The 142,391-nt window shown below is 48.8% G+C and overlaps 3 protein-coding genes across 15 annotated transcripts; all 3 read right to left on the bottom strand.

Moving 5' to 3' along the window:
• Nucleotides 1-3,270: 3,270 nt before the first annotated feature.
• On the bottom strand, nucleotides 3,271-19,891 carry TTC12 (tetratricopeptide repeat domain 12). 8 transcript variants are annotated; one of them, XM_066564504.1, is made up of 21 exons: nucleotides 19,692-19,891; nucleotides 18,849-19,012; nucleotides 18,523-18,553; nucleotides 17,972-18,049; nucleotides 17,461-17,582; nucleotides 16,612-16,671; nucleotides 16,189-16,260; nucleotides 15,776-15,836; nucleotides 14,678-14,866; nucleotides 13,867-13,933; nucleotides 13,253-13,341; nucleotides 12,515-12,680; nucleotides 11,258-11,350; nucleotides 11,028-11,091; nucleotides 9,901-10,053; nucleotides 8,751-8,849; nucleotides 7,914-7,982; nucleotides 7,096-7,197; nucleotides 6,044-6,143; nucleotides 4,210-4,435; nucleotides 3,271-3,431 (listed from the first exon to the last, which is right to left on the bottom strand). In XM_066564504.1, the coding sequence occupies exons 1-21, from the start codon at nucleotides 19,753-19,755 to the stop codon at nucleotides 3,356-3,358; spliced, it is 2,145 nt and encodes a 714-aa protein (XP_066420601.1). In that variant the 5' UTR covers nucleotides 19,756-19,891; the 3' UTR covers nucleotides 3,271-3,355. The 8 variants fall into 8 exon arrangements, with proteins under 8 accessions (XP_066420601.1, XP_066420604.1, XP_066420602.1 ...); XM_066564507.1 differs by lacking the exon at nucleotides 8,751-8,849; XM_066564505.1 differs by lacking the exon at nucleotides 9,901-10,053 and having other exon boundaries at nucleotides 8,751-8,924.
• Nucleotides 19,892-23,319: 3,428 nt separating this feature from the next.
• Nucleotides 23,320-24,177, bottom strand: LOC136565611 (basic proline-rich protein-like). The gene has a single exon (XM_066564291.1). The coding sequence runs from the start codon at nucleotides 24,175-24,177 to the stop codon at nucleotides 23,320-23,322; it is 858 nt and encodes a 285-aa protein (XP_066420388.1).
• A 2,289-nt stretch (nucleotides 24,178-26,466) lies between these two features.
• Nucleotides 26,467-124,094, bottom strand: NCAM1 (neural cell adhesion molecule 1). Of its 6 annotated transcripts, XM_066564498.1 has the most exons (20): nucleotides 123,962-124,094; nucleotides 79,768-79,842; nucleotides 78,956-79,174; nucleotides 77,689-77,832; nucleotides 76,726-76,863; nucleotides 75,972-76,089; nucleotides 74,751-74,926; nucleotides 73,523-73,665; nucleotides 69,377-69,406; nucleotides 63,579-63,729; nucleotides 62,784-62,968; nucleotides 62,361-62,457; nucleotides 61,246-61,416; nucleotides 60,500-60,631; nucleotides 48,597-48,721; nucleotides 46,639-46,819; nucleotides 37,352-37,559; nucleotides 36,519-36,635; nucleotides 34,858-35,610; nucleotides 26,467-33,450 (listed from the first exon to the last, which is right to left on the bottom strand). In XM_066564498.1, exons 1-20 carry the CDS (start codon nucleotides 124,014-124,016, stop codon nucleotides 33,336-33,338), a joined length of 3,333 nt encoding a protein of 1,110 aa, XP_066420595.1. In that variant the 5' UTR covers nucleotides 124,017-124,094; the 3' UTR covers nucleotides 26,467-33,335. The 6 variants fall into 6 exon arrangements, with proteins under 6 accessions (XP_066420595.1, XP_066420596.1, XP_066420597.1 ...); XM_066564499.1 differs by lacking the exon at nucleotides 69,377-69,406; XM_066564500.1 differs by lacking the exon at nucleotides 34,858-35,610 and having other exon boundaries at nucleotides 123,962-124,093.
• Nucleotides 124,095-142,391: the final 18,297 nt, after the last annotated feature.

The raw sequence follows: 142,391 nt of genomic DNA, 5'->3' as shown, positions 1-142,391 counted from the left end.
AACGGGGCAGCACTGCCAGTGCCAGTGCCAGTGCCATTGCCATTCCTGGTCCTAATCCCATTCCCATTCCCAGCCCCATTCGCAATCCCATTCAAATTCCCAGCCCCAATCCCATTCCCAGTTCCATATTCCCATTGCTATTCCCAGTCCCGTTCCCACTCCCATTCCCATTACAATTCCCAGTCCCATTCCAAGCCCTATTCCAATTCCCAATGCCATTCTCAGTCCCATTCCCATTTCCATTCCCATTCCCAGTTCTATTCCCACTCCCATTCCCACCCTCCTCCTCTGCTGCTGCCACTCGGCACCACCTGAAGCACCCAAGGCATGAAGCAGCCAGAGAGGAGCCCTTGATTTCCAGAGAGGAACCCCTAAGGCTGGCCCAGGACAGGCAGGAAAGCAGCGAGAGCAGAGCCAGAGAGGCAGCAAAGCAGCAAGAGCAGAGGCAGAAAAGCAGCAAAGCAGCAGTTCTGGAAAGCAAACCAAAGCCCAGCACTCACCAGACAATTCCAGCAGTGCAGCTGCCAGCAGGACCAAGAGGGGGAATTTTTCCTGCATGTCCTGAGCCATCCCAGTGAAGGATGTCCCAGCTGGCAGCAGCTCCCTGGGCTCACTGCTGCCTCCCAGGTGCTGCTCTGCAGGGCAGCAGAGGGCTGGGTCACTTTATAGGAGCTTAGGCCAGACACCAACCAATAACCTGGTCCAGGAAAAAAAACCCTGCACCAATTGGAATCAATGGGTTTTGAACAAAAGAGCAGAGCTGGGCAGGTTTGCATCCAAAAGGTGGAAAATGTGCCTGTGAACACCAGAGCAGCCCTGGGCAGGGGTTGAAACCCTCCCTGGGGAGGATGTGAGGGGCTTGGGGGCAGCCAGAGCAGGGGAACAGAGCTGGGAGTGCCCCTGGCAGGCTCGGGGCTCTGGCAGTGCCCACTTTGGAGAAAAGCAGGATCAGGGGAGACCTCCTGGCTCTCTGCAGCTGCCCAGGAGGACATGGAGACATGGAGGGGACATGCTGAGTTCAAGCTCGGTATTAGGAGGCATTTTTTAGCCAAAAAGGAGGTAAAACACTGCAAGGGTTCCCTGGAGAGGGGATTTTGTACAATGCCCTGAACACACTCTGACTTCTGCTCAGCCCTGGAGAGCTCAGGCAGCTGCACTGGGTGATGGTGTTGGTCATTTTTAACTGAACTATTCTATAATTCTGATGGTTTTTTTGCCGGTTTGTGGCACTACAAACATCCACAGGGATCAGCCTGGATCCCAGGGAGGAACAGAACTCAAACCTTCCTGAGCAGAGAGAGCCCAGAGGCTTCTTGGGCACAATCACAGCTACACCCTTTCTTTTAGCCACAAAGCCCCCAAATACCCGTAAACATTCCCTGCAGGCAGCAGGAATCAGTGCCAGGCACACAAACCTGCAGCCAGGCTGAGAGAGGATCCTGACACTGCCCTGCCTGTGTGAGGGCACTGAACACCTGAGCAGGGGCAGATAAGGGCCCTAATGACAGCTGGGAACAACAATGTTCTCCATTATTCAACAGTATTCTCCATTATTCAACAATATTCTCTATTATTCAACAATATTCCCGATTATTGAACAATATTCTCCCTTATTGAACAATATTCCCCATTATTTAAAAATATTCTCCATTATTCAGCACTATTCTCCATTATTGAACAATATTCTCATTATTGAACAATATTCTCCATTATTGAACAATATTCCCCATTATTTAACAATATTCTCATTATTGAACAATATTTTCCATTAGTCAACAATATTCTCCATTACTGAACAATATTCTCAATTATTCAGCACTATTCTCCATTATTGAACAATATTCTCATTATTGAACAATATTCCCAATTATTCAGCACTATTCCCCATTATTGAACAATATTCTCCATTATTGAACAATATTCTCCATTTTTGAACAATATTTTCCCCACTGCCCAGGCTGGGCCAGGGTCCAGCAGGAGCTCCCTGACCCCAGTGCCAGCCCAGCCCTGCCCTCCCCTCCCTGGCAGGGCCCTGCAGCTTTTCCCCCTCCCTGGAAGGAAAATTCCTGTGACCTGCAGAGCACCTGAGCCCTCAGGTGGGGGTTTTTACCTGTGTTTGCAACCCCAAACCTCCCAGATTATTAAACTGGGGTGATCTGTTGCACCCTTTCCATCCCAGAACATCCCTTCTCTCCAGGGGTGGGAAAAATGCGTATTTTATGATTGGCTTTTCACAAATATTCAAATGAATATTATATGTGTTATGTTAGAAAGTGATGCTGTGTTAATTCTCTTAAGTAGTGTGTTAAAGATAGTTTTAGGTTATAAGTTAAGGTTATAAGGTTATTGGGTATTATTAGGTTATAAGTTTTAGGTTGTCTATAGTTTTAGGTTTATAATGTTACAATAGAAGCTCTGCTGTGTAAGATATTTTTTTTTTAAAGAGAGGAATGAGGTACTCGCACTGAGATAGCAGCCACAGGACACCTGAATCTTTCAGAGAAAGGGAATTTATTGCTCCCTTATCAGGAGAAATGAACTTCTGCCTGCCTTGCTCAGCCTGAAGAGCTGTCAGGATTCAGAGGAAGAAGCTGACACTGCCCAGCCAGAATCCTGTGTTTGAATGGAATTTCTGCACCATGGATGAGCTGTATGAATATGCAACAGGCTGTTGTTTTTAAGGGTTAATCCTCTGTTCATGTGGGTCCTTTTTTGGGCTTATTTTGCCCAGAAAAGATACCTGGACTGTCCATAACTCTTTGTTCTTATTGTCTCATATTGTCCAAATTATTATTCCTCTAACTCTATTGCTATTTTTATAACCATTTTATTACTAATAAACTTTTAAAACTTGAAAAACAAAGGGTTGGTGTTTTTCACAAGGGGGAAGCGGATCCAGCTGTTCTCTCTCTCTCTGGGAAACGCTGCTGGATAATTTGAGGGGACAAAGGTTCCCCCCAGAACTGACACCCCCAGGTGCCAAGGACAGGAGCTGAAGAGCCATTTCAAACTCAAACTGGGCTGGCCTGTGCTTATTCTTCACAGAAATGTCACAAATGCTTCTGTTTCCTGTGTTCAAAACCAACAAAAAAAGCTGGGCTGTATTAATGGCCATTTATTAAATTCATGTCAATTATTAAAGCAAAGGCAGCCTAATGCAAGGGAGTATTTTATCTGGTAGCTGAGATAATAAATCAACTCCTTCCTCCTGATTTTGCTTCACTGCCTTCTGAGGGGGACCAAAACCACTCCAAAAAGCCACTGAAAAGCTGATGTGCTTTGAATTAATTTTATTAAAGCAACGAAAACTCAGGAGCAGCGAGATGAAGGGCACTGGGAAGGGGCTCTGAGGAGCTCAGCTGCTCTGCACGTATTTCATGGAGGAGTTCAGGATGGCCAGGCCATTGAGCTTCCTCAGCTGATGGATGTGCCTGCAGAGACAACAGGGGGACAGCTGGTGACTAAAAATTAGTTTTAAGCTCTCACTGCTCTGCCCAAGCTTTCAGGGGTGCTTCATTCTATAAAGAGTTCAATATATTCAATATAAAATGTTGAATATAAAATATTCAATATTCTATATATTATATAAAATATAATTTATGTATTTATATAAAATATAATTTATTCAATATAAAACTGGTATTATTATTATTATTAATAATAATAATAACAACACAGAGTTAATGCAGATACTCTTAATAGAGTTTCTAGTTATCATTGCCCTCAGAAAGGCACAAAAGTGACATTCTTCAAATAGGTTAATTTCAGATTAAGAAAACTAAGAAAAGAAAGAGTTTCCCTTCTATCTCTGCTGTTTCAGACAAATCTCAGGGCTGATGTTTTCTCTACTGCTCATTTGGGGTCTACAGACTCCTAACAGGTCTGAATATCCCAAATGAGCAGCATTTCTTCCAGCACAGGTCAATGAACTCCTTGAGAGATGTGGGGACAGAACTGGCACCCCAGGAGCCCTAAAGGGATTTGGGGACAGATCACAAGGGGGAGTTCTGGCTGGAGGAAAGAAATGGAATTCATGGAGTGTTTATCTAAATTAACCCAACAACTCCAGATTTTCCCCTGGTAGCTTTCCCAGGGATAACAGAATAGGGAAATAAAAAAATAGAAATAACAGAATAATAATAACAACAAAATAACCGAAAAGGGAAATAACAGAAATGGGAAATTAAGCAAGGGGGTTCTGGAGCTTACCTTGGCTCAGCCACACAGAGCCTGCCCAGGGCAATGGCCGAGTTCTGCTGCACTGAGGTCCTGGCAGCATCACCCCCAGCGTGCCTGAGCAGCAGCTGCACCACCCCAGAGCCCAGCAGGGCCGAGGCAGCCCCGGGCAGCAGCAGGCACTGGCTGAGGCAGAAAGCTGCATTGGCCACGGTCAGCTCATCCCCGGAGCGCAGCAGCGCCAGCAGCACCCGGAGCCCTGCAGGAGGGAAACTCTGTCAGACACAGCCAGGGCTGCACCTGAGACCCTGCAGGAGGGAAATCTCTGTCAGACACAGCCCCAGCAGCACCCGGAGCCCTGCAGGAGGGGAAAACTCTGTCAGACACAGCCAGGGCTGCACCTGAGACCCTGCAGGAGGGAAATCTCTGTCAGACACAGCCCCAGCAGCACCCGGAGCCCTGCAGGAGAGAAATCTCGGTCAGACACAGCCAGGGCTGCACCTGAGACCCTGCAGGAGGGAAACTCTGTCAGACACAGCCAGGGCTGCACCTGAGACCCTGCAGGAGGGAAATCTCTGTCAGACACAGCCCCAGCAGCACCCGGAGCCCTGCAGGAGGGGAAAACTCTGTCAGACACAGCCAGGGCTGCACCCGGAACCCTGCAGGAGGGAAACTCTGTCAGACACAGCCAGGGCTGCACCTGGAACTGTGCAGGAGGGAAATCTTGGTCAGACACAGCCAGGGCTGCACCCGGAACCCTGCAGGAGGGGAATCTTGGTCAGACACAGCCAGGGCTGCACCTGAGACCCTGCAGGAGGGAAATCTCTGTTCAGATACAGCCAGGGCTGCACCTGAGACCCTGCAGGAGGGAAACTCTGTCAGACACAGCCAGGGCTGCACCTGGAACCCTGCAGGAGGGGAAAACTCTGTCAGACACAGCCAGGGCTGCACCTGGAACCCTGCAGGAGGGAAACTCTGTTCAGATACAGTCAGGGCTGCACCTGGAACCCTGCAGGAGGGGAAAACTCTGTCAGACACAGGCAGGGCTGCTCCATCAGCACCTGGAACCCTGCAGGAGGGAAATCTCTGTCACACACAGCCAGAGCTGCTCCAGCTGTGACTCTGGCGCTGTTTGCCTGGAAAAGCTGGGGAAAAAGGGGATTTCATGGTGGTTTCAGCAGCCAGGAGCTGCCTCAGCTCCTCTTGGCCAGAGATCTCTCTCACAGAGAGCTGAAGGTGCCACATCACAGAATCCCGGAATCCCAGAATCCCAGAATCACAGAATCCCGGAATCCCAGAATCCCAGAATCCCAGAATGATGAGGTTGGAAGAGACCTCTAAGATCATAGAGTCCAACCTGTGCCCTAACACCCCAACCAGACCATAGCACCCAGTGCCATGTCCAGTCTGTTTTAAACACATCCAGAGATGGTGATTCCAGCACCTCCCTGGGAAGAGCATTCCAGTGCTTTATTATTAACTGCCTTAAAGCAGAGATGCTGCTGTGGAGAGAACAGCTGGAAAAATTAACATAAAAAAAGCTGAGACGTTGTTGTGGAGGGAACAGCTGGAAAAAGGAACATTAAAAAAGCTGAGATGTTGTTGTGGAGAGAACAGCTGGAAAAATGAACATAAAGAAAGCTTCCTGTGCATCCAGAGCTACCAAAGCTCAGCTGGGAGCTGCCCCTAAGGATGGCAGAGTTTTGGCTTCTGACACCTGAGAGCAGCAGCAACATCTCAGGCCAGAATCCTGAACACTCAGAGGTCACTGAACAAGGGCTGGATAAATCCAGGACGAGAGGGAGAAACAGCCCCCAGCCCTGGAAATCAGGGCTTATATTAATAGGAAATGACCAGTTTCACTTACTTTTATCCCCCTTCAGCAGCTCTTCCTGAGCTCTCTTGCTGCTCTTGGTGCAGATGGAAAGGGTCTTTATGGCATAGCTGGAAGTGACCTGTCCCCCAGCCTGAAGGGGCAAACACAGGGAGCAAAAAACCCTGTGAGTAAAAAACTCAATGAGCAAAAATCCCAGGGAGCAAAAAAAACCCAGAGAGCAAAAAACCCAGGGAGCAAAAAAACCCAGAGAGCAAAAAACCCAGGGAGCAAAAATCCCAGGGAGCAAAAATCCCAGGGAGCAAACAAAGTGAGCAAACCCAGGGGCACACTCAGCTAAATAAAAACCTTCACAGGGCATTGATCTCAGGGTGAACATGAGCTGAGAATCACAGAAATCTCATTTAATTCCTGCCAGTAATGAACACACAGCATTCCCTGGGTCTCTGCAGGCCAATCCTTTTCAAATCAGCTCCCCTTGACAAAGAGCCCCGTGCCACAGATTTTTTTTCTAGACTAACTTGCTCTGCATAAACACCTGCTGGGAACAGAGATACATCAAAATTAAAGAAATAAAATTAAAGAATAATTAGAATTAAGAATTAAAAAAAAAATTAAGAAGAAAGAATTAGAGGAAAAAAAAGAAATGGAAAAAATTAAAGAAAAAAATTAAAGAAGAATTAGAATTAAGGATTAAAAAAGTGTAAGAAGAAAGAATTAAAGAAAAAATTAAAAGAAAAAAATTAAAGAAAAAATTAAGAATTAGAATTAAGACTTTTTTAAAAAAATTAAGAAGAAAGGAAAAAATAAATGAAAAAATTAAAGAAAAAATTAAAGAATAATTAGAATTAAGAACTAAAAAAATTTTAAGAACAATTAAAGAAAAAATTAAAATAAAAAATTAAACAAAAACATTAAAGAAGAATTAGAATTAAGAATTTAAAAAAATTTAAAATGAACCCCAGGAGCAGTGTTACAATGGACGAGGATGCAGACACAGCCTCCAGGGACAGGAGGATAAAGCCAGGGGGAGGTAGATTTGCTCAGGGGACACTGCAGGCAGCAATAAAGGAAGTTGGATTTACTTTCAAGAATTTGAGCATTTTCTTCACCACTCCTGCTCCCACCACCTCCTGCACGGCTGAGGGGGACGCAGGCAGGACACGGCTCAGCACTCCAGTGGCTCTCTAAGCCAGGGGGAAAGAGAGAGAGGCAAAACAAAACTTTTATTAGTCCAGGCAGCTTAATTGGTTTGTTCTTGCATGGAAAAACTGAAGTAATTCAAGTGCTGGAAGGAGAAATTCACAGGAATTAAGGAAATCCCAGAATTGCAGAATCTAACAAAGAACATCTTCAGGATGTGGCTTTTTTGGAAACTGAGCACAGCAGATCTTCAGCACAGGGAGAGAGGAACCCAAAGTGGGACCCTGGGCGTTCATTCATTAAAAAATAAAAACACAAACTCCTGGTAGAGAGCAGAGGCACTGAGAGAGGTGGAACAGCTCAGAGCAGCTCCTGGGAGCTCAGAAGGGACTCAGAGCCCCCATCTGCCCCTGCCTGCAGGAGCTGCTCTCCCGGAGTCCCACCCCATTCCAGCTGTAAATCCCACACAAGAACTGCAAAGGGAAACAGCTCAACACCCAAACTGCTCTGGCTGCTTTGCTTCTCCGCTGATTTTAAAAGGGTTTCACACTGAAATGGTTTTTAAGAGCTTCTATGAAGCAGATTTCAAGGGAACCTTGAAAACTTCTTGCATCAAACCATATAAAAATGATTATAAAAGTGGTTTGTTATTTCTTTATTGCTATTAGGAATGTTTTAGGCTTCAAAGCCTCCTGCACAGGGCAGAAGTTGGCTCTGAAGAGCTCAGGAGAGCCAAACCCAGCTTTGGTGGGTGACTTACTGTGACAATCCTTCCGTCCTGGTGGCTGAGCAGAGCCAGGCACCTGCCACTGATGGGCACAGCAAAGTCCTGGAAAACACAGGGGAAAATCAGGGGGAAATGGGGAAAACTCAGGGGAAAATCAGGGGGAAACTCAGGGGAAACACAGGGGAAACTCAGTGGGGAAATGGGGAAAACTCAGGGGAAACAATACAGGGAAAAGTCAGGGGAAAGTCAGGAGAAAGGGGAAAGTCAGGGGAAATAACACAGGGAATACTCAGGGAAAAATACACAGGGAAAACACAGGGGAAACTCAGGGAAAACACAGGGAAAACAGGGAAAACAACACAGGGAAGAAAACACGGAATACTCAGGGGAAAGTCAGGAAAGAAAACATAGGGAAGAAAACACAGGGAATATTCAGGAAAAAGATAGGGGAAACTCAGGGAAATGTCAGGGAAAACTGAGCTGGGAGGGCTGGAGCAGAAATGGGTCCAAGGCCAAAGGAATCCCCTGGAGCTCAGGGGACAGCAGGAGTCAGCAGCTCTGCAGCAACCTGGGAACTCCTGATGGGATCCTGAGCTTTGGAAAATTGGGAATGTGGAACCAGGACCTCAGAACACGGCACAGCTGGAGAGGGATTCCAAACAAAACATTGACACCACCACAGAAAGATAATTTGTGCACTTGACACTGGTTTTTCCTCATGTCTCTTTATATATTGGAGGTGGTGGCAGAGGAGAAAGTCCTGAAGCTTTTTTCACTTCCCAGCCTACTTAAATTATCACCCACCCTTAAAAACAACCTGCAACACTGTAATTTTTATTTTTGTTTTTTAAATTCCCAGACGTTGCTTACCTGGATGGTGCCGTTGGATTCAAGCAGCAGGTTCATCATCAGCCCCAGGACTGCAAACACACAGTCCTGGTACCCAGGGCTGGCAGCGGGGCTCCCATCCTGGCACAGAGCAGCAGAATCAGCACCCAGGGCAGGACAGGCCCTTCCTGGGGCAGCTCCAGGGCAGGAAAAGTTCTGGGAGGAGCAGAGTTGAGGCCACCCCATGACACCAACCCACATGTGGGACCCAAAGCTGCACCCCAAAGCTGCACCCCAAAGCTGGGATGTTTGGGGCGTCACAAAGATCCTTCCCACCCCATGAACCTTCGGGGTTTGGGGACTGTGCTCACAGCACAGCCTCCTCTGGAAGGTGCTACAATCCTGGAATTTTAAACTATCTGGGCTGAAGAATTTAAAACTAGAATTTCAAACTTTCTCTGCTGAAGAACTTTAAAGTAGAATTTTAAACTTTCTGTGCTGAAGAATTTTAAACTATAATTTTAAACTTCATGTGCTGAAGAATTTTAAAGTAGAATTTTAAACTTTGTGCGCTGAAGAATTTTAAACAATAATTTTAAACTTTATGTGCTGAAGAATTTTAAACAAGAATTTCAAACTTTATGTGCTGAAGAATTTCGAACAAGAATTTCAAACTTTCTGTGCTGAAGAATTTTAAACTAGAATTTTAAACTTCGTGTGCTGAAGAATTTTAAACAATAATTTTAAATTTTATGTGCTGAAGAATTTCGAGCAAGAATTTCAAACTTTATGTGCTGAAGAATTTTAAACAAGAATTAGAAACTTTCTGTGCAGAAGAATTTGAAACTAGAATTTTAAACTCTTGGTGCTGAAGAATTTTAAACAAGAATTTGAAACTTTCTGTGCAGAAGAATTTGAAATTCAGTGCTGAAGAATTTAAAACAAGAATTTGAAACTTTCTGTGCAGAAGAATTTGAAACTTTCTGTGCTGAAGAGGACAGACCCACAAGGAAATCCTTTATTTGACCTGAGGCTGTAGAAAAAGCTGCCGGCAGGATGGGCTGAGGGGGGCAGCTCTGAGACCTCCCCCAAAACACCATTCAGAGGGAAGGGCTCAGGGCTGGGAGGGGCGCAGACAGACAGACAGACAGACAGACAGACAGACAGGGGGAGGGCTGGGGATTCCCTTTACCAGCAGCAGCTCCAGGCAGGCCTGCCAGCACTCTCTGCTCTGAGCCAGCTGTGCCCTCAGCCCAACATCTGCACAGAGCCTGCCCAGCACGGCCAGGGCACGGGCCAGGGCTGCCCAGGGCACCTGCCTGGCACACGCCTGCCTGGCACACACCTGGAAACACAGCAAGGCAAGGGAAAGTCAGCACAAACCAGCAAACAGGACACGTGTGTGTGTGTGTACATGTGTGTGTGTGTGTGTGCCACCCCCTGGCACTCCAGGGCTGCCCAGGGCACCTGCCTGGCACACACACCTGCCTGGCACACACACCTGCCTGGCACACACACCTGCCTGGCACACACACCTGCCTGGCACACACCTGCAGACACAGCAATTCAGGAATCACAGCAAGGCAAGGCAAAATCAACAACAACTGATCAATCAATAAACCAGCAAACAGCACCTCTGGGTGTGCCACCCCTCTGGTCATGGGCAGTGGCACTCCAGGCGCTCTCTGGTGAACCCCAGCTGCCCAAAGCTTGCAGATTTCCCTCATTTTCAGTTTATCTTCAAGGTAGGATCAGCCCCAAACAGCACATCTGGGTGTGTGTGCCACCCTCTGGCACTCCAGGAGCTCTCTGATAAACTCTAGGTGCCCAAAGCTTGAAGATTTCCTGCATTTTCACTTCATCTTTAAGGCAGAATCAGCCCAAACCACCAGCAAACAGCACATCTGGGTGTGTGTGCCACCCTCTGGCACTCCAGGAGCTCTCTGGTGAACCCCAACTGCCCAAAGTTTGCAGATTTCCCTCATTTTCACTTTGTCTTCAAGGCAGGATCAGCCCCAAACAACACTGTGTGTGTGTCACCCCTCTGGTCATGGGGAATGGCACTCCAGGAGCTCTCTGATCAACCCCAGCTGCCCAAAATTTGGGGATTTCCCTCATTTTCACTTTATTTTCAAAGCAGAATCAGCCCAAACCACCAGCAAACAGCACCTCTGGGTGTGTGTGCCACCCTCTGGCACTCCAGGCGCTCTCTGGTGAGCCCCAGCTGCCCAAGGTGTCACAGTCATATTTTTTGGAAAAAATCCCTTTGCCCAGCACACACAAGAACAAACTGGAAATACAAAATCAGATCCTCCCTACCAGCAGCTGGGTGAATAAAGGTGAAACAGCCGTGGAGAGCGTGGCCCGACACTGGGCTTGGAACCTGTTGGGGGATAAAGAACCAAAGTTTTAGTCAAAAAACACAGCTAAAAGCAAGAGAAGAGCAATGGAAACCTCTCAGTAAGCTCGCAGCAGAGGTGGCCAACAGCCTGTCCCTGGCTCATTTCACACAGCTTCAGAGAAATGAATGAGGAATTTAAATAAATTACCTTTCCTCCCCACTTAAGTCAGACAGGATGTTCATGGCACTATCAGCCCTTGCATCAGTGCATTTGACAAATGCCATCAAAATCTGCAGCCATCTGGTGTTAAAATAATATAGAAAAAAAAAACCAACCAAAAATTGGTGTCAGCCTTGGTTTAATCATTAAAGATCAAAATTGGATTTTTTTAGGTTGTTGGTATTTGAAGCCACAGTTAAATCTGCCTTTTTAAGCACCCTCTGAGATGTGGCTCATTCCTTTCACCTTTCCTCCCCAGGAAAATGGACAATGAGCACCCATTATTGCTCCAAAGCAGTAAATGGACATTTCTCAGGGAGAGGAAGCAGCAGGACAAGGGACAAAAGCAATGGGGTTTCCTCCCCACTCAATGAGCCATGGCAACACTAAATAACCCCAAAATCCCAATTTTTAAATGAGGAGAGGCTCAGCTGCAATCCAGGAGATTTTAGAGGCACCAGGGCGAGCTCTGCCTGAGTGCTACAGGGGTTTGGAGGAGGGGACTCCAAATTACAGGAACTCATTTAAAATCCTTTATTTCGGACATCAGAACATCCAACTCCCACTTCTGCCAGGCCAGGCCTGTCCCCAAGGGGCAGAAGCCTCAGTGCCACTGGGTCCCCTCAGGAATACACAGAATTACCAGAATTCCCAGAATTCACAGAATTCCCAGAATGACCAGGTTGGGAGAGACCTCAAAGATCATCAAATCCAACCCAGCCCCAACAAAACCTCACCTAAACCCTGGCCCCCAGTGCCACATCCAGGCTTTGTTAAACACCCCCGGGGATGGGGACTCCACCACCTCCCTGATCCCTGGAAATTCCCAAAATTCCCCCAAATTCACAGAAGTCACAGAATTCAGAGAATTCACAGAATGACCAGGTTGGGAGAGACCTTGAAGATCATAGAGTCTAATGAGGCCCAAAACATCAACTAAACCCTGGCCCCCAGTGCCACATCCAGGCTTTGTTAAACACCCCCAGGGATGGGCACTCCACCACCTCCCTGGGCAGAACATTCCAGAACTTTATCTCCCTTTCTGTAAAGAACTTTTTCCCAACACCCAGCCTGTATTTCCCCTGGTGCAGCTCGAGGCTGTGTGCTCTGGCTCTGTCAGGCCCTGCAGACCGAGCCCAGCCTTTGAGGAGCTGTGCAGAGCGACGAGGGCACCCTGAGTCCCCTTTGTTCCCCTGAGCTGGGCCAGCCCTGAGCCCTGCCTGGAGCTTTCCCTGCTGCTCTCACCGGCTCAGGTCCTGCCTGCCCAGCAGCCTCCGGCCCCCCTCGTGCCCAGAGTAGAGGGAGATCAGTGCCAGGGCCTCCCTCTGCATCTGGGCTGTGCCACAGGACAGCAGCTCCGGCAGCTGGGCACCCACCTCGGCCTGGGCCAGCAGCACACGCTGGTTTTCCTCTGGAAAGGGACAGAAAATCTCTGCAATGTCCCTCATCGGCCTCCTCGTTTCGTTTATTTTATTTTTTTTCAGCATGAATATTTTATTTGGCATCAGCTGAACCCCACAAGCCAACGCAATGTTCTGCATTTCCACTTTACCGCCCACCCCAGCCCATCTCTCACCCACGTGGGTATTCCCTAAAAACAGAGGCAGGTACCTGCCCAAGCGCTGTGGATTGATAATTCTAAATAAATTCAGCCTTCTCTTCTGTAAAACTCTGCTTTTTGCAGGTGTAACTGCTTAAAACAGAGAAAACTCTGCAAGGGGTGTTATCTTAGGAGCAGCAAAAATCCCAGGGAATTTACTGCCCACCCCTTGGATGGATTGGAAATGTTCAGAGAGTGGAAATTCCATCCTGCACCCAACACCTCCTCTGACCTGCAAAATTTGGGTTCCAACCACGCCTGGAGGGATGCAGGTGCTCTGGGAGAGGGGTGGCCATGCCCAGCCCCAGCCCCAGCCCCAGCCCAGAAATGCCAAATGAATCCCACATTAATTAACAGGGATGAGGGGGATTCCAGGCCTTTACCATTGCCAGCACAGGCAGCTTGCCACAGCAGCAGAAGGGAAACACAGAGCTCCACCTCAGCAGGGCTTTTGCTCTCTGCACAGAAGGCCCTGGATGGGAAAAGTCAGTATGAGAAAGAGCAAAGGACAGAGCAAAGGGTGGCTCAAACCACGGGAAATAGCCAGGGAATGGGGATTTGTACATGGTTCACCCTCAGGTCTGTCTGCAGCCCCCACCCAAAATATGGATAAACTAAAAAAACCCAAAATATGGAACCTAAAAAGTGCCAGGAGCACCCAAATATTCCCTGGTGCCCAAGCCCAGCCCCAGGGGGTGCCCCCTGAGCCTTCACATGTTCTTTCCCACTCAGATTTTCCTGCACAGCTGCTCTCAGCACCAGGGATAGGATAACTGCCCAGCCAGAGCAGACACCACCAGCAACCCAGGGATTCTCCTCCTGCATCTGAGGGAGCACTGTCTGTGCCACAGGCAGGTACAAGTGCCTCCATTCACACACTCAAATCTGGCATTTCATCCTCCTCTGATCGGTCCAGCTGCATTTCAAGGGCTGGTTCTGTTTCTTGAAAACAATATTGCATTTCCCCAGGCTGGAGAGGCCCTCGGAGAGCTCTCACCCTCTGACAGCCTCGTTGCTCAGGATACTGAAGCCATTGTTTGTCCTGAAGAGCGTCTGCCCAGTGCCTGCAAGAGCACAGACAAACTCAGCTGGGGCACAGCCAGGCAGGCTCCTGCTCTTCCTGAGCAGTGCTAAAAGAAAAGGTCACTGCAGCAGCAGCAGCAGCAGCTCTGGGGAAAAACATCCCTGGGAATGGGGGAGAATTCAGGGAGGAGGGAAGGAGGAGTGGTTCTGAAGCTGAAAATTGCTCTGGTTCATGCCTGGTGATGTTGGGTTCAAGTGAAAGAATTATTAATTATATTATATTAATTATATTATATTAATTATATTACACTATATTGTATTATATTATATTAATTATATTATTTAGAGTTATTATATTATATTAATTATATTATTTATATTATATTAATTATATTATTCAGGAAGGCTGAAACACAAAATTGGCTTTGTAACTCAATGGGCTTTAACAGAGAATTACAAATATTTATAAACAAATATTGCGAATTACAAATATTACAAATATTTATGAATTACAAATACTTATAGACAAATGAGACCCCAAATCCCCAAGGACTCTCAGCAGCTCAGCTACAGCATCAGTCTGATGCTAAAAGGTGCTGTAAACACCCACTGGCCAAACTGAAATATCCACCATTGCCAGTTTTGTGTTTGAAATCCAGGAACAGTTACTGGGCTGTATCCACTAATATCCTTTAAAAGCTGCTGCCCTGCCCTCCTCTGCCTGGCTTACAACTCCCAGAATCGACAACAATTTACAAAATGAACATTTTGCAGCGAAGACTCACAAGAGCTCACGGCTCCTGCCAGCAGCACCACGGCCCCTGTGTAGTAGGGGAGGTCGTGGCCAGGGCTGCGGAGCCTCTGCAGCAGTTCCTGGATGGGCAGAGCAGCCACGCTCCCGGCCTGGAGCTCCCTCTGCGCTCTCTGCTCCTCCCTCAGCCTCTGCTCCTCCAGCCTGGCCTCGGCCACGCACTCTGAGAGGGGGTCGGGGTGTTGGGAGGGTCCCCAGCAGGAGGGGAGAGAAGAGAATTGGCTTTAAGTTCTCAGAAGGCTTATATATTATTATATTATATTAATTATTATATATATTAATTATATATATTAATTATATTAATTATATTAATTATATTAATTATATTATATTATATTATATTATATTATATTATATTATGTTATATTATATTATATTATATTATATTAATTATATTATAATTATTTACATTATAATTATAATTATATTATATTCTATTTTTCTATATAAAATATCTTATATATAATATATAATTATACATTATATAATTAATATGATAGAATATAATGTAATATAATGTAATGTGATGTAATATAATGTAATGTAATATAATATAATATAATGTTATTATATTATGTTATGTTATATTAATTATATATAGACATAATAATATATGTCTATATATAATTAATATAACATAACATTAACATAACATAACATAACAACATAACATAACATAACATAACATAACATAATATAACATAACATAACACAATATAACATTATATGATAATGGTATACTAAAACTATACTAAAGAAAAAGAAAGGAGACATCAGAAAGCCCGAAAGGAATGAATAATAAAAACCCATGGCTGACCAGAGAGTCTGACACAGCTGGACTGGGATTGGCCATTAATTAAAAACAATTCACATGTTTTGTAAACAATTCTCCAAATCACATTCCAGAGGAGCAAAACAGGGAGAAGCTGAAGCTTCCCAGGAGAAGAAATCCTGGCCAATGGGTTTTTCATGAAATATCACAGTGGCAGGAGGTGACAGGGAAACCAAGCGTGGCAGGGAAGCTCTGCTCCCCCTTCAGCAGAAAACACAGGTGAAAAGATCTATTTCTCACCTTTAAAGAGGTTTTCCTTCTGGGGATCAATCTGCAGCATCTTCTCATAGCACTGCCTGGACTGCAGGGGGACAAAAAGGGCTCTGAGTTGCAGCTGGAAACAGGAATCAGTGATAGCAATGATATCCCAGTCAGATCCCAAAGGTTTCTGGGGCCACAGCCCTTAATAAATGGGAAAAGTAACATTTATAGGGACACAGATGGCAAAACTCCCAAAAAAGCCAGATATTCTCAGTCCCTACATCTGCCTGCTGTTGCAAATTCAAAGGGAATTTTCCAGTAAAACCCAAGGGGCAAAAAATCAGAGTTCCAGTGGAAAACAGGAACTGAGGCATGGCATGGAACTCTGTCCCTCTCACCCCCCAAAGCAGAGCAAAATGTGGGCCCAGGGCCCCAGAATTCACCCAGCTCACCTCAGAGAAGTGCTGCAGGGCCAGGTGAGCCTTCCCCATGAGGAAATAGGCTTTCAGGCAGTTCTTATTGCACTGAGGTAAACCAGAAATTATTATGAGTTATGTCTTTAGAACATTTCAGCCTTTCAGTATGTTTTCCAGCATTCTGATTACTAATTATTAATTATTAATTATTAAAATTGTGATTATTAGTAGAGCTGCCCAAAGCAAAGATCAGGGTGTTTATACCATTTCTTAGTGGTGGCTAATATTTTTATGCTGAATTATTGCCCACAGAGACCCAGAAACCACAGGCTTGAGGTGAGGATGGAAAGCACGGTTTCCAAAAGGTGATTATTTTCCAGTTAATTTGAGTCAAAAATATGGTTTCTGTAAATAATGCTGATTTTAGGGGTCTTTTCTACGTGGCAATTGTGGAATTACCTTTAATGCCCACTCACAGTCACTGATGGCTTTCTCATACTCATGGAGCTTCAGGTAGGCCTGAAATAAACAGAAAAAAAGTCCAGGCAGAAGAATTGGAATCCTTTAAGCAATTTCTGCTTGCTGTTGCACAAACACTGGCTAATTAAAAATAATAAAATGAGGCTGCTGATTGGCCTGGCCATTGATTTTGCAGGGTAATTTCCATTCTTAACTCGTCTGCCATCTCCCTGGATGTTCTAATTTAGAATCAATGGAATAGAATTCTAAATGACACACAAACATACAGAGTGCACAAGGCAAACAGAGACTGCAAAGCAAATATTTCACTCTGCAGTTATAGAAGTCATTCCTGGAAAATCATTATTTTTACTTATTAACATAATATAATATATTAAAATATATCTAATATCTAATATATCTAATATATCTAAAATATCTAATATATCTATAATATATAATATAGAGTATAGAATATAGAATACATATTATATAATATATAATATATTATATAAATATATTATATATTATATATTATATATTATATATTATATATTATATATTATATATTATATATTATATATTATATATAATACGTAGTATATAGTATAATATTACTATATAGTGTTATTATATTATATATAATATAAATAATTTTTTTTTTTAATTGATAATAAAAAATGCAGAGTATTTGAATCAAACTGGGAATTGGAAGGATTTTCCCTCACTTGCTGTGCAGGAGCAGGGGTTCACCACACCCAAGGGGTGTAACAGAACAATGGTTTGGGCTTTTACCCTGGCACAGCCACACAAAACCCAGCCAGAAGTGGCTCCTGCCCTGGCACTGACCTGGGCCCTGTTTGTGTAGAGCTCCTGCTTGTCCCTCAGCTTCTCCAGCCCCTCGGAGTACCTCTGGATGGCCAGAGCAAAGTCTCCTGCCCTGAAGGCTTCGTTGCCCTGCTCCTTCAGGGCTGAGAGCAGCAGAGTGCATTGAGAACAGCAACAATGTCCATCAGTATTTAATTTATTTCATCCCCCAGTGGGACTGGGCAGGCAGAGCCAGGCTCTCCTGCTGGAACAGCCCCAGGGTTCCAGCCCAGCCATTATTTCCATTATTTCCATTATTTCCATTATTTCCATTATTTCCATTATTTCACTGCAACCATTCCCCCTCCAGAGGGAGAACTGAGTGTTCCCCTCCCCTCCCTGCATCCCAAACCAGCTCCGCCACCTGAGATCGTGCAGAGCACCAGGAGCAGCAGCTCCGAGGAGCCCTGAGCCCGTCCCAGGGCTCAGACGAGCCCAGCTGTGCCTCCCCCAGCCCCTGGCAGGGATTTCTGGAGCTGCTCTCAGCAGTCACCGTTTGCCAGCTGCTCATTCCTCCTCCTCCTCTGCGCTCGTTCCTTGGCATCCTTCTCCAAAGCCGCCAGGAAGCCATCTTCCAAAGAGCAGAGTTGGTGGCATTTTAGAGGGGAAAAAGAAGAGCAAACTTCATTAAAATAGGGAAAAAAACAATAATTCCCAGGGTACTTCTGAGTCATTTCTTAATAAAAGCCAGCACCAAGGGGCCGTTTCAGCAATTAAAGTGGAAGTGGCTGACAGGCTGTCACAGACAAGGATGATGCCACCCCTGAGGAGCTGCACACCTGCCTTGCTCCTCCCCGGGGCCAAACAAACAGGTTTGCTTTGAAATTCACAGTGAAAAGTGTAAAAAGATGAGGAGCCAGAAGAGAACAAGGCTCCCACCCGTGGAAAACACAGCCACGCTGCTGAGACCTCGAGTGTGCTCCTGGGTGTGACTGAATTTTGGTTACAGACGCCAGGAAAAGGGGCAGAATCAGCTCTTGCATGAGCTCCATCCCTGCTAGAACTGGTTTTAGAGCTTGGTTTTAGACAGGAGCAGTGTCCTACCTGCATCTGCTGCCTGCACCCTCGGCGTGCCCTGGAAGAACAGAAACAGAGCTCAAACGGTTTGGGAAAAGCCACAAATGGTTTGGGAAAAGCCACAAATGGTTTGGGAAAAGCCCCAGCAGCACAGGGGCACTTGGCTGGGCTGCACAAAGCCACAGCAGCATCAGGAATGTCTGAAACCCCCAGCCTGACAGCAGGAGCACCAGTTTGACATTTAAACAGAAAATGGTAAGGATTTGATAAATTCTGGCAGTCCTGGGAAGTTCCCATCTGTGTCTTTAACCCGGACTGAGCCCAGCCTTAATTCCAGAGGGAAAAGCCCTTACAGAAGTGTTGATGAGTGTTCTGTTCACCGTGGTCCTGCACTCCTCCTCCTCCTCCTCTTCCTCCTCCCTGCTGGCCCCTTGCTCTCGGAGCCTTTTCTCTGTCTCAGCAATGGCTTTTTCCTGCACTGCTGAGTCCGGGGACTTCAGGTCTTGCAGCAAATTGGCTAAAAAATCACAGAAAAATCCCAGATAAAATAAATATACACATAGGACTTCAAACGTGGAAGCACCGGGAGTTCAGGTGGCGCCTGCTTTGAAGGCAGCGCTGACCAGGATGGCTTTTACCATAAAACCACTGAATCCCAGGGTGCTTTGGGGTGCAAAAGACCCTAAAACCCACCCAGTCCCATGGGAAGGGACCCCTCCCATAGGCCGGGATGCTCCAGCGTGGCCTTGGGCCCTTTGAATAAACAGAAACTTTCCCAGGGTGGATTTCGTGTCACTTTAAGGACAGAAACCTGCAGTTTCTGCAAACATTAATGAAATCCACAGAAACAAGCGGCACTTTGAATAAACAGAAACTTTCCCAGGGTGGATTTGCCGTCACTTTCAGGACAGAAACCTGCAGTTTCTGTCACTTTCGGGAGCCCCCTGCAGTTTCTGTCACCATTACCGAAATGCACAGAAGGAAGCGGCTCTCAGCATCCCAAATAAAGGCGAGAGCCCCTCCGAGCCTCCGGCAAACACCGAACAAACCGAACCGGCCGGGGCACAGCGGGGATTTGCCCCTTTCCCACCGATGTTCCGCCGTCCTCGGCCCCGCTCCTGGCTCCCCTTCCCCGGCTGTCCCCTCGGTGTCCCCCGCTGTCCCCGCGCTGTCCCCGCGCCCCTCCGGCCACTCACTGACATCGTCCACGCGGCGCAGGAAGCGCTGGAAATCCGCCTCGGTGTCCTTGTCGCGCAGCATGGCCGGGGGACACCGAGGGGACAGAGAGGGGACACAGACGGGACAGAGAGGGGACACTGAAAGGACACCGAGGGGACACCGAGGGGACACCGAGGGGACACCGAGGGGCAGCGGGAGCCGCTGGGGCCCAGCTCGAACCCGCGGCGCCGTTGCCAGGGGAACGCGCCTGACGCGGCACCCGCGGGTGGGCGTGGCGATGCAAATGAAAGGCGGGGGTTATGCAAATAAGAACGGTCGCGCTATTTAAATTAAATGGGCGAGGTTATGCAAATGAGCCGGTAATTTGGCGGGAGAGCGGCAGGTCCGTGCTGAATCCCGGGGCTATCCCGGCTGGGAAGGGGCTCCGGCAGCACCGAGCGCTCCCTGTGGCCGTCCCCACCTTGTCCCCAGCCCAGAGCTCTGGCGCCACGTCCGGGCCATCCCGGGCACATCCAGGGACGGGCACCTCAAACCCCCCCGGGCAGCCCCTGCCCATGGTTCAACCTTTCCACGGAGCAATTCCTGCCGATGTCCAGCCTGAGGCTCGTCCCGATTTTTATGCCAGACTCGGGCTATTTTCCTGTTGCGATCTCCTGAAAGGCTTCCCGGCTCTCTGCGATGGAAGCAGTCGGCCACCGCAGGGAGCCCGAGCACCGCGGAGCTGCGCTGCCCGGGATGGCCATTCCTGGTGCAAACCCATCCCGGGATCGCACATTCCGCACAGGGACAGGGACAGCTCACCCTGAGGCTGCTGCGGCTCCAGGAGCCGCCAGCCCAGCCTCATCCATTGCCCATCCATTGCCCACTTCCCCATCCATCCTCATCAGCTGGAGATGGAATCCTGAGGTGCCAGAGAGGTGCTGAGCTCCGCAGGCAGCCAGAGACCCCCATCCCTTCCACCCCTTGGCTGTAGGCACAGGCAGCATATCCCTTTTCCTTGTAGGAACAGACAGCTGGAATGGCCAGAGCACTGCCCCTCACAGCTGGAATGGATCCTCACAGCTGGAATGGATCCTCACAGCTGGAATGGACAGAGCACTGATCCCCACAGGGAATATTCCCAAGGAACACACAGACACAGCCTCCACACCCCTCCTCAGCTCGCTCCTCTCAGTTAAAGGCTTCTGCTCTTTTAAGAGTTGTTCTCTTGTTCTCTTTTTGTTTTAAATTAATTCCTGAATATTTATTTCTCATTTTTGTTTCTCAAATCTGAACTAGCGCTACACCTTCCACATCCAAACTATGTTGAAGCTTTTATTATTTCAATACTATGACAAAAAACACGGTTCACACTAAAATAGTCACGCACCCACAGTGCACAAGCTTGCAGATCTAAAGTAGAATTAAAAAAAAAAAGAAAAAGGAAAATAACATAAAAATTAAAAAAAAAGGAAATAATACCCAAAACCCCAACAGGAGGAACACCTCTATACAATGGGCTGGTCTCTCCCTACACTCCTCTGCCTTCCTTCTGCTCAAAGCTCCTTTTCACCCCCAAATCTCAGTGTTGCTCCACGATTCCTGATAATAAATCCCATTAATCAGCACTCCCACCCCAAATCTCAGTGTTGCTCCACAATTTCTGATAATAAATCCCATTGATCAGCTCCCCCATCCATAATTTAATTTTTAAGGTGCTGCCTCAGCCCTTGCCCAGGGATGGCCCTGGCACAGAATTCCAGCCCCTGCTCCTGATTCCAGGGTGGGTCCTGCTGGCGCTGGACCTGCAGAAGGGCCTGGGCTCTGCCCAGCACCTGTGGGGAAAAGATCTTTTGGGTTTTAGCTTTAGGGTCAGAGGACATGGTATTTACTGAAATTGGAATTGACTGAAATGGGGATTTTCTGAAATTGGAATTTTCTGAAATTGGTGTTTACTGAAATTGGTGTTTACTGAAAGTGGAATTTACTGAAATTGGTGTCTACTGAAATTGGAATTTTCTGAAATTGGGGTTTACTGAAATTGGGATTTTCTGAAATTGTTATTTATTGAAATTGGTGTTTACTGAAATTGGGATTTTCTGAAATTGGGATTTACTGAAATTGTTATTTACTGAAATTGTTCTTTACTGAAATTGGTGTCTACTGAAATTGGAATTTTCTGCAACTGGAATTTTCTGCCCTGATCAGGAGGTTTGAATGCCCCCACCCACCAAAAAAACCCCAAACCAAACCCCAGCATTGCTTTTCTTCTCACTCCAGTAAGAAATAATAATAATAATAATAATAATAATAATAATAATAATAATAATAATAATAATAATAATAAAGAAGAGAGAAAAGGGGAAACGACTACTGTAAACATCCATGGTTGAAAATGTCTCCCTTTGCAAAGCAAGCATGCTGCTACCCTAGTGTCTACAGGACTGCATTGACTGAAAAACCAAAACCAAAAAGAAAAAAAAAAAGGCAGCTATTTTACACATCCATTTCAACACAACAGAAGTTAAAAAAATATCTGTCAATTGTAAACACTGGAAAGAACCAAAGTTGGCCAAAAAAAAACCCAACAAAAATTGAACGTAAAATTGGAAAAGAAATGTAGAGTCTGAATACTGCAAATTGAAATACATCCCCCAAAGCTGCAATTTTGGCATTCTTCCTAAAAAATAGATAATAATAATAAACCCCAAATAAAGGTCTAATATGGTGAGCAGGATTCAGTCACAAAGAGCTCGAGACACTTTGCATACTGACCAGATACAAGGTGAACAGAAATTATAACTTATTTATGAGACTTTACATATTTCAAACTCGACTGAAAAGTATAAAAATAAATTGTGGACTTTGTTCTTTAAGCACCAGCTGTGTCCAGCAGCACAGTGGTTATCTCTGCTATACTAACAAAGGAAACAACAGGGTCTCTTTTCTTTTTTTTTTGTCTTTTTTGTGGTTTTTTTTTTGTGTCTAGGACTACTTGATTTTGAGCTTCCCAACCACACTGCAACCAGCATTGCAATGTTTGCTTGTTTGAATATACACAGGGCCAGCTGAGCCCTGATTTGGTGACGGGTTTAACCCTGTTTTTAACATGCTTTACTTTTTAAAAGCAAGTGCACAACGAATAGAACCTTTCTAGAAATCTCAAAGAAAGCAAAAAATAGAAATCAAAATTAAAAAAAAAAAGAGAAGAAGAGAAAAAAATAAAACAAGAAAAGGAAAAAAGAGACATTCCCTCCCCCCCATTTATGCATTTTTCTGGTTGGTTTGTGTGTCTTTCTTGTTTAAAAAAGGCAGCAGACACTGAGGGATGAGATGGGTGCGTGGGCTGTGATTTCAGCGCTCGGGTGAGGGCGCGGGGCGCTCCCGCTGGGGCGGGGGTTGGAGCAATTGCGCATGCGTGGGCGGCGCGGGCAGCCATGGGGGGGTGCGGAGGCGGCGGAGCTGCGGGAACGGGACACGGGGCTGCGGCCGCGGCCGGGAACCACGAGATGTCCGTGGCTGCAGGAGGCGGCGGAGCCGCGCCATCCAGCAGCTCGGAAGCGGGAGGCTGCGGCGGGGCACGGCACGGCTCGGGCCGGCGCCGCGGTGCCGAGCGGCGGCAGCAGGAGCGGGAAGGCGGCCACGGGCGGCGGCGGGGCGGCCTCGTCAGCGGGAGATGATCCCGGGGTGGCGGGAGGCGGCGGGAGGCTGCCGCGGGGGCCCCGTGCCGGGCGGTGCGCTGGGCGGGCGGCTGGAGCGCGGCGTGCGGCCGCTGGGAGCCGGGCTGGCTGCCGGCCCGGCGGGCAGGAGCGGCGCCGGCACGGGGCGGCCGGGCGGGCCGGGGCGCCCCGGTCCCAGCGCCGGCGGTGCCGTGCCGGGACCGGGGGATTGCGCCGGAACGCCGGCAGGGACGGGATTAAACACGGGCGTGTGCGCTGCCGCGGGGCCCGTGGGCAGCTCGGGGTGCGCTGCGTGTGCTTGAACGGCGGCGGCGGGGGGGCGGAACAGGGCTGCCCGCGGCAGCGCGCACAGGGGGCGCTGGGGACGCAGCGCGGCCGCGCCAGGCGAGCTCGGCACCGCAGATCCCGGAGCCGCGGGGAACGGCAAAGACGCAGCAGCAGCGACGGGACTTGGGCCAGCACCGGCCCCGCTGGGTCGGCAAAGGGGGCGGGGGAGGCGGCAGGAGCGGCCGCACTCGCGGGTAGCGGGGGGAAAGCGGCGGGATCGGGGAGGGGGGGGGCCGCGGTGGTGCCGGTGGGCGGGGTCGGAGAGGCGGAATTGAGGGGCGGGGCCGTGAGGATGGCGAAACCGCGGGGGGCGGGGCCGCGGTGGCCGGGAAAGCGGGGACCAACGGGATGGCAAAGGCGGGGCCGGTGGGAGGGGCGGGGGGCGGGGCGAGCAGGGCGGCGGACACCCATTAAAGTGCTTTAAACACCTGTGTCCTGAACGGCACTCCCTTTTACGACAGTCATTTACAGCAATTTTACGACAGTCGCGCTTTACGGCACCTTTTGTGACAGTCATGATTCAAGACAGTCGCGCTTTACGGCACCTTTTGCGACAGTCGCGCTTTACGGCGCCTTTTGCGACAGTTCTGCTTTACGGCGCCTTTTGCGACAGTTCTGCTTTACGGCGCCTTTTGCGACAGTTCTGCTTTACGGCACCTTTTGCGACAGTCGCGCTTTACGGCACCTTTTGCGACAGTCGCGCTTTACGGCAGTCGCGCTTTACGGCACCTTTTGCGACAGACGCGCTTTACGGCCCCTTTTGCGACAGTTCTGCTTTACGGCACCTTTTGCGACAGTTCTGCTTTACGGCACCTTTTACGACATCCGCGCTTTACGGCACCTTTTTACGACATCCGCGCTTTACGGCACCTTTTACGACATCCGCGCTTTACGGCACCTTTTACGACATCCGCGCTTTACGGCACCTTTTGCGACATCCGCGCTTTACGGCGCCTTTTGCGACAGTTCCGCTTTACGGCGCCTTTTGCGACAGTCGCGCTTTACGGCGCCTTTTGCGACAGTCGCGCTTTACGGCAGTCGCGCTTTACGGCACCTTTTGCGACAGTTCTGCTTTACGGCACCTTTTGCGACAATCGCGCTTTACGGCAGTTTACGGCAATTGCACTTTACGGCACTTCCTTTTATGGAACTTTTACGGCACTTTACAGCACTTTACGTCTTTTATTTTGTTTTTCATTTATTTTTAATTAATTTTATTTTTCTAATTTTATTTTTTATTTTATTTTTATTTTAAATTTTTCTATTTTTAAAGCTTTTTTTTTTTTTAAGGCACCTTTTACTACAGTCGCGCTTTACAGCACTACCCTTTATGCACCTTTTACAGTACTTTACAGCATTTTACGGCTTTTATTTTGTTTTTCATTTATTTTTAATTAATTTTATTTTTTTAATTTTATTTTTTATTTATTTTTTATTTTTAATTTTTCCTATTTTTAAAGCTTTTTATTTTATTTTTAATATTATTTTTATTTTAAATTTTTCTATTTTTGAAGCTTTTTTTTCTTTAAGGCACCTTTTACAACAGTCACGCTTTACAGCACTACCCTTTATGGACCTTTTACAGTACTTTACAGCATTTTACGGCTTTTATTTTCTTTTTCATTTATTATTAATTAATTTTATTTTTTTAATTTAATTTTTTAATTTAATTTTTATTTTTAATTTTTCCTATTTTTAAATTTTATTTTTTAATTTTATTTTTATTTTAAATTTTTCTATTTTTAAAGCTTTTTTATTTTTTAATTTTTTTTTTTTTTTTTTTGCAGCACTACCCTTTATGGAACTTTTATGGTACTTTACAGCATTTTACGGCTTTTATTTTGATTTTCATTTATTTTTAATTTTATTTTTTAAATTTAAAATAAAAATTAAATTAAAAATACCTTAAAAATAAAAAGCTTTAAAATAGAAAAATAATTGTGTTTGATGCTGCCCAGACCAGCTCAAGCCGGTGATTGTGGTGGTGTTTGAGGGTCCACAGGACAAGGGAAGAGATGAGAATCTTGACCCCCTCTTTCAGCAGGCTGATTTATTATTTTATGATCTCTATTATATTAATAGAAATTTAGATATTAGAACTATACTAAAAGAGCAAGGAGATATCAGAAAGCTGGAAAGGAATGAATAATAAAAACCTGGGACTGCTCACAGCCCCGACACAGCTGGACTATGATTGGTCATCGAGTAGAAACTGCACAGGAGACCAATCCAAGATGCCCCTGTTGCTAAACCATCTCCAGCCCACACTCCTCAGCCAGCAGATCGTTATTGGTTCCATTTCTGTTCTGAGGCTTCTCAGGTGAAAAATCCCAGTGAAAGGATTTTCATCAAACACGTCAGTGCCAGGTGATGGCAGCTGGCCACTGCGGGCCACAGACCCCCAAACACCTACGCCAGCCCTTTTCCTTTTGCCCCCCAGCCCTCAGGCTCTGTCTGTCGCCCTCAAGCCCCCTCTATGCCCCTCAAACCCCCTCTCAGCTGCCCCTCAGCTCCTGTCTGTCACCCTTACTCCCTCTCCTTTGCTCCTCAGCCCCCAGCTTCTCGGTGTCACCCTCCATCTGCCCCTGCCGCCCTCAGCATCTCTGTGTGTCACCCACTGTGCCCTCTCCCTGCTCCTCCCTCAGCTCCCAGCCTCTGCCACCCTCAAGCCCCCACAGTGCCCCTCGAGCTGCCCCCAGCCTGTCATGCTTGAAAGGACCCTAAAAAAACCCTATCAAATCTCTTTTTTGTCCTTCATTCTCTGTCCCGCCCTTCTCCCTGTCCATCTCTTCTCTGTCCTTCTCTCTGTCCTGTCCTGCATTCTCTGTCCTGTCCTTCTCTCTGTCCTGCCCTTCTGTCTGTCCTGCATTCTGTTCTGCCCTGCTCTGTCCTGCTCATCTCTGTCCAGCTCTTCTGTCTGTCCTGCCTTTCTGTCCAGCCCTCCTCTGTCCTGCCCTTTTCCCTGTCCTGCATTCTCTGTCCTGCATTCTCTGTCCTGCATTCTGTCCTGCCCCTCTCTCTGTCCAGGCCCTCTCTCTGTCCTTCTCTCTGTCCTGCCCTCTCTGCAGCCTTGCAGGGGTGTTCTGGGGATGCTGCCTGGCCTCCTGTGCTGCTGGGGGAGGCTCTGTTCCAAGGGAGCTCTCCAGGGCTCTCTGGAGCTGCTCTTTGGCGCAGGGCCCCTTTCTGACCCCACCTCCTTTCACCAGGAGCTGGCCCCTTTCAGCTGCCAGCCAGCCTCTCCTGCCAGCCTCGTCACTTTAGCTGGAACAATTTCCTTTGAACTCGGCTTGAGTGAGCATCTCCATGGCAATGGGATCGGGGCTTTGTGTCCCTGCACCCTGCCCTGCAGCCTGAGCACGGGGAGGTCGGCAGGGGTGGACAGGGATGGGACGGATGGGCAGGGATGGACAGGGATGGGACGGATGGGCAGGGATGGGCAGGGCACCCTGGGCAGCAGCACCAGCCCCTGATGGGCAGAACCAAGGGCAGGAAGGGCTGGTTCTGCTCCTGGAGCTTCCCCAGGGCAGGCAGGATCCTGCAGGGCTGAAGGAGTGGGTGTTGGTGGGGTGAAAGCAAAGCAGATCTTCCTCCACCATGAACAAAACTGAGCTTTGCTGGGATTGGGGTTCTCTGGTGGAGAAAAAATGAGGAAGGGAAGGGAAGGGAAGGGAAGGGAAGGGAAGGGAAGGGAAGGGAAGGGAAGGGAAGGGAAAGGAAAGGGGGCACCTCAAAACCCTCGGGCAGCCCCTGCCCATGGTTCAACCTTTCCATGGAGCAATTCCTGCCAATGTCCAGCCTGAGGCTCGTCCCGATTTTTATGCCAGACTCGGGCTATTTTCCTGTTGTGATCTCCTGAAAGGCTTCCCGGCTCTCTGCGATGGAAGCAGTCGGCCACCGCAGGGAGCCCGAGCACCGCGGAGCTGCGCTGCCCGGGATGGCCACTCCCGGTACAAACCCAGCCCGGGATGGCCATTCCCGGTACATTCCCGGCACAGGCTCAGCCCGGGATGGCCGTTCCTGGTACACACCCATCCCGGGATCGCACATTCCGCACAGGGACAGGGACAGCTCACCCTGAGGCTGCTGCGGCTCCAGGAGCCGCCAGCCCAGCCGCATCCATTGCCCATCCATTGCCCACTTCCCCATCCATCCTCATCAGCTGGAGATGGAATCCTGAGGTGCCAGAGAGGTGCTGAGCTCCGCAGGCAGCCAGAGACCCCCATCCCTTCCACCCCTTGGCTGTAGGAATAGGCAGCATATCCCTTTTCCTTGTAGGAACAGCCAGCACATCCCTTTTCCTTGTAGGAACAAAAAGGATACCCCTTTTCCTTGTAGGAACGGCCAGGACATCCCTTTTCCTTGTAGGAACAGCCAGGATATCCCTTTTCCTTGTAGGAACAAAAAGGATACCCCTTTTCCTTGTAGGAACGGCCAGGACATCCCTTTTCCTTGTAGGAACAGCCAGGATATCCCTTTTCCTTGTAGGAACAAAAAGGATACCCCTTTTCCTCGTAGGAACAGCCAGCACATCCCTTTACCCCTCATGTCCCAAACCCAAACATTTCCTGTCCCTCCCCTCACTGCCACCAGCTCTGCCCACACCACCCTCCATCCCAAAATGTTTTTTTCTTCTCTAATGAAGCTGTTCCCAGCCCAGTGTCCAGTTAAAAATACCCACGAGGCCATAGCTGGGGCAGTGGGATGCTCAGGAATTTTGGGTTTATTTGTTATCCCACAAAAGCTGGGGAATAACACACAGGCCAGTTAATGTGAACAGGGAGAGGCACCTTTAGTCTCTGAGTACTTCAAAAAGCCCTTAAATTATGCTCTGAAGCTCATGCATGATATTTACATACTGCTATCTGATAAAAGGCCAGATAATGATGATTTCTAGAAGGGATGAAAGAAAGAGCACAAAAATCTCCCTCCAGCCCCCAGCCCCACTCAGACTTACCCCAAATTCAGCCCAGGGGAAAAGGAGCCACACTCAGCCAAGGTGACACTGCCAGTCAGGTGCCATGGCCTTAACAGAGGGAGAGACGAGGGAAAATTAAAATTAAATGGAAATTAAAAGGTCTGAGGGTTGAGAAAACGGCCAAAGAAACACAAAGGTCTCATAAAGGATCTCTCAGTGATTTTGCCACTGAGCACAGCCCCAGCTCCAGGGGCAGGAAAATCCCTTTTCTGTTCTCTGGGAGAAGAGGGAGGAAGCCCTGAGCTCCTCCAGGCTCAAAGGGTGCAGCAGGGAGCCAGGAAAGGCAGGGCACAGGTCCCACGACGCACAGGGACCGGGGGGGATTGAGGGGGCTCTGAACCCAGAAAGGACAACCCCAAATCTCCAAGGGCAACCCCAACCTCCCCCTCCAACCCCAACCAGGACTTGGGCCAACTGGTGCTTCCCCACTTGGCAGATTTGGTGTTTTTTACATCAAATGGTCAAGGAGTGACTTAAAAAGCTCTTTTTCAGCTAAATGGGAACTTCTGTGTGAGAATCAACTCTGGTTTGCCTGAATTGGTGAAGGTGAGACAACCCTCCCCTCCCCATAATCCCCAGAGTAAAAAAAAATTAAAGTTGGGCATTTGGTCAATTTTTATCTAGGATTTAAAAAAAAAAATCAAGACTTTAAAATGAATTAATTGAATGAATTAATTAACTCAAACCTCATTAAGTTCAGGCTGGGCAGAGGTCACCTCTCACATCCAACACTCGGTCACACTTTCCACAGCCAGGCAACACAAAAGTGCCTTTTTGGGAGCTTCCCAGTAGCTGTGAAACTGCATTTTTGTGTTTGCTATCTCCAGGAAAGAAGTAAATAAATGTGGAGGGACAAAGAAACAAACTTGCAAGTGCTCAAGTGCTTTTGGTGCCACTCAGGTGGGACGAGGAGCACGACCAAAGAAGGGCAGACTGCAGGCATCAGCTTTTTTTTTTTTTTTTTTTTTTTTTGTAGTTTTTATTTGAACACAGTATTCTGACAGAATGCAAAGTCAAAATCCTCAGTTAGTATCAGTATTTACACCAGTGAGAATGGGGATAAAGGTGGAGTCGATGTTTCACTCGGTAAAAAGATTTTTTGTTTTTTTCTTTTTTTAACAAGATAGAAGGCCCCCAAAAGTAGGGAATGCTGGGGAAGGATGGCCATGGAGGGGCTGAGAACAACTATCAAAACAGCCTGGTGGTGAAAGACGTGGGGTTTGAAGGCTCCATAGAAAAGTGTGAAAAGAAAACGCCACTCTGGAAGCTGACAGGCGGGATGCACTATTGTCACCTGTACGAATGGTGCAGCACGAGAGAGATGGCACCGCTCCTGTGACACTGGGGACAGGCAGGGGGCAGTGCCACCAACCCTGGGGATGGACATATGGAGCAGCCACAGCAGTGCCACCAACCCTGGGGATGGACACACAGAGCCACAGCAGTGCCACCAGGCCCAGAGCAGCCGTGGCAGTGGGGAGGGGTCACTGGAAGGAGCTGCTCCCTCCTGAGCTCACTCCATCCTGCCCAAACCAGAGCTTTGGGATGGAGGGATCATCCAGCCCAGCCAGTGCCACCCTCAGGCTGTCACCAGGTGCTGGGCTGGGCTCTGAGCTTGTCCCCTTTTGGGACAAAAATGCCAACCCAGGTGGGGCAGCTCCCGCAGTGCCCACCTGGCAGGTGCTGGTGGAGATCCCTGGGCAGGGTTTTGGGATGGGGCTGTGGTTCCTCCCAGCTGCTCAGCACATACAGGTGACAAAAGCAGCCAGAATTGGGCACAAAAAGGGACAAACTGTGCTCACCCACAGGGATGGAGGCACTGCTGCTGCCCAGCTGTGGTATAGATTCATTTCTTTGGGGAAAAGGCTCCATCCTGCCCAAAATCTGCCAGGACAGGCGGGGCAGCCTCAGCTGCACCCCCAGAGCCCTCCCTGGGGTCCCAGGAGCTGAACAAAACAAAACCAAAAACCCCACAGTGAGCACAGGACAGAGCACTGCCCCTCACAGCTGGAATGGATCCTCACAGCTGGAATGGACAGAGCACTGCCCCTCACAGCTGGAATGCTGGGATGCACTGGAACAGAGGGAATATTCCCAAGGAACACACAGACACAGCCTCCACACCCCTCCTCAGCTCGCTCCTCTCAGTTAAAGGCTTCTGCTCTTTCTAAGAGTTGTTCTCTTTCTCTTTTTGTTTTAAATTAATTCCTGAATATTTATTTCTCATTTTTGTTTCTCAAATCTGAACTAGCGCTACACCTTCCACATCCAAACTATGTTGAAGCTTTTATTATTTCAATACTATGACAAAAAACACGGTTCACACTAAAATAGTCACGCACCCACAGTGCACAAGCTTGCAGATCTAAAGTAGAATTAAAAAAAAAAAAGAAAAGAAAAGGGAAAATAACATAAAATAAAAATTAAAAAAAAAAAAGGAAATAATACCCAAAACCCCAACAGGAGGAACATCTCTATACAATGGGCTGGTCTCTCCCTACACACCTCTGCCTTCCTTCTGCTCAAAGCTCCTTTTCACCCCCAAATCTCAGTGTTGCTCCACGATTCCTGATAATAAATCCCATTAATCAGCACTCCCACCCCAAATCTCAGTGTTGCTCCACGATTCCTGATAATAAATCCCATTAATCAGCACTCCCACCCCAAATCTCAGTGTTGCTCCACGATTCCTGATAATAAATCCCATTAATCAGCACTCCCACCCCAAATCTCAGTGTTGCTCCACAATTTCTGATAATAAATCCCATTGATCAGCTCCCCCATCCATAATTTAATTTTTAAGGTGCTGCCTCAGCCCTTGCCCAGGGATGGCCCTGGCACAGAATTCCAGCCCCTGCTCCTGATTCCAGGGTGGGTCCTGCTGGCGCTGGACCTGCAGAAGGGCCTGGGCTCTGCCCAGCACCTGTGGGGAAAAGATCTTTTGGGTTTTAGCTTTAGGGTCAGAGGACATGGTATTTACTGAAATTGGAATTGACTGAAATGGGGATTTTCTGAAATTGGTGTTTACTGAAATTGGAATTTTCTGAAATTGGTGTTTACCGAAATTGGGATTTTCTGAAATTGTTATTTACTGAAATTGGTGTTTACTGAAATTGGGATTTTCTGAAAGAGAGATCTTCTGAAATTGGTATTTACCAAAACTGGTATTTTCTGAAATTGGTATTTTCCGAAACTGGAATTTGCTGAAACTGGAATTGACTGAAATTGGGATTTTCTGCAACTGGAATTTTCTGCCCTGATCAGGAGGGATTGATTTGGTCACACACCTGAGCCCAGACCAGCCCAAACTGTCCAACCTCCCCTGAGCCCCTCAGAGCTGCGGGAGGGTTCTGTGAAGGAAAGGGGAGAATGTCCTAAAAAAGCAGAGATGAGATTTCTCTTATGCAGTCAGGCCCAGGTCCAGCGAGGGACTTCAAACTAAATTTAAGCCCAGAAGGATTTTCTCCAGCAACTCCCTGACCCCAAGCAGATTTGGGGATTGCTGGGTAAAGCCCTTGACTGGTGCCAAGAGGTTTGAACACCCCACCCCCCAAAAAAACCCCAAACCAAACCCCAGCATCGCTTTTCTTCTTACTCCAGTAAGAAATAATAATAATAATAATAACAATAATATAATAATAACAATAATTAAGAAAAGAGAAAAGGGGAAACGACTACTGTAAACATCCATGGTTGAAAATGTCTCCCTTTGCAAAGCAAGCATGCTGCTACCCTAGTGTCTACAGGACTGCATTGACTGAAAAACCAAAACCAAAAAGAAAAAAAAAAAGGCAGCTATTTTACACATCCATTTCAACACAACAGAAGTTAAAAAAATATCTGTCAATTGTAAACACTGGAAAGAACCAAAGTTGGCCAAAAAAAAAAAACCCAACAAAAATTGAACGTAAAATTGGAAAAGAAATGTAGAGTCTGAATACTGCAAATTGAAATACATCCCCCAAAGCTGCAATTTTGGCATTCTTCCTAAAAAATAGATAATAATAATAAACCCCAAATAAAGGTCTAACGTGGCGAGCAGGATTCAGTCACAAAGAGCTCGAGACACTTTGCATACTGACCAGATACAAGGTGAACAGAAATTATAACTTATTTATGAGGCTTTACATATTTCAAACTCGACTGAAAAGTATAAAAATAAATTGTGGACTTTGTTCTTTAAGCACCAGCTGTGCCCAGAGGCACAGTGGTTATCTCTGCTATACTAACAAAGGAAACAACAGGGTCTCTTTTTTTTTGTCTTTTTTGTGGTTTTTTTTTGTATCTAGGACTACTTGATTTTGAGCTTCCCAACCACACTGCAACCAGCATTGCAATGTTTGCTTGTTTGAATATACACAGGGCCAGCTGAGCCCTGATTTGGTGACGGGTTTAACCCTGTTTTTAACATGTTTTACTTTTTAAAAGCAAGTGCACAACGAATAGAACCTTTCTAGAAATCTCAAAGAAAGCAAAAAACAGAAATCAAAATTAAAAAAAAAAGAGAAGAAGAGAAAAAATAAAAAAAGAAAAGGAAAAAAGAGACATTCCCTCCCTCCCCCCATTTATGCATTTTTCTGGTTGGTTTGTTTGTCTTTCTTTTTTAAAAAAAGGCAACAGACACTAGAGGAATGAGATGGGTGTGTGGGTTGTGATTTCAATGCTCGGGTGAAGGTTTCTGCCGTCCCCTCTGGTGCTGATCATGCTTTGCTCTCGCTCTCCTTTGTTTGTGTGGCTTCGTTGGGCACCGTCTTCACCTCTGCCGCGGGGCTCTTCCTGTCCTGCACGGCGCCCTTGTCCTCTGCTGGCATTTTCCTGGGGAGAAGCACCACAAGGACAGGCTTTAGAGGCACAGAAACACAGCTGGGCTGAGCTAGCCATGGGGACAGAGTGGCTGGTGGGAGCAGATCCCTCTGGGAGAGCATTTCCTGATGCAGGAGTCTGGAGAGCCCAGCTCAGCTCCCCACCCTGCTTCATTCAGGTCTAGATTAACATTTTTTGGCTTTCTCTGCTCAGCTGCAGGGGTGCAGAAAGGAGCAGCAAGGAAAGCTCCCCCAGCTGCAGAAGGATTTGGTTTTAGCACCCCAAGCTAAAGCCAAATTGTCAGCTCGCTCCTCTCAGTTAAAGGCTTCTGCTCTTTCTAAGAGTTGTTCTCTTTCTCTTTTTAAATTATTTTAATTCCTGAATGTTTGTTTTTTAAATTTTTGTTTCTCTAACCTGAACTAGCGCTACACCTTCCACATCCAAACTATGTTGAAGCTTTTATTATTTCAATACTATGACAAAAAACACGGTTCACACTAAAATAGGCACGCAATTCAGCAGCAAGGAAAGCTCCCCCAGCTGCAGAAAGATTTGGCTTTAGCACCCCAAATTGCTATTCATTGGAATTGGGATTTTCTGAAATGGAGATCTTCTGAAATTGGTATTTACCAAAACTGGTGTTTTCCGAAACTGGAATTTGCTGCAACAATTTGGAATTTGCTGACAATTCAGCAGCAATCCCATTTTTTTGCGTTCCTATGGGAAGCCACCCCTGGGGTGCTGGAGAAAGGGGAACACAGAAGACAGGAATTCTGTCACAGACATCTTCACAAGCCTGAGGGAGGTGACCACCCTCAGAGGTGACAACTGCCAGCCCAGCCAGGGCCCAACACCTGCAGCACAGCTGGGACCCCCCAGCCCCCAGGTGCTGCTCTCTCTCTCCTGCCCAGCTCAGGGTGCTCCCCATCTCGGCCAGGCTCACACTGCCCCAGCCTGGGGACAGCTCCAGAGCCTCCAGTGCTGTCAGCCCTGCCCAGGGCACTGCCTGCTGCCCAGCCTGACCCTGAGTGAGCCCTGAGGCTCCTCTGACCTGCAGGAGATGGGATCATTGACCTGCAGAACATCAGCACTCTGAGGAGAGCTCTTTACACCAAACTGAACTATTCCTGCTCTTCCTTACGAAACAATAACCCAGGACAGACAAAGCTGCCCAAGAGCCTGAGGAACAACAATTTATCTCTGATCAATTCCCAGCTCCCTGTCCCTGCCTCCCTGGCACAGCCTCTCCTGCTCTCCTCCTGGCACCTTCCAAGCCAAGCCCCGTGGCCTCTCAGGTGAGTTAGTTGGCTAAGGGAACAGTGAGATTAGTCAAGAGAACACCCAACAGAGGACACAGCACGAGCACCAGGGCACGAGGGACACAGCACACAACCAACACAAGAGTAAAGGCGGCCGTACTCGGTCTTTGCGGGGGCAGAGCTGTCTGCAGCGGCAGCAGCAGCCTCGGGGGCTTGCCCACCAGCCCCGTTGGCAGCAGGAGGAGAAGCAGTGCCAAGAGCTGCAAAAACATCCTTGGCAAGGTCAATGTCTGGTGGCTTGAAGGTCCCTTCGTCCATTTTAAAGTCCTCGTTCTGCGAGGGGTTGGCGGCGCTGCCCGCGGCAGCCTCGCTCTTCGCGTTGCTCGGGTTCTTGGGGGTCTCTGCCGGGCTCTTCACCGTGCTGGGCTGCACGGGCTCCTTCTCGGGGCTCTTGGCCACCTCCTGCTTGGCCTCGTTGGGAGCTGCAGGGCTCGTGAGGCTGGCGGGGCTGGGGGTGCCCGCCTTGCTCCCGGCTGGGGCGGCATCGGCGGCGCTGGGGCTGAGCACGGCCTGCCCCGGCAGCACACCTGAAGATAAATTATTGGTGGCCGGAGCAGAGCTGGGGGTGTCGCTGAGATCGACCAGAGGGGCCACTTTGGGGGCGGAGGAGGGTGTTGGTGACACTGCCGAGGTGGCGGCCGTGCCCTTGGCCGGGGTGGCCTGGCCGGGAGCCGCGGCCCCGTCGGGAGCCCCTGTGGGCGGCGGGGCAGCGCTGGAGGTCAGCGTGGTGCTCTCGCTGGTGGGGCTGTTCTGGGCAGTGGCAAAGGTTTCAGTGATAGTGTCAGAGTTAGTGGTGCCCGTGGTGACAGAAGGCAGCATGTCCTCCACGGTGGCCGCGGTGTCGGCGGGGTGCCTGCGAGGGGGACACGGGGACAAGAGAGAGAGAGAGGGAGAGAGAAAGAGAGAGAGAGAGAGACAATGAAGGCCCGAAACGACAGCAGGGAGAGGGCGCAGAGAGGGCAGAGAGGGAGAGAGGACAGCACACACATGTGACATGGAGGGGGACTCGGGAGCAGAGATGTGCAGAGGTCAGACATGCAAAGGGAGCGAGGCTGGGATGGCTCAGGATCATCAGGAAGAGAAAAAAGCCAAGAGGATGTGACCTGCAGGGATGGTTTGTTCATGTGGAGTGCTTGGGCTCAGGCAAATGGGATCCTGTCAGCTTGCAGAGACTCTCCTCACCTAAAACTCCTCTCAGCCTGGTGGTCCTGAGCTCTCCAGGCAGCTCTGCCACCCCCCTGAGCCTGCAGCCCTGTGCCACCAACACAACACAACATGGGACCCTGGGTCCAGCCCCTCACCTCGTCCTGTCCTGCAGCTGCAGGTTTGTCTAAGCCCCCCTCAAACCCAAACTCCTTCCTCACACATAAATGCAGACTCAGCTCCCAGCTCTCTCTCAGAATGCTCAGCCTTGCTTTGACTCCACATCCAGCGCCCAGCTCCTGGGGAGGATCTCTCCCCAGGGGTTCAGGCTTTCACCCAGCACTGCTGGGGCTGGTTTTGCTCTGGATCCTTTGCAGATCCTGGACAGTGCTGGATCTCCACACGGGACAGAGCCCTTCAGCAAACACTGCTTCCTTCCACTTCCCTTCCAGTGCTGGGAACAGCAACCACTGCAGCTTGGCAGGAGGCACTTCCTCCCTGGCACGTGGAGATTTTACCTTTCTTCCTCTCTTGCTGCCCTAACTGCTGTTCCTGAGGGGCTGGGGCAGCTGAGGGCAATGCAGTGCCCCTGTGCTAGGGCTGCCTAAGGCCACATACTCTGGCTCTGTCAGCGGGGTGGTCTCGTTGGGCTCCGTGTGCTTCCCCCCGTCGTGGTTGGGGGTCCTCTCCTCCTCCGTGCGCACCTCCACGATGGGCTCCTTGGACTCATCCTTCCTGCAACGAGGGAACGGCAAAGGGAGTGATGGCTGCTCCTGAAGGGACAGCCAGGCACGGACACGGCCACGGCCAGACACACGGACATGGCCAGACACACGGACACGGGCCCGAGCGCTCCCGGGGTCACTGCTCCTTCCAGGCACCCAGCACGGAGCTCCGGGGGTGTCCAGCACTGGGATGACTGGGATGTCCAGAACTGGGACGACTGGGATGTCCAGCACTGGGATGTTCAGAACTGGGATGTCCAGCACTGGGGTGTCCAGCGCTGGGATGACTGGAATGTCTGGGATGTCCAGCACTGAGGTGTCCAGCGCTGGGATGACTGGAGTGTCCAGCACTGGGATGACTGGGATGTCCAGTACTGGCATGTCCAGCTCTGGGATGTCCAGCACTAGGGTCACTGGGATGACTGGGATGTCCAGTACTGGGATGTTCAGAACTGGGATGTCCAGTACTGGGATGACTGGGATGTCCAGTACTGGAATGTCCAGCACTGGGATGTCCAGCACTGGGGTGTCCAGCACTGAGGAAACCTATTTGATGGCTACCAACAGGAACGAGACAAAACCCCAGAGGAGCAGCTCCAAACCCACCTTCCTGCCAGCCCCCTCCCTGAGGCAGCTCCTTTGCTGCCGCTGGGGCACAGAGGGGGTTCTGGGGGCACAGAGGGGTGTTTTGGGGCACGGAGGGGGTGTTTTGGGGTCAGTACTCACGAGAAGGCCGCCTTGCCCTCCTCCATGTCCTTGCCCTTGGCCCCCGGGCCGGATTTGCCGCACAGGTTGACGGCGATGCACATGAGCAGCCCACACTTGTTCAGGAAGTAGCAGGTGACATCCACGGCCACCAGCAGCGCCACGAACACCACCACGAGGATGCCAATGATGGCAGCAGTGCCCAGGCCCGAGGCAGGGCTGGTGCTGGCTTCAGACACCGAGGGAGAGAAGAAGAGAAGGCGTTCGGGTTAAAATGTGGAGTTTCAGGGCTCACACTGGGCTGCACTAAGCTGCTTTTGTAGAAGTCCACCCCTGTACCAGCCCTGTGCAATAACCAGTGCTTCATCCTACAGAGAATCTGCCTGCAAGGATGGCCCTGCTGGGGCTTCTCCCATGCCTGCTGGGATAAAGCCTGGGAAGCAAACAGCACAATCCCTGCTGTGCAAACAAGGCAGGGCTCCTGCTTCCCTCCTCCTCCTCAGGAGGAAGATCCAGAGTGTCCCTGGCCCTGCCCAAGGAGCAGTGGAAGCAAAGGCCAGGCTCTGCAGCAGGGTTTTCCTGGTGGGATACAAATCACTGGGGGATGCTCAGCGCTGGTGAACCCCCACCTGGGGGGGTGAAACTGAGTCAAAGCCCTCCCTGGAGCTCAGGTGAGACTCAGCCCTGCAGAACCTGCTCATGGCTCCCCAGCCTCCCACCAGCCCAGCCCCTGGAGCCCCCAAACCCTTGGAATCTTTGCTCTGCAGAACCCCAGCAGAGCCCCTTGATCCCCACTTGGACAGGTGAGAAGACCCTTCCCAGGGCTTGGAGAGAGCCACAGCCCCTGACATGCCTTTCTTTGGTTAAGAACAGGAGGCAGAGAGGTGGTGTTTCATTTTGTGACCCTGAGATGGATCAAGGAATGCAGGTCCCAGCAGGAAAAGTGCAGAAAAGCCACAGTGAGACACCTGAGGGATCACAAGTCCAGCCCCTGGTGAGCAGAACATTGTCCCACAGCCCAGCCCCTGCCAGCAAGCTGCAGGGTGACATGGTGACAGGGATCCACCACCCTCTGGTGCCTGCAGGGAGTGAGGAGGGCAGGGATCTTCCCCTCTGGGTGTGCTCAGGATCCGTGCAGGGATGATTCAACAATTCAGGTGAGCTGTGTCACACTTCCCATCCACTGCCCTGTGTGGGCCAAGGGGACCATCCCAGGATCAGACTTCCCTGGGTGCCTCCAGAGCTGCAATTTTCCCCCTCTGGAGAATTCCACTCCCACCAGAGTGCTGCTCTTTGCCTCCTCTTCCCCCCCAGCTTTTCCAGGAGCTGTCACCCCCCAAATTCCTGCCCTGACAGGAACAGAGCCCCGTGCTCCTCCAGAGCCCAGAGGAGAGCCCTGGGCAGGCACCAAGCCCTGCAAAGCCCCCAGCCCTGCCCCTCTGCCCCAGGAGGAGGAGGAGGATGGAGCTGGGGAGAAGCAGGGCAGGCCTGCAGAGCAATGTCCCTGTTCTTGTGCTATTCTGGGATTTTACACCTCAAGACAAGGAAACTGGGCCAAGGTAATTGCCTGCAATTTGGGTTTCTAGGCTGGTAAGGGAGCCCTGCAATTTGCAGGAACTTTCCAACCTTTTCCCATTAGCTGTGGTTTCAGAAATCCTAACTCGTGGCATGAACTGAAATTCCAAGCCTTCCAGGGACTGGCACAAGGAAACATAATATAAAAATCCTCCACAGCCTCATGGACTTGGGAGGCTCTTGGTGCTGCCTTTCTTTTTCCTTGTAGAGGAATTTTGCTGCTCCAACAAAATGCAGGATCATAGAAAAGATTATTCTTTTCACAGACTGTCCCATCTGATTAAATTCAATTGATCTCCAAATACTTCCTGAAACATTCCCTCCATCCTGTAGCTGGATTTATGTTGGAATAAATGAAACTAATATTTAGACATCCCTCAAGGGTTTGCTGGGGCCTAAAACAACTCTGTGTACAAAAGAAATGTATAAATAAATGGAGAAATAAATTTATAAATAAATAGAGAAATGTATAAATAATTTGGAGCAGCTGCTCACACTGTGTGTGTGAAATAAATGTAATAAATTGATGTTGGACATTTCTGACCTGATCCACATCCAGCCCTTCCATTACTCCCCTTTTGCCATTCTCAGGACATGGAGGAATAACATTTCCACCAGTTAAATAAGGAAACACAAACCATTAAAGAACTTCTGGAGTCCTTCATTCTAAAGAAGTGAAGAATTTATTAATTACAAATTATGTTTTCCAATGGAAAATGAGCTTCCTGCGAGACTGGCTTTTCTAATCCCCCTCATTTCACAGTGCACAGGAAAACCACCCAGCAGTTTTAGTTTCTGCACAAAACCTGCCCTGACAGAGAGAGCTCAGCTGTGTCTTCCTGGGGGGGTCTCACTACAGAATGTCCAGGCACAGCAAAGACACAAAAAGGGTGGAGAGAAGCAGGTGGGACCGCAGGCATGGCCAAGGCCCTACAGGATTTGGCAAAAGGAAGAAAAAGAAGGGACAAACCAAACAAAAATCCACTCTGCAGGCAGCAGCCAACCCCAGGAGAACAGCTCTTTGTTCCCAGGGGGAGTTCCCTGTGCAGGAGGATTCTCAGGGCTGTTCCCCCAGCCCACCCCGGGGACAAGGACCCTGCTCTGCCAGGGACAGAAATCCACATCCAAACCCTGTGAGTGAGCTCCCAGTGGGGTGAGGAGTGAGAAGTGAGTGTCCCTGCTCTCCAGGGACAGAAATCCACATTCCAAACCCTGTGAATGAGCTCCCAGCAGCCTGGGGGGTGAGGAGTGAGTGCTCCTGCTCTCCAGGGACAGAAATCCACATTCCAAACCCTCTGAGTGAGCTCCCAGCAGCCTGGGGAGCTGTGACCCTGCTCTCCAGGGGCAGAAATCCCTGTTCCAAACCCTGTGAGTGAGATCCCAGCAGCTTGGGGAGCTGTGACCCTCCTCTCCAAGGACAAAAATCCATGTTCCACTCTCTGAGTGAGCTCCCAGCAGCCTGGGGAGCTGCCCTGGGGCAGGGATGGGGATTTGGGATTTCCCAGAGCTGCCCTGGATTCCTGTGCATTGTGGCCTCAGAGCTCTGCTCCTTCTGGCTCTATTGGGCCTGAAGGGACCCTAAATCCCATCCACCCCACCCCTGCCATGTCCAGGGGCACCTTCCACCATCCCAGGCTGCTCCAAGCCCATCCAACCTGGCCCTGGGCACTTCCAGGGATCCTGGGCAGCCACAGCTGCTCTGGGAATTGAATCCCAGCCCCTCTCCACCTTCACAAGGACCAATTCCTTCCCAAAACCCCACCTAACCCTGCTCTCTGTCAGTCTGAAGCCATTCCCCCTTTCCTGTCCCCCCATCCCATGGAAATAATCTCTCTCCCTTTTTCCTGCCAGCTCCTCCAGGTCCTGCAAGGGGCACTGAGGTCACCCCAAAGCTTCTCCTCTGCAGGCTGAACGCAGAGTGACACCAAAATCCTCTTTCCTCGATAAATCACACTCTGCCCCAAGTGCCCACCCCACCCCAGCAGCTCCAAGAGCCAGGAGAAGCTGGCTTTAAAACCTTTTAGACAAAACCTTCTTTTTATCCCCCAGAACCCCGGAGGTGCAGGCACCTGCAGCTGCTCCTGGTGGAGCAGGACATTCCCAAACCTTCCAGCCCAAACAATGCTCTGAGAAGCAGCTCTGGGAATGTGGAGGGACTTTGACAGACTGGGAATCCTCCAGGGCTGCAGCCCCTCACACACACACAGGAACTGCAGGTGCCTGGGGCAGGAAAATCCCAGCGCTTGAGCCTCTTCTGCTTCCACATCTGAGCCTCTGCCTCCTCGCTGGCTTTTCCAAAAACTCTATTTAAAATTTCTTTTTACTCACACCAAGGGCTGGGACTCTGAATGTGACACCCCAAGGGCCTGATCTCCGGTACCTGGCATGTTACAAATCTGCACAAATTAGTGCTAAAAACCCAGTTCTGCTCCTCATTTTATCCAACAGAAAGAAGCAATTTCTGTCTGTAATCCATGCTGGCTGGGCTCCTGGTTGCTGTGGAGCTGGGGATTCATTTCAGCCACATTAAGGGTGCCACAGAGAATCCTGAACCCCTCTCAGGGACAGAACCCCCTCCACAGGTGCTGCTCTCTCTCCACACCAACCTCACAAAGTTACAGAGATCACTTTAATAGCTGCGATTTTGGTGAGAAACAGCTCAGCCTCAGGCAGGGACCTCCCTCTTGGATAAGGGGAAACCCACAAAAAGCTGATTTCAGATCTACAATGAGCTCAATTAATGCAGTTAGAGGGCAAATCACACCATTTTTTAGTATCAGGATTATTTTGCTGCACTTCAGCAAACTCCAAAGCTCTAACAAAGTGTCTACACTCTACAACACTGGAAATGAGGGGGTTTGTAATAAAAAATGAACCCACAGGTTTCTGTGTGTGACACCTGCATCAGGTTTGCATTTACAATCCAGACAGGAGAGTTCCAACACAGCAGAGCAGAAAAGGCAGAGTCAGCCACGAGTGAGGGCAGGATTCTGTCTGTCCCTGTGAGAATTCTGTCGGGAAGATGGACCCCACCCAGCTGAGAGGCCTTGAGACATTGGGCACAGACAATCCAAGGGAGAGACCCCTGGTTTTAGGGGAGCATCAGAGGGGATGGATCTCCTATCCCAATGGATTTCATATCCCAAGTTTTCCATCCCAATGGATCTCCTATCCCAATGGATTTCCTATCCCAACAGATTTCCTATCCCAATGGATCTCTTATCCCAGTGGATTTCATATCCCAATGGATTTAATATCTCAATGGATTTCATATCCCAAATTTCCTATCCCAGTGGATTTCCTATCCCAATGATTTCCTATCTCAATGGATTTCCTGTTCCAATTGATTCCATATCCCAATGGATTTCCTATTCCAATGGATTTCCTAACCCAAAAGGATTTCCTATCCCAAAAGGATTTCATACCCCAAAAGGATTTCATACCCCAATGGATTTCCCAAAAAATTAATTGGGGTTGTTTTGTCAGGTTTTTTTGGGTAGATTTTTTTTTTTTGAGGGGGGGGTGGGGAGTTCTGTTTTTGGGGTTTTTTTGGGGTTTTTTTTTCAAAGAAGCAATGCAAAAATCATCTGAGTTTTGTCCAAGGGAATTCCCAGGATTTGATACCAAAGATGGCTCTACTGAACCAGTTTAGCCAGGGATTAATGCTGCCACACCCACAGCTAGCCAGAAAGATGATTAAGGATCAGTAATTACAACTCTGCTGCTCAGCTCACTCCATCCAAGCCAAGATTTCCTGTCAGGACAGCAAGGAAAGGGATCTGTGAGAACACAGCTCTGGAAATCCACTGGCACTGGGTGTGTCCATGGGCTGGGCGTGCCCAGCTCCACCCTGCACACCAGGGAGGGACAAGGAGGAGGAGGAGGAGGAGGAGGAGGAAAAGCAGCAGTGGGATCCCAGCAGATGTTTATGGTCAGAGCAGCACGGCAGGAAAACCTTCCAGACATTTGGATCCACATGCAAGAGCCCCCAGAGACATCTGGGCAATCAGCAGGATGGTCTCTGACAAATCTTCTCTCTCTTTTTACAGTCTGTGGGTTTGTGGATGGGGCCTCCTTTTGCACAAGATCAGCACCAGATGTGCAGAGAAATCAGTAAAAAGCAGGATCTTAAAGGCTTTCAACATTGCACCTTCCTTTGATGAAAACAGCAAGCAAACAACACAAAAAAATCTTTCTTTACATCCATTTAAAAGGGCAAATTCATTACAAGTAACAAAAAAAAAACGTTAAAGAGAAAAAAAACTTGGCTTAAACCTTTTTCCTTGTTACAAAATACTGACTCTTTCAAATTAAACATTTTTTTAAGTTCTGTGTTTCTTTTTTTTTTTTAATTTTTCTCTGAACTGACACGATCCTCTGAAGCAAAGTTATCTCCTTCCACACCTTGGTGGGACCCAGGCCTTCCCAAGCAAATATTGCTTTATTTGACTCTTTTTTTGAAAGTTTCTAACAGAGCAAAAGCAGAGTCACTGCAGAGAGAAGCAATGAGACAAAGGAGGACGACGTTGATGGACTTCCCAAGGTCGCTGCAGGTGCCAGACAATGGTTCCCAGGAGGGGGGATATGGTTGTTTGAAAAACAAATTTGGTGCATGTGGCAAGCGTGGATGTTCCCCGTGAGATCCAAGGTGACCATGGATGACAGACATAGGAAAGGAGTTGGGGGAAAAGGGAGAGGGGAGGGAAAGGAAGGAAGAGAGGAAGAAAAAAAGAAAGAAAGAGAGAGAGAAAAAGAGAGAGAGAGAGAGAGAAAGAGAGAGAAAAATAGATAAAAAAAATTAGGTCATAAATACAGAAAACATAAGAATCAAAGGTTTAATTTAATCTCGTAAATTAAAATGGCTCAGGGTTCAAGGAGCAGCACATTCAGCACAAAAGGGGCAGAAGCTCAGCAAAGCCCAAAGCTGCAGAGCAGGGTCCAAGGCAGGGAGGGTGGGGAGTGCAGGCAAATGAGATTAAAATGAGATTAAAATGAAGGGACAGAAGGGGCTCAGCGAAACACAGGGAGATGGTGTCTGGAGCCTGAGAGCACAACGCTGCCTTCAGCAGGGAAAAAAGGAAAACAAGAAAAGCTTTGGTGCAGCAGAGAATCCACCTGCCTGTCCAAGCCCTGCCCCAAAGCCTGGGTAATAAATCCACTTTATCCTGAGGCAGCACCAAGGCCTCAGGAATCCTCTGACTCTGCCATTCAGCCTCCCAGCTGCTTGGGAACCACTCCAATGCCAGTGGGATGATTGATGTTATTATTATTATTATTACTGTTATTATTACTGAAAATAACACCCTCATCCTTCCAGCCACTCAGAACTCTGCACAGGTGAGGGGAACAAAGGACTCCACACAATAAATGCACATTTTCCTGCAGGGAATCCCTGATCACTGCTGTCAGGTACAGCACAATTCCTGTTACAGCTCTGGCTCTGACTCCTGCACAGCTCATTCTGAGATAAAACCACAGAAATGCCATGGGAACAACAAGGAAAGGAAAGGGAAAGGAAAGGAAAGGGAAAGAGGAAAGGGAAAGGGAAGGGAAAAGGGAAAGGGAAAGGAGCAGGAGGAGGAGGAGGAGGAGAAGGAGAAGGAGAAGGAGAAGGAGAAGGAGAAGGAGAAGGAGAAGGAGAAGGAGAAGGAGAAGGAGAAGGAGAAGGAGAAGGAGAAGGAGAAGGAGGAGAAGTGAAAGGAAAAGGAAAAGGAAAAAGAAAAGGAACACACAGAGCCTCTTCCCTGCTGCAGCTTGGCAATGAAACCTGTGGGGCTGCACAGCAGAGGAAAAACCAACCTGTCCTGGAAATATTCTCCTCAGAATCTCAGTCTGGGCACCAGGGAACACCTTGGGAGGCCAAAATGACAAAAACCCAGGAGAGAGAGTCACAAAGGCAGCAATAAGCAGGGCACTGCACCAGGACACAGCCCTTGCTGAGGAGCAGCTGAGCTCCAGCTCCTGGGGCAACCCTGCACACCCCAAATCTGCTTTTCCACCTGCAACACCAGAGAGGCAGCCTCAGACCCCAGCTCCTCCTGGGCTCCACACCAAGCTAAGCAAGGAGTAACTGCAGAGAGGCCAGAGAAGTTTCACCTCTGGTAACAAACTGGCTTTCCCCTGGTTTTTAGTGGGTTCCTGCTCATGTTACATGGATTAAAGGGCTCAGAGGGGGAGCAAGGGTTAGAGCTGCTGAAAATGAGAACCACAGAGTGAGTTAATGAGTTACTGAGGGTCCTTCCACCCAAAACTACGCCCTGTCCAAGCACCCCCAGGCTCTCCTTTGGCCCATCTCCCTCCTCCTCACTGCCTGTCCCACTTTTCCCACTTTTTCACCCATTTCTGTGCTCAACAATGTGCCCCGCCTCAGCCAAGGGGGCTGCAGCATTCCCACAAGGTCTGAGCTGCTCCCTCCAGCCAGGGAATGGGCTCAGGGGAGCAGGGACTGAGTTCTCAGGGAAAGACTGAAGGAAACTCTCTGCTTTCAAGAGAAAACATCAATGAAATCCCATCAGGATGGGCTGGAGCACCAACCCTGCCTGTGCAGGGAGGCCCTGACTCAGCACCCCTGTCTTCAACCACCTCAACTTCAATTTACAGCTACTCCAGCCACACATCCTCAGGTTTTGGTTGCTTTGTGTGGGTTTCCCCACTGCTTTTTTTAAATGTCCACGTGTAGAAAAGAAATCTTAACTGTCCTTTCAACAAATTGCCACAAACTGCTCAGTTCCAGTTTCCCAGCTGAGAGTTCTGCTTGGCTTTTGCAGTAATTGTCCTTATCCCTCACTTTATGAGCACATTAATAAGTACACTCTGTTTTATGAGCTTCCAGCAGCACCCTAAAGCCTTTGAGTTATTTTTTCCTGATGTCCTCCTCAACACTGAATCATTGCTGTTTGAAAGTCACTGTCATTTGGTAATTTGAACTGAAAAATGCTCAGAGAGAGATCTTTCACTGTAGCCATGATATTTTCTGAAAAATCCTTTCCTTAGGATTTTTTTTCTCCTGTGAAGCTGAGAGGCCTCAGGAACAAAATGCAAACAATGGTTATCTGCTGCTGTGGAATGCAACAGGTGCATCTGGGATTGGGCTCATGTGGTTGTTTCTAATTAATGGCCAATCACAGCCCAGCTGGCTCGGACAGAGTCTGAGCCACAAGCCTTTGTTATCATTCCTTCTTTTTCTATTCTTAGCCAGCCTTCTGATGAAATCCTTTCTTCTATTCTTTTAGTATAGTTTTAATATAATATATATCATAAAATAATAAATCAAGCCTTCTGAAACATGGAGTCAGATCCTGGTCCCTTCCCTCATCCTCAGACCCCTGTGAACACAGTCACATTTCACTGCCTTCTCATCCAACTGCCAGCAAACTCCTGATGCCTTTACTCCTCCAGAGATGGACTTGGGAAATCTGCCTTGTGCAGAGCATCACCCTGCAGAGCTGAAGGCCCTACTGGGGTTTAAAACACAAATTCCACTTCCCGCTCTCAGAAAGCTTTTCCTACCCCACACAAGGAGCCACCATTCCCTGGGAGCAGCCAGGCAGGGGTTTCACTCCCACATACCTGCCACAGGTATGCACGCAGCCACGACCCTCAGCCTTGGATGGGGGCACCAACCATGAGAGAATGGGCTGGAAGCAAGCGAGCTCTGGGGGTTACTGGGGCACACGGGGGCAGCTCGGTGGCATTAGGGGGCGGCAGGACCCGGGGGGGCACAGCAGCGGTACCTGGGATCACCGTGGGCTGGGCGGAGGTGCGGAAGGCGTAGTGGGCAGGCTTGGACTTGCCCTGCTGGTTCTCGGCCACCACGTAGACCTCGTAGTCGGCGTTCCAGTCCAGGGACTTCAGCATGACGTGGTCGCTGCCCGACGGCAGCCGGATCTCGGGCTTCCACTCCGAGGAGTGCTTCTGCAGGGAGGGCACAGGGCCACAGTGAGCACTGACTCTGACCCACAGAAAGCTGACTGTGAAAAATGTGTGTTTCTGTGACCCACAGATTGTGAAAAATGCGTATTTTATTTGACAGGGCAGGGCTGTTATAATGAGCACTGACTCTGTGATGCACAGAAAGTTGATTGTGAAAAAATGCATGATTTATCTGACAGGGCGTGGCTGTCATAATTAGCATTAACTCTATGATCTACAGAAGTTTGATTGTGAAAAATGTGTATTTCTGTAACCCACAGAAAGCTGATTGGGAAAAATGTGCATTTTATCTGACAGGGCATGGTTGTCATTTACTCCGTGATGCACAGAAAGCTGATTGTGAAAAATGCGTATTTTATTTGTCAGGGTGTGGCTGTCATAATGAGCATTAACTCTATGATCTACAGAAGGTTGATTGTGAAGAAATGCATATTTTATTTGACAGGGTGTAGCTGTCATAGTGAGCACTGACTCTGTGATCCACAGAAAGCTGATTGGGAGAAATGTGTATTTTATTTGACAGGTCATTGCTGTCATTGAGTCTATGATCCACAGAAAGTTGATTCTGAAAAATGCATATTTTATTTGACAGGGTGTGGCTGTGATAATTAGTATTGACTCTGTGATTCATAGGTGGTTGACTGTGAAAAATGCGTATTTTATGATTGGCTTTTTGCAAATATTAAAATGGACATTATATGTATTATGTTAGAAAGCTATGCTGTGTTAATTTTCTCAACTTTAATTATATTACTATTTTATAACCATTTTATTACTACTAAACTTTTAGAGTTTTAAAAACAAGTGATATCTCCTGTTCATGGCCACTGAGTGTCACTGCATGACAATGATAAACATTGTGAGAAGCTCCACCCAGGGGGAGGAGCCAAGCATTCCTACCTGGATATAGTCTGAGGTTTGGGACTCCAGCACGGCCTTTCCACTGCATTTCCCAGAGGAAAGGGAAATCCACTTTTCCAATGGACTTTCAGAGGGAGAAGATCTACACCCTTTCCTCCAGGATCCCTGCTCCAGCAGAACCAGCCCTGGCACTGCAGGAGGGCTGAGCCACAATTCCAATGGTTCTGCTGCCCACACCCTGACCCACACGGTGTCAGGCTGGGTTCTGACTCTGGCAGTTTTAGTTCACTGCATTGTTTATTTTATTTTTGTTTTCTTCCCTAATAAAGAACTGTTATTCCTGCTGCCACATCTTGGCCTGAGAGCCCCCCTTAATTTCAAATTTATAGCAATTTGGAGAGAGGGGGTTTACATTTTCCATTTCAGGGGAGGCTCCTGCCTTCCCTAGCACACACCTGTCTGTTCAGACCAAGACAATTAAGAAACCCATTGCTTTTATAGACAGGTAGATTTAATTGCTCCTCTAATTCAAACGCTACTGGCTAGTTAAGAAACTACTCTTTGGTAAACAGATCTCTGTGACACATTCCACGTGTTCACAATACCAGGATTCACTGAAACCTTCAAATGCTGTTGGGGGGAGAGGCTGAGATGCCAAAGCAGCCTCTCTCCTGCTCAGAATCCTCTTTTCTGAGACAAAATCCCCTCACCTCCTCCTCTCATAATCACTAAATTATTTCCAGACAGCAAAAACTGCAAGTTCTGTTCCTTCCAAAGCACTTCTTCACATCTCAGCACGTCAGATTTAAACCAGGTGAGTGACAGAGATTCCTCCCTTCAACCCATCCCCTCCCAGAGCCCAGGGAGGCCCAGGGGCTCGGGGCTGTGCCACACTTACAGCTTTGTACTTGATCAGGTAGTGCCTGATCGGGGAGCCACCGTCGTCCTGCTTGATGACGTTCACCTTGATGGAGTTGCCATCTTCTCCTATGTGACCTTCCAGCTTGGGGGCACTGGGTTCCCCTGCAACGACGGGGCATTCAGGGTTATTTGGGGAAAAAAACAAAAAGCATTGTCAAGGAAAAAGTGCTTGGAAAAATTCAGAAAAATACTTCATCATCCTCAGCTCAGGGTGTGAGCCGACACAGACACAGAGCACGCCATGTGTCTGAGGTAAATATTTGCCACACCCAAGTGTTTCTTGCATTTGAAACACCAAATTTCCGTTTTTGTGTGTGCTGGAATGGAGTCAGTGTGAAAGAGATCCCCCCTCCCCAAGAAAACCCCAAGGCAAGGAGCAATTCCTGTGCTGTGGAACACCTGGCAGACACCAGGAGGTTCTCTGTGGCTGCTCCTGAGGATGGGATGTACAGAGCACCACTGGGAAGGACCCTGTGCCTCTCACACAGACCCAGGTCTGCACCCTGAATTTGTTTGGGGGTTTTAGAGCTGCTGGACCATTTAAATGAGTGTGAAAACCCCTGAACAGAACCCAGAGCACATCCCCTCACTCAGCCTGCACTGTGCAACTCCAGGGGATGCTGGAGAGCAATTCAGAGAAACCCCTTCGCTCCTCTAGAATAATTTCTCCATTTCTAGGAGAAAAAGGCTTTCATGTCCCAGACTGCCACCAGCAGAAAATGGAAATGTCCCTTCCTCCTGCAGGGCACCCTGATTCACATCCCCAGCCCTACAACCCACAGCTCCCACGCTGCTTTTCCTCCCCAGCTCCTCAATTCCTCCATGCCATGGAGGATCCCAGTCCCACCCTGCAGCTCTGATAAAATAGCCAAATACAGAAGGTCTGACTGCAGATTTCCACCCTGGATTTATGGACAGGAAGGTTCATCTCCCACCATCCTTCAGAGGGAATCTGAAGCCCTTTCCCCTCCCTCCTCCCTTTCAAAGGAATATAAGCACAGTTTTTTGGTGAAATACCAATGGGAAAACTGCAAGGAGCTGTGATTGAAGATGAATTCCAGGCTGCAGCACTGCTCCAAGAAGGGAATCAATCCCACTGCAGGAATGTGGGACACACACATTTGTGTTTAACAACACAGCAGCTCCTCTGACAGATGTAAAGAGGCAACTCTCCTTTTTTCCAGGCTGTCCTGCTTTTCCAAATCCTCTCCTCTGCCTTTATCCCCACTGCAGGGCTCCCACACCCCCTGGATGCTCCAGATGTGGATCCACCCTGGACAATTTCCCAGTGCACACCGAACAGGAAAAGGTGACACAAGTGTGGTTTAAGGCACAGATAGACAGGAAACCTCCAACCTCACCTGGGCACATTGAACACATCAGTTAAACAAGCAGAGATATTTTTTCCTCCATCCCAAAAGACAAACAGGACCACAAAGTCCCTGCTCCTGACTGTGGGGCTGAGGGGCAGGAGCTGCTCTGCAATAATTGTCCTGGTTAGTCACCAATTGTCCTGGTTAGTCACCAGAACTCACAGAAACCAGGAGCCAAAGCCTGGCCCTGCTCTGGGTGAGCCCTGAGCCCCCAGGAGCAGCTGGGCTGAATTCTCAGTGTTTGTGGCAGAGGGGCAGAACAAGAGCAGCATCTCCTCGCTCCCTCCCCACTCCCCATCTCAGAGATGATCATTAATTGATCATTAATGAGCACAGAGATCCCCAAGGGCTGAGGGAACACTGCACTTACAGAATCTGACCTTTCCTCTAACACAGCCTGCATTTTGTTCCCAGTGACTGAGCACTGAGAGTAACAGGAATATCCTCAGAAAAGATGTTTATTCTTGATTTCAAATGTCAGAGATGCTGCTGTACTTTACACACAGCCATTCCCATGATTAATTACCTGCTCTGCTGAAACTTTTCCTGCTTTTCTTCACTTTGAATTATCTAATTTCTAGCTCCTGATTCACTCCTTTCTCCCCCAATAGTTTAAATTCATTTCAGCTTTGAGAAACATTTCTCTTCAAAGAAAAGAACACTCCTAAGTGCTGAAAACCAACAGATGGAGCAGTGCAAGCCCTGCTAAGGCATAGTTTTCTCTCCAGAAATAAGTGTTTATTTCATTTATCTCAAGCAGGTGGATGCAATCCAGACAGAGGGCTGTAAAATGAAAACTGGGTTAGTGTGTCAAACAGAGGAGGAAGAAGTTTAGTGGAAAAGTTTAGTCCAGCAGATCAGCAACCCTATAATGAGTGAAGATGTGAGTAGCTGCAGAGAGAAGTGGTCAGCAGCAGGACTCATGCTCAGACATGCACGGGCTGCAGGGCAGAACAGCAGCCAGGGGTGCTCCATGCTCAGGCAGGCAGGAACCAGCCTGTCCCTCCCTCCTCAGAGCCCTCCCAGCTCTGAAACAGGGGAACCCTCGGGGGACCCCCTTGGCTGCTGCTGCTTGGCTGGCGAGAGCCAGCAGCTCCACAGAGCCCACATCTCCTGCTGCATCACCAAATGTCTGATTAAACCCTCTCTGTGCAGGAGGGTGCAGGACCTTGTGCTCCCAGTGATTGAGGCTGATGCTCAAAGCTCCCCCAGGACACTCAGAAAGGAGAAAGCCCCAGGCAGGAGCTCCAGCAGTGAGAGGAGCAGCCTTTGCTGGGCTGGGATCCAGGACAGCCCAGCTCCACAGGAACCCAGGGGCAGTCTGAGCAAGGAAATGAGGACTCTGCTCCAGGCTCCCAAAGCTGCTGGTGGCAGGGGAGCTGAGGGCAGGGCTCTGAGCCATTGCATTTCCAATTTAATTCTCACCCACTCCCTGCTAAGCCATCACACTCTGATCATCTGCTGCTGCAGGGGAGCAGGAAATGTTTCCTGGTATCCTCTGAACCCTTTGGTTTCTCTTCAGGGCTTCCTTGTCCTGACACTGCTCTGCTGGATTGCAGAAATTCTGGTTTTTATTGTGTTTTTCAGAGGGTGCCACGAGCACCAGGAGTGGGTGTAACTTGAGGTGGGGAGAAAATGAAAAATCTCTGAGGTTAAATCCATGCCCAGCTGGCAGCAAGGCAAGGTCCTGCATCCTCCCTGTGCTCAGAGAGCAAACCTGGAGAATTCTGCAGCAGAGGAAGGAGGGAAGGGCTGATTTCTGCAATCTTTGAGCACCACGAAACCAGGACTGGGAACAGACACCAGGGAGAGCCTCCAGGAGGGCAAAACCACAGAGAAAGAACAGGCTGGGGTGCACACCAGGGCAGCAAAGAGCAGCAGCAGAAATAAGGAACAAAAGCAGAGGTGCAGAAACGAGACAGGAACATCTCCCACCCTGCTGGGTCCAGCACAGGGAGGAGACAGGACAGGGCTCTCTGTGCATGCAGCCACGTGGGGAGGTTACTGGTGTTAGTTCTGTTTTCCTGGCAAAGCCCAGCCTAAATCCTTTCCTGGCCAGAAAGGTGATTCCAGAAGCCCTGGATTGTCAAAAGCCAATTCCTGCCTGGCTCTCCCAGCTGCTCCTGTGGCTGGGGCAGCAGCAGAGCAGGAGCTTCCCCCCCTGCCCTGCTGGGACTGGGCCCAGGGTGAGGTGTGGCAGTGCCAGGAGCTGCTCTGCAGCACCCCACAGCTGCTGCAGGCTGAGTCCAGCTCAGACAGAGCCAGGCTCAACCATCTGCTGGGGACCAGCAGCTCCTGTGAGCTAAGCTCAGCCTAAAGCCTTGCCAGGCTCAACCATCAGCTCCTTGTTCTCCTGGGGACCAGCAGCTCCGAGGAGCTGAGCTCAGCCTAAAGCCCTGCCAGGCTCAATCATTTGCTCCTCAGCTTAAAGCCCTACCAGGCTCCACCATCTGCTGAGCTGAGCTTAAAGCCTTGCCAGGCTCAATCCTCTCCTCCTTGGTGTGCTGGGGACCAGCAGTTCCCAGGAGCTGAGCTCAGCTTAAAGCCTTGCCAGGCTCAATCCTCTGCTCCTCAGCTTAAAGCCTTGCCAGGCTCAATCCTCTGCTCCTCAGCTTAAAGCCTTGCCAGGCTCAATCCTCTGCTCCTCAGCTTAAAGCCTTGCCAGGCTCAATCATTTGCTCCTCAGCCTAAAGCCCTGCCAGGCTCAATCCTCTGCTGAGCTCAGCTTAAAGCCCTGCCAGGCTCCCAGAGCCTTGGTGGGAGGAATGAGGGGCTCTGGCAGGAGCCAGATTCTCCCTGTGATGAGATCTGTGTGAGGTCTGGCTCCCACCACAGACTCTGTGTGTGCTGTTTCACAGGATTGCTATGCAGAATTTTGTACAGAGAGAGGATTTTATAACAGCATTTTACAGAGAGAGTATTTCATAACACAGCTCTCATTCTAGCTATGCTTAAGTTTTACTCACAATAAAAAGGGAATTATTTCTTAAATCAAAGTGTGACATACTCCAAATAACCAGATTTCAGAGAATTCAGGGCTATTTTGGAAGGCTACTAAACAGTGTGGATGTGTGCCTATATCTCTATAGAAATGTGTATTTTGTAGGGTCAAAATGCTGCTAAAGCAACAGGGGAGAGGGTGCTCCCAGAATTGAGCCCTCATTTCCCATCAGATTGGAGTCTGTGGTTGGTCCCACAGAGAGGCAAAAGGATTTGGCCTTTGGGGCTCCCTCCAGAGGATTTTTAGCACCTTCCTAGGGAAGTTCCTTGCTGGACTCTGAGAGTGAAGCAGCAAATGACTGAGCCAGGTGATTTTTTTGGGGTTTTTTTTCCTGTTTTCCCTCCAAGTCTTTTCCAGCTCAATGCAGAGGACTGAAGTCGAGTTCTTCCCATGCAGACAGTGACGAGCAACTCCTCCAAAAAGGCTCGGTGAGATTTTTGGGGTTTTTTTTTTGGAATTTGGAGATCCCACAGGGGAATCCTCACCCCAAAAATCTAGGCAACCAATCAGAACAAAGTGTTTTACCTTCTGTTCACCAGCGAGGACGACATCATCAGCACCATGCAAGCCACATGACAAATTCACATGATACGCACGCACATGAGTTTGGTTGAAAGGAAAGTGGAGGAGGTCACATGGAAAATACAAAAAAATTAAAAAACTGATGTAAACAATGGGCAAGGGAAAAAAATCAACAACAGAATTACAGAGTAAATAAAAATAGGAGCAAAATTAAATTAGCCAGCATATATCAGAAACACTGAGGGGGGGGGGCAGTAAAACCGCCTGGAAAATAAGAATATTAAACCACAGCAAGCACTGAGTTATGGCCTTGTGTTAGGCACAGCTGCGTCACTGCTTAGTCATACAAGGAACAAAAGGGACAAAATCATTGGAGTGAGTGCCAGGACTGCTGGAGGAATCCACCAAACTGCTGGGAAGAAAAAGGGAATTATTGTTATTCTGAGGCAGAGGAGGTGAAAGGGTCACAACCAGCCCAAAAGGAAGACAAACCACAAACCATGGCACCCCACAGTGGTGGGTGTGTGTGTCCTCCCTCTGCAGCACAAACTGCTCCTGATCAACAACAACAACAACAACTGCAGGAGAGAAAACCCTGCTGAGGGGAACGTGGCCAGGGACACTTCTCATCCAGGAGCTGTGGCTGGATGGGGACAGCGAGGGGATGGGCTGGGCTCTGCCCCAGGACAGGGAATCCATCACTAAAGGGGCTCAGGGACAGGGAATCCATCACTAAAGGGGCTCAGGGACAGGGAATCCATCCCCAATGGGGCTCAGGGACAGGGAATCCATCCCCAATGGGGCTCAGGGACAGGGAATCCATCCGCAACAGGGCTCAGGGACAGGGAATCCATCCCCAATGGGGCTCAGGGACAGGGGATCCATCCCCAGTGGGACCCAGGGACAGGGAATCCATCCCCAGTGGGACCCAGGGACAGGGAATCCATCCCCAACAGGACCCAGGGGAGGCAGCAGCTGCTGGCAGGGATGGGCAGTGCAGGAATGAGGAAAAATCAGCTGCCAACTCAGCACTGAGCCTGAGCTCCCTTCCCAAATCACTCCAGAACTCCCATTTCTCACCTCTGTCTCACCCTAATGAGGCTACTCCACAGTGCTCTGGTAGTTCCCTGCTAATTTGACGTACAGAGAATTAAACCCTTAATCTTTTGGGTGCTTGTCTCTGACAAGATTAAGGGCAGACCATTACTGGGGAGAGAACTGATGGCACAAAATGTAAAATCCATTTGTTACAGCCAAGCCCTCAATCCATTCTCTTCAAACACAGAACTCTGGGCACTGTGAAGGAGGGAGGTTTAGGAGTTGCTGTGAGGTTGCCTGGAAGGAAAATTTGCGTCTTCTGGTCAGGAAGAAACCTCTCCCAACCTGCAGTAAACTCAATATAACCTGAGATTTCACACCAGGCAAGAGAGGCTGCCTATCCTCAGGAAAGGAGCTTTAGGTAAAGATCAAGGGCAGAGTTAGCAGCATAAAGAGAATAAAATGGTTTGGGTTGGAAGGATTATCCAGTCCTAGGCAGAGGCACTTTCCACTAGGTTGCTCCAGGCCCCCTCCAACCTGAAAAAAAATCCCCTTTTTCAAGTGAGCTGAACCATTGCAAGGCAAAGCAGATCCCAGAGTGGAGAGAGCTGCAAGAAAAACGTCAGAACTGGCACAGAACTATTTCCTGGAGCAACCTCCAGAGGGTTAAACCCAAGGAGAGACATTCCTGAATCTCCTCCATGCCTCCAGACATCTCCCACTGCCACTGATCCCCCTGATCCCCCTGATCCCCCAGCCCAGACAGCAGCAGAGAGAAGCCTGCAGCCTCACTGGGTGTCTGTCCCTGCCTCCGTGGTGCCACAGGGCAGCTCTCAGTCCGTAATCGCTGCTGCTCTCCCTCCCTGAGCGCAGGAGAGCCAGGGCAGGGCACAGATCCCTCCCAGCAGCAGCAGCAGCAGCAATGAAATGATGCAGAGCATCTGCCCCGTGCCGCTGCCCTTTCCCTGCTGCTGAATTCCTCATTTCCACAGGCTGCAGCACAGCCCAGCAGAGCCACGTGGGCAGTGCTGGCACAAATGCAGCGTGCACACAAACAGCCCTGCTCCTGCTCACAGCCCGAGCCCCAGGGCAGGGAGAAAGAGAAACTTCCCCCTCCTCCTCCTCCTCCTCCCCACACGCAGCCCCCACACCAACCAAGCTGTGGGAAATGTTTATCATTCATTAGCTCTTAGCAGCTTTTCTGGGTGAAGATTCCTTTTTTCTTTCAGAACAAGCTGTTCTGTAAAACATGACCCCAGGTTTTCCCTCCAAGGGAAGCTGTGTGCAGCCCACACAGGAGCAGCCAGGAGGGCGTCTCTGCCTGCTGAGGGATGAAGGATGAGGAGCAGAGCCTGCCCTTCGGCCTCTCCAGCCCATCCTCCAAGGCTGACAGGAATGAAAAGGTCTCTTCAGCCCCTGAGTGCAGCAGGGACTGGGGTTTGGCATTTGGAAATGAAAATTACTGCATGAGGAACACACTGCTGTGGCCACTGGCAGGTAAAGGACATTTAAAGTCACCTGTGAGACCATGAAACGTGCCAGTCATAAATGCCTTCATTAGAATTAATTATAAATTCCTTTGGCTGGCCACACTGTCCTCTCCCTCCATCCCAACCCCAAGATCATCCCACACTTCATGCCTGGGGTGTTTTCCATTCAGAAAACCATTCCTACCCAGGTCAGGTAAACACCTCAGTGACCACAGACACACTCTGGGTTATTGCAAGGCACAAAAAGAGCATTTGGCTTGGCAGAGACCATCGGTGACTCAAACCACACACATGCACCAGGGAACTCAGATCCTCACTGAGGGCTTTTCCTCTCCCTTGACCACCCAACCAAGGCAGGCTGAATCCAGTTCCCATCTCAGACATGGAATTTTCTGGAAGCCTGAGGCCTCTTTTAAGGCAAGCAGGGCCCTGGGATCTCTCCTGCAGGGTATTTTACCTCCTCATTTGCATCTTCTTCCAGTACCCAATATCCCTCATTTTAATATCAACTGTATCTCCCTATATTCAAAGCAAACAGAGCAAGGCAGGGCAGCAAGAAAATGATTTCATGCACTTGCCTTTTGCAAAGGCAGCTGCAACACTAAAATGGGGAGGGTGAAAGGAAAACATTCGTTTTGGAAAGGATGATTTGGGGGGGGGGGGGTTATTCCTCTTTCTCTCCCCCTCTGTGCTTTTTCTGAGCCTTTTATTCCCATTTTTCAGCCCATGCTTGGCAGAGAAGGGGGAAGAGGGGCAGCATGCTGGGCTGTGAACATGCTCACACGGCACACTGCTGCCAGCAGCCAGCCCAGGGTGCCCCAGAGCCCTGGGACTGGGGGATCCAGGGCTCCAGCAGCCCCCAGAGCAGGGCCAGCAGCCCCAGGTACTCACTCAGGGCCACGGGGCTCAGGGATGCAGCAGCCGGAGCTGGGGTTGCTATGGAAACACAAGGATGCACAGGGTGGGAACCAGGGCAGGGGTCAGGAGGAGGGGACTGAGGGGGACACCTGGCCTGGGAGGCAGGGCTGTGTCACCCAGGGAGCTGCAGAAATCCTGCCAAGCCCTGCTGCAGGGAGAGGGGTCCTGGCAGCCCCAGGGAATGAGGAGATGTGGGACACGGGGTGATTGCAGTGCTGGTTTGCACATGAAAGTATTTTGGCACCAAACCCGGGAGATGAGGAGATGTGGGGTGATTGCAGTGCTGGTTTGGGGTGATTGCAGTGCTGGTTTGTACATAAAGGTATTTTGGAACCAGCCCCAGGAGATGTGGGGTGAGAGATGTGGGATGTGGGATGATTTGCAGTGCTGATTTGGGGTGACTGCAGGGCTGGTTTGGGGTGACTGCAGGGCTGGTTTGGGGTGACTGCAGGGCTGGTTTGGGGTGACTGCAGGGCTGGTTTGGGGTGACTGCAGGGCTGGTTTGGGGTGACTGCAGGGCTGGTTTGGGGTGACTGCAGGGCTGATTTGGGGTGACTGCAGGGCTGATTTGGGGTGACTGCAGGGCTGGTTTGTTCACAAAGGTATTTTGGTACCAGCCCCAGGAGATGTGGGGTGAGAGATGTGGGATATGGGGTGATTGCAGGGCTGGTTTGGGGTGATTGCAGGGCTGGTTTGGGGTGACTGCAGAGCTGGTTTGCACCCCAAGGTATTTTGGTACCAGCCCCACACACGGTCTGCCCTCTTTGAACACTTTTGGGTTCAAACCCCACCCCTGTCCTCCTCCAGCCTTTGTTTGGCTGCAGATTTGTAAGGAAAAGGAAATGAAGAAAAGCAGCAAATGGTTAAAATGAAAATACAAACCCAGGTCAACTCAGACACTCTTCCAATCTCCAGAATTCTCATCTGTGCCACTACAATCCATAATTATCACTAATTACCTCATGGAGAGGCCCTCTAAGATAGACAGAAACTTCTTTTTCTTACTGAGGGAAATTAAATAAATCAAAATGACTTCAGACTTATCCCAGCAGGCATTAAAAATTGTGTCAGGTTCTACATTCAGACAGAGACTTTAAATAATAGGGCAAGGAAAACAAATGGGGGCCTTGGTTAATCTGAGCTGTAAAATTCCTGAGACATCTCTGTGACCTTCAAATCTCACTTGAGCGGACAAAAATTCCTGCCTGTCCGTCTGTCCATCCATCCTTCCCCTTCCTGCTCCCCTACACCCAAGCTTTGGTCCAATGCAATCTTTTAGGGGAAATGGCGCAAGTAGGATTAAAAATCTGGGTTAAAAATAAAAATTTAAAAAAAAATTAATAAAAATATTAAAAAATCCTCTCCTGTTTTTCACTTCAGGAATCTCAAAGAAGCTTCTTCAAGCTTGTCCTTGTAATCTTGGGAGTAGCAGCAGCTCCCCGCAGGGATGCATGGATAAATGGAATAATGCTCACTGGGATAAAGAGGTTTTTTAGCTCCATTGATCAGGTTTGATTGGAAAGGCACAAAGCTATGGAGCCATCCCCACTTTTCACTCACAATTACACAAATCCATCACATTCCTGACTCATTTTGCATGGGAAGGGGGGAACATGCCATTTTAAAAAATTTAGTATGAGGTTTATTTATTTAATCACACAATCTACACAAGTGTTGGAAGACTGCCCAATGGTAAAATCATTAGTGAGAAGAGGAAAAAAAATTGAATTTTTTTCCTTCCATTTTGTGCTTTCAATATTGTGGAGATATTCAAAATGTTGAAGTTTTTGGTTGGCTCTGGTCTAAACCAGATCTGCAATTTGGCTGAATTGATTTCCCTGAATGATCTCAGTATCATTAAAATTGAACTGTTTTTAATGGGTTCATAAATATGGAGCCTTCCACTACTCCACTCTGAGTCAACAAGCTAACTATTATTATTTTTATTATTATTATGATTAGATAATCACTACATTAAATATTCCAACTGCATGCTGTAGAGCACAGACAAAGAGTTAACCCCAGTTCTGTTCTAAACAAGAGCAGAGTGGCTACTCCAGAGTCAGTGTGGTTAGGAAATGAACACTACCAGTTACTCCAGTCCTACAGCCCCTGAGAGGAAAAAGGTGCTAAATTAAAAGCTGGAAGTGTTAGAGGAACACTCTAAAAACACAAAAAGAGAGAGTGAAAGAAATGCAGAGAGCACTTACGTGGGTGAGGGATGCCTGCAGTTTATCCATGGATGGGACACAGACCAAAAACGAAATAAAAAGACAGAAATAGACACACACAAACAAAAAAAAAATATAAATGTAGAAGATGTGAGGAGACAGAGAATATGGAGCTGGAAAATCAGCATCCCAGGTGTGCCCTGCTCAGAAGGGATCTGGGCACAGCTCAGGGGACTCCAGACATGCTCGGGGTGGGCAGGGACAGCCCTGGGTGCAGCACAGGGGCCTGGGGAGAGAATTCAGCACGGGGGTCTGAGAGAGAGAATTCAGCACAGGGGTCTGAGAGAGAATTCAGCACAGGGGTCTGAGAGAGAATTCAGCACAGGGGTCTGAGAGAGAATTCAGCACAGGGGTCTGAGAGAGAATTCAGCACAGGGGTCTGGAGAGAGAATTCAGCATAGGAGTCAGAGAGAATTCAGCATAGGGGTCTGAGAGAGAATTCAGCACAGGGGTCTGAGAGAGAATTCAGCACAGGGGTCTGGAGAGAGAATTCAGCACAGGGGTCTGAGAGAGAATTCAGCACAGGGGTCTGGAGAGAGAATTCAGCATAGGGGTCTGAGAGAGAATCCAGCACAGGGGTCTGAGAGAGAATCCAGCACAGGGGCCTGGAGAGAGAATTCCAGCTCAGGGCTGGGAACAGCAGTCAGGGCTGGGTGCAGGAGCAAAGGGACAGAACCAGGTCAAACACCTCTCCCTGCCTGCTCTGGTCACACCTGCCCTGCCCACTCCACCTTCCATCCCCTCCTCCTGCTCTCCTTCCCACCCTGAAGAGCTCCCTGGGGTTTAACTCTTCCCTGGAGCAGGAGGACAGTGCTGGGCCACAGCAGAACATGGAAATGGCCCGGGCAGAGCAGAGAAGAGCCTGAGGAATCCATGGAATCCCCTCCAGAGCTGCAGGGGCATCTCAGAGCAGCATGTGCAGAACAGAGCAGCCCTCCCTCCTTCACCTTCCACAGTCCACAGCCAGTCCCGGGCTGAACACCTCAATGTGGAAAACAAACCTTGTGACAGTGACATCACACTCTCTGTGACCAAAACCCTTCTCAGCTGCTTTTCCTCATTAAAATTCTCCTTGACAGCCCCTTCTCCTTGGCACCACACCAAGGCTGAACTGCAAACACCAACCAGCGCACACGGAACAGCTCCTCCCTTCAAAGAAACCTTTGAATTACCAGCAAAACCCACCCCAGCCCAAACCCACAGAGAAACCAGAGGGTGCAGCGAGGTCTGTGAGAGAGAAGAGGTGAGATCCATGCACGGAGAGGCTGCAGGGAGCAGCAGGGGAGCCTGGGCTGGGCTGTACTTACGAACTGGCTGCGTCTTGAACTCGGCGGGCGGGCTGAGCTCCCCCACGCCCTTGCCATTGACTGCTGACAGCCTCACTGCATAGGTGGTCTCAGGCTTCAGCCCCGTGATGGTCACTGTCCCCTCCACGCTGGCTGCGGGGAGAAAAAGCACAGAAAAGCTCAGGGCTCAAAGAAAGAAATGAACAAAGTTTGTTTGTCCCCCATGCGGGGAGAAAAGGGATTAATAGACCTGGCTCTAGCTGGGATCACAGCACTGCAGTGGGGAATAAAATAAGAATTTCAGCTCCACATGGGATTGGTGGTGGAGGATTAAGCTCTGGAACAGAACTCTCCCTCTTACAACCCTCCCCAAATCAAAATTATTTTGCTTCATTTGACTCCAAAATGGATTTTGTGCCACAAGCACTGCTATAGATCACCTCAACAGGATGGCTTTGCTGCTGGAATAGCAGAGTTTATTGTCCAAGGGGGACCAAGGGGTGACAGATGAGAGTCCAAAAGCCTCCTGTGGGAAGCAGCAAGTGAAAACTGTAATTCCAACACAGGGTTCTTGACCTCTCAGCAAAGCCCAACCCTCATTTCCAGTTGAAAATTCCACATGTCCCTCACAGCAAATGCTCAAAATGTAAAAATGTTTAAAAACTTGTCTGGAGCCTCCAGCCTGAACCCTCCACCCTCCCTGGACAGCAAAGTCCATGTTTTTCAGCGCTGGTGGGGAAGGAACCAGTTTTTATTGTGACTCCTACCTTCCTTGGCATCGTAGAGCCTGGAGTGCCAGTCCCCCTCGCCCAGGGCCCTCCACTCCGCCTTGTACCTGAGGATGGGCACCCCGCCCGTGGCCTCGGGCTCCTCAAACTCCACCTGGGCGCTGCTGGAGTAGGGCTCCACCCTGCCGATGGAGGGCGACGAGGGCGTGTCTGGGGACAAGGGACAGCAGCGGTGAGACACGAGCGGGGCACACCCCGCAGCCCCTGGGCTCACACAGCACAGGACAGGGCTGGGGCTGAGCCTCTGAGGGGGTTTAGGCAGATTTAAAGATGTTAATTAGTGCACAGATGTTAATTTTGTCTCCTCTCTAAGAGGGTGGAGACTCCCAGTCCTTTCTCCAAAAGGGAACAACCAGGGCAGCGCAGCAAAATTATCCTGGATGCCATTCTGTCCCCAGTGTCCCTTCCACAGGGCTCTGAGTTCTGGATGCCACTCTGTCCCCAGTGTCCCTTCCACAGGGCTCTGATTTCACTCTGTCCCCACTGTCCTTTCCACTCCTGGGTGCCACTCTGTGCCCTCTGTCCCCTCCACAGGGCACTGCAGAGCTCCATGGTGGGAATCCATAAAATCACAGGGTTTTGGGAAAGCTGCAAAAGGCCTCAGAGACAGCAGAGCTGTGACTGGAGCTGAGCAGTAGCCATGAGATTGGTCAGCAGAGAAATTATGTAAGAAGCAGAAAAGACAAATAGAACAACGGTTTGTGTATTAATGCTTGGCTAGAACGACTCCCTAAGCTGCAGAAAAGTTTCTCTAGTGAGATATTAGGAAGTTTTAAGCTTAGTAATTGAGCTTAATAATCCCCAGATGTGCCCTGGAGCCCTCCCAGGCTGGCCCAGCTCTGAGATCCTGCAGCTCAGCTGCTCTCAGGGGTTTTGCTGAGCTGGGGTGCCCAAATCCGAGATCACAGCTCTGCCCAAGCACTCTGGGAGCACAGGCAAGAACAAACCCCTGGGGAAACGAGGGGCCAGAGATGCTGAGCAGCTCCAAGGCAGCAGGGAATGTGTGAACAGCCTCTCTGAAGGCAGGAGCTGCTGTCAGGAGCCAGCAGAGCAGGGCCCCCGTGTCACCCACCCTGGCTGCCCTCCCTGCTCACCTGCCTGCACCAGGATGAACTCGGAGGACTCCTGCCCGATGCGGTTCACGGCCGTGCAGTTGTAGTTCCCGAAGTCATTCTCTGAGTCTGGGGTCACCTGTGGGGGCGAGGAGGGCTCAGCTGGGATCACAAAACCCTTTCCACTCTGCCAAGGCACCTGAGTTTAGCTGGGGAGAAGCTACAATAAAATCCAGGTGTTTGTGCTCCCAGGGCAGTGGGCACAAAGCAGAGGCAGGCAGGGGCTGTCTCTTCTGCTACCTGATTTTCTTTTTCCTCCATTTCCTGCTCCTCTTTATCTTCCACAACCTGATTTTCTCAGAATTTATAAGCCAGAAACACCACCCCAACTTCACTTCTACCAAGGAGACCAGACTGAACTCCTTCATCATCACTTTTCTGATGGCACTCCTGGCTTTTCCTCACCTCCAGGTAACTTGCTGAGGGGGTGTTGTAGATCTTGATGTTGCTGTAGTTGGAGCTGGGGAGCAGCTGCCCATCCCGGAACCAGGAGATGACAGCGCTGGGGTAGGCAAACACCTCACAGGTGATGTTCACCTGGTTTCCTTCCCAGGTGTACACGGCCACAGGGCCCTGCAGCTTGGGGGCATCTGAAAGACACATTGGGGAAGAAAATTGGAGCCAGCCGAGCTCCCAAAAAAAGCCTCCCTGTAAGGATCCCTTGGCTGGAGTCCACCTCAATGCGGGAAAGGGAATCTAATGTGGGAAAGGGGAGCTGTCCTCTCCTGCAGGGCATGGGGAACATCTCCTGCTGAAGGGCACCAAGAGAAGGGCAGGAGCACACAGCAGCATGGGGCTGGGAAGGTGCTCCAGAGGAGAATTTGACTCCCAACAAATGGGACTGCAGCAGATCTGTGGTGAGCTGCAAAGAAGACCCAGGCACAGAGAACATCCTGAAACCTCTCAGATGGAGGCTTTCACCAGCCTGAGCTGCTTCTCAACTACAGAGAGAGTTATTGCAGCCTCTGACTTGTAATTAATTTCTCTTTCCTTTCATCACTGTGCTACAGCCCTTTGTAATGGTGATGAATGGACTATCTACCTGACCTTTTTTTTTTCCTTATATAATATAAATTGGTTTTTGGTTTAAATAAAAACACTTCTCACCCTCTACACCCTCACCCTCAGCAGCACCCAGGGGAGGGAACAGGGAACACAAGGAGGGAACAGGGAAGGAACCAGCCCCCCCAGGGCACTTACACTGCACCTCCAGGTACATGGCCTGCGAGTCCTGGCCGATGGTGTTGCTGGCAGTGCAGATGTACTCGCCCGCGTCCGTGTACTGGATGTCCTTGAGCGTCAGCGAGGAGACGCGAGCGTGGCTGCGCACCACGATCCGCCCGTCCAGCGTCTGCGACAGCACAGCCCGTCAGGGCAGGGGGCAGGGCACAGGGCACAGAGCACAGGGCACACAGCACAGGGCACACAGCACAGGGCACAGAGCACAGCCCATCAGGGCACACAGCACAGCCCGTCAGGGCAGGGGGCAGGGCACAGGGCACACAGCACAGGGCACACAGCACAGCCCATCAGGGCACACAGCACACAGCACAGGGCACACAGCACACAGCACAGGGCACACAGCACAGGGCACACAGCACAGCCCGTCAGGGCAGGGGGCAGGGCACAGGGCACACAGCACAGGGCACACAGCACAGGGCACACAGCACAGCCCATCAGGGCACAGGGCACAGAGCACAGGGCACACAGCACAGCCCGTCAGGGCACACAGCACAGGGCACACAGCACAGCCCATCAGGGCACAGGGCACACAGCACAGGGCACACAGCACAGCCCGTCAGGGCAGGGCACACAGCACAGGGCACACAGCACACAGCACAGGGCACACAGCACAGGGCACACAGCACAGCCCATCAGGGCACAGGGCACAGGGCACACAGCACAGCCCCTCAGGGCAGGGCACAGGGCACAGAGCACACAGCACAGCCCGTCAGGGCAGGGCACACAGCACAGCCCCTCAGGGCAAAGAGCACACCCTGTCAGGGCAGGGGGCAGAGCACAGGGCACACAGCACAGCCCCTCAGGGCACACAGCACAGGGCACACAGCACAGCCCATCAGGGCACAGAGCACACAGCACAGGGCACACAGCACAGCCCATCAGGGCACAGAGCACACAGCACAGGGCACACAGCACAGCCCGTCAGGGCAGGGGGCAGGGCACAGGGCACACAGCACAGGGCACACAGCACAGGGCACACAGCACAGCCCATCAGGGCACAGGGCACAGAGCACAGGGCACACAGCACAGCCCGTCAGGGCACACAGCACAGGGCACACAGCACAGCCCATCAGGGCACAGGGCACACAGCACAGGGCACACAGCACAGCCCGTCAGGGCAGGGGGCAGGGCACAGGGCACACAGCACAGGGCACACAGCACAGGGCACACAGCACAGCCCATCAGGGCACAGGGCACAGAGCACAGGGCACACAGCACAGCCCGTCAGGGCACACAGCACAGGGCACACAGCACAGCCCATCAGGGCACAGGGCACACAGCACAGGGCACACAGCACAGCCCGTCAGGGCAGGGCACACAGCACAGGGCACACAGCACACAGCACAGGGCACACAGCACAGGGCACACAGCACAGCCCATCAGGGCACAGGGCACAGGGCACACAGCACAGCCCCTCAGGGCAGGGCACAGGGCACAGAGCACACAGCACAGCCCGTCAGGGCAGGGCACACAGCACAGCCCCTCAGGGCAAAGAGCACACCCTGTCAGGGCAGGGGGCAGAGCACAGGGCACACAGCACAGCCCCTCAGGGCACACAGCACAGGGCACACAGCACAGCCCATCAGGGCACAGAGCACACAGCACAGGGCACACAGCACAGCCCATCAGGGCACAGAGCACACAGCACAGGGCACACAGCACAGCCCATCAGGGCACACAGCCCAGAGCACACAGCACAGCCCCTCAGGGGCAGCCCTGGGCACCCAGGGACACCCCAGCAGGGCACCCAGCCTGCCCTGGGATGGCACCCAGCCTGCCCCTGCCCCTGGCAGCCCCAGCGTCTGTGACAGCAGCACAGCCCGTCAGGGGCAGCCCTGGGACACACAGCCTGCCCTGGCAGCCCCAGGACAGCCCCAGAAGGGCACACAGCCTGTCAGGGCAGGGCACACAAACTGCCCTGGGATGGCACACAGCCTGCCCCTGCCCCTGCCAGTCCCAGGAGGGCACACAGCCCGTCAGGGCAGGGCACACTGACTGCCCCAGCTGGGCACACAGCCTGCCCCACAATGGCATATACCCAGCCCCAGGGCACCCCCAGGATGGCACACACCATGCCCCAGGATGGCACAAACCCTGCCCCAGGAAGTGACACCCCCTGGCTGAGCCAGCCCCCAGCACTGCAGATCCCTCACCTGAGGCCAGGTGAGAGCAGCAGGGGCAGCCCCTGTCACTGCGTGTGCAGTGGCTCAGAGCACTCAGGGGAAGGGGGAACATCAGAAGAAGGAGCAAAGTCTCAGCTCCCACACGGCTGAGAACACCACATAAACTGAGAACAAAGCTTCTCCCCAGGGTGGGAAATGCAGAGATCCAGCTCTGGTTAAAAAGTTTTGCCAGCGTGCAAAGAGGAAAAAAAAAAAAGAAAAGAAAAGAAAGGAAACCTCCCCAAAAGCTCCCAGACAGAGACAGAGAACCCAGCCCTTCCTGTCCTCCCAACAATACTGGTTTTATCTCAGTGCCCCTGAAATGGGGAAGGAAGATCAGATCCAGAGCTCAGAGCTGAATCAGGCAAAAAGGAAGCTCAGAACTTCCACCTGAACGTGGCACAGCAAGAGAGGAAAGGGCAGGGAAGAGGGCAAGAAAGGCTCTAGAGTCAGCCTTGCCCCAAGAAAATTCCAGAACCATTTCCCACACCAAGAGAGTGTGGGGATGCCACTGACAGAGAGAAACAAGGAATGCAAAATCCCCGGGGACTGCCAAGGGACTGCACCCACCCAGCCACCCCAGGCTGGCTTCCCTCTCCAGTTTGTCACCAAATCCATGAAAACACAAAGCCAGGGACTCCCCTCTCCCTCCTGCTGCTCCTGCCTCAGCCTGGAAGCACCAACTCCCTCCTGTAATTTCTGATTTTGCAGCACAAACACCAGGGAGTAAATCTGGCACTGTCAGGGCTGTGCCTGCTGCTGCATCCTGCCACCCTCCAGGAGCATCTGTTTCCTTGGAAGGTGCAGGACAAGTGCTGATAAATGAGTAAAACCCTGAGGATTTCCAACAGCCAAGTGCACAAAAAGCATCTCTGGTGTCTCAGATCTCTGGGCCTGAGCCTCTCTCTGTGCTGAGACAGGCAAAGCTTCTACAAATAAATCTCCTTTGTCACCTCAGTTAGCTCCAGCACCAGCTCATGGGCACCAGGCCAATTTCAAATGCATGAAAATAGCATCTTTTGATAACACACAAACAACTGGGTGTATTTCTCTCCTCTCCCCTGCAATTCCCTGCTGCAATCCCTGGCCAGTGCCACGAGCCACAGACTCCATCCCTGCCCTGGAGCAGTTATTCCATGGACATGTGGTGCTGTGGGCATCATTTCAGAGCCTGACATGAAGCTGCTGTGCTGCCACACCACTAAAACCTGCTTTTATCTCACTGCCCTGCTCTCCTTCTGTCTGAGTCTGGATTTCCCTCCCAAGCCCAGCTCATTCCAGCAGCACCAGCACTCCAGACCTGGGAATATTCTCAATATCTGTCTCTGGGACCTCACCCAGAAGAGTGGAAAGGACAAAACACCGGTGTGGGATCACCAGAGGTGATTCTAGAAAAGGCACTTTTACACCCAAATGGCTCCTGCCTTTCTCCCACCCCAAAGGAGAGCCAGGGAATCGTGGTCAGGGAGGATTCCACGAGCAATGCCACTCATTCTGAAAATAAAGCTTGGGGGTTTTAATGCAGAAAGGCAAAAGGGAAGAAAAAGAGAGATCAGGAAGAACACTCTAAGGAAGAGAACAAGGCCTAGCCAAGAAAGCACACTGAGGTTTTCTCTCTCCCTGCTGCAGCAGACAGGACAGGCAGGAATTTGGGAGCCAGATGCTGACATCTGCAACCCTTTTACTCAAATCCCCCAACAGCAAGGATCCAAATAACAAACTCCTAGTGCTGGGGAGAGCAGCTCGGTGGATCACTCCTCAGAACAGAGCAGGATGTTCTCTCTATTGCCAATTATTGCAATTTATCTTATTGCAGGCATTTCCCCCAAATTCTGGCCATGCCCTGGGGCACAGCCACTGTGATCAGAGCTCAGGGCCAGAGGGGGAGAGCAGAGACAAATAAACTGCATTTATCCCCTGCCCTTCACCTTCTGGAGCTTTCAGCTTTCCCAAACAAGGGATAATTCTGCACAGTCCTGCCTGCCCCTCACTCCCACACCCCCACAAACCCCTGAAAACCCCAACACAGGCAGGAATTGCACTGAGGAAGAGGAGGGGTCTCTCCTTGCTCTGTGCTTGCAGAGCAGTGTTTGATATTTGCATTTAACTGCAGCCCTGAACGCTCCTAATGCTGCACCCATTCCCAGTCACCAGTCTGGGGTGTCACTGGGGGTACCCAGAGATGCTGCCAGGACTGACTCCACCTCCTAACCCGAAATTCCTTCAGTAAAAGTGAAATATTTAATGTCAAACATTCCCTGACCTTCCTTTTGCTGCTGGAATCCACTGCTAAAAGCCCCCAGGCAACTTTAAAGCAATTTAAAAGCAATTTTAGAGAGATGCCCTGCACCCCGCTGGGGTATTTTAAGACACAGAGGCAGTAAGAAATTTAGAGACAGCAAACTTAATAGTATTAGTGCTCATATTAATCAAAAGCTGGAGAGAGAGAGCACAGAGAAAACAGTGGGGCAGGGAGGGGACAGCTGGGACAGGAATTCCTCTGAGGCCTGGGGAGATGCAGCGACTCAAATTCCGAATTCTTCAGCGCAAACTGCTCTGAGAATCCGATGCCTCCTCCTGCCACAGCCCAGCAGATTATCCTGAAGGGAGAATGGGCAGGATCTCCCCATGAAACACAGCTGGGTGGTGCTCAAGTTACAGCTTCCCTTTGCTCGCTCTCTGGGATTTGGGATGGCTTCAAAATGATTTAAAAAATCAGAGCCTCCACTAAGTTGATCCTAAAAATACAAATCCAAGTCACCCAGTTCTGACAGCTCATTTTGTTCTCCACCTGACCCCTGTTATTTGCTTGGGAACTTTCCTTCTGGTCCATTTTGAAGCAAGAGGGCTACAAATCAGCTGCATTATTATTATTATTATTATTATTATTATTATTATTATTATTGTTATTGTTATTGTTATTATAGCACAGCACTGAATGTGAAATAAAATCAAACCCAATTTGCACCAACCCCAGTCCCTGCATTATCCCACCTCCCCCTCGCTGACCCTTAAAAATCAAAGACAAATGGAAATAATTGAGCAATTTGGAGCATTTTCTGCAGAAATGCCCCTCGTGCAAGGTTTCTCTGCATTGGTTTGGAGCATGATGCAGTTTCCTTCACACAGAAGGTCAAACTGAAGGAGTGCCATGAGCAAATAGGTGAGTTGGCTGGAGCAGAGGAGGCTTTCCTGGGGAAAAATGACTTTCCCAAAATGCAGGGTAGTGCTAATTCTTGCCTCTCTGAACGAGAGGATGATTCACACTGGCAGCACAGAAAAAAAAAATGGTGAAAAGAACATTTTTACATTTGCTTTTCATTTTAATTGCCTTTCCTTTCATTTTTAGGTGATGAGCAGAGTTCCTCACTCCCAACACAGCCACTTTGCTCATCCAAAAATTGCATCACTACATGCCAAGCAATTTCTACCTCTAGAAGCTGCTTCTTGTATGTACTGGTAATTCAAGTGGGTCAGATTAATGCTTGTTTAGTTGGTTACTGCACTAGAGATTTGTTAATCTGTCATGCTTAGAAGAGAAACCAAAAACCAAGAACCTAAAGAAGTTTTGCTAAAGCTCTGAGAATCTGATACCTCTTGTTTCTCGGGCCGGGTCCACGAAGCCTGGAGAGAACAGATATAGAACACAACAACAACGACAGAAAAAAAGCAATAAAAGTTTGTCAAAGGTTGCTTTCAGGTACCAGTGTTTGCAGCACATTGAGCTGGGTGCACATGCAGGCTCCAAGCTGAACATCTCCTCTGTGTGGGGTGGGGGGATCACAGCTTCCCTCTCCCATCAGTTTCAGGCTGGAATTCGCCATTTCACAGCCTCTGTTTTGGTTTTTAAATAGCTAAAAAAGGCTGCTGGCACCTCAAGGCTGATTTATTACATCAGGGACTGTTTCCTTTGTCACATCTCACCTTTCCTACACACCTGGTGCTCAGGAAGCGCCTCTGCCCACTGAGCTGCTGAGGGCAGCCCCAGTGTTGTGCCCCTGGTCCGTTTGCCACCCCACACCGATTAATTAATGCTAATTAAAGTGCTCATCATGCATTTGGAGGCCTGGTTCCATGCAGGCTGTGCCAGGAGGAGGAGCAGCCCCAGCCCAGCTCCCTGTGCTCAGGGATGGCAGCACCCAGCCCCAGAGTAGTGGAACATGCCCAAAGCTCACTGCAAAGCAAATATTTCCCACTCAGAGAGAGCCACCAGCAGCAAGGACCACGTTCCCTGTGGCTCACAGAGAGCCAGGCTGCTGTGCTCCATTCCCCCCCTGTAATTTATATTTCAGCTCCCTATGATTTGTTCAGGAGTCAAAAATCCCCAGGGTGGCAGCACTGGCTGAGAGGCCCAGTGACATCGTGGGGGGGTCACAGCACACACGGGTGACAGGCATGGAGATGGAGGCTCAGGGAATGAGGATCAGAAACAGAGCCCTGCTGCCAGGGGACACTGAGATAGCACAGATGGGACACAGGGGACACAATGGGCTGGGCTGGCACTGGGACAGGAGCACAGGGAGCCCTGCAGGAAGGCCCAGTGACACCACAGGGGTTAAACTGAGTTTGGGATGCAGGAGGGAGCTGATCCCTCTGCTCCTCACTCGTTTCTTGAGAAGATGCTCCCTTGTTTTCTGCCCTGCAAGGAATTTTGGGCAGGGAGAGAAGCTCTCAGGAGAGCCAGCTCTGGATAAAGGATCAAGGATGTGTGTCTGGGATGCAGGAGGGGGAATTCAGAGCTGATTCCTCTGCTCCTCAGTCCTTTACTGTTTTCAGAGATGTTTTCTGCCCTGCAGGGAATGGAGAGCAGGGGGAGCAGCTCCCAGGAGATCCAGCCCTGGATAAAGGATCAGGGACCTGCAGAGCTTTTCCCTCCCATCCCCACAGGCTGAGCTGCACTGCTGGGTGACAAACCCAGCCATGTCCCCGCACTGCCTGAGCTCTCCCAGGCTGGGACAGCCCCAAATCTGCCAGGAGACACAGCTGAACTAAACCTGCCTCTTCCTTTGGGGCTTTGGGTGGGTTTTCCAGAATGTTTTGGGAGGTGAGGCATCTCTACACCTCTAAAACCTTCACTGAGGGATCATTACAAGAGCAAACAACACAAAGCAAGAGAGAAGCATCCAAGTACCTGGATAACAGAAATGTTCAAAAGTGGGTTTGAAAATTCCTAAAATAGCATTGTTTGTCCTGCATCAAAGACCATCCACTTCCCTGTGCTGGCCCAGAGAAAGAAAGTGGAGAATAAACTGAATATATGCATCTGGAACAGAATATTTAATAGAATTAAATATTCTAATAGAATTTGTAGTAGAGTATTTATAGAGCTGTTCTGACCTCAGGGTTTTCTGGACATCTGAAAGGTTTCCCTCAACTCAGAGCACAAGAGAGAGAATGAGAAAAGTACAAGACAAACCGAAACAAAATGCACACACACACACACAAAATAATCCAGCCTAGAAAGTGCACGTGATATGATAAAACAATGTTTGTCCTGAAGGTTTGAACCAGCCCATGAACACATGGCAGCACCTCAAACCTTGGCTTTTCCCCCATCTCAAGTGTCAGAGCATGAACATTCCCCTTGCTATTGATCACCCACCTGAGAGCAGCAAGCAGAGTCTCAAAAACCAGCAAAAATGAGTTAGCAGTTTTGCACTGGGCTGTGATGGATTAACTGGCCTCAGAGGGGCGGCTCCTCTACCACTTATTCAGCTTTTGCATCCCCTCCCTGCACAAGTCTGTCCATGGCTGGGATCCAAACTGCAGAGCCAGCAGCACTGGAGCCCTTGGCACCTCCCAGGGCTAACAGAGACACAAACCCATGAATAAATAACCTCCAATCCTGCCCAAACAGGTGCCCCAGGCAGGCCGCAGCTTCTGCAGGCACAGGAAACATTCCCTGCACACTGCAGGGATTCACAGCAGCCCTGGGATCCAAGAGATGCTGAGAAAGAACTGAAGCTGCAGAACTCTGGCACCCTGATTAATAAAGTTACACATGGACAACGAGGGGAGGGGCTGACGTCATGGGGGCAATTAAAAAAGCTCATTTAGGAGCTGCAGGGCAGCTGTGGGGAGCAGGGACAGTGGACACCTCTGTTGCTCCAAGACTTTCAGAGTGTCACACTGAGCCAGAGCCCCTGGCATGGCCAAGGCAGCTGAGCCCTGAAATATCATCCTGTTAATAGGAGATTATTAATTAGCAACAACTCCTCACTCCTGCTTCTGTATAGGCCTTCTCTGGCTCCAAATTCTGCCTCCTGATCACTCATGAAACATCTCCAGTGCAGCAGCAGCACACCCAGCCTGCTCTAATTAAAGGAGCAATAACAACACCATCACTCTCTTTCAAGAAGGAAAAAAACTGCTAATTATTTTTGCCTTTTAAGAACAAAATGGTGTTGATGGGATCAACAGAACGGGTGAGCACAAAAGGCAGGCAGGCTTTTGTGCTCTGGGGATGTGCAGTGTCAGAGGGCAGCAGGGAGCAGGGATGGACAGGCTCACTGTGGCTCCTGGAGAGGGAGCAGCCCTCACCTGCACCTGCCCAGCTCTGGGGGCTCATCCCCCCTGCCAGATGTTCCCTGCAGCTGGAGGAGCTGCTCTGAACAGGGTTTGGAGTGTCCCCAATTGAATCCCCCCAGTGAACACAGCAGGAATTGCAGGAGGTGCTCAGAGCCCAGGTGGCTCTCACAGGAGGGCACCTGTGGCACTGCCCCAGGTGTGCCCCAGCTGTGACACTGCTCAGGGTGTGGCACTGCTGCAGGGGTGGCACTGCCCCAGGTGTGCCCCTGTGACACTGCTCAGGGTGTGGCACTGCCCCAGGTGTGCCTCTGTGACACTGCTCAGGGTGTGGCACTGCTGCAGGTGTGGCTGTGCCCCAGGTGTGCCCCAGCTGTGACACTGCTCAGGGTGTGGCACTGCTGCAGGTGTGGCACTGCCCCAGGTGTGCCCCTGTGACACTGCCCTAAGTGTGGCACCTGTGACACTGCTGCAGGTGTGGCTGTGCCCCAGGTGTGCCCCAGCTGTGACACTGCTCAGGGTGTGGCACTGCTGCAGGTGTGGCACTGCCCCAGGTGTGCCCCTGTGACACTGCCCTAAGTGTGGCACCTGTGACACTGCTCAGGGTGTGGCTGTGCCCCAGGTGTGCCCCAGCTGTGACACTGCTCAGGGTGTGGCACTGCCCCAGGTGTGGCTGTGCCCGAGGTGTGCCCCTGTGACACTGCCCTAGGTGTGGCACCTGTGACACTGCTCAGGGTGTGGCACTGCCTCAGGTGTGGCTGTGCCCGAGGTGTGCCCCTGTGACACTGCTCAGGGTGTGGCACTGCTGCAGATGTGACACTGCCCCAGGTGTGGCACCAGTGACACTGCTCAGGGTGTGGCACTGCTGCAGGTGTGGCACTGCTGCAGGTGTGCCCCAGTTGTGTCACTGTCACAGGTGTGGCAGTGCCCCAGGTGTGCCCCAGGTGTGGCAGAGCCCCAGGTGTGCCCCAGGTGTGGCAGAGCCCCAGGTTAAATTATGGAAAACTCCTCCATAATGGGAGGAGAAGGGGCTGGTCCCTCCGAGCTGCAGTGCAATAACTGCATGGAGTGGCAGTGCCCCAGGTGTGCCCCAGGTGTGCCCCAGGTGTGGCAGTGCCCCCCCAGCAGCAGCACAGCCCCCCCATGCCCCCATGCAGGGCCAGGGGCTGTGCTGAGCCCCCCAGGCCTGGCAGGGCTGCACCTTTACACCTTTACCTTCTCCTCGCTGCTGATGTTCCTGCTGGAGCTCCTCCAGGTGATGGAGGGGATGGGGTCCCCCGAGGCCTCGCAGGTCAGCGTGATCTGATCCTCCAGCTCCATGGCTGTCTTGTTCTCCACGTAGGTGATCTTGGGTTTGGCTGGGGAGGAGGAGGAGGAAAAGGAGCCTTGGCTCAGGGGGGCTCAGGGTGAGCAGCGCTGGGGAGAGCTGGGACCATCTGGGACCATCTCCTGCCCGCTGGGGAAGGGGCACAGGGGCTTTCAGCAGGGCACCTCCTGCTCAAGGGAAGGACCTGGAGAACCTCTCGTGCTCATTCCCACAGCTGAGGCTCCAAGGAGGAGCCAGTTCAGAGGGCACAAATGCTCTCCCCTGGGATTACCAGCTCCCCCTTCCACCCCCCTGCCCAAATCAGCCCTTTGCCAAGCAGCTTGGGCAGGTGGCTGCACACAGGGCAGGGAGAATTCCACATTCCCCAGCACTTCCATACCCCTGGGAGGCAGGGAGAATTCCACATTCCCCAACAATTCCAGACCCCTGGGAGGGAGGGAGAATTCCACATTCCCCAACACTTCCAGACCTTGGGAGGGAGGGAGAATTCCACATTCCCCAGCACCTCCATACCCCTGGGAGGGAGGGAGAATTCCACATTCCCCAACACTTCCAGACCTTGGGAGGGAGGGAGAATTCCACATTCCCCAACAATTCCAGACCCCTGGGAGGGAGGGAGAATTCCACATTCCCCAACAATTCCAGACCCCTGGGAGGCAGGGAGAATTCCACATTCCCCAACAATTCCAGACCCCTGGGAGGCAGGGAGAATCCCGCATTCCCCAGCACCTCCATACCCCTGGGAGGGAGGGAAGCTCCTGATTCACCCCTGCAAGCCTGAGGTCACTCCCACAGTGCTGGGGTGGAGCTCACCTCCCCATCCAGGCTGCAGCAAGCCCCACTCAAGTGCTAAACCCCTTTTAACAGCAGCTTTGGTGGATCAGGACTCCAGGAAATATCCTGGAGGGCACTTCCAGCAGGCTGTGGGTGTGACCCAGCAGCCCTGGCTGTGCTGGAGCAGACAGGAGCTGGGATGGACAGGATGGATGGCTCCGGACAGGAGCTCCAACACACCCAGCACGGCACAGGGGCACAGGCATGAATTAACCGGGACCAAGAGCTCCCCCAGCTCCCCCCATGTGCCCAGCACCCAGCTGGGCTGCCAGGGGCTGTTACCAAAGACTTTGAGGTGGATGGTGGCATCAGCCTCTCCAGCCTTGTTCTCAGCAATGCAGATGTACTCGGCCTCGTCGCTCTTGTCCACCCTGTGGATCACCAGCTCGGAGCCATCCGAGTTGAAGCTGTATTTGTCGTCGTCCTCCTCCTCCTCCTCCTCCACGGGCTCTCCATCCCTGGGGGCACAGAGCACAGGGGGCTGTGGTGGCAGCAGCCAGCCCAGCCTGGTTCAGGCCTGGCCATGCAGTCGTTGCCCTGCAGCTCAGAGGGACCAGCCCCTTCTCCTCTCCCCGTGGGCTCCAGAGCTCAGCTGGAGACCCATTCCCACCCCTTCCTGCCCCAGCCCTCACCTCCTGGCACAGCACAGAGCTGTAACCCCCCCAAAGGTGGTTTCTTGCCTACCAAGGCAACACTCCAAGCTGCCATCAGCCTTTCCAGGTCCCTCTGTGCTCCTAACCTTCACCAAAGGCTGCAGAATTCCAGTGGGAGTGGGAATCACTGCCTGGCAAAGCAGTGCAGGGAGCTGGGAGGGGACACAGCTGAGCAATGGGGAGAACTGAAGGAATCCCTTGGTTTGCTTTGCTTTATTAAACTGTTTTTATCTCAACCAACAGCACTTTCACCCTCAGATTCTCCTCCCTGGGTGGGCTCTGTGCTCCCAGCCTGACCCACAGCAGAAGGTGGTGTCACTGTCACATTTTCTGGAAAATCCCCTTGCCCAGGATTTTGCTCCTGGGAAGCTGAGAAGCCTCAGAGGAAAATGAAAACAATAATTATCTGATTGGCTTCTCCTGTGTTTTGCTGCTTTGGAATGTGGTTGGAGATTGTTTATCCAACAGGTGCATGTTTGATTGGTTTCATGTGAATTGTTTTAACTTAATGACCAATCACAGCCAAGCTGTGTCAGGACTCTGGAAGGAGTCCTGAGTTTTTCATTATTATCTTTGTAGCCTTCTGTCTGTATCCTTTCTCTATTCTTTAGTATAGCATAATATAATATAATATGATATGATATAATATAATATAATATAATAATTTAGCCTTCTGAGAACACAGCCTCAGACATTCCTTCCTTTGACCCAGAAAATACAACAAGGTGACCTCAGCCCCATCACAAGGCCATTGCTGTGAGCAAAACCAGCTCATCCCAGCCAGAACATTCCCTTTCCTTTGCAGGGGAAGCAGCCCTGGCCCAGCAGGACCCTGCACACAGCATCTTACTTTGTCCAGGACACGGTGGGCTCGGGGAAGCCGTCAGCATCGCAGGCCAGGGTGACAGACTGGCTGAGGTTGGCAGTGGCGTTCATGGTGCTCTGCCTGGCACGCACAGAGGGAGGCACTGCAAGAGAGCAGAGCCAGGGTGAGCTGGGCAGGACAAAGGTGTGAGCCACAGAGAGCTCCTGGGCACCTCTGGTGGCACCCAAAAACCCTGTGAGCATCACCACCTGCAGGGTTTGATCAGTCATAACTAGGGAGTCTGAGACATGGCCAAAGTCACCAGCACAGGGAGCTGCTGGGCACCTCTGGCACCACTCACCCAAAAACCCTGTCAGCACCATCACCTGCAGGGTTTTATCAGCAGGTTTGAGGCATGGCCAAAGTCATGAACCACAGAGAACCCCTGTGCACCTCTGGCACCACTCACCCAAACCCTGTCAGCACCACCTCCTGCAGGGTTTGATCAGCGAGTTTGAGGCATGGCCAAAGTCATCGGCACAGGGGAGAAAGGGAAGTGGGTGGGGAGACAAAAAAGAAACCATTGTGGTGGCCAGAACCACTCGTGAGTGCCACCAAGCTCAGCTCCTCACTCGAACCCTCAGGCTCCTCGAGGGGTTATTTTCCTGTAAACACCTGGCAAACGCTCCCCGTGTTCCATGGACATTTTACTGGACACAGCAGAGGAAGAGGATGGTGTGAGTGTGAGGCAGCAGCTCCTGCAGCAGCCTGGGGTGAGGTGCTGCTGCCAGCCCCTCACCGTTGACGATGACCTGGATGTCCTTGAAGTTGATCTCCCCACGGGCCAGGATCCTCCCCTCACACCTGTAGGTGCCCTCATCTGTCTTCTTGATGCCCCGGATCTGCAGGTAGTTGTTGGACAGAACGATGAAGCGCACTGCAAAGCACAAAGAAAGGCAAGGGAAGCTCACTCAGCCTCTCCTCTCCCTCTCCTCTCCCTCCCCACCAGAACTGGATCTGCTGCTGGATCTGCCTCTGCCTCTGCCCCTGCCCTGGGGCTGTGCTCAGGGAGGTGAACAGATCCAGGGGGACACAGCAGACCTGGCTGAACAATGGGGTGCACTGAAGGAATCCCTTGGTTTGGTCTGCTTTGCTTTGTTAAACTGTTTTTATCTCAACCAACAGGATTTTCAGCCTCAGATTCTCCTCCCTGCGTGGGCTCTGCGCTCCCAGCCTAAGCCGCAGCAGAAGGTGACCTCAGCCCCACCACGAGGTGCCACAGACACATTCACACTGCATCACACCAGCCAGGGAGCAGTTTGGGACTCATGCCCCTGCCCAGGGCTCCAGCCTCACCACCTGTGTGCCAGGTGTGGGAAACCTGCTCAGCTGGAGTCAGGGCATGTGCCAGCCCCTCTGGACACAGCTGGCTGGAGCACTTGGGAAGAAAGGGAAATGTTCTTGCAAGGAGCTTCCAGCCCCTTTCCTCAGGAAGGTGGAGGGTGTCACAACACCCAGCTTTTCTGTCTGATGGCATTTCTTTCATCTGTATTTTATTTCCAGCATTCCTTGGCTGATTCTGGTGCCAAAGCCTGGTGGCCACTTCAGTGGGAACGTGATTGCCCTGCCACAGGCAAACCACAGCACCTGGGGTGACTAAATCCACATCCCATGGCCTTGGGTCGGGCACAGCTGCTTCCCCATCCCTTGTGACCACCAGCACTGTGTGTGGGAGGGAGATGGACAAGAAGCAAGCCCTTACCATCCTTTTTGAGGATGACATCCCTGCCTTTGTGCTTCCAGATGATGGTGGGGGGCAGCGAGCTGACCACGTCGCACACGATCACAGCGTCGTCCCCTTCCTTGAACTCCTGGGGGGTGGGAGCGTTCTTGAACATCAGCTTTTCTGGAAAATGGGAATGGAGAGGGTCACTGCAGCTTCCTCAGCACAGCTGGAGCAGAGAAACCCCCAAACCCCAGAGATCTCCTTGTTCCCAGGGGAGGATCGAGGTGGGAGTGAATCACTGCCCACAGGATGCCTCTTACTGTGATATTTTATAAAAATCCCTTCACCAGGATTTCTTCTCCTAAGAAGCTGGGAAGCTTCAGCTTCTCCCTGTTTTGGTACTTCAGAATGTGATTTGGAGAATTGTTTACTCAGCATGTGAATTGTTTTATTTTAATGACCAACCACAGCCAGCTGTGTCAGACTCTCTGAGTCTGTCACAGGTTTTTATTATTCATTCTTTTCTAACCTCCTGATATATCCTTTCTCTATAGTTTAGTATAGTTTTAGTATATAATTTCATATCATATCACAATAAATCAGCCTTCTAAGAACATGGAGTCAGATTCACTCATCTCTCCCCTCGTCAGGGCTGCTGCAAATTCTACACAGGGGGGAGAGGAAAGAGCCAGGGGGGTGTCACTGTCACATTTTCTGAAAAATCCCCTTGCCCAGGATTAACTCCTGGGAAGCTGAGAAGCCTCAGAGAGAAAGGAAAACAATAATTATCTGATTGGCTTCTCCTGAGTTTTGCTGCTTTGGAATGTGGTTGGAGATTGTTTATCCAACATGTGAATTGTTTTTACTTATTGGCCAATCATGGTCAAGCTGTGTTGGGGCTCTGGAGAGAGTTACGAGTTTTCATTATTATCTTTGAGCCTTCTGTCTGTATCCTTTCTCTATTCTTTAGTGCAGTTTCAGTATAGCATTCTTTTATATAATATAATATCATAAAATAATAAATCAGCCTTCTAAGAACATGGAGTCAGTCAGATTCTCAACTCCCTCATTCCTTCCAATGTCGGGGGTCTCAGAAAACACCACAGGGGCACAAGGGAACAGCCAGGGGGGGCAAGAAAGGAGCTGGGGGGGACAAGACAAGAGTGAAGGGGCAAGACAAGAGCTGGGAAGGCAAGGGAAGATCCAGAGGGGTAAGGAAAGATCCAGGGGAGAAAGGAAAGAGCCAGGGGGAGCATGACAAGAGCCAGGGGGGCAAGAAAAGGGCCATGTGGGGGTTCCTTACGGAAAATCTTGACGTTGACAGTGGCCTCGGAGTCGCCCTCCTCGGGGCTGCTGACCACACACTTGTAGATGCCGGCGTCGTCGATGTTGGCGTTGTAGATGGTGAGCGTGGAGGAGAAGTCATCGTTGCGCACCACCGAGATGCGCTGCTGGCCCGGGCTCAGCCGCTCCCCGTTCGGGGAGAACCACGAGATGTCCTTGGACCTGGCCTCCCCGGCCACTGCAGGGACAGAGAGAGAGAGCAGGGTGAGACTGCAGGCCTGGACTGCAGCATCCCCAAACCCCAGTGCTGAGGGGCTGACTGACCCCACAGCTCAGTGAGACAGCCCAGGACTGCATGGCCCCAAACCCCAGTGCTGAGGGGCTGCCAAAACCCCAGGGTCTGCCCCAAACCCCAGTGCTGAGGGACTGCCAAAACCCCAGGGTCTGCCCCAAAGCCCAGTGCTGAGGGAATGCCCCAAACCCCAGGGTCTGCCCCAAACCCCAGTGCTGAGGGAATGCCCCAAACCCCAGTGCTGAGGGAATGCCCCAAACCCCAGGGTCTGCCCCAAACCCCAGTGCTGAGTCTGACCCAAACCCCAGGGTCTGCCCCAAACCCCAGGGTCTGCCCCAAACCCCAGTGCTGAGGGAATGCCCCAAACCCCAGGGTCTGCCCCAAACCCCAGTGCTGAGGGAATGCCCCAAGCCCCAGGGTCTGCCCCAAACCCCAGTGCTGAGGGTCTGAGTGACCCCACAGCAGCAATTCCATCCCAGCAGGGTCTGTCTCATTTCAAACTGAATAAATAAACCCAGGGGCCTTTGGCCAGCACCCACCTTGACATAAGAAGAACTTGGACTCTCCAACGCTGATCTCCCCCTGGCTTGGAACGATGTCCACTTGGAGAGAGGCTGGGAAGGGAATGAGCACAGTCAGACACGGGCTGTGGGCTCCAGCAAAACACCTTTGCCAGCCTTACAATCCCCATGGATCCCTCATTCAATTCACAGTCCAGGATGACACCTGTTTTGTGATCTGAACTGCTGGTTTTAAACACCAGAGGTTTTAAACGTGAGAGAAGGGTTTTAAACATGACAGCAAAGTTTTAAACACCATAACAAGGTTTTCAACACCACAACAAGGTTTGAAGCACCAGAGAAAGATTTTAAAGCTTTTTAAACCAAAGGACAGCACCTCTGCCCTGTCCATTCCCATTTACCAGCAGCCCCTCCCAGTGCACACCCACGCAGGCCCAGTGCCCTTTTCCCCCAGCACCATCCCTGCCTCCTTCTCCATTGCATAAATTATGACCCATTAGGCAGAAAATGTAATTGGATTCTGGCTCTCCTCCAGCTATAGCTTAATTCCACAGCAGATCTGTGGCCTAACAAGCCCGGGTCAAGTTGAATTTGAGGACGCCAAAATAGGTTTTCTTTGGAAAACACCCTCTGTGCTTTCATGTAGTGCACGAAAAGCTGAAAATCTCTCTCCCAGAGCAGCTAATTTTACCTCCAGACCACAGAGGCATTATTCCAGCTGCCAAGCACACCTGGGGTTATGAGAAACAAGCACTGCTTCAGCAATGAAAACCTGGCTGTGCATGCCAATGGCAACACTCCCTAAAGGGCTGGGGGGTCAGGCAGTGAGTCTGGAGTGGGGGAGCTCTGCCTGCCCTCAGGGGGAAAGCACAGCAATATCAGGATTTTCTGAGCACGTTCCTGTGGCCAACACCTCCCCTGCCACGGCCCTTCTCTCCAGGAGAAGCAATAATGGGAGCTGGGATAACCCCAGTGCAAGGCCCCTGCACTTTGCTGCTCTCCTCTCTGCAGCTCAGCAGCTGTCCTGATAAATTCCAAATACCCAAAACCCCAAGAACCCAGCCAGGAGCCGGCTGGAAGCAGAGCTGGGACTGCTGAGGGCTCCAGCTCTGCCCAGGGTCACCCAGGGGCTGCACATCCTGCAGTGACTCCAGACAGGGACATTCAGGTACCCCTGGAGCTCCTGAGCTGGGAAAACCAGCCCAAGGAAGGGCTTCCAGAGCACTTCTCTGCTCAGCACTGGGAGCTGCTGAAATGGGAACCCTCTGGGATCTGACAGAAATTCAGATTTCTCTCCCCACGCTGCACTCTGCAAACGCAGCCCTGGCGGGGCTGCTCAATGCCTCTCATCCCATGCCCAGGTGATTTCTGCTCCAGGCTCCGTGGAAAGCACTGAACTCTCCTTCACCCCCAATTCAGCACCTGGGCTGCACCTTTACAGCTTTTTTCAGCCTGGCTGTGCCACACCAGCTGCACACAACAGGAGGAAATCACACAAGCAGGGACCATCTCACTGCAAATACAGAATAAAGAATGATTTGCAGAGCCCGTGGTTATGGGGAAAGCCCTGGGGGTTTAATGCACTAAAACTATGCTAAAGAATACAGAAAGGATGCAGACAGAAGGCTAAAAAGATAATAATGGAAAATTCCTGACTGGTTCCAGAGTCCTGACAGTGCCTGACCATGATTGGTCATTAAGTTAAAACAATTCACATGAAACCAATCAAAGAACCACCTGCTGGATAAACAACGTCCAAACCACATTGCACAGCAGCCAAACACACAAGAAGCAAATGAGATAATATTGCTTTCATTTTTCTCTGAGGCTTCTCAGCTTCCCAGGAGAAGAAATCCTGGCAAAGGGATTTTTCAGAAAAATTTCTGAAATTTTTCAGATTTTTCAGAAAATCCCGGTGAAGGGATTTTTTGGAAACTGTGACAGTGACATTCCCAGCTCCTCTGTCCTCACTTCACACCAGAGAGCCTGGGTTTGCTGCCACTGTCACCGAGACACACGAGTCCCCAGAACAAGGGGCTGTGCCTGCTGTGAAAAATGTGTATTTTATGATTGGCTTTTGGCAGATATTCAAATGAATGTTATACGTGCTATGTTAGAAAGTGATGCTGTGTTAATTCTCTTAAGCAGTGTGTTAAATATAGTTTTAGGTTACAACATAATGTTAAAATAGAAACTATGCTGTGTAAGATATTTTTTAAAGAAAGGACTCGCACTGAGATAGCAGCCACAGGACGCCTGAATCTTTCAGAGAAAGGGAATTTATTGCTCCCTTATCAGAAGAAATGAACTTCTGCCTGCCTTGCTCAGCCTGAAGAGCTGTCAGGATTCAGAGGAAGAAGCTGACCCTGCCCAGCCAGAATCCTGTGTTTGAATGGAATTTCTGCATCATGGATGAGCTGTATGAATATGCAACAGGCTGTTGCTTTTAAGGGTTAATCCTCTGTTCATGTGGGCCCTTTTTCGGGCTTATTTTGCCCAGAAAAGGTACCTGGACTGTCCATAACTCTTTGTTTTTATTGTCTCCTATTGTCTGAATCCAAATTGTCCAAAATTATTATTACTCTAATTCTATTGCTATTTTTATAACCATTTTATTACTATGAAACTTTTGGAATTTTAAAACCAAGTGATTGGCGTTTTTCACACCTGCAATCTCACCAACCATGCCCACCCTCAGCTCACACACAAAGCCAGCTCTGCTGATTTTAATCGCTGTTTAATCGTTATTTTTGCTTTGCAGCTCAGGGAAATGGGGACTATTTTTTCCACTCTTCGTTTAATAGACACTGCGAGCCCATTTGTATTCTGCTTCCAACTTCAAGCAATAAAGGCCTTTTTAGCATCACATAATAACTGCATTAAAAGGCCCTCTTCATAATCACACAATAACACTTTTTATAGCTCTGCCCTCCCCCATATCTTTTATCTGGTTATAAAGTTCCCCAGCCCCCAAAAAATGCTGAATAATTCCCCATTGATTAAAAAAAAAAAAAAAAGAAAAGACAACAAATTTGCTAATGCAACTTCCTGTTCATCTGTAGTTCAATATAATTAGTTTTGCATCTCAACAAAAGAAATGAGCTCAAATTAAGCCGTGGTTTTGATAATAGGCAGGGAGGCTGTGTCCCTGCTGGGCTCAGGCTGAGCTTAAGGCAGGAGGCTGTACCTGGGCAGGAAATAAAGGAAATAAAGTAAAAAAAGTAAATTGTTGGCAACAGGGTCTGTGGCTGCCCAAATTCCAAAGGTGACACACCTGGAACAGGAATACGAGTGCTCACACTGCTCTGGCTCCACAAAAGGAGTACCCTGGAATGCTAAACACACCCAGGTAGGGATTTACTGTGGGCTTCTACTCCCTCAGACAAATGGAGTTCAGCCCCTCGCATCCCTCCCTTCCCACAAAAGCACTGCTCCTTTCCAGCCCCAGCAGCTCAGCACAGACCCCGAGAGGGCCCACCTGGAGCTCAGCGAGGACTGAAACCCTCCTGGAATCCTCACCTGGAATCCTCACCTCCTGAAATCCTCCTGGAATCCTCACCTGGAATCCTCACCTCCTGAAATCCTCCTGGAATCCTCACCTGGAATCCTCACCTCCTGAAACCCTCCTGGAATCCTCACCTGGAATCCTCACCTGGAATCCTCACCTCCTGAAACCCTCCTGGAATCCTCACCTGGAATCCTCACCTTCCAAAACCCTCACCTCCTGAAATCCTCCTGGAATCCTCACCTGGAATCCTCACCTTCTGAAACCCTCCTGGAATCCTCACCTGGAATCCTCACCTGGAATCCTCACCTCCTGAAACCCTCCTGGAATCCTTCTGGAATCCTCACCTTCTGAAACCATCACCTCCTGAAACCGTCCTGGAATCCTCACCTCCTGGAATCCTCACCTTCCGAAACCCTCACCTCCTGGAATCCTCACCCCACTCCAGCACTGGGGTCTCCCCACACTCACATCCCCAGGGATGTGCCCACACTGCACCTCCCTCTAAGCTCTGAGGGCTCTCCCTCCCTCCCACTCTGAGCCCAGGAGGGAATTTGGATGGGCTTTGCCTTGGAGTGGGTCTCCAGGAGCAGGAATTCTGTCACAGGTAACCCAGGAAATGATGCATTACGGCAACAAAGCCCAGAGAAAACCCAGAATCAAAAAAAAAAAAAAAAAAATTCAGAATCAAAAAAACCCAGAATAAATAAAAAAATAGAAAAATAGAATAAAAAAGCCCAGAATAATAATTAAAAAAAAGAATAAAAACCCCCATAATCAAAAACAAAAAATAAAAAACAACCCAGAAACAAAAAACCCAGAATCAAAACAACCCAGGATAAAAAAAAAAACCAAACAAAACAGAATAAAAAAAACCCAGAATCAACAAAACCCAGAATACAAAACCCAGAATACAAAAAATCCAGAATCAAAAAACCCAGAATAATAAAAAAACCATAATCAAAAACCCAAAATCAAAACATCCAGAATATCTGGGCAAACAAAGCCCAGCAGGGACGAATTCAGGTGTCACCGAACCCCTGGCTCCATTCTCACAGGCTGCACCTTTAATTCCCTTCATTTCTAGCAACGATTCACCAATTCAACCCAATTCCAGGAATAAAAACCACCAGGAAGGAAACAACTCCTGGATGCGGCGGGCACATGGAGCAAGGGCGGGGTTTGCAGCAGATTACGGTGAAAGCCCCGGGGGTTTAATGCACAACAAAGGCTTAACAAGACAAAGACAAGGCTCCTGTGCGCGGTCACTTTATTAAAAATGCGCCGAGCGCTCGGGAGGAGGAGGAGGAGGAGGAGGAGGCAGCGGCAGCAGCTGGGATTGATCCCAGCTGGGCTGCGGATCCCATTCCTGCCCCGTCGCCATGGCAACCGCTCCTAAATCTGCCAGGAACGGGAGGCGGGGATGGAGGAGCCCTTTGGGGAATGGCAGGACCTGGAGAGAGGGCAGAAGCAGCACGGAACAGCCCGAAATAAAGGGGTCCGAAGGGCAGGGACGCTCCAAAATAAAGAAATGTGTGCCCAAAGCCACCTCCAGGAGAGGGACACCCCAAAATAAAGACACCAAATTCACCGTCAGGGAGGGACATCCCAAAATAAAGATGTGCCCAAAGCTATTTCCAGGGGAGGGACACCCCAAAATAAAGACACCAAATTCACCTGCAGGGGAGGAACACCCCAAAATAAAGACAGCAAAGCCACCCCTGGGGACGAACATCTCAAAATAAGAACAAGTGTGCTCAAAGGCACCTGCAGGGGAGGGAGACCCCAAAACAAAGAGCCCAAGCCCAGCTGGTGGCCCTGGCCGTGGGGGCTGCTCCCCACCCTGCTGAGCACCCCAGGAGCGCAGCAGGCACAGGGGGAGCCCCCCTGCCCTGCCCCAGCCCAATCCCAAACCCACAGGGGGACTGGGGAGGGACTGGGCTCTGGCACAGCCCCCAGGGCCAGGGCAGCTCTGCTGCTGGCAAAGCTCTGCCTCCAGCCACCCTCCTGTCTGCCCTGCCCACGGCAGGCAGGAAAATCCCCATTTCCACCGGGATTCCCCATTCCCAGCAGCACCTGGTGGATGCTGGGGGTGGCAGAAGGGCAATTCAGTCCCTGCTGCAGGAAAACCAGCTGCTGTTCACTTCCAGAGCCGACAAAATTCAAATTATTCTATCAAAGGGCCCAGCCTGGGCACTGAGGAAACAACTGCCATTCACTTCCAGAGCCGACAAAATTCAAATTATTCTATCAAAGGGCCCAGCCTGGGCACTGAGGAAACAACTGCCATTCACTTCCAGAGCCGACAAAATTCAAATTATTCTATCAAAGGGCCCAGCCTGGGCACTGAGGAAACAACTGCCCTTCACTTCCAGAGCCGACAAAATTCAAATTATTCCATCAAAGGGCCCAGCCTGGGCACTGAGGAACCCCCTGGCCTGGGGGTCTCACCCAGCACCCCCCAAGGGACAGGGGGCTCTCCCAGCCAAGCCCACCCATCCCTGGGGATGGTTTCAGAGTGCCAGGGATGGGTGGGCTTGGCCACCAGCTGCAGTCAGGGCCCAGGCAGCTGTGGCAGCACAAAAGCACAGGCAGGGCACTCAGAGACTCCTCCTCTGCTCCATTCCAGTCAGGATTATTCTGCTCCTGAGCAAAGCCACACGGCCAAGCTGATGTGGGGAATCTGTGCAGGGAAAAGGGAATAATTCCAATTATGTCCACCTTGTGACCCCATCACTTCCTTGTACAGGATCTGCTCACAAGAGCTTTTAATTTTTAAATGACCACAAGGCACAGCAAAAAATGATCCTATTAACACCTTTCCCTACAGAAATTTATGAATTGCAGTAAAACTTCCCAGACATCTCAGTGTTTTTTACATGGAACACAATTTTATGCCTCTTTTGATGACATTCTTGATAAAAGCTTTTTATTGCTATGGATCATAAAACTAATAGTCCTATTTACCACAGCAAATATTTTCATTTACCTGAGGCAGGGTAAGCCAGGATGCTTTATGGAGCCATTAAATCAGAGGATGGACAACTTTAATTAAAAACCAAGCAAGTTACAATCTCATGCTGGAAGAGAAATCTGGGTGGGTGAGAGGGAAGAACCTGGAGCAGATGAGAGAAGCAGGATGTGTAAAAGCTCAGGACTCGAGGCTGCTCTTGCAGCAGCCAGGTTGTCTTGGCAGGGTGCAGAGCAGCACAAACTGCATCCTGCAGTGTGAAAAACGCCAATCACTTGGTTTTAAAATTCCAAAAGTTTCATAGTAATCAAATGGTTATAAAAATAGCAATGTAATTAGAGGAATAATAATTTGGACAATTTGGATTAGGACAATATGAGACAATAGAAATAAAGAGTTATGGACAGTCTGGGTACCTTTTCTGGGCAGCCCGAAAAAGGCCCCACATTAACAGAGGATTAACCCTTAAAAGCAGCAGCCTGTTGCATATTCATACAGCTCATCCATGGTGCAGAAATTCCATTCAAACACAGGATTCTGGCTGGGCAGTGTCAGCTTCTTCCTCTGAATCCTGACAGCTCCTCAGGGCTGAGCAAGGCAGGCAGAAGTTCATTTCTCCTGATAAGGGAGCAATAAATTCCATTTCTCTGAAAGATTCAGGTGTCCTGTGGCTGCTATCTCAGTGCGAGTCCTTTCTTAGAAAATATCTTACATAGCACAGTTTCTACTTTAACATTATGTTATAACCTAAAACTATCTTTAACACACTGCTTAAGAGAATTAACACAGCATCACTTTCTAACACAACACATATAATATTCATTTGAATATTTGGGAAAAGCCAATCATAAAATACTCATTTTTCACATGCAGGGAGCACAAAATTCCTGTTTGTCAGGCAGGAGGGGCTCCAGGGAGGAGCTGCTCCTCTTCCTCAGAGGCAGCAACCCCTGCTCCCTGCAAGCCCCACTCCTCCCCAGCCACCAGCCAGCCCCAGATTTCACCCTCAAGTGCTGTTGCAAGGGGCAATAATTAGTATGAACTTCATGATTCACAGAAAACTAACCAATCTCTATTAAAAAAAACCCATTACTCTCATAAACACATTGCAACGAGACCTAGCTGGTCCTGCAATCCAAACACCATCACCATTGAAGTGCAGAATTTGGGAAATTCATGTGTAGAATGAGGGAAATTCTTGTGTAGAATTTGGGAAATTCATGTGTAGAATGAGGGAAATTCTTGTGCAGAATTTGGGAAATTCATGTGTAGAATGAGGGAAATTCTTGTGTAGAATTTGGGAAATTCAAGTGTAGAATTTGGGAAATTCATGTGTAGAATGAGGGAAATTCATGTGTAGAATTTGGGAAATTCAAGTGTAGAATTTGGGAAATTCATGTGTAGAATGAGGGAAATTCATGTGTAGAATTTGGGACATTCAAGCGCAGAATTCAAGAAATTCATGTGTAGAATTTGTAGAATGTCACCACTGACAAATTAAGAAAGCACCCTTTGCTAAACAAATCTCCATAACACATCTCCCAAGTTCACAACAAGTACAACAAGTAAAGATCAGAATTATTTCTCATTCTTTTCTCTGATGTCCTCTGCAGTGCCACTGGAATTTGTGGGTAACATTTCAGTGTGTGTTAACTGCAAGAGAAAGAACCTCCAGAACATAATCAGGGCTATCAGAATCATTAATAAAAACTGGAATATTATTATAACCAAACCAGAAGGCTGGGAAGAACAACATGCTGATCCACTGCTCTATTTGCTCAGCAAGCATAGGAAGCAAAAATCCCTTTAGGCAAGGGAGAACTGAGCTTGTTCACTGCTCTCTGCTGCTCACCCCTCCAGCTCTGTCTGCACAGCACAGCCAAGGTGAAGGCAATAAATCAGAGCCCCTCCAATGACAGGAACAGTTCACACAACCCCAGATTTAGACATCATTTACAGAAGCTCAAAACCAGGCGATGCCAAGGGAGGAACAAAAAGAATCTGAGCCCGGCCAGGGGGTGCAAAGCCTTGAGCATCAGCTGGGAGTGACAGGATAAACACTGCCAGGATTGCCAGGAGCCAGGAAAAACCTTCAGCCCTCATCCCTGGCCTCCGGGCAGGCTCCTGGAAACCCAGGGGGAATTCGCCAGCACAAGAAATGTAATCCCTGCAACCCATCAGCTGTGCGAGGCACACAAAGAAGGCTTCAGCTGAGCTTTTGTGGCCCAGAATTTAAGAGAAATTCAGGAGCTCAGCTCTGAACCTCCCTTGGTCTCTACAAGCAAGACACTCCTTGAAATAACTTACTCCTGCTTGCAAGAATTCACTCCAAGAAAGCACCAAGAGAAAATCTCCAGTGATCTCCAAACACAAAATGGATTTTTGCTGGATTTTCACACCTCTCTCTCCAGTGATCTCCAAACACAACTGGATAACTTACTCCTACTTGCAAGAATTTACTAAATTTTATGAAATTTATAATTTAATTTAATTTAATTTAATTATACTAGATTATATTTTTGCAAGAAAGCACCAAGACACAATCTCCAGTGATCTCCAAACACAAAATGAATTTCACTGGATTTTCACACCTCCAGTGATCTCCAAACACAACTGGATTTTCACCTCTCCTTCTGCAGTAAAATCCAGGAGAGAGGGAAAACTGAAGAAAAGGGAATCAGACTCCTGCTGCTGCTGGGTGCCTGACACTCTGAAAAACCCCAATAAAATGAAGAAGGCACCCACAGAGATCCACCTCCCCAAATCCCGAGATGACTTTGAACACTGATGTCTTTGGCTGATGCTAACAACAGGGCTCTCATCCAATCAGCTTTGCCACGTTTTCCTGGTCCCTGCAATGTTTTAATGGGAATTACAGTGTAAGAAGCACTCACTGCAGGGGAATGGGAAGGGAAGGAGATGCTCAGTGATCTGTGAGGGCAAAGACCTTTAAAGCACCTGAGGATTCCTGCTGAATTCCTCCCCTCCCACACTCCCTGCTCCTCCCCTGGGTGTGAAATGACAGCACAAGAACAGCAGCACTGCTCTGGAATACAGAAAACAGCCAGAAAAGGCAGCAGGAGTCAGAGAAACGTCCTCTGAGAGCAGCAGCAGAATGGAAATGTCCCCAGAGTGACAAAGGCAGAGCCAGAGGCAGCAGGGATCGATGTGCGGAGTGCCAGAGCCTGGCCAGCACTCCTGCCCCACTAAAACCCTCCTGCAATCACCACCATTAATTGCTCTTTGCTTTAAAGCATCCCCAGGGAGCAGTGAGAGACACAGCTGAACATCCCAGATCCAACATCCTGCTGCCACCCCATTGTTCAAGGCTGAAAAGAGGAATTTGATCAGTGCAGAACTTCATTTGAGACAACACAACATTGCCCACCCAGCCCAGGTCCAACATCCTGCTGCCATCCCCACCACCAGAGCCCATCTCTGCTCTTCCAGCCCAAATCCCAGCCCTGACTCCAGAACCAGGAATAATACGAGGGGAAATCACACACTGCAAACTCTGCCCATCGTTTCAGGCTGAAAAATGGAATTTTATCAGTGCAAAAATTCAGTTGGGGCAACACAACATTGCCCACCCAGCCCAGGTCCAACATCCTGCTCCCATCCCCACCACCAGAGCCCATCTCTGCTCTTCCAGCCCAAATCCCAGCCCTGATTCCCCAGCCTCACCCAGGCTGTGCAGAGAAGCAGGAACAAGAGGGGAAATCAACACTGCAAACTCTCCCCATCATTTCAGGCTAAAAAATGGAATCTGATCAGCGCAAAAACTTCATTTGGGACAGCGCAACATTCCCCATCAAATGTGTGGACAGGCATCACAAAAACAGCCATGGCAGAAGGTTCTGGAAGGGATGAAACTGGAATACCTTCTTCCCAACAATTCCTATTAAATAATAACTTGTGTTCTTTGTTACCCACATTCCTTTGGTTATTTGCAAGGCCCTTTTCTCACCATCTCCCAGAAAGAGAGTTCAGGATGTCACCTTTTCCCTGAGAAAACCTGGATATAAAAACCCTCCCCTATCAACACAGATGAGGAAAAAACCCCACACAAATCAGAACCTCCTGAGTTTATCTGACAATAAAAGGTCAATGCAGTTTTTTTTGGTTTATAATAAAAACAATACTGGTGTAAACTGGGGCAAATAAGGCCAGAAAGGACAAAGAACAGGTCTAGGCTGCAGCAGAAAATCCTGACAGGATGAGCAATGTCCCTGACATTCTTCAGTGGCAATGAAAGTGGAGAACTGAACATTCCTTAGAGAAAAATAAAAAGGAAAACATCTTCAGCCCTGCTCCCTTCATCCCCTGCCCAGCAAGCACATGAAATAATCCTTTGTAAGTGCCCATGAAAACTGGGATTCCTGCCAGTTTCCTGAATTACACATGGATGGGGGCTCTGCCCTCCTAAACCATGTATTTTAAGGTCAGAAAGCACCACTCCGCTGATCTGCTCCTTCAGAGGATCCAGAAAGGAATAAAGGCAAAACCTGCAGGAATGGCTCAGTTCAGCCCCAATATTCACTGGGGATAATCTGGATTCTGACAGGTCAGGACAGCCAAGAAACTGCCTTTATTTCAGTGAAATTAAACCCGATTTCGGTGACATTAAACTCAATTTCAGTGAAATCAAACTCAATTTCAGTGAAATGAAACCAAATTTCAGTGAAATTAAACCCAATTTCTTTGTGCCTGCAAGTCAGGCGCTCACAGCACAGGATTCCAACCCTGCCCTCTTCCACCCAAATGAAGTTCTCCAAAATTCCCAGCACAAACCTGTGCCATGCATTACACACAGAGCCAGGAACCACCACTGCACCCAAGGACAGCAGCACTTCCCACTCTAATTCAGAAAACACTTGGGCTCAGGCACACAGCACAAGGTTAATGGCCATGGAAGGGCAAAAAGGACTTGGTGTTCCCATTTTCCAGGATGCCTTAGGAGGCAGAAAGAGCTGGCATCAAAGCTGGAAAGTGCAGCAAGTGGAAAAGCAATATTAATTCACTTTCTGCTGCACAAACAAACCTCTCTGCTGGGATTCTGGGGTGTCTGTGCAGGCCAGGAGCTGGACTTGGCTGATCCTGGTGGCTTCAGGATATCCTGAGATTCTGGGCAGACACAGAAAGGGAGGAGTGGGAGCAGCCACCCCTTTTCTGTATTTTCTGGTTTTTTTGTATTTTCTGCATTTTCTCTCCCCACATTTTTATCAGAAGCAGATGGGGCCCCTGCCCAGAGCCTGCTCCAGCTCTGCCACTGCTATTTCTGCATCTCTGGGACACATTTCTGCTGCCACTAACAACTGCTTGCTGCTGGAATGAAGGCCACAGTGGGGCTGGGAGGGTTTATTTTTGTATTCCTGGGTCCCACAATGAAATCCCATCAACGTGGCCCCTCCCCAGCAGAAAAAAGCAGCTGGGACAGGCTGCAAGAGGCACGAGCACAATGCAGACTGAGAGAGGTAAAATAACCAACATTCCTTTCCCCAGAGCCACTGATGGCAAAGGAAAACTTGTCCACTCATCCCAAACTCCTTCTGCTCTGCTTGGGTCAGCCCAAAATGCAAACCCAACCCAGGAGTTCACAGCAGGAGGCAGAGCTGGCACTAAGAGCAAATCCTCCCTGAATAATGAATGGCCTCAGTTTGGGCATGGTGACCCCAGAAATGCCACAGCAGATTCCCCTGCAACACTGCAAACAGCAATGTAATAATATATTATAGATGTATATATGTATATATACGTGTATTATGTATGTATATATGTATTATATGATTATAATATATTATATGTATTATAATATATGTATATATGTATATATGTATACAGACATGTATTATATATGTATATATGTATTATAATATATTATTATAATGCATTATAAGTATTGTAATATATATGTATATATGTGTACATACATGTATTATATATGCATATATGTATTATAGTATATTATTATAAGGTACTATAATATATGTACATATAATGTACAAATAATAATAATATGTATATATGTACTATAATATATTATTATAATGTACTATATTATATGTACATATAATGTATAAATAATAATATGTATATATGTATTATGATATATTATTATAATGTATTATATTATATGTACATATAGTGTAATAATAATAATAATTGTGCATTATTTATTATTAATAATAATTAAAATAATAAATTCTGAGCAATGGCTGATCCATGTGCCCCCAGTGCCCTTCCCCTCCCCAGACACAAGAAATCAGCTGCACTCCAAAGCAGGGACTCAGGTAAGTGAAGGATCTGCCCCAGGAAGGGAGCCCAGGCTCTCATTAGGATGTTAATGAATGCAGCATCATTAACAGCAAACGGCTGCAGAGCTGAACACACAATCTCTGAACCCAGCCAAGCAAGTGAATGCTTGCACCAAACAACCAGGTCAAGCCTTGCCCTGCCCCAGTTATTAAAATGGGAATTCTGGTTGTTATAGGATGGCATTAAAAGGAATTTACTGGCCCTTTTATGGTTTACATTCACTCGTGCACTGCTACAGTTATTCCGAGCATTTGGCACCGCGTTTGCCGCCACAAAGGGAGTTTTGTTCCTGCTGGAGTGAAGGACAAGACGGACAAGGACAGATAAAAACGAGAGGAAGAAAAGGAGACAGAGGATGACAGAGCAGCGCAACTGCACTGCCACATCCCGGGGAGCAGCCGGCTGGAAACGGGAGTGGAAAAACTTCTTGCAGCAAAGGCAGGGACACAGAGCAGGACAGAGAGGAATTTCCCTGCCCAGGGTGACTGCAGCGCTCCTCAGTGGGTTTGTGCTGCATGCCAAGAATAATAAACTGCAGCAGGGCAGAGGGACGCTCTCAGCAGCCCCTGTGCTGAGCCACGCTTGGGACTCGGCAAAAAACCTGCATTTTCATCCTTTATTTTACAGCTAATCTGGCTAAAAAACCTGCATTTTCATCCTTTATTTTACAGCTAATCTGGCTAAAAAACCTGCATTTTCATCCTTTATTTTACAGCTAATCTGGCTAAAAAACCTGCATTTTCACCTTTTATTTTACAGCTAATCTGGTTAAAAAACCTGCATTTTCACCTTTTATTTTACAGCTAATCTGGCTAAAAAACCTGCATTTTCACCTGTTATTTTACAGCTAATCTGGCTAAAAAACCTGCATTTTCATCCTTTATTTTACAGCTAATCTGGCTAAAAAACCTGCATTTTCATCCTTTATTTTACAGCTAATCTGGCTAAAAAACCTGCATTTTCACCTTTTATTTTACAGCTAATCTGGCTAAAAAACCTGCATTTTCACCTGTTATTTTACAGCTAATCTGGCTAACAAACCTGCATTTTCATCCTTTATTTTACAGCTAATCTGGCTAAAAAACCTGCATTTTCACCTGTTATTTTACAGCTAATCTGGCTAAAAAACCTGCATTTTCATCCTTTATTTTACAGCTAATCTGGCTAAAAAACCTGCATTTTCATCCTTTATTTTACAGCTAATCTGGCTAAAGGCAGCGTAAAACATCAGCAAAGCAACGTCACACTCTGGTCTGAGCTGCACCCAACACAAACTCGGCCATGACTAAAGGAAAGGAATCAATTCCTGTTTGCCCAGTCCAGCTTTGGCCTTTTTTCCCTTGTGCAAGTCCTTGTCCTGAATTTGTATTTGCTGCAATAAAGCAGCTCCCAGGAGAGGCAGCTGTGGAGCTCCTCAGAGCCAGGCTGAGCAGTGCAGACAGCTCCCAATTAACCCAGGTTTTAATGGGATCTCCATCGGGTTCTCAAAGGACTCCTCCAGCACCTGCCAGGGAAAAGGAGGAGAGGAAAAACCAGGAAAAATCCTACAGAAGGAAAGGAAAAAAAAACCAGGAAAAATCCTACAGAAGGAAAGGAAAAAAAAACCAGGAAAAATCCTACAGAAGGAAAGGAAAAAAAAAAACAGGAAAAATCCTACAGAAGGAAAGGAAAAAAAACCAGGAAAAATCCTACAGAAGGAAAGGGAAAAAAAAACCAGGAAAAATCCTACAGAAGGAAAGGAAAAAAAAAACAGGAAAAATCCTGCAGAATGAAAGAAAATAAAAATAAAAACAGGAAATATCCTACAGAAGGAAAGAAAAAAAAAAAAACCCGGGAAAATCCTACAGATCCCACAGAAGGAGACAAAAAACCCTGGAAAAATCCCACATAAGGAAAGGAAAAAACCAGGAAAAATCCTACAGATCCCATATAAGGGAAGAAAAAAAGAGAGGAAAAAAGAGAGAGAAAAAAGAGGAAAAAAGAGAGAAAAAATAGAAAAAAAAAAAAAAAAAACAAGAGAAAAAAGAAAAAATGGGAAAAATTAGAAAAAATAGAAAATAAAAAAGAAGAAAAAAGGAAAAAAAAAGGGGAAAAAAGAAAGGGGAGGGGAAAAAAAAGCCGTGCTGGCTGTAAATGAGAGCACTCAGGCACTCAGGTCACTGCAGTAAATCACAGCCCTTAATTTCATGTGAAAGGAGGGAATGTTAGACGACCACAGGACCCTCAAAGAGGCCTTTGTTAGGAGGAGCCCTGTGCATAAATACATTTCAGAAGCCTGGAAAAAGGAGGCTTAGAAAGGAAAATGCCTCTGGATTTTTTGGCCTTATTTTATCACCTTTCAGAGGATAAAGAAGCTGAAAATCAAGAGGAGCTGCAAGTGACAATTAAGCTCTTAGCACCCCCCAGGAGCACCAGGGCTGCGCTATTTCAGCAGCACAGGGCTCCTCCACGGGCTCTGCTGCACCGCAAGGACTCAGGAGGAGCAGGAAAAAAGCAGGAAAAAGTAGGAAAAAAAGCAGGGAAAACCAGGGAAAAAGCATGAAAAAAATCAGGAAAAAAAAAAGCATGAATCAGGAGTTCTCCATCGTTCACCACTCCTGCAGGTGCCACCATCACCAGTGAAGCCCAGATGAACCCCAAACTGGAGCTCAGATGAATGCCAAACTGAACCCCAAACTGAACCCCAAATTGAACCCCAAACTGAACCCCAAACTGAACCCCAAACTGGAGCTCAGATGAATGCCAAACTGAACCCCAAACTGAACCCCAAATTGAACCCCAAACTGAACCCCAAACTGAACCCCAAACTGGAGCTCAGATGAATCCCAAACTGAACCTCAGATGAACCCCATATTGAACCCTAAACTGAAGCCCAGATGAATCCCAAACTGAACCCCAAACTGAAGTGCAACTGAACCCTAAACTAAAACCCAAACTGAATCCCAAACTGAAGCCCAGATGAGTCCCAAACTGAAGCCCAAACCGAACCCCAAATTGAAGCCAGATGAACCCCAAATTGAACCCCAAATTGAACCCCAAACTGAAGCTCAGATGAATCCCAAACTGAAGTGCAGCTGAACCCTAAACTAAAACCCAAATTGAACCCCAAGCTGAAGTCCAGATGAGTCCCAAACTGAACCCCAAACTGAAGCGCAGCTGAACCCCAAACTAAACCCCAAACTGAACCCCAAACTGAAGCCCAGATGAAGCCCAAAGTAAACCCCAAACTGAAGCCTAAGCTGAAGTCCAGATGAGTCCCAAACTGAACCCCAAACTGAAGCCTAAGCTGAAGTCCAGATGAAGCCCAAATTGAACCCCAAATTGAAGCCCAAGCTGAAGTGCAGATGAGTCCCAAACTGAACCCCAAACTGAAGCCCAAGCTGAAGTGCAGATGAGTCCCAAACTGAACCCCAAGTGAATCCCAAGCTGAAGCCCAGACTAATCCCAGCCTCCTGGAGCATCCTCTCCGTGCTGGGGCACACACAGGGCTGGCCATGGAACCAGCTGGGCACAAAGCCCCCGAGCTCGTGTCCCACGGGCTCCTTCCCGCGCTGCCAATGTGTGCAACCCACACTGGATCAAATCCTGCCCCAGTTCAGTGCCAGAAGCCCTGGGCTGTGTGACAAGCACTGAATAAGGTGGGAATAAACACAATAAACCCGAGCAGGGCCTTCCTGACTCAGCTGAACACAGTGGAATGTCACGGACACATTTTATGAAAAATCCTTTTGCCGGGATTTTTCTCCTGAGAAGCTGAGAAGCCTCAGATGAAAAGAAAAACAGGAATTATCTGCTGCTGTGGAATGCAACAGGTGCATCTGGGATTGGTCTCATGTGGTTGTTTTTAATTAATGGCCAATCACAGCCCAGCTGGCTCGGACTCTCTGGTCAGTCACAAGATTTTAGTCTCATTCCATTCCTTTCCTTTTCAAGGCTTCTGATGTCTCCTTTCTCTTTTCTTTTAGTATAGTTTTAATATACAATTTTCTTTTACTATAATATATATCATAAAATAATAAATCAGCCTTCTGAAACATGGAGTCAGGATTGTCATCTCTTCCCTCATCCTGGGGACCCTCAAACACCACCACATTTGGTGACCCCGAGTGAAGAAAAATTCCACAAAGCATTAAACAAATTGGAGCCTCCAAAGTAACAAACACCTGCCCTCAACCCACGAAAACAGGGCAGAAATCTCCATGTGAGGAGCAGCCAGCTCCTACAAACAAGAACTGGCACCATTCCAGGGCCAAAACTGGGCAAAATTTGGAAGTCAGCTGAGGAGAGGCCTGGAACAAGTTCGTTATCACGCAATTAAAGCACTGCCAATTCCTTGTGCAGCAAATGCAGAGCTGCTGCTCCTCAGGATGGATGGATGGATGGATGGAGGGACAGGGATGAGGAGCAGGCAGGCAGCAGCACACACCAGCCCATGGGGAATGGATTATACATGGCTTAAATGGCCTAATCCACTTTGTCTTCAACAGGTCCCACATAAACAAGGCTCCAGTGCATGTTAAATAAAAGCCCCATGAAATTTTAATGAAAAGCAATATGCAGTTACAGAAACTAATCTGCTAAATGGAATCATTTCATAAGTGGCAAATTCTGCCAGGCAAGAGGAGTGGTGAAATAACCTTATCTAATACCCAGTATCTGAGAGCAGCGTGAAGACTGGGTTCAGGGGACAGCAGAGTGGAACAGGAGCTTTTCCAGCCTCAATTACTGGAATTATGAAGCTGTTCTGAACTCTGACATTCTGCTTTACCTTGAGCAAAACCCTGCCTAGCCTTGTGTTCCTCCTGTGCTGCTTCAGCCTGGCTGGTTATTTTAATATTTCCTTTATGTTGGTGACAAATCCAATAGGGCACCAGTCCTGCCAGGGCACTGGAGGCTCCTGACACCCAAATCACTGCAATTCTGGCCAGGAACAGGAGCCACAGCCCAGTGCCAGCAGCAATCCCGTCCCTCAGCACGCCCCCATCCCCTGCCATCCCTGTGATCGTGGAGATGAGCACACACAGACCAAACCCCACTGCACTGCTGACAGCTCAGCAAGGAAAATGGCATTTCCCTGCATCACAGTCACCAGGCACCGCTAAATCCCTGCGTTTAAGGCCTGGGGGCCAGCACTATTAAAGTTGCTATTAATTATTATTATTATTATTATTATTATTATTATTATTATTATTATTATTATTATTATTATTATTATTATTATTATTATTATTTTACTATTACCATTGTTATTATTAAAGTTGCAAAATCTATTCTTCCTGCCAAGAACTGGTTTTGCCACAAGGTAAAACAGGATTACTAATCTATTATTACTATTATAGCAATAGTAATAGTAATAGTAATAGTAATAGTAATAATAATAATAATAATAATAATAATAATAGTTTGTAAATTTATACTATTAGTAAATAAAATTATACTATTAGTAGTATTAGTATTATTATTACTACTATTGTTATTATTGAAGTTTCAAAATCTATTATTATTGAAGTTGCAAAATCTATTCTTGCTGCCAAGATAAAACAGGATTAGGAAAAATCCCCTCAGTCTTTCCTTTCAGGGCTCAGCTACTTCCTAAGGCTGGGCCCAGCCTTGGTGCAAAGCAGCAGCACATAAACAGCATTTGTTGTCTGCAGAGCTTCCTTCCACACACACAGTTCATTCCTCACCCCTTGGAAAGGAATTAAAACCCAACCAAGCTGATTCTGCAGGCAGCTGAGACTTGGTTGGGGTGATAAAGGGACACGAGGGGCAGGCAGTGGAGAAGTTGGGAATGGTGTAAAAGAGATTGTCAGGGACCTCTGGCACTGGGAACCTGATCAATGCACTGATCAGAACCTGGTAATTCACTGATCAGAACCTGATCAATGCACTGATCAGAACCTGGTAATTCACTGATCAGAACCTGGTAATTCACTGATCAGAACCTGATCAATGCACTGATCAGAACCTGGTAATTCACTGATCAGAACCTGATCAATGCACTGATGAGAACCTGGTAATTCACTGATCAGAACCTGATCAATGCACTGATCAGAACCTCATCAATGCACTGATGAGAACCTGATCAATGCACTGACTGAAACCTGATCAATCCACTGACCAGAACCTGATCAATCCACTGACCAGAACCTGGTCAATGCACTGATCAGAACATGATCAATGCACTGATCAGCACCTCAAGAATTCACTGATCAGAACCTGGTAATTCACTGATCAGAACCTGATCAATGCACTGATCAGAACCAGGTAATTCACTGATTCATTGATAATTCACTGACCAGAACCTGATCAATGCACTGATCAGAACCAGGTAATTCACTGATTCATTGATAATTCACTGACCAGAACCTGATCAATGCACTGATCAGAACCTGGTAATTCACTGATCAGAACCTGATCAATGCACTGATCAGAACCTGGTAATTCACTGATCAGAACCTGATCAATGCACTGATGAGAACCTGGTAATTCACTGATCAGAACCTGATCAATTCACTGATCAGCATCTCATCAATTTGCTGATCAGAACCTCATCAATGCATTGATCAGCACCTCAAGAATTCACTGATGAGAACCTGGTAATTCACTGATTCATTGATAATTCACTGACCAGAACCTGATCAATGCACTGATGAGAACCTGGTAATTCACTGATTCATTGATAATTCACTGATCAGAACCTGATCAATTCAGCTGCTGTTCACTGGAAATGATCACAGGAAACCCCACGAGTGTTTCCCTGCAGGAAGGGGAGGTTTGCTCTCAGACTGATCCTACAAAACCCCACAGGTCTGTCCCTGCAGGAAGGAGAGTTTTGCTCTCAGACTGATCCCTGGCTCTGGAATTAACAGCCAGAGAGGCTTTGGTGTCACCCTGGAACCACAAGGAAGGGGAGGACACGTTCCCTGCCTCAGCACCCACCCCAAAATTGAAACGCCACCACAAAACGCATCCGCATATGCAGCCAGCCAAGCAGAAACATTACAGGGATGAGAGAGAGATGAGGAAAAAAATAAAAAAGGATAAATTAGATTAGTCTTTTGTTCACTGTGTCACATCAGATTCTCTTGAAACAACTTGAAAAATGAATGTGTCAGGAAATTGGGGCTGCTTATCAACTCTGCAAACTGCAACACCAAAGCAACCAGACAAACTGTGTATTTCCCCCCTCTAATGTGCAAGATAATTGCCATAAATCATATGTTTCATTCCTTAATTATTCTGAAAAGGGAACAGATGATAAAGAATGAAACACCAGGAAAAAATGAGCTGCAATGAAAATGAAGAGGGAAGGGAAAGGCTGTGCAGAAGGGATCCTGCAGGGGCACAGCTGATGGAATTGGAATTCCTGATCATTAATTAAAAATCCATGCACCTTCCCCAAGCCCACAAACATTTCCTATCTGGGTGTGGAGCTGTTAAAGCCTAAAGCAGTTCTGGGTTGGTTTTAGGCCATTTTTTACCATTCTTTCCCTTCAAAAGTAAATGATATATAGCTGTGCTTGTTTTCCAGTGAGTCCCATTCAATAATCCATTTCAGCACGCAGATTTCTCACTGAGAAATGTCACAGTCAAGGATCCCACACAGCCACTGACTCCCAAGATACAATCCCAAGGGTTTTTTGCAACACTCAATGTACACTCTATTATTTAAAAGCACTGAATAAACATTCTGTTATTTGAAAGCACTGAATATACATTCTGTCATTTAAAAGCACTGAATATCCATTCTATTCTTTAAAAATGTTATGCAGCCCTTGGGAGCAGCCCAAAAAACAGAGAGGCAATCTGATTTATAACCCAGGAAGAGAGGGAGAACAAGGAAAATTCAAACTGAAATATGTTTGGGGATGAGAAGTGACACAATTTCCTTATTTTCCCTATTGTCTCTGTAGGGAAACTCCAGCCATGAATGGGTCTCTTGTTCGTTCTGGGGCATCACAAGGCACAGAGTGCAGCCAAATCCTGCCCCCAGCTCTGGGAGCCTCCACTGGACAGGAACAACAGGGAAATGGAAATGGGGTTTGTCCTTGTGGGACACTGCCACCCTCATTAGGGTCACAGCCACGAGCACTCCCAGGGCTCCCTCCCAGGCAGATGTGCAGAGAATCCCCATTTCTGGCCAGTGAGGATGATGATGGTCAGGCTTGGTGAGAGCGGGTGGAGAATTGCAGCTCCTCCAGGAATAATCCAAGGGGCACTTCCCAAACGAAAAAAGGCTGGGAAGTGATCCTAAAGGGGCAGCAGCCCTGCAGCCTCTGCCTGAATGAATCACGAAATCCCCTTCAGAAGGAAGAAAACACCTTTGGCACAGGAAGAGAAAAGAAACCAACTGGAAATTCATGGGAAGGAAGATGTTTCAAACACAGCCCCTGTGAGTCCTGCACACACACACACACACACACACACACAGGGCACTGCTTATAGCAATTAAAAATCCATCAGAAACCCAAACACTGCAATTCTGGCCCTGAGAACAGGCACACTCTGTTCCCTTCACAGCCCAGTGCCTGTTTTGTTGGCACAATTATCAATTTTTAACCACAATTTGCACGTCTGTCCCTGGCAGACTCTGGACACGCAGGGAAGCTCTGTGAGCTCCCCACACCTTGGGAGAATGAAGAAATTCCCTGCAGGATTGAGCTGTCCCAGCTCCCTCCCTGCACACAGAACTGGGAAATCTGTGCCCAGGGACACCAGCCTGGCTGAGGGCTCAGAAATGGCTTTTTTTTAGCAGGGAAAAATGGGTAAAATCAGCTGCATCTCCAGTTATAACAACCCTGGAAGCCAATTGTGACCCCAAAATGCTGCAGGGGGACACTGGGAGGGATCCCCCATCCCCAGGGACTCAGCAGCCTCCCCATCCCACTCAGATATCCCAGCTGCTCTCAGTTATTCCAGGCTGTGCTCCCAACCCCCTCAACCACAAAACTTCCAAACAAAAATTAGCCAAGGACAAGCTTTCCCACTCATGGAAAATTCCAGCAACATCACGTTATTGGGAGGGGGGGAAAAATAATAATAAATCAACTCCCAGCAGTGCCAAAATGCTCCCCACAATCAAGGACTGACAGGGATTGAAGCTGCTCACATCCTACAGGAACAGCCTCGTGTGCCTGGGCAGGAGAAGCCTCAAACCAAGGACATTGAGTCAGGATTTCTGCAGGAGATGATAATTTAAATTAACTTAAAAAAAAAATAAAAATGAAGCAGCTGCTGCCAAGGGAAGTGTTGGCTCTGAGTTTTTCTGGAAGTGCTCTGTGGGCAGGCACTGAAAGGCTCCTATACAGCACTGCTGGCATCCCATAATTTCCTCCTCTGGCTGCATGGGATGGTTTTCCTTGCACAAGGAACCCCAGAGCTGGAAAAGGGCATCTGTGCTGAGCAGGAGATTCATGCTCACTTCACACCATTTGAGCACAGTTTTTAAAAATGGCATTTTTGGCCAAACCTCTGGGTGGCAGGGGGGGCAGGAATACAACTGTGGGGTTCAGGTTCCTCTGGGATGCAGGAAAAACCCCTGGGTGCAGCACAAAGCCCCTTCAGGAGCTGCTCCATCAGGAGCAGCCTCTGCAGGCTGGGCCAGCAGCAGTGCAGGGCCCTCAGCAGCAGTGCAGGGCCCTCAGCAGCAGTGCAGGGCCCTCAGCAGCAGTGCAGGACCCTCAGCAGCAGTGCAGGACCCTCAGCAGCAGTGCAGGGCCCTCAGCAGCAGTGCAGGGCCCTCAGCAGCAGTGCAGGGCCCTCAGCAGCAGTGCAGGAGGCTCAGGAGCAGTGCAGGGCCCTCAGCAGCAGTGCAGGGCCCTCAGCAGCAGTGCAGGGCCCTCAGCAGCAGTGCAGGGCCCTCAGCAGCAGTGCAGGACCCTCAGCAGCAGTGCAGGACCCTCAGCAGCAGTGCAGGGCCCTCAGCAGCAGTGCAGGAGGCTCAGGAGCAGTGCAGGGCCCTCAGCAGCAGTGCAGGAGGCTCAGGAGCAGTGCAGGGCCCTCAGCAGCAGTGCAGGGCCCTCAGCAGCAGTGCAGGGCCCTCAGCAGCAGTGCAGGGCCCTCAGCAGCAGTGCAGGGCTCTCAGCAGCAGTGCAGGGCCCTCAGCAGCAGTGCAGGAGGCTCAGCAGCAGTGCAGGACCCTCAGCAGCAGTGCAGGACCCTCAGCAGCAGTGCAGGGCCCTCAGCAGCAGTGCAGGGCCCTCAGCAGCAGTGCAGGAGGCCCAGCAGCAGTGCAGGGCCCTCAGCAGCAGTGCAGGGCCCTCAGCAGCAGTGCAGGACCCTCAGCAGCAGTGCAGGAGGCCCAGCAGCAGTGCAGGGCCCTCAGCAGCAGTGCAGGGCCCTCAGCAGCAGTGCAGGGCCCTCAGCAGCAGTGCAGGAGGCTCAGCAGCAGTGCAGGGCCCTCAGCAGCAGTGCAGGAGGCTCAGCAGCAGTGCAGGGCCCTCAGCAGCAGTGCAGGAGGCTCAGCTGCAGTGCAGGGCCCTCAGCAGCAGTGCAGGGCCCTCAGCAGCAGTGCAGGAGGCTCAGCAGCAGTGCAGGGCCCTCAGCAGCAGTGCAGGACCCTCAGCAGCAGTGCAGGGCCCTGGAACCCTCCCTGGGAATGCTCAGCAAAGCTCATTCTGGGCTGAACCCACCCAGATATTTGGATTTTCTGATCTTTTCGTTGCTAAGGGAAGGGTGTGAAGGATTGCTCCCGTGGCACGTCAGGCAGGTGCACACACACATCTCCTGCAGAGCACGGCACTCCCTGCTCCAGACTGTGCCTGCCACCCAGATATTTGGATTTTCTGATCTCTTGGCTGCCAGGTGAAGGATTGCTGCAGTGGCACGTCAGGCAGGTGCACACACACATCTCCTGCAGAGCACAGCACTCCCTGCTCCAGACTGTGCCTGCCACACTGACAGCACCAGGGAGGCCTGCAAGGGCTTCTTTAAACAACGCCGCTCATTTCATCGTTTTCTCCTGTTCACCATTTTCCTCAGTTCATCACTTTCCCCTGGCTGAGGCTCTTCTGCTCACCCTCTGCACCTCAACAATGCTCAGCTTGCTGAGTTCCAACACAGCAGCAGCAGCAGCCAGGTCTGTCCTCCCCAGAGCTGTCACTGTTACTGTGATTTAACTCCTGCACCCAGCCCAGTCCAAGTGACATTCCACCACACAAAACCATCCTCAAGTCAAACCCGAACCCTCAGGAGCCCCACGACGTGCGCAGAAGCACCAACAAACATTTCTGACACCGGGCAGCATTAAAATTTCCCTCAAACAAGGGGATTAGCTGCTGGATTTGGATGGATTGGATGCTCAGCACAGCTAATAATACCTGACACGGGGCACAGCAGCCAAAGCTGATCTGTGATTGCCATGCCCACAATTCTGGGCACTCACTGACACATCAGAACACAACAGGAACAACTTCAGGCTGCTCCTCCCCAAAGGGTTCAAAAACACATGAACAAGATCATTCACAGCTCTTAATAAATGTATTGTGCCTTCTAGGGAAAAAAATATTAATAAATAAAAAAAATCAAGGCTGTAAGAGGATAAAAAATTAATAAATAAAAAAATCAAGGCTGTAAGAAGATAAAAGGGTTTAGGGTATAGAAAACCAGAATTTGAGGAGCCCCGGGAGCCCCGCATGGGACCTGCTGAGATCCAGCTGCTCCTGTCTCAGGTTTAAGCACAATTCCACTTTGAGATACCCAAAATAACCCCAAGCTCAAGAGCCAAAAGCAGGACCTTGGACCAAAGCTGACCCCCACATCTGGGGACAGATGTGCCCAGCGGATTCACACTCTTCCGGCAATGAGGGGGAAAAAGGATTTGGTGCCTAAGTCAGCGTGGTCAGGGAATCCAAAGTGCAGGTGGAATCTGTCTGTGCGACAGAAAAAGATAAAAAATCAAAGCTTGCTAATTGAATATTTGAAGGGAAAAATTAAAATGTTCTGTTATAAATTCCTCTTTACAGAAAGCAGAGCTGTAGGCACAGTTCTGCCTTCAATCCTGCAGCTGCACAGATAAAAATACCCACAGTAACCCAAGATAATTTCAACTCTGGAGTAGCATCTACGTAATTCATGTCCAATCAACTCCTTCCTAAAATCAGCCCTGACTCATGAATGACGGGGGATTATTTCAGTTTGAAGAAACATTTTCTTCCCCTGTGGGAAAAACACAAAGTGTTGTTTGCTCATCCATGCTCAAAAAGTCTGCTTTGAGCACCACATAATGAAGTGGGAGCTTTGTATGACTAAAACACAAATAATTAAAGATGTATTTGGATGTATTTTATTCCTTTTTTTGTATCTGCTGAAGAAAAAGCCAACCCAAAGGATAATTCCCACAGAAGCCAGGAACTGTGGCCAAGCCGGGAACTGCAAACATCACAAGCCAGCAATTGTCTGTGCAGGGAACAATGGAGCTTTCCACGGGGTGAGCTCATTAAAAAATGCACTCTGGAGGCCGGGCTGGCACTCAGAGCTCACGTGCAAGGTGATTTTTGTGATCAGCCTGCACCTCCTGGGACATCCACAGCCCTGCCCTCACCACAACAGAGATAATGAGCTGCAATTACAGCCACACACCACTGAAAATAAAGAAATAAATAAACTGAAATTTGGTTCATGACAGGGGGAATACAGTCAGAATATCTGATTAAAACCATCTTCTGTCAGAGGCTGCTGAATTTCCTGAAGCCCCACTGCAGGCACTCTTCTTTTCCTGGTCATTCCACCAATGTTTTGCACCACTCGAATCCTCCTTTTAATCACCTGCTCTGTTTCCCCTACTCTCCCTCAAATTGCTGCAAACTGGGAAAAACAGAACCCTCAAAGTTTGGTAACAGATGGCAGCAGGGATGTGGGATCTCCTACATGCCTGCAAGCAGGAATTCAGTCACTCCTGTCACTGAGGGAACGGCAACAAAACCCTGGGAGAAGGTGACTCACTGGGATCCTGCCACAGAGCTCTGGGGAAAACACAAAGGAGAATGGATCTGAGATTAATGAGCCAGGGTTTGGGGCAAATTATGAGAGATTTTAGGGAGAAAAGGGACAGAAATATGTTTTGGTGTTATTTCACAGCAAGCCCTAACCCGAAGCACTGGATGGGGGTTCTGTCACCCAATTATCCCATCCCCATCCCTCCCAATTCCTGCTCCTCACAACCACAAGGATCCACCACCTCTGCTTTTCCTGCTCTTTTTAAAGCACCTCATTTTGCAGAAATTCAGATTTCCTGCACAGAGGCTCCTCCTTCGCTGCCCAAATCAGGAGGGGATCACCCAGAATTTCTGTCTGTCCACTGCATAAAATACCCCAGGAAAAGGTGGGCACATTCTCTAGGAAAACCAGACAGAAATAGATAAATCTCATCTGTGCACAAGAACTCCTCCTGCCATCTCTCAGCTCTCTCCATCTACGCCAGAAGTTTCCCCCCCCCTTTAATTACACTTTGCTCTGAATTAAGCTGGATTTTCCCCTCTTCAACGAGGACAATTTTCCCCTTCATCCTCATTTATCTGCCAGCATTAAAATTCTGCTGCCTCCCAGTGCATCCCTGCTGAAACCCTGACATCCCAGTGATGGCATTTGGGAGCCATTTCCTGCCTGGGATTTCCATCTCGTGTTGCCCCTCACGTTCTCCCCAGTCCCAGAGCCCCCGGACAAAGAGCACAGCAAGGAGAGGCATTTGGAGCTGGAACAGCGACCCCATTGTCCTGCAGGACATCAAAGTCCAGCCTACAGCTGCTCCTAATGGGCACCAGAACAAGAACAGGGTCCTGCCCGGCTCTGCTGAATTGGCACCAGGGTTTGGAAGGAGATTTTCTGCTCCTGCAGCAGGAACCTGCCCTGGGTCAGGCAGGAGCTGCTGTTTTCATGGGGAATCACTGTGCTGGCATCTCCTGTTCTGCCTCTTCCAGGCAGCACAGGGAGAAATTCAGGGGTGGAATTCAGAGACAACGGGTCCTGTTCCCCTGTGGTGGGGAGCAGAAAGGCAGAGGTGCAGAGACTGAAATGAGCACTGAGATGGTGAAAATATCTGAGTGTTCATTTCAATCTCTGTATCTCACTATAAATGGGATGGACAGATCCAAGTCACTATAAATGGGATGGATAGATCCAAGTGATTGATGTAAAAAATGGGAGGGAATGCACTGGTGGTGCATGGATGGGAGATTCCCACTGATCTACAGTCAACGTTCGTGCCATGGCTGTTTTTTCAGCCAGAAGGGAAAGCCAAACATCCCCAAAGCTGTGAGTGGGAATCTCCCCGGTTCCTGCTGGGATTGCCCAGGACATCTTGGTGCCATCTCCTCTATGGCTCCCTGACACTGTGAGCAGCTCTTCCCCCTCCAGGAGCTCTCAGGGCCGTTTCACGTACCCTGGATGTTGAATAAAGCACTCACAGAGCTCCCACAGCAGCTGGGAGCCAGGAGAGCAGCCTGGGCCAGGTGTCCCCAGGGAGTTCAGGGGATTTAGGTTAAGCACCCATCTGGCTGATTCCTTCCAGTGCCTCCTCCAGGCTTTGTGTTCTGCAGGGGAAAAGCTCCAGCCCCAGCCACAAACCCTGGCTGCTGTTGCTGAGCAATCCAAGCGCTTTAGGAACCTCTGCAGTGCCTGGTCACACACAGGGCACACACCCAGAGGGCAATTAATTACCCAAAACTCAAAATCCCCGTTCCCAAGTGCTCTTATCTGCCCTCCCAAAGCCAGAGCCCCTTTCTCATCTTTGCAGGCTGAGAACTCCCTGGTGTGAAACTCACTAAAGGCAAAACCCGCCCAGCAAAACAAAGAAACAAGTTAATTAATTGCCCCCTTGAAGAAAAGCACAAACAAAGGCGAACTACAACACAAACATGTCAGTGCTGCAAAGGGCACGTTCACCGCTCACTGATCTGAGCCCTTTGTTCACCTGCTCACTTCTTAATTAGATCTTTTAGCCTTCGCATCTCCTCCTTCTTCACCGTCAAACAGAGAGGTTTATTCTACACTCCTGCTCGCTTCTTAATTAGATGTTTTTAGCCTTAACATTTCTTTCTTCACCGTCAAACAGAGAGGTTTATTCTACACTGCAAAATGCAAATGTGGGATGAGAACCAAGCAGAACTCGCAGAGCTCACTGCACTTCCCAGCTTCATTTTATTCCCATCTCTTCCATCCCTTTGCCACGTTCAGAGTGGATGTCTCTCTTACCCATCCTGACAGCAGGAGTGGGAACACCACACAAGTTTCCTTCCAACAACAAGGAATGACTTCATTGTTGTTTTCCTAAGTATGCACAAAAACCAAGGGGGGAAGGACATATGCAAAGCCTGCTCCCAGAATCCTTTCCCTTGCAAATTCACAGGCAGAGTGGTTTCCATCTGTTTGCCAAGAATGTCAGATAATAAATTACTATTCCACCTTCTGTGCTGGAAAACAGAACAGCAAAGGGAGCCTGGAGTCCCCAGCCAGCCCTGCCTGATTCTCCCACCACCAGCACAAACCCCACAGCCCCAGCCATGCTCCACTCAATCCCCCCCTTTTTTGGGCCAATTTACTCTCCCCCTTAATTACACTTTGCTCTGAATTTAGCTGGATTTTCCCCTCTTCAATGAGGACAATTTTCCCCTTCATCCTCATTTATTTATATTGGATATATTAGGATAAAATTATTTCTATTATAATTATTTATAATTATTATTAATTATATATATAATATTATTATAATTATTTATTATATTTAATTGTAATTATATATAATAATAATAATTATTATTATTATTATTGGATGAATTTATTTGAGGATAAACCAGACCTGTGAGATCCAAGGGACAGAAAGCACCTGGTCCCCACCCACCCCTGGGGACAGCCAGGCTCTTCCCAGGCACTGCACATGATCAATTTATTAATAATCCATTCAATTTAATAATAATCCATTTATCCAGGAACATCAAAGCTTCAGTAGGCAGCAAACAAGAGACAAACGTTGTGAAAAAGAAGGAAAAAAAAAAGGCAATGGGAAAAAGTCAGGGAATAATGGAATTAGGAATTAATAATGTATAAAGCCCAGAATGAAATGGAATAGATATAAATCACAGAGTTAGGAAACAACGGTATTAGGAATTAATTCAAAGCCAGAACACATCACCCCATACTTCCCCACCAAGGGTAAAATTCATACATTTATGTGAAAATTCATGGTGTCAAAAGGAAAAAAAAAATATTTAGAAAAAGCCAACCCTGCCAATGTCCCAGGAAGGAGTCCCAGAGACTGCAGTGAGCTGGGGCTGAGAAACATCACTGAGGCCAAATAACAACTGAACCTCCAGTTTGAGAGGAGGGAAAACCACCAAGAACCCCCAAAGCAGACAGGGAATATCAGCACATCAGCCCCAGCTCTGTGGCACTGAAACCACAAAAGCTGCACAAAACTGGGTTTCAGTGCCTCCCTGCAGTGCCCTGGCTGCTCAGCCCTGCCAACGTCTCCATGCAGCTTCTGGGGAGGGGAAACACAAATTCCCCAGGGAAACACAGGGAGCTGCAGAAACCCCACACACAGCCCCAAAAACTGCAGCTGGAGGAGGCAGCAGCACCCACAAAACGCTGAATTCTGGGGAGCCACTGCTGGATCCATCTGAGGCTCCTGAAAGGCTTCACCCCTCCAAGCACGAGCACAGAACTGATCTTTGCAATAGCGAAAGAGGCTGATCTCTTGGGAAACCATTGAATTGCAGATCCCTTGGAAGGAAGGCAAGGAAACAGGCAGGATTTCGTTTGGAGAGGGAGAGATGCACACTCCCTGCAGAACAACTCCTCTCGTATCCAAACGCCCACCAGTGCCGGAGTCAGGCAAGGCCAACCTGCAGCACTGCTCAGCTCCCCTCAGCTGCCAGCAAAAGGAGATTACAGGAGGAGAACCAGGTGGAACCAAGCCTAAGCCCAGGTTGATCCTCATGGAGTGTCCTAAATGCTGAGCAGAACAGCTCCTGCTCCACGTGGGATGCTCCAGGGGCAGCACAGGGGATGCAGGGAGAGGACAGCAGAGATGTAATTACAGATTCTCTGCCCTCCCATCCTGGGCAGCAGCACACAGAAGGTCCTGGGGAGAATCTGGGCACCAAATTTACCAAAAGAGCTCTCACAGCCATTTCTGCCCCTGGAACTGGAATCATTAATTATTTGCTCCCAGCCAGTGCCCTCAGCACCAACACAGTGAAATCACTTTGGTGTCACCCAGAAGTGGCACTGTGGGACTGTAACCCACCAGGAACACTCTTTTCTTATCAGAAAGAGAAGAATTTCTCTTTATCCTGGATTCTGTGATGGTTTGAGACACAGTTATGGCAAACCCAGATGCCTGCACCAACACTGGCCCAGCTTCTTCCTTCCACACAAAGAGGATAAGAAAAACCAGGTGTTTATTTAGAGATGTCTTCCCAGTGCTAAATATTTAAAAGATACACCCACTCCATCCAAAACTCCTCATCAGAAGCAGGAGGTCATGAAGGAAACTATCAATGCACCCAGCAGACAAACAGATAAATATTGAGCATCCTCGTCACCTCCTTTATGGTTCCTGTTCAAAAAATAAAAGTCTCCCACTGCATTTGATGGTTTTTTATCAACAGCACAATAAATCAGTGCCATCTAGTGGAGTCCAAAATGTTAACCTGGACCACAGCTTCCAAATCTTACCTGTCTGGAATTCACAGCCTCTCAAAGAGCCTTCCCTGCAGTGCAGGCAGCTGATCCAGCAAACTGAGGAGTTTAACACTGCTCAGCTCCCCTCACCTTCCACAAAGCTGCAGGACCAACACCTGGGGCCCAAAACACACCTCCAGCATCAGCAGAAACTCACCTTTGGAGCTCCTGAACGTGCAGCCAAGAGCTCTGCAGTCACACAAAATATGGGCCAAAAATCAACAGAAATGTTCAGTGTAGGGGAAGAAATCCTGCACTGGTTTATAGGGATTTTCCAGCAGTTTAGAATTAATAATGCATGAGGATGTTTAACATGGTGGTACCACCACATTTCATTAAAAGCACTGTGGGATTCTGTGTTTCTCTGGTTCAGCCCCTTCACAAGATCACTTCTCTGCTCTAGGAAAGTCAGATTTGTCCAAACAGAGCAGGAGCACACACCACAAGCTCCATCAAACCCCTCCCTTATGGTAGTGAAACTCCAGGTTTAGGTAAGCACAAATGTGATTATTTCCCTTTCCACTGGTACAGAACCATTTCTGGGGTTTGGGATTATAATCCCTAATGCAGTGTTCACACAGCATTATCAACAAAAACCCCAAACCGTCAGCAATGAGTGAACTCACTGGCAACAGAACTGACCAACAAGATGTGGTGGAGCAGATGCTGCAAGGTCCCACCCCAAAGTTACAAACCCACTGCTGTCCCACATGTCCAAGGACACAATTCCACACCTGTCTGGAACAAAAAGCACCTTTTTTGTCCATAACAAAAATCAGCTTCTCCTTCCCGAGCGCTGCTCCCACTTTAGCAACCCCCAGGAATTTTACAGTTATTCCCAACCCTGGCTCCCACTTAGCTCCCACGTGGGAATCTTTCGAAATTGCCATCAAACATGGAAATGCAGATACTCTGGAAGGCTCTGACGCAATGCCAGGCAGGGATATTTTTAGTTCTAATCCATTTAAAGTGCTAAATTCCAAGGGAATCAGCAGCATTGCTTTCACTCACCACTCCAGCTGAATTCCTCTGCTCCCACTGCTGCTGCAATCTCCAAGGAAAAGGAGATAAGAGAACCCTTCACCTGATAAGGAAATATCTTTTGTTTCTTTAATGCTTGGAGGTGCTTCTGCATGTGCCACTAAATAATAAATCACACCCCATAAATCTCCTGGACACAGAGGACACTGCAGGAACCCATCAATAATGCAGGGCCCAAACCAGGAGTCGGGGATTTCTATTTTTATTTCCAGGCTGCTTTGGATGGACCAATTTAGGCTGATAAAAAGCAGCTCCTGAGAATGCACAGGAGCTTTGGGATAGGGCACTGATCACCCTCCAGACCTGCCAGAGTGCCTGCAGCTACAAACCAGAGCCTGAAATTCAGGGCTGAACACAAGAAAAATGGTCCTGAAATTCAGGGATGAACACAACAAAAATCGTCCTGAAATTCAGGGATGAACACAACAGAAATGGTCCTGAAATTCAGGGATGAACACAACAGAAATGGTCCTGAAATTCAGGGATGAACACAACAAAAATGGTCCTGAAATTCAGGGCACAACACAAGAAAAATGGTCCTGAAATTCAGGGATGAACACAACAAAAATGGTCCACAATGGCTCTGTGGTTGCATTTAAATCCAGATCCAGTCTCATGAAGCAAGAATTCTTCATATAAAAATGGCTTCTTTTAACCAAAATAAGATGGATTTCAAAACTTGGGATTTCATCTGCACATTCTGGCACATTCTGCTTTTTTGGGGGGATTAATAGGTAAAATGTAACTAAAACAGAGCCAGGTTATCAGAAACTGAAGCACACCTAGTAAAAAGCAAAAAAAGCTGTAATTTATTGTATTAGATAGCACTAACAGAGACTGTCCTAAAGGCAGCCTTTAGAGTTCCCCCATCTCCCACAAGGTATTATTTTCACATTAAAATAATGCAATCCCACAGGCTTGGGCATAAACCATTTATTTCTACTCTTGTTTTTATCAGCATTTATTTCTACTGTTGTTTAACCAGCAAACACCAAGCACTGCCATTGATAAAAGCAGAAATTCCTGAAGTGTGTTTGCCCAGAGCATCAAAAACCCACAGCAAACACACTCCAGGGACTGCTCCAAGGGCACCTTTTCACTTTGAATATTCAATAAAATAATGGGAAAAGCTGCTCCAGAAATTGTGTGGTTTTAAAAAAGACTGTTTTAAAGAGATTTTTTTTAAAAATCAAAGGGTTTGAAGTTCAGTGTTCTCCTGGAAAAGAGACTGAGTGAAAAAATACCTCAGGGCTGGGTTTGCTCAGGGCTTTGCTGATGATGTTGAGATTTTTTGTTCTTACACCGAGTGTGGGACACACAAAATGCTGAGAGATTGGTTCAAACCCTCCCAGAGCTCCTCAGAGCACCCAGCAAGGAAAAAAGCAGAGTTTACATCAATTTTTGTGTTTTCCCTCCCCACCCACACAGCAGGTCGCATTAACTGCAGTGGGAGCAGCCAGGCAGGGCCTGGGTGGGGAGAAAAAATCACATTTTCCCTTTCAATGAAAAGCCTGGTTTTTCACCAGGTGTAAGAAAGATCAGCACAAGCGATTTATTTAAAAATAAATGGTCGTTGAGCAGATTTACATTGATTTTTACTCAAGGAGGCACTTGGAATTTTCATAGGGATCCCTCAGTACCTGAGAGCAGGGGAGAAAAATTCCTGGATTCCTCCCTGGGTATTCCCTGGGACTGGATAAAAGCAGGATTTACCTCCTGGTGCCTGATACTGTGCAAAACCAAACTGCACACCACAAAAATCCCACCTTGTTTTGCCAGGAATTAAAGCATCCTGAAAGCAACAGAAACACCCACTGCTAGACAAAAATAACTTTTATTCCATATAAAGTGTTTAGAACTAAATAATTTTTTATTTACTAGTGTTTATACTAAATAACTTTTACTCTAAACAGAAATATTTCACAGTATTTCTTGCTCTGGAGCTAACAGCCATGCCAGCCTGCAGTGGGAAATTAAAATTACAAACAATCACTGCAGCACTACGTTATTTTTGTCCATGAAGCACAAACCACTCCAAGTTTGCTTGTATTTCATGAAATATTCATTTCACAGAGAAATGGAGAAAAATCAGAGAGCAAAATAGCCAAAGCCCATCCCAAATAAAACCCAGTGGCAAAGCCAGAAGTGAATCAATATAAATTAAATCTCTGATCTGCAGCTCTTTTTGCAGGAAAAAAAAAAAAAAAAAAGTTGTTGCAAGCTGTCTACAATAAATAAATTTAAATTTTATTCCCTTCATGTATTCCAGCTTCCCTCCTTCATTCCCAACAAACCCCAGCCAGGAATAAAAGGAATAAATGGAATAAATGGAATAAATGCTGTGAGCGTTCCCAGAGATCATGGGGAGATTAAAGTGCAGCAGGATTTAGGAGCGTGCAGTAATTCCTGTGTCTGCTCCACGCTGCACTGGGGGATTATCTGCTGCAGACACAACTGCAACACTCCCCAGCTCTGTTCTTTTGGCTCCCGCAGCTCCCAAGAATTAAAAAAGTTCCTTGGCCAAGCAGCTGTTGGTTGTGTTTTGCTAAAATGCCCAAAGTGCCTTCCTCTCCCTGTTAACACAGTGAAAAATGCAAAATTAAATCCTCCAATGTTATAATTAGCCAATAATGATTGAGCATTTTGATCCCCTGGACTGCATGGGATCTGGGATGCACATTAAGAAATTTGAAATAAGTTTTATTTTGGTTATTTTGAGGGTTTCAGAGCACACCCAGGTGGGCTCCAAGTGCTTTATCAGAGCAGTGCCACAGCCTGCACACAATTAATTCAAAACCATTTGAAGGCAGCTCTCACTAAAGGGAAATACCAGAATTGGTTGTATTCAGTATTTCCTGCTACACTTCACCTCCAAACACTGCAAGTGCAATGGGCTTTAAACGGGATTATCAGGGAAATAAATGGGAATTGGCTGCCAGGGATGGTCTGGGGGTTTCCTTCTGACTGCAGTGACACAGGCAGAAAATCCACCCACTCCTACCCCAAACCATCCACACAAAAACCCAACAATTCTCACTCAAATGCAGCAAAAATGAAGAAAAATGCTCTCCCTGTCTTGCTGCCTTAAAGCATCACCAAATTACACAAAAATCCCTCATGCTCCCGACAAAAATACCCAGAAAATGCCATTTTGAACACGGAGAACAACAGCATTGGCTGGCAGGGGTGGTCTGGGGTAGGAATGGGTGGATTTTCTGCCTGTGTCAGGCAGGGCTCTGCTGCACCATGAAAATCCACCCATTCCCACCCCAAAACACGCACACCTAAACCCAACAATTCTCACTCAAATACAGCAAAAATGAACACTGAGCAGAAAAACGCTCTCCATGTCACCAAATCACACAAAAATCCCTTGTGTTCCCTACAAACATGCCCAGAAAATCCCATTTTGTGCACAGAAAACAACAACAAACACACCAAAAGCTCCACTCCAGTGACTCATTTCCACAAAACCTTAAAGCCAACCTCAGGCCAGGCTGAACATCGTCCCTCAAGGCTTTCTCAGCTCCCGGGGTGCCTGTTTGGAATTGCTCCTTTCCATAAGTTCACTGCTGAAATTCACCCTAGCAGGGAACCCTGCCAGTGCTCTCACAGAACCAAATAATCAAGTGTAAGCAAATGTGCCCGAGAGTTGATAAAAGGAGGAAAAGCGGGAGCAGAGAGACACCGAGGGCTCAGCAAACAGCTCAATAATATTGATTCAACACAAAGCCAGGACAACAGCGTTGCATTTGGGGAGCACAGGGATAGGTTCACTGCTTGTCTGAAATGCAGATTTTTCCTTCCAACAAAAGGTTTTCTCCAGCACAACCAGGATCAGTTTTCACCTCTCTTCACACCATGGGCTGGTGGTAACTCACAAGCACAGTCTGCAGCCCAGTTCTCTACTCATTGTACAAAATTCCTGGACTAGAACATTTGTATGTACATCTGTACCCATCCAGATAGATATATATATATATTTTTTTTTTTTTTTTTATCTGCCCATTGTCTCCTTCAGAATACCAACATCACCCACTGAAACATCCCTACTGCTCACTCAAGTCCATGTTTCAGTATCTACAGGGTTTTTGAGATTTGTACAAAGAAAAGGAGCCAAAATCTCCCCTTTTCTGGATTTTTTCACACAGACACAGCTCATTAACACCTCACCTCACACTGCCCCAGAGCAGCAGCTGAAGTCACACAAAACCACATCACCAGAGGAATGCTGTGCTAGTCCCTGTTATTCCCAAACCCACAGAACTGAGATTTCCATAACCTTTACCAGGGAGAAACTCTGTAATTTCCAAACCCACACAATCTGAGATTTCCATAACCTTTACCTGGGAGAAATCCTGTTATTCCAAACTCACAAATCTGCCATTTCCCCAACCTTTACCCCCTCCAAGTTTCCCAACGGGATCAAGACCTCGAGCTTGGCCTGCTGAAATCTCAGCTGCCCAATATTTAATTTTACCCCCCAGCTGCCAGAAGAGCCAGGGAAACCTGGGGGTGAATATTTGAGAATTTAGTGCCCATTTGGCAGGGCAGAGCTCCGGGGCACTCGGGGCAGTCCTTCCCCAGCCACTGCCCGGGTTCTGCTGCTCTCAGCCCCTCCACTTGAATGGAATAAAAACCCTTTTGAGCACCACAATCCCAGAGCCTGCACAATGCACATCAGAGCTCCTTTGAGAGGGTGATTAATATGCAAGGACAGGCTGGGCTCTGAGGAACCACCACGAGCATCCCCAGCCCGAGCTGCCCTCAATCCCTGCTGTGTTTGTTTCAAACTGTGCAATAATGCCACAGATTAGAGCCCAGTTTGCCCATATTGTGCCAACACCACCAATCTGGCTGCTCCTATTTTAAAATATGCAATAATTCCATAATCAGAGCCCAGTTTGCCCATATTATACCAACACCACCGATCTGGTTGTTCCTATTTTAAATTGTGCAGTAATTCCATGCATTAGAGCCCAGTTTGCCCATATTATACCAACACCACCAATCTGGCTGCTCCTATTTTAAAATATGCAATAATTCCATAATCAGAGCCCAGTTTGCCCATATTATACCAACACCACCGATCTGGTTGTTCCTATTTTAAAATATGCAATAATTCCATGCATTAGAGCCCAGTTTGCCCATATTGTGCCAACACCACCAATCTGGCTGCTCCTATTTTAAAATATGCAATAATTCCATAATCAGAGCCCAGTTTGCCCATATTATACCAACACCACCGATCTGGTTGTTCCTATTTTAAAATATGCAATAATTCCATGCATTAGAGCCCAGTTTGCCCATATTGTGCCAACACCACCGATCTGGTTGTTCCTATTTTAAATTGTGCAGTAATTCCATGCATTAGAGCCCAGTTTGCCAATATTCTGCCAACACCACCAATCTGGCTGCTCCTATTTTAGATTACGAAATAATGCCACAGATTAGAGCCCAGTTTGCCAATATTGTGCCAACACCTCCAAACTGGCTGCTCCTGCTTGAAATTGTGCAATAATTCCACAGATTAGAGCCCAGTTTGCGCATATTGTGCCAACACCACCAATCTGGCTGCTCCTATTTTAAAATATGCAATAATTCCATAATCAGAGCCCAGTTTGCCCATATTGTGCCAACACCTCCAAACTGGCTGCTTCTCCTTTGGTTTTATTCAAACCCAGCTCTGAATATCCCACATAAGAAGGTGCTGGGAAAAAAATGGGATTTCAATTTTTTGAATGCTTAATGCACATCAGTCTTCACTGTAAAAAGAACTGCACTTTGTAAAAAAATTTTTAGGGTTTTTTTTTTTCCATAAAACAAGGACATTTACAATCCTACAGTTTGATTTCAGGGACAATTAACTAAATGCTGCAGGAATATATTGCAGTTGTAGTAACATTTTAAAGTATTTTTTATACAGTTGCTTTTGGGACAAGAGATATTAAACATCTGGGAAAGCCCATGCAAATATGGAGGTAACGATTTTCTATTTCCATTGTCTAAAATCTTCATCACTTTATTTCACCATTTATCACCTGCTCAATTCCCCAGCTCAGCCAGGGCTCTCCTCTGGAAAGGACCTTGAATTTCACTGATTCTGACCAAACTCTGCCCAAAACGTGGCCTCAATGTCACCTGGCTCATTTCTTCCTCTAACCCTTCCTTTCACACAATTCTCCATTTCTGTAACAGATATACACACTCCCATTCATGTCTTTGCAGTCATATTTCAAGTTAATCAATGTGCTAAATGACAATTAACCATAAACCAGCAACAAACAATTAACATTCTTGTTCATCCGAAAGGTTCAAGGGTGATAAATGTCATGAACGTAAACAAAGAAGGAAAAGTGAATTAAATATTCAAATAAGCTTCTATTATAACTGTTTTTATAAGAGTAGAGGTAGGAAAATCACAGAATGATTGGGTTGGAAGGGACATCTTGAGGTGATCCAGTGCAGGAGGGGAGGGCAGGAGGTCACCAGGGGTCTGGCCAGGTGTGTTCTGAAGGTCCATGCATGGAGGATCCACAATTTCCCCACTCAGCCTGGTCCAGGAGTCATCCAACAAAAAAAAAAAAAAAAAAAAAAAAAAGAAAAAGAAAAAGAAGAAAGGGATTTTGGTGTGTTTTCATCTGTGCAGAGAGGATTTGCTGTGCTGTATTCCAGTTTGCTCTGTTGCTGGGAGATCCTGGCAGTCTTCACTCCTTGCCAGCAGGGATTTGTCCACATCCACGTCCCCTGGGGCCTTCTCTCAGCCTCTTCTCACACCAAAGATGCTCCTCCAGTCCCTCTGCAGGAAATCCACTGGTTGTGGTCCACAATTGGACCCCACACTCCAAACGTGGCCTCAGTACTCAGAGGCAGGTGGATTTTTAGAGAATTGACCCAACTCGTCTGATTTTAACAACCAACTGTGGAAAGCACCTACCCTGATTGACCCAATGGCTGTAACAGCCTTAAAAACTCAGCTAGAAAGAAAATATATACATAAATATTTCTGTTCAAGACATGATGAGACTGACAATTCTGCAACAATTCAAGCAGTCAAGAGTTTCTTTAAATGGATTTTGTCCTGGCCAGTGATGCCCTGGTGAAGTGGTGGACATTTGTTTTAACTCAAAATAAATCAAATCTGCTTCCCTTTTAAAGAAATCGACCATTTCAATGGATTTCCCAAATATTTTTCCACGTTATTCTTCCCAGGCTGTACTGAACCAGCCAACTCCCATTTTCCCAACACCCCCTGCATCTGTCCTGTCACAAGATCTGGATGAAAATAGAGGATGGATCAGCCGTGACACAGATCCCATTACTGCCTGCAGCCCCAAATGGATTTCCTTGCATCAGAGGTGGGACATGGCCCTGCCTGGGCCAGAGCAGCAGGAATGGGATCAGGGCCTGCCAGGCCTGGGCTCTGCCCCGTCTCTGACCTGGTGTTCAGCCTGAGTTCACCTGGGACCTTTGGTGCCTCCATCCCTGGGCAGGGCAGGAGCACTGAACCCACACTGAGCAATTACAGAGCAAACACAGATTCCTGAAAATCCCCCCCAGTTCCCAAGCCCAGCTCTGTTTCTGCAGAGGCAAGTGGAGACATTCATCTTCAGGCACAAGCACAATTTTTATCTTGCTCTTGCTCTGTGATTTCTGCTGCTGAGCTCTCCATCCTAATTATTATTCACGTTGAAGAATTCAGATAACTCCCCCTGCTCTTAAGCACAGCTCTATGTGACTCTACCCCACAGCTGCTGCTGCTGCTTCTTCAGAGGAATCTTAAAGCAATTTGCACTTGCTGTGCAGGATAAACCTCCCATTGTGTGCTGTTCCCCAAAAATCAGCTTTTCCGGCAGCTGGGCTGAGGCTGCTGATGCCCCACATTTGTCCCAGTCAGAATTTAGCTGATGCACCTCCAGTACTCAAATTCTTGGGTCAAAAGCAACCTCAGAAGCCAAAGCTGTAACAGGGTCCAAAAAATGCTCTGGGGAAGTTTTCAGGTGGCTTTGGGCATTTTAGAAGATGTCAGCACCTCCCTTGGTGGGGAGTCCTCCCCTGGGGGCCCAGTTATTCCCATTCTCCCAGTTTATAAACAGCAAGGAAAACACAATTCTGCTCCCTTGTCATTTTCAAAGGTCCATCTTTACAAGTGAGTCACATCCAGGGGAAAGGACAGAACTGGGAAATAACCAAAGAAATCAACACCCCCATTCCAGAGCACCTGGAAAACGCAGCCCTGGCAGCATCAGATCCTTGCACAGCCCAAGGTGCTGTGGCACGAGGTTTGCCATGGAGTCAGAGCCACTGAGGCTGAAGAAGCCCCCCAAGGCCATCAGGTCTAAGCTGTGAGCAGTCCCCACCCTGCCCAGAAATTCCTTGGACACCTCAGGGATGGGGAATCCAAAGCTCCCAGGGCAGCCCTGCCCGGGTTTAACCCTTCCCATGAGGAAATTCCTGCTGAAACTGAGAATTGTTAAGATTGGAAGAAACCTTTAAGATCATCAAGTGTCACTGTCAACCCTGCAACAGCACCGTGTTCAGCACCAAACCCTGCCCCAAGAGCCATTTCTGGGCACTTCCAGGGATGGTGACTCCCTCCTGTGTGTGTCATTTACCCTGGGAAGGTCTGGAATGTGCATCACCAACCCTATGGAGAGGGATTATCTGCTTTACCATCAATACAGCGAAAAGTACCGGATTTAAAGCCATACATTTATTTAATCTGAATTTTATCCTTGATTTTGATCTATTTCCCTCCGTTCCACGCGCACTGCACACCCAAACCCCCATGAAAACCTCCCTGCAGTGGCTGCCTGAGCCAATCCCGGAGGCAGGCAGGAGCAGGAGCTGCCATTTGGCTCCGGGTCACTTCAAAAGGCATCGTTGCTAATGAGCAGCTGCATTTCCCCACCAGGAACCCAGAAGGGCCCTGCTGCCAAGCCCTGCTCATTTCCATCCCCGTGCACAGCCAGCCCTTTGCTCCATGCTAATGTGTTTTCCTAAACAAAAGGAGCCACAGCCAGCCCAGAGCTGACCTTCACATTTGCTCCTGTGATTTGGATGCCTCAGAGTCTATTTGCCTGGTGGCTCTTTTTTTTTGTTGTTTTTTTTCTTTTTTTTTAATCACATTAATTCCCGAAAAACATGCGCAAAGGAACCAGCCAGGAGAGAGGAGCTGCTGGGAGCCGTAGTTCCCTGCCAGACACACCCTCAGCCCAGTTATCCCCATTCTCCCAGTTTGTGAACAGCAAGGAAAGCACATTTCTGTTTCCTTGTCATTCTCAAAGTGAGCATTCACGAGCGAGTGGCTTTGCTTGTCTCACATCCGTGGGAAAGGGAAGAATTGGGAAATAAACAAAGAAATCAACGCCCTCTTTTCAGAGCACCTGGAAAACACTGCCCTGCTGGCATCAGATCCTTGGAGCTTTCTCAGAATTCCCTGCATAAAAGCCACGACTCAATTCCAGGGGAAGCAGCTCCTCCCAGGCTGCCTGCAGAGGCATTTGAGGAAGTTCATAGCGCCCATCTCACGCTGAACGCACTGCAAAGATGATGTTTCCAAAACCACCTCAGAAACCCACCAAAAAAACCCCAGAAATGTGCCTTTCTCCTATCACCAGGTGTGTAAAACAACGAGGAAAACCGCAGCATGGCCTTTGAAAATAGGAAATGAACTGGGCTTTGTCTCCTCCCCGAGCCATCCCTCTGCTCCTCGCAGACTGATGGCAGCAGATGCAGGATCCCCTCCTCCTCCTCCTCCTCCTCCTCCTCCCCCAGCAATTGGTTCTGCTTCCCTGGCAGCCCGTGCAGGAAACCCACGGCATCGCCCTCCCACCCCAAACAAGCAGGAAAACCATCAAAAAACCCCCCTGGCGTTCTGTGCCCAGCGCCTGCACCCAGGCAGAGCAGTTATCCTTAAAATACATTTCTGGAGCCCAGCCAGGAAAAGTGAAGGCACTTTCAGCCTGGAGAGCAGCCACAATGTTTAACACTTAAAAACCGGGTAGTTGTGGAGTTACTCATGTGAAATGTCCTTAAAATAAACCTCTGACAAAACCCACACGCTAAAGACCCAAAATAAAAAAAAAAAAAACCAAAAAACAAAAAACAAAACCCAGCCCAAGAGTCAGCTGGGGAATTTTCAAGTTCATGTGTCAAGGGGATAAAGTTGATACAAAATCCTCTCTATTCTTTAGGAAACCACAGTTCTCAGGATGCACATGAAAGGAGAAGAGCCATCTGCTCTGTCTATAAATCAGCTTCTACATTATCAGAGAACGTTTTAATTTTACAGCAGACTAAATAAAATAAATCATCACTACCACAGGCCACGGGGGTACCCACGAAATGTGGAATTATTCTAAAAGCCATAAAAGACACGGTTTGGTTGGGAGCCCACCCTGCAACTGTGCTCACACAACAGTTTCCTCAGGGATTCCTCACTGATGAATATCTCCCTCTTGCCTCCTCTTACATTTAAGCTTAAGGGTTTTTATAGCAGCACAATCAGAAAATAAATAAAAATAAATAAAACACCCTCTTGCACTGACATCTCCACAGCTTTCAAAGCAAAATTCCTTCTCCTCCATCACAGAGTGGGGAAAAAAAGAAGGAACACAAGCAGAGCATCCTTTAGGGTGGAAAGCAGAGCTGGATGTGCTTGGTGCTGCTTTCACCATAAACACTGCTGCTGCTTTGTTCTAGCTTTTTAATATTTTATTTGGTTTTTGTGTTCTCCATTTTGTGCTGATTTAACAGATCCAGCTGTGCAGCTCCCTAGGCAGTCTCCATATTCATAATTATTATTATTGGATAAACATGTATTCGAGTGGGGCAACAGATGATATGCAGATAATTTTTCTTTTGCTTACTCCCATTTATTTCCCCTGGGGGGGAAAAAAAAAAAAAAGAACCAAAAAATCCCCAAAGCAAGGCGCTTTATCGTGGCCTCCCCCAGCGGAAAAGGGCGGCGGGGATGTGTCAGATGTGTCAGATGTGTCAGATGTGTCAGGGATGTGCAGGGAGGGTGTGGCCGGGCAGGATGCGGAGCTGGGCAGGGCAGGAGCGGCTGGAACGGGAGCGCGACCCCCCCCGCCATGCACAGAGCCCCTCACGAGCACTCCTGGTTTTTATTTGAATTAAACAGAGGCTAAACGGAGAGCCGGGCAGGGCGCAGGGGGGGCGGTGATGTTAAACAGGTGGCTCGGGTCGGGCAGCAGCCCTGGGGACACTGGTGGCACTGTCACCGCGACAGCCGCTGTCACCGAGAACGCAGACAGAGCCCCAGCGGCGGTAATTGCTTAAGGAGATAAAAATCCTCAGCGTGGGGAGGAGGCAGGGAGGGAGCACGGCAAGGACAGACACACCGACAGCTGCGGGGAGCGCGGGGACACGGACACGGCACCGGGGAAATCCCGGAGCGCAGCCGGGCGCGGGGACAGCTGCGAGGGGGCGATGGCACCGCCGGCCCGGGATGCTCCCCGGGGACGGGGGACAAGGGCTGAGAAGCACAGGACAGGACGGGACAGGGAACAAACACCGGCGGAGCGCAGCGCGGCTGGGGAGCGCTCCCCGGGGAGCGCCGGCACGGACAGCGCCGGGGAGGAGGGACGGACGGACGGACGGACGGACGGACGGACGGACGGACGGATGGATGGCTAGCATAGGGATACGGCTCGGAGCGGGGATGGAGCACACGGGGATGTGGCTCGGAGCGGGGATGGAGCTCGGAGCGGGGATGGAGCACACGGGGATGTGGCTCGGAGCGGGGATGGAGCTCGGAGCGGGGATGGAGCACACGGGGATGCGGCTCGGAGCAGGGATGGAGCTCGGAGCGGGGATGGAGCACACGGGGATGCGGCTCGGAGCAGGGATGGAGCTCGGAGCAGGGATGGAGCACACGGGGATGCGGCTCGGAGCGGGCATCGACAGCACAGGGATGCAGCTCGGAGCAGGGATGCAGCTCGGAGCAGGGATGGAGCACACGGGGATGTGGCTCGGAGCGGGCATGGAGCACACGGGGATGCGGCTCGGAGCAGGGATGGAGCATACGGGGATGCGGCTCGGAGCAGGGATGGAGCACACGGGGATGCAGCTCGGAGCGGGGATGCAGCTCGGAGCAGGGATGCTGGCTGGGGCGGGGCCGGCGCAGGTGTGGCCGCTCCATCCCGCCGCTCCCAGCCCACCTGCCGCTCCCGAGCCCGGGGCGGTGGCGACCCGGGGGTGTCACCGCGGCTACTGAGCGGCCACAGCGGGGCCACCGCACCACGGCGCGCGCCCGGGGCCGCTCCACAACGGCAGCGCCCCGCGCCCCTCCTTTTTCTCTTTTTTTTTTTTTTTCCTCCCCCTCTCCCTCTCCTCCTTCTCCTCTTATTATTCCAGCCGCTCCACGGCGATCGCATCCCTGGCTCCCTCTCTGGCAGCGTCCGTGCCCCGGCGGGCGGCGGAGGGCGGCGGCCGCCGGAGCATCCTCGAGCCCGCCGCGACCCCGCACGCAGCATCCCCTCCGCGCCCATTGTCTGCGCCCCCCGCGCAGCGAGCCCGGCCCCGGGGGAGCCCAGCCCAGCCCAGCCCAGCCCGGTTCGGCCGCCTCCTCCTCCTCCTCCTCCTGTCTCCGCCACCCCGCGGCCCCGCCGAGCCCCCGCAGCGCGGGGTCCGCCCGAGCCCATTGTTCGCGGCGCGCCCCCGGCCCGCCGTACCTGCGGCCCGCAGCAGGACGAAGGCGCAGGGCAGCACGGCGAGCGGCAGCAGCATCGCACCGGCGGGAGGGAGCGGCGGGCCGGGGCTGCGGGCGCGGGGAGGGCGCGGGAGCCGAGCCCGGCGTGGCCGCTCCGCTCAGCGCTGCGCCCGCCGCGTCCCGGCGCCGCCTGACGGCGCTGACTGACGGAGCGCAGCGCCCGGATCCCTGCGCGCTGCCAGACGCGCCGAGATCCCTCCGCCAAGGGAAATAGTGCCGCGCTGCTGCGCGCCAGGCGCGGGGGGGAAAGGGCTTTGTTTGGGGAGTAAGGGAGCAGAGGAATAGGAAAATAGTTATTGTTAATTGTCATCATGTTGTTTATTATCATAGCATCATTACTGATTATTATTATATTTTTATATATTTATTGCATATTATTACATATTTATTATGTAATGTAATGTAATGTAATGTAATGTAATGTAATGTAATGTAATGTAATAATATAATATAATATAATATAATATAATATAATATAATATAATATAATATAATATAATATAATATAATATAATATAATATAATATAATATAATATAATATAATATAATATAATATAATATATAACATAATATAATATATATAACATAATATATAACATAAAATAACATAAAATAACATTATATTATTATACTACATGCTATAATTAATAATATCGTCTATTTAACAATTAATAATATAGTATATTATTATAATTAAAAATGAGGCAGGGATTATATAATAATATTATATCATATCATATCATATCGTATCATTATTGCTTATTATCACATTATCGTCAATTATCATAACATCATTATTAGTATTATCAAATAATATTATAGTATTAGAATATAAATTATTCTAACGTGTATATAACGTGTATTTAATAAGTATGTAATATGTGTATATATGTAGTGTGTGCTATAGAAAGTAGGTAGTTAATATTTATGTAAAATAAATATTATGTTATTATAAATTGTAATATATATCACACTATTCTTTCCTTTTCTATTCTATTCTATTCCATTCCATTCCATTCCATTCCATTCCATTAATTATTATCATTATATTAAAGCATTAGAATATAAATTATTCTGATGTGTGTATAATGTGTATTTAGTACGTATGTAAATATGTGTATATGATATGTATTATGTGCTATAGAAAATAGGTGTTTAATATTTATGCAAATATTTGTATATACTATGTACTATATGCAATAGAAAAATGTATAAATTATGTATTATATGTCATATAAAAAGACATCTGTATGTAGCTTGTATCAATTACAGCATATTATTGATAATGTAATAGTAATTATGCTAATGTTAACGGTATATTAATTATTATAGAGTGCAATTAACATAATGACACACAACATATTAAGTACGTATTGTATCATGGAGTATAATTATATGGTATAAAAATAGTGCATATTGTGTATGTGCTATAGAGGTTTATATACATTATGTATATTTTTATATGCTATATATATTTTATAGAGCATATATATTTATATGTGCTATATATATGTTTATATATGCTATATATTTATATATGTTATATATATTTGTATATGGTATATATGTTTATATATGCTATATATGTTTATATGTGTCATATACATGTTTATATATGTTACATATTTATATATGTTATATATGTTGATATATGCTATATCTATTTCTTGCAGCAGAAAGCCAACCTTGCCCTGGGAGTATTTGGGATAAAAACCTCAGGAAGAAACACCTTTCTATCCTGAAAACAATTAGCTGATTTCTGCATATTAGATACATTTTTTTATTATGAAGGGTACTGAGTTTGCAGCAATTATTACCCAACTTTTTGAGATTAAATCTCCATGAGCTTGGCTTGAAAAGAGCAACCCCAGAAGAGAACAAAGCAGGGTTTCACAAGGTTTTTATTTTTATTTGCATGGGCAGATGGTGGCAGGACAAGGGCGCTGGTTTCAGGCCTGCAGAGGGGATGTGTAAATGGAATTTTGGGGGGGAATTCCTGTCCCATCCCTGGCAGTGTCCAAGGCCAGGCTGGAGCACCCTGGGACAGTGGGAGGCGTCCCTGTCACCTTGTAAAAATGACCTTTAGAGCATCCAGAATAAGTTCACAGACTGGTATTGACACCATTTTATAAACAATTTTATATCCCAGTCATCTTCTCCACAAAAATCAACCAAAGAGTCAAAGCCTTGCAAAGCAGGAGTATTCCTCTGTGGTAAACAATCGTCTTGGAGAGAACATCACATCAATTAAGGCAGCTCTTCTTCCCTGCAAGCTGACATCCCCAAAAATTGGAACAGAAGGATCTGTGAAGAGAGAATATTGCACACAACAGATACCGTGAATTGTTGTGTACTGTGGGGGAGCACTTGTTTGTGTTGGAGATATCAGCAGATCTTTATTCCTATTTAACAATATTTTAGTCCCTGATGTGGGAGTTTGAACTCCTGGGGTGGATCAGGGGAAGAGCTCGCATGGAAATCAGCAGAGGAAAAATCACCCCAAAGCCCCTTCAGCTCAGGGATGGGGCAGAATAAAGGAAAATCTGGGGGCACCATTTCACCTGGAGCAGAATTCCTGAAATATGAGCTTTTCTCTTCAAAATACTTCACAGAGCAAAGACATCAAGAGTCTAGCCTGAATTTAAGCCTCCAAGTAATTTAAAAGCAAAATCATGGGTTTTATGATGAAAATCCAATGGAGATGTGTCTCAGGCATATCCAAATGGAATGAGGTGCTCCAAGTACATTACCTGACACATTTCCCTTTTTTTTTGGCCATTAACAGAGGTTTATGGGCCATGCTTGTGCATTTAATATATAAAATAAAAAGGGGAAAAAAATCCCATCAATCAATAACTGAAGTGCAAGTCTCAGTTCCTGACTTCACTGGGTACTTGGCATAAAAGTGAGCAGGAAATTTGAAGTTTTCTGCCACATTTAAAAGCAGCAGCAGTGGAATCTGTCAAATTAATTCCACTTCTGCTATGCAAATATAATAAAAGTGAATTTTAACTATACAGGCATTTCACAAATATTAGACCCAGATTTTTAAACCACAAAGCAGAGTCCTCCCTTATTTGGAGGCTCTGGAAAAGGGGCAGAATTAGGGAATGCACCTCAGAATTCCTCCTGGCCAGAGGGGGATTGTTCTGTGCTCTGCAGATGTTTATGGTGATGGATAACAACACTATGCAAAATGACCTCAGATCAATATTCTTCACAGCCAGGCAATAAAAGCTGAGACAGTCCCTTGAAACATCCCTCTCTTTGCCACAGATTATTTTTAAAAGTCTTAATATAGAAGAAAAGTAAGAGTATCTCCCTTTCCTTTTTAGACAAGGTGGCTCACAAAGATATTCCTGTGCTCTGGTGATGTCACAAACCAAGGAATGACGGTGAAGTCATCAGAACCGGAGAGGTGAAATTACAGCCCAGAAATTCAGAATCTGAGCACCCAGAACTTGGACTTCTTTATGTCCATACCTGGAGCTCCAAGCTTTATCCTGGATTTCTCCTGGAGTTCTGCTGCCCACAGCCAGGGATGGCTCCTGCCCAGAGCTGGGAGCATTTGGATGTGGAGCTGTAGGTCATGGAAATAGCCAGGGAAAGGATATTCCATTTCCTGGCCATGCTCTGTCACTCTGACTCACAGCTCACATGTCACCCAGCTGATGGCATCCCTGGGAGTCATCTGGCACTTGGGGGAATTCGGGAAATCTTCCATCCTTGAGGACAAAATGTTACATTTAACATGCAGGCTTCCATGTAAAAAACCATTCCACACTGCCAGTGTGCACTAAATGTCTCATTTTAATATTTTTAACCTACCCAGTCAACTCTGGTGCTTCAATTCAAAGGAACAAAGGATTCTCAGCTGAGCAGAATCACAGAAATTAAAAGGAGTGTACAGAGTATATGAGGATTAATTGACTGTTCTCTTCCACTCTCCCCATGATGTCACTGGTTTCTGTTTTAATTTAAAATATTAAGGGTATTTAAAGCACCTCCATCACCCAGTGCCTCTAAATAACAGACACCAGCATCACTAATACCTGGCTATTTTAAAAGAACAGCTGTTCTAGTTGCTGCTTTTATCTATAATAATATTTATTCCAAGCCTCACCATCACATCATGCCCATTAATGCAAGTGTAAAACCAGTGTGTGCAAAACTAGCATAGAAGAGACTAAAACAAGAGGGTGTCTCGTGGTAGCAAGCAATACAGGATTGTTTTAATTGAAAAAAATCCATCCCTCAGGCTGCTTTGATTTAAAAGAAGTACAGATCTGCCTGGCGGGAATGTTCAAGCACGTGCAAGCTCTGAGGAGCCACATTCCCTGAGCATGGGGTGCCCTGCCAGAGCCACAATCAGCACATCCACCCCCAGAGCTGCCTCTAAAGCATCAATGACCACTGGACTCACTTTGAAACTTAATAAAGGCTCCCCCATCCCCCAGAAGCAAAGAGCTGTCCAAAAAACCAACAAAAAAAAGAGTAATTTACAACTTTTTGCTCCTCTCTTTCCTTACCACAGGGAGCTCCTTGCCAGTCAGGGCTGCAGAAGACGAATCCACTGGAGCAGAACTGTGCTTTAATTTTCCTCTTGCTGAGAGGCAACTAAACAGGATTATGCTGATTGCCCACCAGGCAGGCAGGTAGGCAGTCATTCCAAGGGAAAAAAAAAGGAATAATTCCATTTTTAAATCAGCCCAGCGCAGAGCTGAATGTTTCCCCAACATTCTTTGGTTGTGAATGGGTTTCAGGCACAGAAGAATAAAACTTGTAACAGAATCTCACTCTCTGACTCTGTGTTATGTCAGCTTCACATTTCTCCAAAAATATTGTGGAGAGGATAAAAATATGAGTAAAGGAGTGTTTCTATTTTTGCATAATGGTCTTAAGATGGTGCTGAAATGCAGTGAGAAAGAAAAAGATCCTGGAAAATTCTTGCTGTTGAGGCAAAAATCATTTTTTTCTGGAACTGAATCCATCCTCTGCTTTGTTACCGAAGCTTGGATGGAGTCTCTGGGATTTACAACACCCAGGTTGTTTTGAGGCAGCTTCCCAGGCACATCTGGATGCTGAAATTCAGCCATGAAACCTTTGGGCACCACTTTTGGAATGTAATCTTTGCCATCACCAGTCTGAGGGCCTGAATTCACTGGTGAGCATCACCCCCAGTCCCCAGGGCAGCTGCTGCCCCTCCAGGCCTGACCAGGATTTTCAGAGCTCTGCCTCATGGACCTGTCCTTGGTTTTTAGAGTTTTGATTGCTGCTGCTCTTGTGCTGCAGTCCGAATTAAAGCGATGTTAAATGCTGTAAACACAAGATGCTGCTCCACAGGCAGGTTCTTCATGTAAAGCACTCAGCAATAAACAATGTGGGCGTTTTCATCTCCACATCAGGGTGAGGAGGCCCCAGGTTGGCCTGAAGGCCACTGAAACCCCCCAGGTGGGATCAGGAGAGCATCCTTAGTGTGGCTTTAGCTCTGCTCACCCAGGTTCCCTCTCTGAGGAGGAATTGTTGGGTGACAAAGCAGCGGCTCTGTGCTTCCAGGAGCGGTGCCAGATGATGGAAGATGATGCATTTCTCTGGCAGATGTCTGCCATCTGCACAGCTGCTCCGGCCTCTCTTGGAGAAGGGCTGTGCTCGTCATGGAAGGGGAACAAAACAGCACAAAAACCTTTGCTAAGGCTCAGGGTCCTCTTTGAGGGCATTTTGATCCCAGTCAGGTGGGACAGTCGGGGACAGACACTGCCTTTGGCAGTCAGAGTGGTCCCCAGGGCCTGGAACTTGTGATAAATCCGGAGACAACAACATCATCGCCCTTGAACACAGCCCAGCTTGTGCAGCTTCCCTGCAATCCAGCAGCACCCCTGGCAAGATGCTGGAATTCAGCACATTCCCCCATTATTTCGTATTTCTCATTTTACAGAACTTGGTTTCCCCAAGTCCTCATTGTTCTGTAACCCCAAACTCGGAGCATTTTCCCAGCACAGCCCCTGCTGAGGACACAGCCCAAAAAAGCTGAACAAAGTCACCCTAGCTGAGCACAGTCTGATTTAGTGATGTGTCTGTAGGAAACCTGTGGCCAAAGGGAGCTGAAATCAGAGCTCCCGAGCCTCAGCTCAAACCATGGAGCACCAGGCCAATCCTGAACCAGCAGGATGGAAATAAATGCAAGAAAAACAAAATATCCCTTCCCCTCTCCCTCAAGCCCCTCTCCAAAGCTCCATTGCAGTAATGTGAGTAATTAACACCTAAGCTGGGATTTTTCCTTTCAAGTATATTTAATGTTACAAAGCCTCTGGAACTGTGGGATCTTGCCCCCTTCCCTTTTTTTTTTTTTTTTTGCCATTTCAAGTTTTGTTTCTTGTTATTCCAGTTCCAGATGAGAAGGGATGTAAATATTTTCCTTCTCAAAGCCAAGCTATTCTGCAAAGATGTTTTTCTGAATGAAAGTCACTGCCATTCCACAGCCCACACTCCCTTTGCGTTTCCCATCATTTTTTTTTGAAGCCTAAACCAGCCCCTTGGGCACGCTAGCACTCAGCAGTGGATCAGAGGAAATGACTCACAATTCCAGGGCTAATCAATATCCACACTGTGCTTCATTCCCAGCATGGCTGGGAGTCAGAGCCACCACAGCACCAGGCCATTAAACACAGCCATTTGAGCTGGGGTTAACTCTGAGATCAGCTTTTATCTTAGAAACAGTCAAACACTTAACAGGGCTGCTGCACTGAAGGAAATCACTTTCAGTATTTCAAATCACCTGCAATATTTCAAATTTCCATCTTAGGTGTCTGACCAAGCCTCACTCCTGAAATAATCCCACTACAAAAGACCCTTCTGGCCCTGCAGGGGAAGGATCCAGTCCTAGTGTCAGGCTGGTATTTCCTATTTTTGCTACCAAGATCAAAATATGCAGCAGAGGGAGCAAAGCTGTTTATTTGTAGGACCTTTAAAATGCATGTGGAACGTGCATCTTCCTGCAGGACTCTGGTTGAACACGTAAATTGCATTTTTAAACTCCATGAACTCCTTTTCTTCTGGGGCTCTTCCTCCTCCCACTCTTCCCCAAGCCCTGTGCAATGTCTGGGAAGTCGCTCACGCCATGGAAGATGGAAATGTGAGAAATGGTTTTTTTCCCAGAAATATTTTCTATGATATAATCAAAAACATTTCAGAATTGGGAAATCTACATAGAAAAATAAAATCCTGCTTAATCACAGGTTCATCTTCTGCCCATTGCCCCTGTTTATGATTGAGCAGCATGGGAAAGCTGCAGAATAATTCATCTTGGCATAAAGGGAGTGTGGTCTCACTGCTGGCACAATGCAATCCTCCAAATTGTGCTCTCCATATAAATCACAGCACAAATGGAGCAAAGAGGAGGAAAATCCAATAGCAGAAGATTCTGTTTCATGTTTCTGTGCTGTGTTTCCGGCTCCTTTCGGGCGAACACAGGGTGAGGTGAGCTGGGCTGACATGGGGCACCTCTCCACAACTGGGGGAGAATCACATTTCTGATCAGCCAGGTGACAACTTTGTTATCTCTTGGGGTTTTTTCCTCACTCTTTTCTGACTTCATGAGGGGAAAAAAAAATAATTTTCAGCAATAAATTATTATGGAATTTGTCCCTGGATTTTTAGTTTGCAATCTGCTTCATTTAAGCTAAAAGTAAAACTCACCCTATTTTTTCCTGTAATGCAGCCCCAGGGTTGGGTTTTTTTTGCATAACAATCCTTTGTACATCAAGGCCTGGTTTCTACTTTCTTAGCTGAGGAGTAATTTTGTATTTCTGGCCTTTTTGGAATAAAATCCCAGTTGGAGATTGGTGCTTCCCCATGAATAGAGGCACCATTTTCCCTGCTGCCCCCCTCCACCCCCAGCAGCACAAAGTGCCCTTGTCAGGGCAGAGCTGGACGTAAACAAATCCCAGATGGGGGCTCCAACACATCCCTCCCTGCAGTACTGATCCTGGAGCAAAGATGGCAAAAAAACCCACCAAGGATGTTTTTATAGAAGGAAAGGGGGAAGCCCTTCAAGGTGTGGGGTTTGTGTTTGGCACTGAGAGCTGCCAGCAGCCCCAGAGTGTCCCAGGCCCACAGGGAGGCTCAGGGTAATTACCTGCCCTGGGCCCCTGCCAGGGAAGGGATCAGCACCACCCTGCTCATGTAGGACATTAGGGGAGCTCTAATGCCATTAATTTATGGCAGAGGCCCAGGGTGGGAGGAACAGGGGGCTGTGCTCCATCAGGGTGACAGCAGGGACACAGCCGGAGGCAAAAGGTGGCACTGCCAGCACCACCAAAAGCTCTGCAGGCTGAGAGAGGTTCTGTCCTTCTGCTGGGAGCTTCACCTGTGAGAACCCACAGCTCCAAGCCCTGTAGAATTCCCTTTATTCTGTGTTTAGGGATTTAGAATTCCCTTCATTCTGCATTTATTCTTCCCCCTGGTTTGTGGTTTGCAGTGGGGGCTGCAGTGCGGGCTCCCTGTCCCACTGCAGGGTAAATCCAGCACAGAACGTGGTGAATTCACACCAAATCAGGGCAGGTGGTTCTCGGCTCAGACTGGCAGCTTTAACCTCTCCAGAAAGAACAATTGTCATGGTCTCCTGGCCACAATAATCATTATTCACTTTGATTTGCTGTGGTTACAGGTGGGCAGACGGGGCTGGGGAGCTCGGGCCGTGGGATCTCAGAGGCTGAGCAGAGCTGCTGAGTCCTGGTGCTCACGAATCCATCGCTGCTGCCTTCTGCTCTGACCCTCTGCAGCTCTCCACAGAGCCCCAGCCTGCGAAATGTCCCCAGACTAATTAACCAAAGTGTTTAATAAGGAACGGGGCTACTGCTGGTAATTCAGCATCTCATTTCTGATGGATGGCGTTACTGAGAGTATTCCTGAAATCAGACATTAATTCAGGCAACACATTTTCTGCCTTTGGGAAGATAATGGCTCCCAATTTTCCTTGGTTTAACCTCCTGCAAATCTGCAAGACTTTCTGCAAGAATAATTCCCATTCGAACATTCCCTGACTGTCTTTCCAGAAAAACCAATAAAAAACAAAAACAAAAAACAATAAAAAGCCCAAAATGGAATTGAAAATGGAAGGTTTCTCTCTCCCAGCAGAAAATGACAGAGGCCAACTTGGAAAAGTGCAGGATTTGTTACAAGCAAGCTGCATCCTGGCAGTAAAACTCCTGGTTCTACTTGCTGCTTCCATCTGTCCCAAGAGGAGCTCAAAAGAAAGAAGAAAACTGAGATTTTACATTTACAGCCTACCTATGCCCCATTGTGTCTTTGTTGTTATCTGTGAGGGGAAAAAAATCCATTAAAATTTGGAGGTGGGAGATAAATAAATGCAATTATATTCCTGGATATCAGCAGCAAACTCCTGACAAAGTTTCAACCTTGTTTTGGTGCTGGGGATTAGCTGATAGTGTTAAAAAACAAGGCTGAAATAAAGAAACCTTTAACTGACAAAACACAGGCTCTCCCTTCCTGCTGCTACCTAATGTTTGGGAATAAAGGGTGTAAACTGTGATTAGGAGGCAAAATATTTGGCTCAGAGCAGCTCTGAAATTTACCAAAGGCACGGGTGAAAGTTGGAGTGTTTGAGTGCGAGTGGTGATTATGTCCTGGCCAGTAATTACAGCCTTTGAGCCTGACAAAACACTGAAATTCCATTAAATTCTCTGATTTAAGGTGGACTGGACCAGATTTCCCATCCTGTTCATCATCTGGAAGCACCTGCAGATTAGGAAAAAAAACCAAATCCTCACTTGAGGAAAGCCCACAGCAGCACCTGGGCTCGGAGCTCCCTCAGAAGAGAGGCTTTTTTCTCCCCTGTTTTTTTATGATATTTACATTTCAGTTGTGGTTTCTTTTGATGAGTTCATTTGCCTTTGTGTGGTTTGTCTGATTGCGAGGCATTCCTCCACTGAAAGAACATAAATATTTACAGAGCACCCAACATCAGAAATGCCTTTTGTAGCGAGATTCCACCACTTGCAGCCTGCAAGGAAAACTTGCAATTAACTGCCACGGGCTGCTGGCATTTGCATCCAGGAGACAAATCCAATTTATTGGCTTTGAGAGCACCAGGATTGGAGGTTTTCTCAGGAAAAAGTGGAGCTTTCCTGCTCCAAAGGCAATTCTGGCCTGAATTCCCCACTGACCACGCTGTGATCAGGCAGTGAGAGGATATAAAAGTGAGAGGATATGAAAGTGAGCTCTGGAAAAAACTTTGATTTGGTGCCAAGGCGTGGCAGCTGATGGGACAAAGGGAACACCTGCAGGAGCCCATCCCACACACCTCTGAGGCAGCTTCAAAGGCTGCTGCCTCCAGCTCCTGCTCCTCCTGCCACAACAGAGGCACCCAGGTGTGACAGCAGCTCCATCCTCATCCTCACGCAGCCCCTCCAAGCCCAGCCCAGCTCACACCAGGGGGATTTCACAAACCCAAAGCTCTCAGGGACAGGGTGCAGGACTCCCTGAATGCCCCCGGGTCTCCAAATATCCCCTCCCATGTCCCCATCCCACTTTGTTGTCACAGGAGGTTTTGGGGTTGGTGAAGATCTCCAGGGAGGTTTGGAGTGCCCGACCCTGGAGGTGCCCAGGGAAGGGCTGGAGGTGGCACTCAGGGCTCTGGGCTGGGCACAGGTTGCATTCAATGGTCTCACAGGACTTTTCCAAGCTCAGTGATCCCATGGAAAAGTGATGCTTTAACCTGTCAGGATCTCTGGCTGCTCACAGTGACCCCAGATGTGTCACAAAGTCTCTTTTCCCAGCCCGGCGCTTGAAGAAGGAGTCAGAGCTCTTCATTTCTCGGTCTCAAGGTTGTTTATTGTTTCTTATCTATAAAATTCTTTCTCCAGTCCTGCTGTGGTCCACTCAGCACGACAGTCAGAGGCACTCTGATACCCTCAGGGTGTTGTTATCTTTTTATACTAAAAACTACCTGTACAATGTTTACAATTACTTCCCAATACCCATCACCTGTGTTAGACACTGAGCTTCTACTCTAAACCAATCCCAAAGTGCCACCATCCCAGCAGAAGATGGAGGCCAAGAAGAAGAAGGAGAAAGGCTGGACACGCCCAGATTCCTCCATCTTGCCCCCTGAACCCCCATTCTAAAAACCCACAAAAATCTCCTTTTTTCACCTTGTGATAACTTCACTGTCATTCTACTTAATTTGTCTGGCTGGACACACCCAGATCCCTCCACTCGCCCCCTGAACCCCCATTCTAAAAACCCCAAAATCTCCTTTTTCACCCCGTGATAAATTCACCATCATTCTACTTAAACTGTCGTGGCTTGCAGATCTTCACCTAAGGTTGGTGACTCGCTCCAGGGGTCACAATCAAACCCACAGGGGCATCCCGGGCTCTGTGCCAGGCTCTGGGCTGCCCAGGACGGACAGAGGGACGCGCAGGGTCTGCCATTCCCCGCCGGGATGGAGGCTGCAGAGCAGCATGCTGTTGCCATGGCAATGTGGCACCGGGCTCCGAGCTAAAGTTCAGCTCAGCTGGGCTCGGTCTGGGCTTTCTCTGTGGGATCTGCTCGGCGTGGGTGGCTCCTGCCAGGCAGGGCACCCATGGCTGGGGGCAGCAGCGCTGCCAGGGCATCCTCCCCTCTCTGGGGTGATCCTGTACCTGTAATTCATTGATTTAAGCGCTGTTCAAGAGCACATTTCTGGTTGCTCTGCACATCCCAGCAGTGTCCTTCACATCCTCCTCAGTGTCCTTCACACCCTGCCCTGCAGCTCCTGCCTGCCAGCTCAGGGTGAACCCTCTGCAGCTCCTCTCTCCCCTGGCCAGGGGAGGCTGAGAGGGACAGGGGGTCCCAAAGCCCCTCTGAGGAAATTCCCAGTGCTGGGGTCCTGCAGGAGGCTTGGAAAAGGTCTGGAGAATTCTCTCTTTCAAAAAAAACCAGAGGATTTTCTGCTTGCTGAGTGGGACAACGGGTCACAAACCTCCCCAAGGAAATCTGGGCACTCCAGTGCTGGGGTCCACAAGGAGGCTTGGAAAAGGCTTGGAGAATTTTCTTTCTCAAAAAAAGAGAGGATTTTCTCCTTGGAAAAGGTTTGGAGAATTTTCTTTCTCAAAAAAGAGACAATTTTCTCCTTGCTGAGGTGGACAAAACCACCCCGAGGAAATTCCCAGTGCTGGGGTCCACAAGGAGGCTTGGAGAAGGCTTGGAAGATTCTCTTTCTCAAAAAAAGAGAGGATTTTCTCCTTGGAAAAGGCTTGGAGAATTTTCTTTCTCAAAAAAAAGAGAGGATTTTCTCCTTGCTGAGTGGGACAAACCCCCCTGCCCCATAGGAAATTCCCAGTGCTGGAGTCCAGCAAGAGGTTTGGAAAAGGTTTGGAAAATTCTCTATCTCAAAAATAAAGCGCATTTTTTTCCTCCTTGCTGAGTGGGATAAGGGGTCACAAACCCCCCTCCAAAGGAAATTCCCAGTGCTGGAGTCCAGCAGGAGGCTTGGAATAGGCTTGGAGAATTCTCTTTCTCAAAAAAAGAGAGGATTTTCTGCTTGCTGTCCACCCACCTGGCCCAGAGAGGATCCGATGTCGATGTCGTGTGGGTGAGGAATGCAGGGCCAGGAAAACAAACAGGCTCTGGTGATTAAAGCCAGCCCTGGGGGGGACACAGGGGGGGACAGGGGACAGGCTCTGGGAAGGGAAGTGGGAGCTGGCTCCTGTTCCTGGCCACTGCTCTGCTCTGTGACCTGGAGCACATCCCAGATCCTTTCTGGGCTGATTCGCTCTGGGTGGCGAGGGGAGCTGGCCCTGCCCAGGTTCCCAGGCTCAGAGAGGCACAGAGGGGCAGAGAGGGGCACAGGGAGGGTCAGAAAGGCACAGAGAGGCACAGAAAGGCTGAGAAAGGCTCAGAAAGGTACAGAGGGGCAGAGAGAGGCACAGGGAGGGTCAGAGAGGCACAGAGAGGCACAGAGGGGCAGAGAGAGGCACAGAAAGGCTGAGAAAGGCTCAGAAAGGCACAGAGGGGCAGAGAGAGGCACAGGGAGGGTCAGAAAGGCACAGAGGGGCAGAGAGAGGCACAGAAGGGCTGAGAAAGGCTCAGAAAGGCACAGAGGGGCAGAGAGAGGCACAGAGAGGGTCAGAGAGGCTCAGAGAGGCACAGAGAGGCTGAGAAAGGCTCAGAGAGGCACAGGGAGGGTCAGAGAGGCACAGGGAGGCACAGAAAGGCACAGAAAAGATGAGATAGGCTCAGAAGGGCTCAGAGAGGCACAGAAGAGCTCAGAAAGGTACAGAAAGGGGCAGAAAGGCACAGAAAGGGGCAGAAAGGCAGAAAGAGGCACAGAAAGGCTCAGAGAGGCTCAGAAAGGCTCAGAATGGCACAGAGAGGCACAGAAAGGCTCAGAAAGGTACAGAAAGGCACAGAAAGGGGCAGAAAGGCAGAAAGAGGCACAGAAAGGCTCAGAGAGGCTCAGAAAGGCACAAAAAGGCTCAGAAAGGCTCAGAATGGCACAGAGAGGCACAGAAAGGCTCAGAGAGGCACAGAAAGGCTCAGAATGGCACAGAGAGGCTCAGAAGGGGTTCTGGAGCAGGAGAAGGGCACAGCTGCTGATGTGGGCATGCAGAGGTGCTGGCTCACCCCCGTGCTGGGATGGGAGAGCTGACACCCGAGCTGCAGCAGCCACAGGGCGCTGGGAGGTGCCTGGCAGTGACATCCCTGCTGCTCAGAAGAACCAGGGCATTGCAGGCCTCTGTTTGCAGGAAATAAACCCAGAAGGGACCAGCAGAGCAGGGTGGGACCTGGAGGATGTGTGTGTGTGTGTGTGTGTGTGTGTGTGTGTGTGGGCCCCACCCGTGCCCCTTCTGGGCTGCATTCCCAAAGCTGGAGGTGCCACCACGGAGCTGGGAGAGGCCCAGCAGTGCCAGGCTCTGCAGGAAACACCTGAGAGAGCAGCAGAACATCCCTGGAGAAGATGGAGAGGTGGGAGGGCTCAGCCCTGGGGTGCTGGCCTGTCGCTGTAGGACACAAACAAACACAAGCACACACTGCTGCTCTCAAGGTGAAGGAAAGGGCAGTTTATTTTCTGACTCCAACATTTATAGTTTTCCAAGGGTGACAGTGGGTTGGAGGGTGACAGTGCCACCTCTCCAATGACACTGCACAAACCATCAGCCCATCCAATTTCTCCTCCTCCATAAAGGAATGCAAAGCAATGAGTTATTTACAGAAAGTGTGTGAGAAAGTTCATTACAAGAATGTCAGCATCAGAAGGCTTAGAAAATCTTAAAAAACCAGGGTGACACTGACCCACTCAATCCTCCACACCCTGAATGGTTCAAATACCTGACAAGTGACTGCCACACCTCTGGGGCTGTTTTCCATCTGCACACAGAGATGCTGGCTTGATAAAGGTTTGGAGATGCTGGTTTGATAAAGGTTTGGAGATGTTGGTTTGATAAAGGTTTGGAGATGCTGGTTTGATAAAGGTTTGGAGATGTTGGTTTGATAAAGGTTTGGAGATGCTGGTTTGATAAAGGTTTGATAAAGGTTTGGAGATGCTGGTTTGATAAAGGTTTGGATATGCTGGTTTGATAAAGGTTTGATAAACGTTTGGAGATGCTGGTTTGATAAAGGTTTGGAGATGCTGGTTTGATAAAGGTTTGATAAACGTTTGGAGAGGCTGGTTTGATAAAGGTTTGATAAAGGTTTGGAGATGCTGGTTTGATAAAGGTTTGGAGATGCTGGTTTGATAAAGGTTTGATAAAGGTTTCAAGGTTTCTTTTCCTTGTCTGGCAGAGAGTTTCCGTGGGAAAACAGCCCAGCTGCCTCCTGCAAGCTGAGATGAGCACAGGGAATTCAGACCCAGGGGCAGAGAGGAGCCTTTCCACTGGAAATGCTTTTTCTGAGCCCAAATCCTTGCTCTGCACCCCTCTCCTGACTGGCAGTGATGCCCCATTTAGTCCAGAGCATCCCTCACCCCCTCCTGCCTGAGGAAGCAGCAGGGAGATCCATCTTCCCTCTCCTTAGCTGTGTTTTATAGCACCAATGCTCACCTCCACATTTTAATTGCCTGTATTTTAATTGCCTCTCCCCCCACATGATCAATGCAAAGCTCACAGAACCCATTCAGGGGGGAAAAAACAAAGGACTGGCAATAAAACTGAAATTCATTTCCTAATTAATTCCTCCTCCCAGAGACTCCTGGCCTGCAAAAACTCCTCTCTCAGTGCAGGCAGGATTTGGAAGCATTCAGATCATGCACACCTTATCAGTTCGGGAAGTAATAAATAATAATAGCAATAATAATTAGCAACTACTTCCCGGGGTAATTTAGATTTTTAAAGAGGAGCTCCAAGAGCCCTTCCTGGTTCCTGAAGAGGCTGTGCCCCGGGCCCAGAGGGACTGGCAGGATTTAATTGTGGCACTGAGCAATTTCTGAGCTGTGCAGCTGAAGTGGAGCAGGCTGGCAGAGCCAGCGCTGTCTCAGGACCTTGCTGACACTCAGCTCTTGTGCCAGTAATTGTGGAGCAGGGAGGTGACTTTTTACCTGTGCCTTTTTACCTGCCCAGGGCTCACCTTCAGGGGTTTGAAGGCCCATCCTGCAGGCTCCCAGCCAGGCGGTAAAATTGCCAATTTCCTGCCTTTGAGAAGGAGCAAAGCAGGTGCTTTATGAGCTGCCCTTTGCTGGGAGCTTGGGGGAGGATGTGGCCTCCCCCCTCCTTTGTTTTTCACTTTCCTTTTCAGCAGAGGAAGCAGAATTGGCCTCTGAGGCATTAAAACCTAAGAGATTTGATATCTAGGGCTGCAGCTGCACCAACAGCCACTGCTTGAGCCCATTCTGAGTTAATTAATTTAGGGGTTGGCTTCTGTCCTGAGCCAGAAATGAGGGAGCCCCCATCTTTTAGGGGATTAGATGGGGGTGTCTGACAGGAGCTCCTGATTTAAGATCCTTGACCTTCTCTTACTCCTCAACCAGAGACCAATCAATTCTGCTTTTATAGGAAAACTGGCTTTGCAGCTCTCTTCATTTGATTGCATTTCTCTATTAAAATGCGACATATCAACAAGATAAGATGAAACTCTTTTCTTACAGATGCCAAACTAAGGTTTCCACACAGCCATGGAAGACTGGGGATGTCTGGGGTTTAAATATCAGCGCAAACACTTCCTAGAGGCTTTCTAAAGATCTGAAGCACAAAATTCATCCTTAACTGCTCTGAATTTCTTTCTTCTGTCAGAAATGAGCCCTTTTTGCCCGGTGAATGCTGCGCTGGCTGTGTTTGTGAAGGACACACGTTTCCCCAGGTGAACACGAGGAGCTGCTCCCTGTTTGTGTGAAACTGGGCAAACTCCCCTCTCCCTTCCCACATCTGAGCAGCTCCTCCCCTGCTGAAGGGTTGGGTGTGTTTGCAGCCTGACAGATTCACCTGCGTCCCTCAGTCCTGGGGAGAAGCTGGACACGCTGCAGAGTGAATAATTCTTCCTCCCTTCAGGGCCTCCTGAAGGCTCCCAGCTGCCATCAGACACGATTCCCTGGGATCCTGTCCCTGGTGACCTCAGATTTTTTATGGTTTTCATGATCGAAAGGTGGGAGGGCAGCAGAGAAACTGGGCTGCCAAAAACTGGGAAGGGGAAGAGACACGAGGAGTAAATTCTACTTTTGTGTGAATGTTCAACCCTTTCTTTACAGCATCACGGATCTTGGCAGGTGATCAGCTTGATAAATGTCCTTGCTGGATTGACAGATGATTCCAGATCGTTCTCTGCACTCCCTGACCCACGGCAGCTGAAAATTCAGGGCAGCTGTTCCTGCCGAGCCTTGCTCCCCTCCCTGCTCCCTCCCCATCCTCATCACCCCCTTTGGCTCCCAGGATCCTCCTTTCCCTGCTTTGTGGCCCAGTTTGCAGCACTATTTTTGAGAGCAAACCCTGCTCCACTCCCACGTTGGGATGGATTAAGAGCTTGTAATTGCTGCTGCTTTAAACTCCTCATTAAGGAGCTGCCCCGAGCAGGTTTAATCAAGGCAGCAGCGCTGGTGACAAGGAGCAGTGGCAGCTGGGGACACATCCCTGCTACCTGGGGCCACATCCCTGCTACCTGGGGCCACATCCCTGCTACCTGGGGCCTCCCAGGGCACAGCAGGTGTGACAACAACGCTGCTGCCCACGGAGCTGCTGTCCCAGAGCAGCCTGAGCTGTGCTGGGCTTTTTCCTGAGCTTCCCTCCCAGCCCAGAGCTCTCCCTGCCAGCATCACTACAAGGGCTCCCCCAGGCTTGTTTGGCCACAAACACCCCCTCGGATTTTCCTGAAAAGAGAAAGAAAAGAGGAAGAGGAAGAGGAAGACGAAGAGAAGAGAGAAGAGAAGAGAAGAGAAGAGAAGAGAAGAGAAGAGAAGAGAAGAGAAGAGAAGAGAAGAGAAGAGAAGAGAAGAGAAGAGAAGAGAAGAGAAGAGAAGAGAAGAGAAGAGAAAGAAGGCGGAAGGAAGTGGTGGAAGGAAGAAAGAAAGAAAAAGAAAGGAAGGAAGAAAGGAAGAAAGAAAGAACCCTTAAGACATTCTCATTCCTAATCTGCAGCTCTGAGAGATTTGGAGCCCTCCCACATCTCACTCTGCCAGGCTGGGAAGAGGCTGTGAAACCATGAATTCAAACAGGCCTTAAAGAGTATTTCTTCCCAAAACTCTTTGCCTGTGCTTTCCTTCCAACAGGACAATGCTGTGGATCTACACTAAGAGTAGCAGTTGGGTAATCTATACATCAAAGTCATCACCCAGAAGTCCAGGAGTGGGATTTAAATTTCCTCCCCAGATCCTCCATTTAGAAACGAAGATTCCATGCAGACTGGGCTGGCTAGAGATTTTTGTCCTGGGACATCAGCTGTGCAATAAGATGCCCAATGCTTTAGTCAATGCCCACAGTATTCAGACTTTCAGGAGCAGAGCCCTGCCAGCATCACTCCAAGCGCTCCCCCAGGCTCTGCAGACCCCTCAGAGGAGGGGTTTGGCCACAAACACTCCCTCGGGTTTTCCTGAAAAGAAAGAAAGAAAAAAGAAAAACAATCCTTGAAATGTTCTCATTCTAAATCCGCGGCTCTGAGAGATTTGGAACCCTCCCATGTCTCACTCTGCCAGGCTGGGAAGGGGCTGTGAAACTGCCCCAGGTCCCTGCAAGCAGAGCCCTTCCCCGGTGATTTCTGCACTCCCCAAGCCTTGTTTGATCCTTCCCCTGCAAGGATTTTTTGGCAGCTGCAACCAGGATTTGTGGCTTTAATTTCTGCTGGTTGCTGCTGCTCAATGTCTGTCTCCAGAGCAACCCTCAATTTCTGTGTGGCTCCAAATCCAGGTCCCTTGGCCAGCAATGAGAGAGCCCCAGGAATCTCTGCTCCTTTCCTCTTGAAGGGCACAAAG

Source organism: Molothrus aeneus, chromosome 22, assembly GCF_037042795.1.
Source record: "Molothrus aeneus isolate 106 chromosome 22, BPBGC_Maene_1.0, whole genome shotgun sequence".
Lineage (NCBI taxonomy): Eukaryota > Metazoa > Chordata > Aves > Passeriformes > Icteridae > Molothrus > Molothrus aeneus.
Note: the sequence above shows the minus strand (reverse complement) of the source record. Positions and strands in the feature narration are given on the sequence as shown.

What these genes read in the sequence shown, in the direction of transcription:
- TTC12 (XM_066564504.1), bottom strand. Translation starts at nt 19,755, where the DNA reads ATGCTGCGCGACAAGGACACCGAGGCGGATTTCCAGCGCTTCCTGCGC. An exon ending in CCCTGCAGCACTTCTCTGAG is followed by an intron (nt 15,837 to 16,188) that starts GTGAGCTGGGTG and finishes GTCCCCCTGCAG; the next exon opens with TCCAGGCAGTGCTATGAGAA. An exon ending in GACTTAAGTGGGGAGGAAAG is followed by an intron (nt 11,092 to 11,257) that starts GTAATTTATTTA and finishes ATCCCCCAACAG; the next exon opens with GTTCCAAGCCCAGTGTCGGG.
- LOC136565611 (XM_066564291.1), bottom strand. Translation starts at nt 24,177, where the DNA reads ATGACTGTCACAAAAGGTGCCGTAAAGCGCGACTGTCGTAAAATTGCT.
- NCAM1 (XM_066564498.1), bottom strand. Translation starts at nt 124,016, where the DNA reads ATGCTGCTGCCGCTCGCCGTGCTGCCCTGCGCCTTCGTCCTGCTGCGG. An exon ending in TGTCAACGTCAAGATTTTCC is followed by an intron (nt 77,833 to 78,955) that starts GTAAGGAACCCC and finishes CCCATTTTCCAG; the next exon opens with AAAAGCTGATGTTCAAGAAC. An exon ending in GTTCAAGACGCAGCCAGTTC is followed by an intron (nt 48,722 to 60,499) that starts GTAAGTACAGCC and finishes CCGTCGTTGCAG; the next exon opens with GGGAACCCAGTGCCCCCAAG.